Below are 128,626 nucleotides of genomic sequence, written 5' to 3'. Positions count from 1 at the left end.
CAAGGTCATTGAGAAACTAATGAGTATTCAAATAATCAATTTTCTAGATTCTCATCAATTACTTTCAAATAGCCAGTTTGGGTTTAGGAAAAATCTATCAACATGTGATGCTGTTATGACCTACATATGTAACTGTCTTGAAGCAAAAGAAGAAAAATTTATTGTAAGTACAAAGTTTTTTGATGTATCAGAAGTGTTTGACACTGTGTTCCACAACACTCTGCTGCTGAAATTAATAACTGTAGGTTTCTCAGTCTCTGCTGTTAAAATTATTCAGTCATACTTATCTAATAGATCTGAAACTGTTTACTTCAATAACCAATATTCTAGTTTCTTACCTGTTAACCATGGTGTTCCTCAAGGGTCAATCTTGGGCCCTCTCTTGTTCATATTATATATGAATGACCTACCTAGCAATGTAATAGATGATACTACAAACTGTTACTTGTATGCAGATGATACCAATTTAAGTGTTACAGTGCCTACGAACAATAACATAAGTAACTCTACCTCACTCAAGGTAGATATTCTTTCTGACTGGTGCAATGCCAATAGCCTGTGTATGAACATAAATAAAACACAGGAATTAAACATGTCTTATAACAATAGAATCACCTTATAGACAGTTCCTGTGAAGTTGCTTGGCATTGTTTTGCAAAATAATTTAGGCTGGCAGGCACATGTGAATTATTTAACACTAAAAATTTCTAAAGGAACATTTATGCTCAGAAATTTACAAGCAACAGTAGATGAGAAAATTTTGCTTTCTGTCTATTATAGTTATACTCACTCTCATTTGACATATGGGACAATCGTGTGGGGAAATAATTGCTACTCAAAATGCTTATTTACAGCCTAGAAAAAAGCTGTCAGACTGATATAGAAAGTACCACCTAGAACTCACTGTAGAGAATTATTGTTTAAACTTAGTATTATGACCTTGCCATGTATGTGCATATTTCAGTGTCTCTTGTACATTAAAAAGAACTTATCTAGTTTTGATCTGAATTCTGATGTACATAGATATAACACACAACACTGTAATGATGTAAGAAAAGACTACTGCTCATTTACCAAAACTCTAAACAGCTTCAAACACACATCTGTAAAGCTATTTAATAAACTACCAAAGTCCGTTAAGAATCTTGAGCTGAAAAAATTTAAGATATTTGTAAGAACTTTATTAATTCAAAATTGTTTTTATACAATGGAAGATTTCTATGAGCATAATTTCTAAAATAGATTAATTATTTGTGTATTTATTGTCATTGTTGTTTGTACATTTATTGATGTTGCATATACAAGCTTCACATACCTGTAAGTTTTTTGTTTTTGGGCAATAAAAATCAATCAATCAATCAATCAATTGAACATGCCCTTGTTTGGGAAAGAAGCCTCCTAAAATGACCATAGCTTGTAAATTTTGTGATATATTTCATAGACGACTGAGATTTAGTCACCTTTTAATTCTTTTTCCTATGAGTCAATCCTTTCTGTGTTTATTATTTTGAGTGGTAGTTTGTTTTTATCAGATAATCAATGTGTTTTGAATGTTCACCTTCGTTTCTGTGGTTAATGCGTAGATTAGATTAGATTAATACTTGTTCCATAGATCATGAATACGACACTTCGTAATGATGTGGAAAGTGACAGGTAAATAAAAGATGTCTGTACAAGATATTACATTACACAAAATATTGCATGACACTAATGTTTAAGTTGGTTTTTTTCCCCCTCCCTTAATTTATATATAAAAATTCAGCCAATGAGTAGAGGGAGTTGTCATCTAGAAATTCTTTTAATTTATTTTTAAATGTTGGTTGGCTATCTGTCAGGCTTTTGATGCTGTTTGGTAGGTGACCAAAGACTTTTGTGGCAGCATAATTTACCCCTTTCTGTGCCAAAGTCAGATTTAACCCTGCATAGGAAGATCATCCTTTCTCCTGGTGTTATAGCTATGCACACTGCTATTACTTTTGAACTGGGTTGGATTATTAACAACAAATTTCATAAGTGAATATGTATACTGTGAGGTTACTGTGAGGATCTCTAGATCCTTAAATAGATGTCTGCAGGATGACCGTGGGTGGGCACCAGCAATTATTCTGATTACACGTTTTTGAGCAATGAATACTTTTCTACTCAACGATGAATTACCCCAGAATATGATGCCATACAAAAGCAGTGAATGAAAGTAGGCATAGTAAGCTAATTTACTGAGATTCTTATTACTAAAATTTGCAATAACCCTAATAGCATACGTAGCTGAACTCAGACGTTTCAGCAGACCATCAATGTGTTGCTTCCAGTTTAACCTCTCATCAATGGACACACCTTAAAATTTTGAAAATTCTACCTTAACTACAGACTTCTGTTCAAAGTCTTTATTTATTACTGGAGCTGTGCCATTTACTGTACGGAACTGTATATACTGTGTTTTATCAAAATTTAAAGAGAGTCCGTTTGCTGAGAACCATTTAATAATTTTGTGAAAAACATCATTTACAATTACATCACTTAGTTCTTGGTTTTTGGATGTTATTACTATACTTGTATCATCAGCAAAAAGAACTAACTTTGCATCTTCATCAATGTGGAATGGTGAGTCATTAATGTATATCAAGAAGAGTAAAGGACCTAAGACCAAACCCTGTGAGACCCTGTACCTGATAGCCCCCCAGTTTGAGGAAGCAGCTGTTGTTATTACATGAACCACTTATTTCAACTTTCTGCATTCTTCCAGTTAAGTATGAATTAAACCATTTGTGCACTGCCCCCCTCAAACCATAATGATTTAGCTTATCTAAAATAATTCCATGATTTACACAATCAAAGGCCTTTGAGAGATCACAAAAAATACCAATGGGTGATGTCCGGTTATTCAGAGCATTTAATATTTGATCAGTGAAAGCGTATATAGCATTTTCTGTTGAAAAGCCTTTCTGAAAACCAAACTGACATTTTGTTAGTACTTTATTTTTACAAATATGGGAGGCTACTCTTGAATACATTACTTTCTCAAAAAGTTTTGATAGAGCTGTCAGAAGAGAGATTGGGCGGTAGTTGTTGACATCCAACATATCCCCCTTTTTATGCAATAGTTTTACAATGGCATATTTCAGTCTATCAGGGAAAACACCCTGCTCCAAAGAGCTATTACATACGTGGCTGAGAATCCTCCTTATCTGTGGGGAACAAGCTTTAAGTACCTTGCTGGAAATGCCATCAATTCTGTGAGAGCTTTTACTTTTCAGTGAGTTTATTATTTTAATGATTTCAGAGGGAGAGGTTGGTGGAAATACAGTTGTTTCAAACTGCACAGGTGTGGCCTCTTCTATTAGTAGCCTTGCCTCTTCTAGTGAAGATCTAGATCCTATTTTCTCCACAACATTTAAAAAATGATTATTGAAAATATTTTCAATTTCTGATTGTTTGTTAGTACACTTGTCATTCAGTTTTATGGCACTAAAGTCTTCCTGTGCTCTTGGTTGCCCTGTTTCCCTTTCAATAATATTCCAAACTGCTTTAATTTTATTATCAGAGTTACTGATCTCAGACATGATACATATGCTTCTGGACTTTTTAATAACTTTTCTTAGTACCGCACAATAGTTTTTATAATATTGAACAATTTCGGGGTCAGTACTCCCTCTTGCTGTTAGATACAGTTCCCTTTTACGGTTGCAAGATATTCTTATTCCTTTAGTTAGCCAAGGTTTTTTATATGTTTTCTTGGAATTATGTTTAACTATTTTCTTGGGTAAACAATTTTCAAATACCCTTAAAAATGTATCATGAAATAAGTTATATTTCAAGTTTGCATCGGGTTCCTTATACACTTCATCCCAGTCTAGCTGCTGTAGGCTTTCCCTAAAGTTTGCAATATTTATATTGTTAATTGAACCACTGCTTTGAAATTCTGATTTGATATACTGCATGGAGCTATGTCATATACTGTATCTAGCTGTGCACCATGATCTGAAAGACCATTCTCAACAGGATAAGCATTTATGTCCTTAAACTTATCTAGGTCTACAAAAAAGTTATCTATCAATGTCCTGCTGTTCTTTGTTTTCTGAGTAGGAAAATCAATGACGGAGCTCAAATTGAAAGAACTGAGTAATACTACAAGGTCATTCTTCCTATTACACTCTTTCAGGGAATCAACATTGAAATCCCCACAAATGATAATTTGTATATGATTGACAATGGCAGCTCATTCCTGAGAGAGGGCTCTTATGTGCAAGTAGTATCAAGTATCACAGAACATACTTCTGTTTAATTAATAAGAAAAGACCTAGAATCTTTCAGAAACATGAAAGTCAATAATAAAATACTGCTGATGTCCAGACACAAACTAGACTTTTCTGATTCTTAACTCCACATCAATAACCACTACACCACAGTGATTAGGTATAAATTGTGACTTCGTACTGTGTCATAGGTCACCTGAAAGGCTCAATTCAGCTTGGTTCTATTTTCTTACTCATCCCTTAACAATATACACTTATGGATGTAGTCAGTTATTAGCCAGGACTATTTACAATACAGTATCTTATATTTAAGCTGTTTACAGTCTTAAATGAAAATATGATCTTACATCAGTATATGTAATTTTTCATATTCATATATTCCTTAATCTTAAGAAAGCTATACATTATTAAAAATTGCCATAAGTTTACTTTGAATTTATGAACATTTTTCATATTCAGACATTCTTCAATGTCATGAAAGCTATTCATTATTAAAAATAGTTGTAGGTTTAATGATTATAAAGATTGCACCTCGATTGCAAATTGAAACCAGTTTCAATTTGCAATTGAGGCGGAAACTTTATAATCATTAAATTATTCACAATTGCTGATGTGCTGCAATGTTAAAAGTTTTCAAGTTGTAGGTTTACTTTGATTTTATAAAATTCTTTAGGCCTAATTATCTACAGTGTCAGACATTCATATTTTAATGCCCCAACTGAGGATAAAACAGGTGAAGAAAAGCAAGAGCTCCATTACCAATTAGAGCAAACAATTGAGAGCACACCAAGTAGAAATATCAGGATAGTGCTGGGAGATTTTAATGGAAAAGCAGGAAAAGAAGAATTCTACATGTCAACTATAGGAAGGCACAGTTAGCATGATGAGACCAGTGAGAATGGTCAGAGGATGATCAACTTAGCTATCTCAAAGAACCTGAGAGTAAGTTCGACTTACTTTGAACACAAGAGAATATGTAAGGCAACATAGTCCTCACTGGATGGAAGAACCACCAACCAGATAGATCACATCTTGGTGGACCAACGCTACAGCCATAGAGTCATGGACATCTTGTCGAATAGAGGAGCCAACTGTGTGTCAGACCACTTCCTTGTTGTGTGCAGGCTTATAAACTCATGTTCACCTACATGCATAAGACGAAGGGAACACTACAGTCTGCTTTGAATGTTGAGAAACTACGAGAAAGTGCCATAAAGAACAATATGCTATAGAAATGAAAAACCATTTTGAGGTCCTAGAGACCCTGGAAGCAAGAGAGAACGTGGAGGAAAAGTGGAAAGAAATGAAGTCCACAGTACTAGGAAACCAACTGTTGCAAAAAAGTAGAAAGTAGGAGGAGAGTTCTGTTGTTATGTAGTAGCCATGGAAGAGGTGTGGCCCAGATTTTGCAGGAAAAATTAGGTGACAGGTACCAGGTCACAAGTATTTTCAAGCCCAGTGCATGTCTTAGCCAAGTGATAGAGTATGTAGGATCATTGTGCAAAGGTTTCACAAAGCAGGATCCTGTTGTGGTAGTGGGTGGAGCAGGAAACAGTATTGATAGGGATCGGGGCTACAGTATTGAGTGTGACCTGGTAAAAATAGCATCTGCAACGAACCACACATGTGTTAGCTTGGTCCCTGCTTTCATGTGGTATGACTGGCCCCAATTGAACAGCTCTGTCAGGAGGGTCAATATGGAGCTAGATCAGCTGCTTCGGGTGGCTACTTTGTCAAGGATAGGTTTGGTTCCTGTTGATGGTATTGGTAGGTGAGACTTCACAAGACATGACCTGCATCTCAATAGAAAAGGGAACGCTAAACTGGCTGGGATGATAGCAAAATCTTTAAGGGGGGGGGGGGCACTGAAACTCATGGGAGTACTTTTTTAGGCTAAGATCAGTATCCAGTCATCCTGCATTGATTGACATTAAGCTTAATGAAAAGTTCAGACAGGCAGGTACTAGTGATGTGAAAATATCACAAGTTTCTCATAACAATAAAGTGAAAAATGATGTTAGTATGTCACAAGATTCACATAAAAGCACTGTAAAAAATAATGTTAATATATTGCATGAGAATATCAGGGGATTAAAAAACAAAATAGATGAGCTTCTTGTTTGTATAGACAATTTAGAAACTGAGGGTGGAACAGATGTACTATGCCTGTCTGAACATCATATAGTCACAGGTATGGAAATGGTAACTGTAGATGGATATAAGCTTTCAGCCCATGTAAGTAGAGACACTATGGAGAGAGGAGGAGGTGCCATATGTGTTAAAATCAGTCATAGTGTGAAAAATTTGGAAACTAAAAATTTTTGCATAAAGCAACACATAGAAACATGTGCATGTGAGCTTAAACTAAATAAATGCACTTTTATAATTGTAGCCATGTATAGGTCCCCATTGGGAAATTTTCAATTTTTTTTCGAAAAACTTGGATTCTTTGCTGTGCTACCTGTCAGACAAAGGAAAGCAAATTATTGTTTGTGGGGATTTCAACATAGATTTTCTGAAAGAGTCAGATAGAAAGCTTGACCTGGAAATACACTCCTGGAAATGGAAAAAAGAACACATTGACACCGGTGTGTCAGAACCACCATACTTGCTCCGGACACTGCGAGAGGGCTGTACAAGCAATGATCACACGCACGGCGCAGCGAACACACCAGGAACCGCGGTGTTGGCCGTCGAATGGCGCTAGCTGCGCAGCATTTGTGCACCGCCGCCGTCAGTGTCAGCCAGTTTGCCGTGGCATACGGAGCTCCATCGCAGTCTTTAACACTGGTAGCATGCCGCGACAGCGTGGACGTGAACCGTATGTGCAGTTGACGGACTTTGAGCGAGGGCGTATAGTGGGCATGCGGGAGGCCGGGTGGACGTACCGCCGAATTGCTCAACACGTGGGGCATGAGGTCTCCACAGTACATCGATGTTGTCGCCAGTGGTCGGCGGAAGGTGCACGTGCCCGTCGACCTGGGACCGGACCGCAGCGACGCACGGATGCACGCCAAGACCGTAGGATCCTACGCAGTGCCGTAGGGGACCGCACCGCCACTTCCCAGCAAATTAGGGACACTGTTGCTCCTGGGGTATCGGCGAGGACCATTCGCAACCGTCTCCATGAAGCTGGGCTACGGTCCTGCACACCATTAGGCCGTCTTCCGCTCACGCCCCAACATCGTGCAGCCCGCCTCCAGTGGTGTCGCAACAGGCGTGAATGGACGGACGAATGGAGACGTGTCGTCTTCAGCAATGAGAGTCGCTTCTGCCTTGGTGCCAATGATGGTCGTATGCGTGTTAGGCGCCGTGCAGGTGACCGCCACAATCAGGACTGCATACGACCGAGGCACACAGGGCCAACACCCGGCATCATGGTGTGGGGAGCGATCTCCTACACTGGCCGTACACCACTGGTGATCGTCGAGGGGACACTGAATAGTGCACGGTACATCCAAACCGTCATCGAACCTATCGTTCTACCATTCCTAGACCGGCAAGGGAACTTGCTGTTCCAACAGGACAATGCACGTCCGCATGTATCCCGTGCCACCCAACGTGCTCTAGAAGGTGTAAGTCAACTACTCTGGCCAGCAAGATCTCCGGATCTGTCCCCCATTGAGCATGTTTGGGACTGGATGAAGCGTCGTCTCACGCGGTCTGCACGTCCAGCACGAACGCTGGTCCAACTGAGGCACCAGGTGGAAATGGCATGGCAAGCCGTTCCACAGGACTACATCCAGCATCTCTACGATCGTCTCCATGGGAGAATAGCAGCCTGCATTGCTGCGAAAGGTGGATATACACTGTACTAGTGCCGACATTGTGCATGCTCTGTTGCCTGTGTCTATGTGCCTGTGGTTCTGTCAGTGTGATCATGTGATGTATCTGACCCCAGGAATGTGTCAATAAAGTTTCCCCTTCCTGGGACAATGAATTCACGGTGTTCTTATTTCAATTTCCAGGAGTGTATTACTTGGTTCTTTCAATTTGACATCAGTTATTGATTTTCCTACTTGGGTGGTACAGGAAAGCAGCACACTGATAGATAACTTTTTCATAGACCAAGATAAATTCAATCAAATAAAAACTTTTCCTGTTAAGAATGGTATGATCACGATGCACAGCTAGTTACAGAATATGGTATAGCTCCATACAGTAATGCAAAACAGTCCTCCAAAATAGTGCGTTCCATTAACAATTTAACACTTCAAAATTTTAGGGAAAGCTTGCAACAGTTAGACTGGGATGAGGTGTACAGGGAACAGGATGCTAATTTAAAATTTAACCTATTTCATGATACCTTTGCGAGTATATTTGAAAACAGTTTCCCTAAGAAAATAGTGAAATATAATTATAAGAAACCATGTAAAAGGCCATGGCTTACTAAAGGGATAAAAATATCTTGTAAACAGAAAAGGGAAATATATTTTATAGATAGGAGAAGTAATGATACTGAAACAATGGAACATTATAAAAACTACTGCACTGTATTAAGAAATGTTATTAAAAAGTCCAGAAGTATGTGCATTATGTCTGAGATTAGCACATCTGATAATAAAATTAAAACAATTTGGAATATTGTGAAAAGGGAAACAGGGCAACCGAGTGCACAGGAAGACTGTATGTTTATCAGACACAATGAAAAGTTTGTTAACAAGAAGTCAGAAGCAGAAAACATTTTTAATAATAATTTTTAAGTGTTGTAGAGAAAATAGGTTCCAACAATTCATTAGAAAATGCAAGGCAGTATATGGAAGAGGAAGTACTTATGCAATTTGATAAAATTGAAGTTCAACCCACCTCTCTTACTGAAATTAGCAAAAGAATTAATTCACTCAAAAGTAAAAGCTCACATGGAATTGATGGCATTTACAACAGAGTACTAAAAACTTGTTCCCAACAAATAAGTAGAATTCTCAGCCACATATGTAGTAGCTCACTGAAACAGGGAATTTTTCCAGATAGACTGAAATATGCTATTGTTAAACCATTGCATAAAAAAGGGGATAGATCTGATGCTAACAACTACTGCCCAATCTCACTTCTGACAGCTTTATCCAAAATTCTTGAAAAAGTAATGTATTCAAGAGTAGCATCACATATCTGTGAAAATGAAGTACTAACAAAATGTCAATTTGATTTTCAGAAAGGCTTTTCAGCAGAAAACACTGTATATGATTTCACTGATCAAATATTAAATGGAATGAATAACCGAACATCGCCCATTGGGATATTTTGTGAGCTCTCAAAGGCTTTTGATTGTGTGAATCACAAAATTCTTGTAGATAAGCTTAAGTATTGTGGTATGATTGGGACAGTGCACATATGGTTTAATTCATACTTAACTGGAAGAACGCAGAAGGTTGAAATTAACAGTACAGATAGTCTACAAAAACCAGCAGAGTCCTCTAACTGGGGAGGTATCAAGAATGGTGCCCCACAGGTCTCAGTCTTGGGTCCCTTGTTGTTCTTAATATATATTAACGACTTGCCACTCTATATTCATGAAGATGCAAAATTGGTTCTTTTTGCTGATGATACAAGTATAGTAATCACACCCAAGAAGCAAGAATCAGTTGAGGAAATTGCAAATAATGTCTTTCAGAAAATTATTGAGTGGTTCTCTGCAAATGGACTCTCACTAAATTTTGAGAAAACACAGTTTATGCAATTCTGTACAGTAAATGGCATAACACCATTGATAAATATAGACTATGAATGGAAGTCTGTTGCTAAGGCAGAATACTAAAAATTTCTGGGTGTGTGCATTGATGAGAAATTGAATTAGAAGAAACACATTGATGATTTGCTGAAACGGTTCAGCTACTTATGCTGTTAGGGTTAATGCAAACTTTGGTGATAAAGATATCAGTAAATTAGCCTACTATGCCTATTTTCATTCACTGCTTTCATATGGCATCATATTTTGTGGCAATTCATCATTAAGAGAGAAAGTATTCATTGCACAAAAGCGTGTAATCAGAATAATAGCTGGAGCCCACCCAAGATCACCTTGCAGACATTTATTTAAGAAACTCGGGATATTCACAGTACTTTTGCAATACATATATTCACTTATGAAATTTGTCATTAATAACCCATCCCAGTTCAAAAATAACATTGAAGTGCATAGCTACAACAGAAGAAGAATGGATGATATTGACTATTCTGGATTAAATATCACTTTGGCACAGAAAGGGGTGAATTATGCTGCCACAAAATTCTTTGGTCATTTGCCAAATATTATTAAAAGTCTGACAGATAGCCAACCAACATTTAAAAGCAAATTAAAAGAATTTCTGAATGACAACTCCTACTACTTAACAGATGAATTCTTGGATATGAAGTAGTAATTGTAAAACAAAAAATCAATCAATCAATTAATTAATTATTTTGTGTAAAGAAAACTTATTTTAAAGTGACACATTCCACATCATTACGAAATGTCGTATTCATGATCTACGGAACAGGGATTAATGTATGTATGTATGTATGTTCAACGGGACATGCCAGAAGTATACAGAAAAGAGAATGAAGATGGCGGAGAAGTGGATTGATGACCAGGAGAATGAGCAGAAAAGAGAACATTTTATCAATGTCAGAAGGGAGACAATGAGAGTCCTAAGAGCAGAGAAGAGAATATATCTAACCAATTTTCTAGAATAAGTTGAGGCAGAGAGCCAAAACAAGGATTCAAGGCAATTCTTCTAATACATGAAAAATCAGAAATGTGGATTTCAGAGCCCAACTTTTTTCATTAGAGATAAGAACAGCAACTTGATAAATGAGAAGGAAAGAATTGTAGAAAGATGGAAAGAATACTTCTCACAACTGTTGAATCACACAGACCCAGATGAGATGTTACCTGCAGACACTACAGAGGAAAGGAAAAATGAAGAAGAATGGGAAGATAGTGAAGAAGACATGAAGATCGCAATCAAAGGACTCAGAAACAACAAAGCCCCAGGGGAGGACAGAGTAACATCAGAATTAATCAAGGAGGGAGATGAGAGCTTACACTTAGAGATATATAAACTGATCCAGTTGATATGGGAGAAGGAGACACTGCCAGAAGAATGGAAATGCCCAATGCCCAATATACAAGAAGGGAAGCAAAATGGAATGTGGTAACTACAGAGGAATCAGCTTGTTGAATATAACGTATGAGGTACTGTTCATCCTCAGAAAATTGCAACCATTCATAGAGAAAAACATACAGGAGTGCCAAGCTGGCTTTCGACCAAACCGACCGACAATACATCACATTTTCACACTAAGACAATTGTTTGAAAAACATTGGGAATATGATAAAGATATCTACAGCCTGTTAATCAGTTTTCAATGTGCATATAACAGCATCTGCAGGAATAGCCTATACAATGCAAAGCGTGGCTTCAGAATCCCTGAGAAGCTAGTGAGAATGTTGCAAGCTTGTATGGAAGGGACAAAGGCAGCAGTATGTTTCTGAGGAGCCACATCAGAAACATTTGAGATTGAGACAGGCCTCATACAAGAGGATGCTCTCTCATGTGGTCTGTTCAGTGTCATCTTAGAGGAAGTAATAAAAGACTGTAGACAACAGGAGTGGGCTGGAGTACAGATGGATGGTAACTTCAGTTGTCTCGCATATGCAGATGACATAGTACTACTAAGGAATCAAAGCATGATTTGAAAGGAATGTACCAGAAAATGGACAATTATGCACAGAATATAGGGCTCAAATTGAATCAAGACAAAACAGAGTTCATGCAATTAGGAAGAAGACAAGTGCAGGAAGAATTTCTTGAGATAGATGGCAAGAGGTTCAAGAGAGTACACCAGTTCAATTACTTGGGATCTTGGTTTACCATGGACAACAACATAAAAATGGACATCAAGGAAAGAATAGCAGTGGGAATGAAATACATGTATTCCCTCAGAGAGACGCTCTGCTGTAAATCAATCTCAGTGTATGATAAGATGATAATCTACAACACAGTGATATGCCCAGCAGCAATTTACAGTTCAGAAACTTGGAGCATGACTTAGCAAGATAAGGAAAAACTATTAATATTTGAAAGAAGAGTAATGAGGAAGATAAGGGGACCTGTTTTAGATAATGGGGAATGGAGGAGAACGGAAAATGAGGAAATCTACCTTCTGATGTGACAACCAACTATCCTACAGAAGATAAAGAGCCTAAGAATGCAATGTTTGGGCCATGTAGCCCATATACCAGATGGAAGACAAGAAAAGATGGCACTAGAGGGGAAACCAAACACCAAACACCCCATTGGATGACCAAGGCAGTGCTGGATGGATCGCCTAGCGAAGGACCTAGCAGCCCTGGGGATTGAAGACACCTGGAGGAACCAGGCACAAAACAGGAAGGAATGGAGTCAGTTTGTAGGAGCAGCACATGGTCTGTGATCTCTGGATATCTGTCTATCTTTAATTATCTTTATTGTAGTAGGCAATGCACTAAAAGGTATTTTGGGTTGATAATGTACATTTTTTTGATAAAGGACTTTTTTGTGGGTAATACTGTGAAAGCCATCTCTGTTTATTGTTTTGTAGTTATGAACCTGATTGTTTAACATTGAAAATTCCTGGTGAGTTTTCGGAAAGCACACACATTCATAAATGTATAATCCAGGAAGTGTCATTATTTTAAATTCTTTAAATATTTCTCTGCATGGCTCTCTACAGGGAACTCCTTTCATATTCTAACAGCCCTTTTTTGAAATTCGAAAGTTTTTGCCATAACTGTATTTCCCCAGAAGATCACACCATATCTAAGCAAACTGTTCATATAAGCCTAATAGGTTCACATCAGTGATACAATCTACATCAGTTCCAAAGCATTCTTAGCACCTGACAACATTTTCTTGGCCATTTATTCAAAAATTCTAGTTGCGTCTCCCATCTCAAGTGCTCATCCACCCATATGCCTAAAAGTTTTGTGGCTGGAGCTAAATTTTGTGGCTTGAGCTTGCTCAATAGCATAGTTACCTAACTCTGCTTTTATGCTACTTCTACCTTTACTTCTTACTTTATTACTGAAATTCATTCGTGACATTTTTCCTTTATTTATGGGCAAAGTGTTAACTCTAAGCCGTTTTTCTGCCTCATTTACTGTCTTAGAGACATTCTGCTGCAGTGTCATCCTCTGTGCATCCTTCTATAAAAATCATATCATTGGCAAACATCACTGTGTCCAAGGCACAAAGATGGTTTGGCAAATTATATATATATATGGGCCTAATACATCTGCCTACAGCTCTACATAGCTAGTTTTTTTTGTGAATTGAAAGGTATCCCTGGCCTTCATGACATATTTGTACACTCTGTTATCTATGAGAGAGATAAGATTTGAACCATTTGAAGCCATCACCTGACTCCATAACAATTTAATTACTAAAGCAGAAAATTATGGCTGATTAGATCAAATGCTTTGGATAAATCTAAGAACGTCCCACAGCTTAGTTTATTCCTAGCACAGGCATTTAGGATCATTTTCATGAATTTTTATGAATTGAAAGACTTCTGTTTCTGTTGATCTGTACTTCCTAAACCTACTCTGAGCATTAGTCAATGTTGTATTTTTATCCAGGAAGTTATCTAGCCTTTCATACATTACTCTTTCAGATACTTTAGAACAACCCGTCAGTAGTGACACTGGTCTACATTTGTGTCGGCTGTACTATCCTTTTTGTAGACTGGCTTTATTATGGATAATTTTAGTTTTGATGGAAACACCCCTGTACTGAGAGAAGTATAAATAATGCCATTTAGCTGAGAATCTATACTGGTGGAACTATGTTTGATAACCTTGTCTGGAATTCTGTCAATACCACTAGACATCTTATCTTTTAATTTATTAAATGCATTACTCACCTCAGATTCTGGGAACAGAAACATTGTCCTTTCACAATTTGGGACATCTATATTTTTATTGTTTGAATTGCACATAATTTTATTTAGGTTGGTGCTATGTTCACATAATCTCCATTGATTATATTGACAATCTGCTCGGTATCTCCTATCACATTACCCTCACTTTTATTTTGCAGTTATGGGGTTTAGTTTTTTATTTTCCTATAGTACTGTATATAGCCTTCCAAATTGATTTCGATTTACTGTGTCCCCTGTTGATATATATATCATGGTTTAGTATTTTTGCTGCCTGTAAAACTTACCTATAAACTCTTCAGTAATTTCTATAGTTTTGTTTTATTTTTGTATTTATTTTGCCAGGTCTCCATAGGTTTCTACGGATAATAGCTGATTTTTTTTTAAATTCTTTGTCTTACTCATGTGTTTGAGTTACTGAATTATTTTTAATGAGAATTCTATATCTTTGACTTCTCTTTGAATTACTTTTAATGGGAATCTCATATCATAGCAGTATTTATAATCAGTGAATTGTTTCATACTTCCTGACTACATCATCAGTTTGTTCTCCGTCCCAGTGTACCTTTTGAAGCTTGCTATTAAAAACTCTTATGTTTACTTCAATATTATGGTCACAGTCTTTTTTTTTTTGATAAATGTCTGGTCAAGTGTTGTTTGGGACCCATCCCCATATCTGGTAATTTACTGCACAGTTGACTGCATGTTTTATGAGCTAACAGATTTAATAATTGCACCTTTTTCCCATTACCTGTGTTAAAATTCATGTTGAAGTTATCAAGTATTATTACACATTTTGTTCTACTTTTCAATTCATTCAAAAGATCACCTCCACATTTATAACTTTACCTGCAAAAGCCACTTATCAGGTCAAAGTCTGGTGTTTTTGCTGCACAAATCTGTGTGTCATGTAGCCAGTGCTCATTAGTACACCTCACACAAACATCCTTAAGATTAGAATTTAAAATGACTTCCAGCTCACAAAGATTGTTGCATAATCCTTGTTCTTCTGATACAGAAAAATTAAGGGATTGACATCTAGATTTGATGAGTTACTCACTTTGGTGTCCCCTTCAAGCTACTGGCCAGAGAAGAATTCTTCAAGTGTGATGTTTGTATGGCTCTTCTTCTGATTGGCACTTAAGTAATTGCTACTGATGGACTGGATGCTGTTGCTACTGCTGATGACCGATCTGCTGCTGGTGGTGACAGTGCAGCTGGTTGTTCTGCTACTGGTGCTGATGCTGACAGAGCCTTTGTTGCTAATGGGTGTTTTTGTTGATCCGCTGCTGCCAGTGTGGTTCCTCTGCTGATGGTGGTTGTTATTGTTGTTCTGCAGCTGTTACCAATAATGATGGTGACTTCACAACTGTCACTTATAATAGTGGTTCTACTGCTGCAGATGACTCTTGTTTTGGGCGGAATTGGGAATGGAGTCCCTTGCTCTACAGATAACTTATTAATGAGTTTAAGTATTTCTACACTCTTTTTTTCCCTCTTGCTTTCACGTGGAGACCGTGTATTGTAAAGTGTTCCTTGTTCCCACTGTTTATCTGTACAAACATTGCATTCAGGCAACATCTACAGATTTTCTCGAATATCCTATTTGCTGTAAAAATGTCAAAGTTTACACATGAGTTTTCTGTCAAATCGTGCCTCTTTGGAATAATGACTATCTAGAAAAGAGCTTGAGGCATTCTTTTGATTGTTTCCTTCAAGATTCTCATTGCACATAAAGTTTTGTTATGATAAATATCGTCTGCACCTCCGATTATGGTGCAACTGTTACCGGTCATCAGTAAAGCTGCTTTCATAAACACAACAAAAGTGTCGCCAGCTCTAGTGATGTACTGCAGTTGCAATGCATTTGCATATGTGAACTCCCTGTTTTTAGTGGCACAACTTAAGAGATGCAACTATTATCATGCCACAAAAAGTTCAGCTTGGTTGTACTTTGTTGTGCCACTTTTTCCATCACTGTTCTCTGGTGGTAGTATTTCGAAACAGGAGCATTCTGTTGCATTTATCGTGGAATAATTGCTGCTGTACTCCATTCAATTACAGTGTGTTTTCATGATATTACCGAAAAAGTGAAAACAGTGGTAGGCAGGTATGTTTTTGAAGCTTCTGGAACTACAAGAGCAGCCACTTATGTTTGATTTTCTGCAGCAGTGTGTGTGTGTGTGTGTGTGTGTGTGTATGGGGGAGGGAGGAGGAGGGGGGGGGGGAGGAGGAGGAGGCAATATGTACAAACCAGTATTGTATCGCTCTGGTTTAAGACTTTTTTGGATGAATAAATAACCAAAAAAGTGAGTCAGTTTGTGAGTCCAAGCATTGCATAAATTTTGTATTAAACGATGGAAATAGCTCCCGAATGTGATGTGGGAGCTGTTAAAGTTAGTTGCTTGAAATGGCTACATCAACAAATACAACAATATTCTAAAATCTTGGGAGATTGCCATGTCTTCAGATCATATATGTATGCCAGCCATTGGTTAGTTTGCCATTGCACACAGCATTTTCTTCTCCTGAGCGTTATATCTTTTATAAATTTGTGTGTGACCCCTGATTTATTTTTGTGCAAAATCTATTTTCAGATCCAAGATTTGGGTTTCATCTTTCTTGTATTTAACTGTTGTCACAGAAGCAGTGCCATAACCTGCAGTATAACACTCATACTCGTCCATATGATTTCAATTGATGCCATATTGAAAGCTGTGCAACTGCGTAGAGTTTGTGGCATCCACTGCGAACGGTAGCTCATGATGCCAGTACAGTAAGCCACAAGCTGTGATGCCACGTTAGTTGCGTTTGAGAAACCGACATAAGTTGTCACAGCTTTCCAAAACATGGCGTAGTGGCAAACGTGGCTTGATAATCAGGTCACCAATTTTTTTAAAACCTAATGTTGGTATGGAGCAGGTGACAGAGGATTTAGGATCACTTTGCAAAGATTTCACTAAGGAAGACACCATGGTTATAGTGGGTGGGCCAGGTAATAGTACTGACAGAGATCCTGGGTAGAGTATAGAGTCTGAACTGGCAAAGATTGCATCAGCATCAAAGCATACTAGTTTTGAGTTTGTATCTGTTCCATGACTGACCTCATTTGAACTCTTTTGTCAGGAGAATTAATTTGGAGTTGAAACGGCTGCTTATGTCGGATGCAGTGTCACACATTGGTGTGGTTCCTGTTGATTCTCTCAGTAGGTGGGATTATACTAGGCATGGCCTTCACCTCAACAGGAAAGGGAAGGGTAAACTGGCTGGGAAAATAGCAGGAAAGTTCAAGGGGTGGGAGGGGGGGAACAGTCATGAGTGATAAAATACCAGTGGTTATAGGGTCCAGAAAAGAACCTTTTTTAGGTTAGGGAGGACAGAAAGTTTTAAGAGAGGTTAGGATTGAGACAAACATTCAGTTTGAGAAAGAAACCAAAAAACATAATTCTAGCTTATTACATCACCATAAACAGCTTTTGGTTGAGAATTTTCAACAATCAGCAGAAATTTCAACTTTACCCAATTGAGGACTGAGAGCATTTCACTTTTGTAGAGCAGAAATGGAGAAAGGAGGAGTTGCCACATTCATCAGGAACTGTCATAAATTAAGGAACATGGACATTCATAAATTGCCTAAAACAGCATATGGAAGCATGTGCAACAGAAGTAAAATCTAATAAAAAATCCTTCATAATATTAAGTGTATATCGAGCATCTGCAGGTAACTTTAATCTGTTCATAAACCACTTTGAAACTGTATTGACCCATTTAACAACCAGAAACAAAGAAATAGTGGGTGCTGATGACTCCCACGTAGATTTCCTTAAGGACTCTCCCAGTAAGAACTTATTTGAGTTAGTAGCACTATCATTCAACTTAATTCCTACAGTAAAGTTCCCAACCAGGGTAGCCAATTGCTCACAAACAGCCATTGATAATATCTTTATAGAAAAGTCCAATGAACAAAACCGTAGTACAAAACCAATAGTCAATGGCCTCTCAGACCATGACATGCAGTTCCTTCTGTTAAATGTTAATACTGAGCAGGATATAAAATCTGTTAAATCTGAACTCAAGGGGGTAATCAATACGCAAAAAAATTGATTATTTTAGGACACTCCTCAGAGACATTCACTGGAGTGATGTTTACAATGCTCATGGCATGAATGAAAAATAAAACACTTTTGCTAATCAAGTGCTTACCTTATTTGAACACTGTTTTCCCCCAACACTAACCAAGGTTAGAGCAAAGTCTACAAAGAAGCCATGGATTACTCGAGGTATAGAGGTATCTTGTAAAACAAAAAGAAAACTGTATCTGTCTATCCAATACAGTTCTGATGTTGATGCTATAGCACATTACAAGAAATACAGCAAAATATTAAAGACTGTAATATGGACATCAAAACAAATATATTACAAGGAAAAGATAGTTGATGTGGATAGATTTGACAGTGTCTAGCAAGAAAATTAGGATTGTGTCAGTATATTCGCATTGTGAAGGGACTGATCAAGATAAGATGGACAGTTTTTATGAGGCACTCAGTGATGTAGTTGTTAGAGTAAAGGACAAGGACAGTGTTCTGCTCATGGGTGATTTTAACGCCAGGATTGGAAATCGAACAGAAGGGTATGAAAAGGTTATGGTTAATTTGGAGAGGATATGGAGGCCAACAGGAACGGGAAGCAACTCTTGGATTTCTGTGCCAGTATGGGCTTAGTAATCACAAACTCCTTTTTTAAACATAAGAACATTCACCGGTATACGTGGGAAAGCAGGGGAACCAGATCTGTCATTGACTATATAATAACAGATCAGGAACTCAGGAAGGCTGTGAGGGACACACGTGTATTCAGGGGATTCTTTGATGACACTGATCATTATTTAATCTGCAGTGAAATTGGGATTGCGAGGCCGAAAGTGCAGGAGGTCAGGTCCATATGTAGGAGGATAAGAGTGGAGAAACTTCAGGATAAGGAAATCAGGCACAAGTACATAACAGCGATCTCAGAAAGGTACCAGTTAGTTGAATGTAGTCAATTACAGTCATTGGAAAAGGAATGGACAAGGTACAGGGACACAGTACTAGAAGTGGCTAAAGAATGTCTTGGAACAGTAGTGTGTAAAAGTAGGAGGAAGCAAACAGCTTGGTGGAATGACACAGCCAAGGCAGCCTGTAAAAGGAAAAAGAAGGCGTATAAAAAATGGCTACATACTAGAACTCAGGTAGACAGAGAAAGTTATGTTGTAGAAAGAAACAAAGTCAAACAGATAATTGCAGCATCCAAGAAGAAATCTTGGGAAGACTTTGGAAACAGGTTGGAGACATTGGGTCAAGCTGCTGGAAAACCATTCTGGAGTGTAATTAGCAGTCTTCGAAAGGGAGGTAAGAAGGAAATGAACAAGTATTTTGGACAGGTCAGGAAAACTGCTGGTGAATCCTGTGGATGCCTTGGGCAGATGGAGGGAATATTTTGAAGAGTTGCTCAATGTAGGTGAAAATACGATCAGTAACGTTTCAGATTTCGAGGTAGAATGGGATAGGAATGATGATGGAAATAGGATCACGTTTGAGGAAGTGGAGAAAATGGTCAATAGATTGCAGTGCAATAAAGCAGCTGGGGTGGATGAAATTAAGTCGGAACTCATCAAGTACAGTGGAATGTCAGGTCTTAAATGGCTACACAGGATAATTGAAATGGCCTGGGAGTCGGGACAGGTTCCATCAGACTGGACAAAAGCAGTAATCACACCAATCTTTAAACATGGAAACAGAAAAGATTGTAACAACTACAGAGGTATCTCTTTAATCAGCGTTGTGGGTAAAATCTTCTCAGGTATTGTTGAAAGGAAAGTGCGAGTATTAATTGAGGAGCAATTGGATGAAAATCAGTGTGGGTTTAGGCCTCTTAGAGGTTGTCAGGACCAGATCTTTAGCTTACGGCAAATAATGGAGAAGTGTTATGAGTGGAACAGGGAATTGTATCTATAATTTATAGATCTAGAAAAGGCATATGACCGGGTTCCTAGGAGGAAGTTATTGTCTGTTCTACGAGATTATGGAATAGGAGGCAAACTTTTGCAAGCAATTAAAGGTCTTTACATGGATAGTCAGGCAGCAGTTAGAGTTGACGGTAAACTGAGTTCATGGTTCAGAGTAGTTTCAGGGGTAAGACAAGGCTGCAACCTGTCTCCACTGTTGTTCATATTATATATGGATCATATGTTGAAAACAATAGACTGGCTGGGTGAGATTAAGATATGTGAACACAAAATAAGCAGTCTTGCATATGCAGATGACTTAGTTGTGATGGCAGATTCGATTGAAAGTTTGCAGAGTAATATTTCAGAGCTAGATCAGAAATGTAAGGACTATGGTATGAAGATTAGCATCTCCAAAACGAAAGTAATGTCAGTGGGAAAGAAATATAAACGGATTGAGTGCCAAATAGGAGGAACAAAGTTAGACCAGGTGGACGGTTTCAAGTACTTAGGATGCATATTCTCACAGGATGGCAACATAGTGAAAGAACTGGAAGCGAGGTGTAGCAAAGCTAATGCAGTGAGCGCTCAGCTACGATCTACTCTCTTCTGCAAGAAGGAAGTCAGTACCAAGACTAAGTTATCTGTGCACCGTTGAATCTTTCGACCAACTTTGTTGTATGGGAGCGAAAGCTGGGTGGATTCAGGTTACCTTATCAACAAGGTTGAGGTTACGGATATGAAAGTAGCTTAGATGATTGCAGGTACTAGTAGATGGGAACAATGGCAGGAGGGTGTCCACAATGAGGAAATCAAAGAAAAACTGGGAATGAACTCTACAGATGTAGCAGTCAGGGCGAACAGGCTTAGATGGTGGGGTCATGTTACACGCATGGGAGAAGCAAGGTTACCCAAGAGACTCATGGGTTCAGCAGTAGAGGGTAGGAGGAGTCGGGGCAGACCAAGGAGAAGGTACCTGGATTCGGTTAAGAATGATTTCGAAGTAATAGGTTTAACATCAGAAGAGGCACCAATGTTAGCACTGAATAGGGGATCATGGAGGAATTTTATAAGGGGGGGGCTATGCTCCAGACTGAACTCTGAAAGGCACAATCAGTCTTAAATAATGATGATGATGATGATGATGATGGAAAAGATAGTTATATGAGATAACAAAATAAAGACAATATGGGATATAGTGAAGGAGGAGGCCGGTACAACCAGACATGAAGGGGGCAATGATGATGATGGAAAAGATAGTTATATGAGATAACAAAATAAAGACAATATGGGATATAGTGAAGGAGGAGGCCGGTAGAACCAGACATGAAGGGGGGAAATAGCATTAAGAGTAAATGATACATTGGTGACAGACGTGTTTACTGTTGCAGAACTTTTTAACAAACACTTTATAACTGTTACTGAAAAGATGGGGTTGTCATGTTCTGTAGATGTTGCCATGAGATACCTCAGCCAGACATTTCAAGTAACTTCCATAAAAGATCCACTATCACAGCAGTGGAGCTGCTTTTAAAAAACATATGGGAAACCATTGACAAGAAGCAAAAATATTATGCTATATTCATAGACTTCACAAAGGCTTTCGACCTCCTCGATCGATCATTAGTAAAAAGGATGCTCGATGAAACCCTGGGAAGAGGATCATAAACTCCATAAATGAATGGAATGAGATAAGGATCTCGGACAACCTCAACCTGTCTGAACCAATAAGGCAAACAAAAGGAGTACTCCAAGGAGACCCACTAAGCCTGCTCCTGTTCATTCTGGCAGCAAAGCACATTATGGAAATCGCTCAAGATGAAGATATCGAAGCATATGCCTACGTGGACAACATTGTGATAGGCTCAAAAAACTTAAAGAAACTATAGGAGACTATAGAAGACGTGGAAAAATGGTGCACAAAACACAAGTTCGTAATCAACACCGACAAGATGGAAATGATGGTATTCAGACCAGGCGGGCAAATCCCTAAAACGACAAGAATTGCATGACAAGGAAAGCAAATATCTATCACAGAAGATTACAAATATCTAAGGATAACACTCCAGCCGTCCGCAAAGTGCTTCACTAAACACACAATAGAGAAAGCGACACAAACCATCAGAGCGATAAACGAAATAAGTTCCATCAGAACACTAAATCTAGACACAGCTATGGCACTCTTCAAATCAAAAATAATACCGATACTGGCTTATGGGATAGAAATCATATGGATACACCTAAATGAAAAGAACTTAGAAACATTGGAAAGAGTAAAAGCAACCTATATCAAAGAGCATTAGGGGTAGCAAAAACCACAAGATCAAGATTAGTCTACCTTCTCGCCCGAGAATTTTTCCTCATAGAGGATCTAAGGACAAGGTTCTTACTTCCCAACACATCAGCATCGGAGAACCTACTAAGATCACTACTCAAGAAAAGAGATAAAGTACCAACGGAATTCTATGGATCCGGGGCCATGATCGACTGCACTTGGACAGCAGCAAATTTTGAGATGAGACATGTACTTACAAGACTCGCAGTACCTGGATTCCACCATGAAATTTGTGCAAATACAACATACCATGAACCATCAAACCTTTGCAAGTGTACACTATGTGGACAGTCTTGTGAGAGATACCATTTAGAAATATGCAACAAGAGGACCAGATCAATTAGAGACCATGCAATAAATGGTTCAAATTATAATCTGTTATAATACCTGTACTGAATGTAATCTACTACTAAGAATTATGCAGACACTCAATACATCCTTGTAATTCACTCTCAAATGATTGTATTCTGATGTATAACTATAATGGCTATTTTGCTGCAATAAATCGTTTATATAATATGAATTTGACCCTCACTACCCTAGCAGAAGTAATGTCCATCATAAAATCTTTAAAATCAAAAACATCTAGTGGGTATGATGAAATATCAACAAAGTTAATTAAAGAATGTGATTCTGAGTTAAGTAACATATTAAGCTATCTGTGTAACCAGTCATTTATCAGTGGACTATTTCCTGAATGGTTGAAATATGTTGAAGTTAAGCCACTGTTTAAGAAGGGAGATAAAGAAACAGCATCCAATTTCTGTCCAATTTCACTTTTGTCAGCATTCTCAAAAATTTTAGAAAAGGTAATGTACAATTGGCTTCATAACCATCTTATCACAAATAACATACTGCCAAAGTCGCAGTTCAGATTTCTAAAGGGTTCTGATATTGAGAAGGCTAGAGGACAAATGTAAGGATGTAGAGGCTTGTCTCACTAGGAGTAAGATAGATACTGCCTACAGGAAAATTAAAGAGACCGTTGGAGAGAAGAGAACCACTTGTATGAATATCAAGAGCTCAGATGGAAACCCAGTTCTAAGCAAAGAAGGGAAGGCAGAAAGGTGGAAGGAGTATATAGAGGGTTTATACAAGGGTGATGTACTTGAGGACAATATTATGGAAATGGAAGAGGATGTAGGTGAAGATGAAATGGGAGATAAGATACTGCGTGAAGAGTTTGACAGAGCACTGAAAGACCTGAGTCGAAACAAGGCCCCAGGAGTAGACAACATTCCATTAGAACTACTGATGGCCTTGGGAGAGGGAGTCCTGACAAAACTCTACCATCTGGTGAGCAAGATGTATGAGACAGGCGAAATACCCTCAGATTTCAAGAAGAATATAATAATTCCAATCCCAAAGAAAGCAGGTGTTGACAGATGTGAAAATTACCGAACTATCAGTTTAATAAGTCACAGCTGCAAAATACTAACGCGAATTCTTTACAGGCGAATGGAAGATCAGTTTGGATTCCCTAGAAATGTTGGAACACGTGAGGCAATACTAACTTTACGACTTATCTTAGAAGAAAGATTAAGAAAAGGCAAACCTACATTTCTAGCATTTGTAGAAAGCTTTTGACAATGTTAACTGGAATACTCTCTTTCAAATTCTGAAGGTGGCAGGGGTAAAATACAGGGAGCGAAAGGCTATTTACAATTTGTACAGAAACCAGATGGCAGTTATAAGAGTCGAGGGGCATGAAAGGGAAGCAGTGGTTGGGAAAGGAGTGAGACAGGGTTGTAGCCTCTCCCCGATGTTATTCAATCTGTATATTGAGCAAGCAGTAAAGGAAACAAAAGAAAAATTTGGAGTAGGTATTAAAATCCATGGAGAGAAGTAAAAACTTTGAGGTTCACCGATGACATTGTAATTCTGTCAGAGACAGCAAAGGACTTGGAAGATCAGTTGAACGGAATGGACAGTGTCTTGAAAGGAGGATATAAGATGAACATCAACAAAAGCAAAACGAGGATAATGGAATGTAGTCAAATTAAATCGGGTGATGCTGAAGGAATTAGGTTAGGAAATGAGACACTTAAAGTAGTAAAGGAGTTTTGCTATTTAGGGAGTAAAATAACTGATGATGGTCGAAGTAGAGAGGATATAAAATGTAGACTGGCAATGGCAAGGAAATTGTTTCTGAAGAAGAGAAATTTGTTAACATCGAGTACAGATTTAAGTGTCAGGAAGTCGTTTCTGAAAGTATTTGTATGGAGTGTAGCCATGTATGGAAGTGAAACATGGATGATAACTAGTTTGGACAAGAAGAGAATAGAAGCTTTCGAATTGTGGTGCTACAGAAGAATGCTGAAGATAAGGTGGGTAGATCACATAACTAATGGGGAGGTATTGAATAGGATTGGGGAGAAGAGAAGCTTGTGGCACAACTTGACTAGAAGAGGAGATCGGTTGGTAGGACATGTTTTGAGACATCAAGGGATCACAAATTTAGCATTGGAGGGCAGCGTGGAGGGTAAAAATCGTAGAGGGAGACCAAGAGATGAATACACTAAGCAGATTCAGAAGGATGTAGGTTGCAGTAGGTACTGGGAGATGAAGAAGCTTGCACAGGATAGAGTAGCATGGAGAGTTGCATCAAACCAGTCTCAGGACTGAAGACCACAACAACAACAACATCTACACTTGCAGTGAAAACTTACTTAATTCATTAGACAAAAAAGTGCAGGCAGCTGGTCTATTTTGTGATCTGTCAAAAGCATTTGACTGTGTTAATTGCAGTATCCTTATCAGTAAATTAGAATATTATGGTGTAACAGGAAATGCTGCAAAACGCTTCAAATCTTATACCTCTGGCAGGAAACAAAGCATAAGACAAGAAATACATAATCATGACACTCGCTGTAAGAGGAACATCGAAGTGCCAAGCTGTCGCCTATCAAGTACACAAGACAGCTTTCCAACAGTCGCCCTAAAAATGTACAATCAACTGCCTCCAGAAGTGAAATCCCTGCCACCTGAATTATTTCGGAAAAAAATTGCTCAGGACTTGAAACAACATCCACTATATTCCTTGGAAGAGTTTTTCAATAGCAGTTCTAGTGAATGGACAAAATAATAAATATTGTTATGTTTTATATATAATTTTGCCTAAATTTAATCTTCTTTTTATGTTAACTGCACATTTAATTTTGTGTTTTACTTAAAGTACATATTTTGCCAAAATGAAACTTTGTGTGTGTGATCTACATGGACTTGTAAACATTTTGCTTTATGGTATTTTCATTTGCTGCTATGAAGTTTTACTTTCCTGTTTAGATATATTTCATTCCCGCTATGTTCTATGTGTTTTTGTGCACTGCATAAATATTTTCTTTTATTTGTAATATAAATTTTGTATATGGTGTTGTATAAATGTTAGTTGATAAACATTGTATTTGTGATGCAGTCTGTCCAGCCATGGCTGGTAAACGATGAAGATATAGTAATAAAGTAATAAAGGTGTCATTAGGAAAGAGACATGTATTAAGCTATCAGGCATCATCCAACTGGTAATTAATTAGATGTGGGTTCCCACAAAGTTCCATCTTAGGGCCCTTACTTTTTCTTGTGTATATCAATGACCTTTCATCAGTTACATTACCAGATGCCAAGGTTTTTTGCTTGCTGATGATACAAACATTGCAATAAAGAGCAAATCAAGTTTAGTTTTAGAAAGATCAGTTAATAAAATATTTACATTAATCACTGGTTCCTAACCAATTCTTTGCACTAAACTTTGAAAAAACACACTACATGCATTTCAGAACTTGTAAGGGGTGTCCCACGAGTTTATGCCTAACTTATGATGACACGCAGATAGAAGAAGTGAAGAGTGTGTTTGGGATTACAGCTTGATAATAAATTCACCTGGAAGGAGTATGCCACAGAACTGCTGAAGCATCTAATCAAATCTATCTTTGCAATGCAAATTCTGTCAGACATAGGGGATATAAAAATGAAAAAGCTGGCATACTATGCATACTTTCACTCCATAATGTCATATGGGATTATGTTTTGGGGTAATTCATCAACCCAAGCTAAAATTTTCCAGGCACAAAAAAGTGCAATATGAGTTATATGTGGTGTGAACTCAAGAACATCCTGCATAGGCCTGTTTAGGGAACTAGGGATACTAACGACTGCTTGTCAATATATTTATTCCTTAATGAAATTTATCATTAAAAGTATATCACTTTTTCAAACAAACAGCTCAGTTCATGGACTCAATACTGGAAACAAGAATAATCGTCACAAGGATTTAAAGTCACTTACTTTTGTACAAAAAGGTGTGCATTATTCAGAAACACACATTTTCAATAACATGCCAGCAGCCATAAAAAGCTTAACAACCAATGAAATTCAGTTTAAGAGAAGCCTAAAAGATTTTCATTGTAAATAAGTACTGTAGTAGTTCTATTATTTGTTTATTACCTGATAAATAAAAAAACACTTTTTTCAAATTTTAAATTCAGTGCATTAAGGTGATCTTAGTAAATGAGTGTTCATTAAAGAAGAGAGAGGGAGAGAGAGAGAGAGAGAGAGAGAGAGAGAGAGAGATGATCATTCCATTTGGGACCTGTGGAAGGTACATTAGTGCATTTGTTTTAGTTGTAAATATTTGTCATGTATTATTGTTACACACACATCCTACTATAAATAATTATAAGAGTACAAATGGACGGGAGTACTTTTTTTGGCAAAATTTTTTTTTTTTTGTCTCACTGCCCTTAAAATTTGAAAATACTGTGTAATGGAACTAATTAATCACATACCAGCAGGTGGAAATTTAAGCTCATTTCTTCTCTTTTATTCTTACCATCAGGATACAAAATGTGTAATATTGATGATAGACATATAAAAGTAAAAGGGACGCACTACCTAGTTTTCAGAAATAAGAGTTCGTTCATCGGGGAGGAGAAAGGGGTAGATTAATGAAGTTAAAAAGGAATGACTAGTCACTCAGACCCCGGGGTGAGAGGGACCTAACTGTAGAGATAATGGGTACGAAGGGGGAGGTATCAAACAGTTTTCCAATATAGACGTCAATTGCACTCCTGCATGTTTGCTAATGTCAACAATCCATCTGCCATTAAGTTAACAACTTAGTCTTTTCATTATCTGTAATCCAGTAAAGAAGTTTCTTGATCCATCTGGGATTTGTTTGATTATGTGTCCCACCCATTTACATTTAATTCTCATTTAAATAATTGTAATTATGTCTTCCAGTCATTTCCTAATCCTTTTGTTTACTTTCTTGAGTGTCATAAATCCGATACTTCGTGGCTTGCTGAACAACCCTCAGTTTCTGAATAGTTTTTACATTTTATATCTTGTCTCACTGCCCTAAAAATTTGAAAATACTGTGTAATGGAACTAATGAATCACGTACCAGCAGGTGGAAATTTAAGCTCATTTCTTCTCTAATGTGGTTTTGCATTTGTTCTTTTATTCTCTTTTGAGTTGAAACAGAAGGCTTTGTGTCTAATATTTTGTATCACCTCTTTTCGTGTCTTAGTATATTTTTAATTTGTTCTTTCTTTTTGTGTTAAATATTATACCTGAGCTTCTGTGAAATGTTTGTCACTTTAAGTGTTTCTTTAAGAAATTGATAGTAAGTTATCTTCTACCACATTGTCATAAGTATTAATACATCTGACATCCTGTTATGAGGAGAGTAAAAGATATGGACCAAAATTGCTTTAATGGTCTCTGATACTAATAATAACATCCAGCTTTAGTTGAATTGTAATTTATGCAACTACAAGGAAACAGGAAAATATTCACCATCTAGAATTTGCATCATGCTGCAGGACTCAAAGTGACTGCAAGGGTCTTCAGAAGTCTCTCATCATATATGAAGTAACACATTTAGAATTCCTACAGATTCAAAATATTTCTATTTGCTGCATGAAAAGTAGCGATGCAGGGCTCAAATTTTGTGGTGCATAGACTGTTCTATGATAAACCTTGATGCAGTCATGCAGGTAGTAAGTTTGCAATAGGAGTTACACAGCACTGATTTAATGTCAGCTTTGCTGCTAATTTTTGTATGTTCAGTTTGTGCTGGCTCAACATAAATACTTTTGTAGCAGTATTGTGATGATTAATTGTTAATACCATACCACTGGCTGCTTGAAATCTGTTATTGTATACTTTGACTATTTTCACATCCTTAAAGGTTATACTTGTTTGCAGGATATGTGTAACATGATGAATGAAGAAATGAAACTTCAAAAAAATCTAGGGGTCATGTTTTGATATTGAATGTATGTTGGAAATACAATATCAATTACTGCACAATTGCTGATAGTTGTAATGGATGTATAAATAATTCTATAAATGATATATGAAAGTTTTTCAGGCCGATCCATTGAGTAACTGTTGTTAATACAAATACTAGATGCATACTGTCTTCTTTTTATTGTTTGAACTGATGTTTTAAAGAGTTATATTCTTGTACATTTTGTACAAAATCTTGATTTACATACTGTGCAGTTGCAATCATTGAGATAACATCTATCACCTTAAGACTAGGTGAAATCACAGACATGTAGGGAAGTCCACCACTAATGTGCGTGACTCATGAAATCTTCAGGTCCAGGTGTTTTTGTCTTTTTGCGTAATCCACTTAATGTGTTACAAAATTTAATGTAGTCTATCATTGCAACTCCTTTCCTCATGCAAACTGGAGCATCATCAAGAGCCAGATCAGCCTGTGAAAAAATTGACATGCTGTTAGTTATTATCTCCACTGTATCACCAAGTAAACATTTTTAAATTTGTTGAACTTATAACACTGCATTATCAAAAAATGAATATGAATTACAGTGAACTGAAGTTGAATACCAGGGTGTTGAACAACATAAAATATTTATATTATTGAGGGTAAATAGTGAATAGCAATAAAAAGGAACCATATGTATAGCTTTAAATAGAGTGTTGACACCTGTGATAGATGATGGACAAAGATCAATAAGCAATAAAGCTGTGACAATTTAGGTGTGTGAAGATGGCTGACTCAGTCAAATTCAGTAACAGCTATATGTAAGCAATTTGCTATTGTGTTTAAATGAAAGTGATTTTAAGAGTCCTCCAGCTCTGTCTGCACTTCATCTTGTGATTTCTGCAGATTTACTGCTACACACAAGTCACTAGATGGAAGTGTTTTATTATGACCAACAAAGAATTACCTTCTCATTTCAAATTTATTTTCTGCTCATAACATGTAATTTCACATGCATGGGCAGTATCGACAAAGTATAAATTATAGCATTATTTTTTACAATAAGCTACAATAAAATAATTTGAACAGTAGGACACTAATAAACCCATAGCGCATAGTTGGTTTGTTATGAAATTTATCCTATACTTGTTTCTTGGGAGGATTCTTACTTAATTATTATGTATCTTATATCTAAGTTATATTGTCATTTATGGATAAGCTGCTGCTTGAATCATTTTTTACAAGTGTCCCATGTCTCATCTTAAGAAAATTTGGTAGAAAATTATAAAAAAAACAGGCCCTTGGATGTATGGGCTTCTTGATGATAAAGTTAATCTCCAATCAGCCATATGGAAGTCTATTTTATGCTTTGTATCATGACTGTGAATTTGCATGTTCCAATTTGTGATCTTAGTGTCTTCTTTCACTAGCATAATGGTTCTAGCATGCACATAGCCTAACTGTCAGAATACAGAAACTGTTAAACAGGCTTTTACAAGCTGTTCCTTGTTTCACTTACAGTGTGATCTTCAAGTCTCTCATCTGCATAATGAAAATCCTTTTCATATTAGTATGGCAAGTCATTTTACTTAGGTCTGGCAAATGTACACAGTTAAACTTATTACACAATTTGTAGCTCAGAACTGTAGAACTGTACTACTTTATTAACTCAAAACCAATAACCAATGTGGTAGACCGTGCTGTGCTGCATATCTATGCTAATGACATTCGTAATAATTCATTTTGGGAACAAGTTTCAAAAATATCAAGGACTCTCTTGCTTTCATTTTTATTTACCTTGTTGCCACCACCTATAATCACCAAATGATCATCTTTTTTTGTTGACTTGTCCATTAAAACATTCTGCACCACTGCATTTATTGTGGCAACCAGGCTTAACCTTAATAAAAATGGAATGTTTTAAATGTATATTTTTACAAATGCATGTATAGAGATCTTCTCCATGGCAGTCAGCACATAGTAGGAGCCCTTTGGTGCATCTTTACATTAGAAATTCAATTTTAGAATTTTTTGGAGATTTTGCCATTGCTTTTCTGTTTACCTATATTGGTTGTATTACCACAACCAGCTTGTAGTGCCAAAATTTTGACAAAAATGTCACTGGAGGTGTACTTACATATTGAGCTTGCTGCATGTTTTGTTTAGCACTCATCACATTTTCTACATGGAATGATCCTTAATAGTGCCTTTAGTTTGGGCTGTTTGATGTTTCCAGCTGAGTGCTTTATACGAGGGCGGTTCAGAAAGTAACCTCCGATTGGTCACAGTGCGGGTTGTGGGGGGAGTAGCGATGCCATCTGTGCGTTCACGCACTCAACAGGTCAGCCGGCATCAAGCCGTGGTCGAGTGAACGTCGTACCTGCGCTAGTTTAGTTTTTGTGGCAGTTTGAAATGTGTGCTGCAATAGAAAACCCCGCCAAATGTGAAGTGCGTGCTGTCATAAGGTTTTTCACAGCCAAAGGATATTCTGCAGCAGCTATTCATTGTGAGCTTTGTGCCGTGTAAAGACCAAGAGTTATGAGTGAAGGAGTTGTCCGTGAATGGGTACGTTTATTTAAAAGTGGACGAGAAAACGTTCATGATGAAGAGAGGAGTGGTAGACCATCATTGGTGACTGACGAACTCGTTCAGACAGTTGATGCAAAAGTTCGTGAAAATCGACGTTTCTCAATGTCGGAGTTGTCTACTGGTTTTCCACAGATTTCTAAGACTCTCTTGTACGAGATAATGACAGCAAGATTGGGTTACCGTAAGTTCTGTGCACGATGGGTGCCCAAAATTCTTACCGACCACCACAAAACTCAAAGAATGGCCTCTGCATTAGACTTTCTGTCACATTATGAGGACGAAGGAGAACCATTGTTAAACAGAATCGTGACCGGTGACGAAACCTGGATTAAGTATGTGAACCCTGAGACAAAAGAACAATCAAAGATGTGGGCACATTCAAATTCGCCTACCAAACCAAGAAAAGCCTCGCAAGATTTTTCTGCCAGAAAACTGATGGCAACGATGTTTTGGGATGCCAAAGGGGTGTTGTTGGTTGAATTCATGGAACGTGGTACGACCATTAATCAAGACGTGTACTGTGAAACAATAAAAAAGTTACGACGGGCTATACAGAACAAACGCCGTGGTATGCTGACTTCCGGTATCGTTTTTTTGCACGATAACGCCCGTCCTCACTCTGCTCGCAGAACAACGGCCCTTCTTGAGTCCTTCAAGTGGGACGTTATCAACCACCCACCTTGCAGCCCAGACCTGGCGCCAAGTGATTATCACCTCTTCATGCATTTGAAGAAATGGCTCGGGTCACAGCGGTTTGATGACGACGAAGAGCTCAAAGATGCGGTCACAGGCTGGCTCCAGGCACAAGTGGGTGATTTTTATGCAGAAGGAATTTCAAAGCTTGTGAAGAGATACGATAAGTGCCTCAATCACTATGGAGACTATGTAGAAAAATAGTGCAAAGATGTAGTTGTAAGATGTATACATTAAAATATTTTTATTTAACTTGGTGTAATTTTTTAAATCAACCGGAGGTTACTTTCTGAACGGCCCTCGTATTTCATTTCCAGCTCATGACATTACCCCCAAAAAATTGTACAATTCACCTCTCTCTTATCCCTTCTTCTGTTTCTTGTGGTAATTCCCATTATGCACCTCTCCATTGCTTCCTGAGTAAGTCTCTGTTTTTTAATGATTTTCATATTAAAAGTCCATATCTGCTCCCATAAATCAAAACTAGTAATGCACACTGATTATAAATTGTCTGTTTTAGATACATCAGAGGTCTTGTTTTTTAATGGTTTTCACATTAAAAGCTTGTATCTCACTCCCACAAAGCAGAACTGGTAATGCACACTGATTGTAAATTTTATGTTTTAGGTATATCAGAAAATGAAAATAGTTGTTTAGCATAAGGAGAGCTAGGCAAGAAGCACTCAATGAATTCAAATGCAAAATTTCATCAGCTGATCTGAATAAAAACCTTAAGTTTTTGTCAGTAAGTGGATTGAAATCATCTGCTCAGTCACTCAGTAACCACATTATCACTGAAATTTAAGACAACTAGAGCAAAGGATTAAATGCTGAATTTGGTTTTCTGAAACTATTTCCCCACAGAAGACTGTAATACAGTTTCATTTTTCAATCATTGCACGAATGATTGAGATACGTGTTGTCAGAATAAAAAATTAGTATTTGAAAGGCCACATGGGATACCTATGAGATTCTGAAGAGATTATGCTAAAGAATTTACTCCCCTTCTAGAGCAGTTAGCATAGGTCACTGGAGCGACAAAGGGTACTTGGTGAATGGAAAATTACAAGAGTGATTCCCATTTTCCAAAAGAGTAGTAGGAGAAATGAACACAGTTGTAGACCTATATTGAAAACTCCATTAGGATGTTTCTGCTATCAATGCAGTTATCAACAGGAAACAATGCCAGAACACCAGAGTGCAGAGTGAATTGCAGGAAGATCTGCAAGGATCAGTCATTGGTGCGAGTACTTGAAGTTAACCCTTAATGTAACATATTGTTCATAAATTGGTGTAGAAATTCACCACTGTTTGAATAAAACTGTTGGCGGCAAATCACTGAAAATTTTAACTACTGTAACTGAGACTCATTAGAAGAATCTCGAGAAAATGTAATTCACTCATGAAAGAAGTAGATTATAAAACACTTGTTCAACTGTTTCTTGATTGATGTTCATCAGTCTGAGACCCTTACCATGTTAAGATTAGTAGGAGATAGATAGATAGATAGATAGAGAGAGAGAGAGAGAGAGAGAGAGAGAGAGAGAAATATTCCAAAAAAGAGAAGTGCATTTTATCATGTTCAGAGACGGTCAACAAACTCCAGTGGCAGATACTACAACACATTATTTCTTCCCACATACATGTAATTAATGACCATGACAAGGAAATCAAATAAATTAGAGCTCATACAGAGGTTTACAGAAAACCATTGTTCCCACATGCCATTTAGAAGTGGAACCAGGAAAGGTGGTAAAATAGTGGTACTAGAAATTTGCTCTACCTCACTGTGAGATGGTTTGTGGAGTATAGATGTAGATGTAGATGTAGATGCAGAATCAGTTATGAAAGACAGACTAATGAGTTACATGAATAAATACAATCTTTTTATCAGATTACAGTTTGGCTTCCAAGGTGGCATAAGAACAGTATCAGACATAAATGTGCTTGCAAAAGTGTTACCTCAAGCTGTTGACAGTGATGACTGTGTCATAGGCTTATTCCCAGACCTGTCTGGGCTTTTGTAATGTTAGCCACAAAATATTACTAAATATACTAGAAGCACTATATATAAAAGGAATAGCTAATGAGTGGCTCCAGTCATACCTGGAAAATAGACTGCAAAAAGTAGAAATAGCCTACACATCAGATGACGCTACATTTTTAGTGAAACAATTATCAGATGCAAAACATATTAACATAGATGTTCCTTTGGGTAGTGTATTAGGGCCAATTCTGCTCTTAATTCATAAATGACTTAACAGACAGTATAAGGTATGGAGAAAGAATTGTCTTTGCTGATAACGGAAACATTACAGTCACTGATGAAACAACGGAACTCCTAGTTGAGAAGGCAAATGAAACTGTAAAGGATGTTTACAATTGGACAGCATGTAATAAATTAACACTGAACATAAAGAAAACAAACAGCTGTAAAATTCACTTAAAGAAGGAAAACAATTCTGCCACTCTAAATATAAATGATGAATCTATAGACTGTAGCAGAAACAAAGTTTTTAGGAATGAAAATTGATTTTCAGATAACATCAAATGAACATGTCAAGATACCAGCAAAGAAAATGCCATCAACATGTTATACCAGTAGGATTCTATAATTAGTATCTAACAGTCAGTACCTTGGGTGATGTATTATTCACATGTACACTCATTCGTAAATATTAGCTATTGTATTCTTTTCTGGGAATTAAATGCACAAAACATGGACACGATTTACAAACTGCAGAAAATGGCCATAAAGAATAATAAATAACTAAAAGTAGTAGCTGGGCTCACTGTAAGGAAATATTTAAAAGAATTGGGTGTCCTCAGTGTGCCAAGTAGGTTTACCTATGTGTCTGTTGTGCACATTACGAAAAAAGCATTAATAATTATATCAGCAATAATTATGCATAATCACGGAAAAAGTAGTATTTTGAATTTGCAGTTAGCATAGGGGAAAAAAAATTAAAATCTCTGAACAGTGTTTTCTCGTATGAGTTAAAATTGTGTAATAATTTATCCACGGAGATGCAAAAGATAGCTAAAGTACATTTATTTGAAATGCACTCAAAGCAGACCTCTTAAATACAAGGTCTGTTCAAATATTCTGGAGCTTTGTCCACAAAATTTTTCTGAAGTTAACTTTTACTTAGTGTGCATGGTCTCCTTTGAAGCACTCTTCTCCACAATTGATACACTGCTCCCAACACCGTTTCCCCTTCCAGAAGCAGTCTCAGCATGCCTCCTCCTCAATTGCGCGAAGAACCATCTGTGAATTTTCTTTTATCTCATCTATTGTTGCAAATCTTTGTCCTTTAAACAGGGCCTTCAATTTTGGAAATAAAAAGAATTCCACAGGACCAGGTCTGGAGAGTATGGAGGATGAGACAGCACAGTGATTTCGTTTTTTGTGCAGTAGTCACACATCAACAGAGACAAATATGCAGGTGTGTTATTGTGATGCAAGAGCCATAAATTTTCTCGCTACATTTCAGGCCATTTTCTTCACACATTTTCTCACAAGCATCACAAAACATTTCAATAGTACAGTCAATTAACAGTTTATCCCTGTAGCAAGAATTCGTGATGAAATAATCCTTCAAAGGCAGAAAAACTAACAGCATGCCTTTGATGAGCTTTTTCTTATCTTGGAGAACTGTTCCTGCCCCATTGTGAAGATTGAACCTTGGTCTCAACATCATAACCATAGAGCCACAACTCATCACCGGTTATGATTATATTAAGGAACATCTCATTCTCATTTGTACAATCCAAAAGCTCTTCGTAGATTGCAAGGTGAAGGTCTTTCTGGTATTGGCTCAAGAGCCGTGGGGCAGACTTCATGGCAACAAGATGCATTTCAAGGTGCTGTGTCAGGATTTCCTGACATCATCCAACTGAAATGTTACACTCTTCTACAATCTCTTGGATCGTCAGTCTTAAATTGGCATGCACAATTTTGTTGACCTTCCTGACATGAGCGTCGTCGGTAGACGTCAACAGGCGTCCTGAGTGAGGGTCATCTTTAACTTCCGCCTGGCTACTTTTAAACCATGTGAACCATTCATAACACCAAGTGTGGCTTAAGCACTCATCACTGTAGGCTTCCTGTATCATTTGGTGTGTCTCTGTAAAGGTTTTCTGGAGTTTCATGTAAAATTTAATGCAGACTCACTCCTGTAACTCTGCCATTTGCAAAGTGTGCAACACAATGTTGTACTCAACACTGCTCTGAATAATAACTAACAGACATACAACAATGAAACTTCTGGCAGTTACACACTAAATACAGGCATGTGCAAGGATGCCAATCGCATTTTGTTCCAACACACCATTGGCGCAAAATTACAAATGTTCCAGATCTTTTTGATCAGACCTCGTAAAGCGTACTACACAATTAAAAGTTACTTAAAGAACTTAAAGTAGGGTTTAATAAAAAAATTGACAACAACTAAACCACCTCTGTCAAATTATATGTTCACAATATAATGCTTTCAAATGGAAAATCTTACAAGTTAGATTAATAGATTACAATATTAAAGCTTCACCTTTTTTCTAATCTCAACATCTTACTCATCATAATGGGATGCTACATAGTTTTTCAGACAGGCAAAAGGAAAGCGATGGAGATGTAACAGAGGTATTGCAATAGGGTCACAGTACTAAGTCATCTAGAAGGATGTGTGGTGTGTGCCATGATAAGTGTTGAGAGACTAAATGAGCTGTATACAATTATTGTCTCACATTGTCAAGCTAACTTGTTTTCAGTATGTGTATACAAAAGAGCATTATATGCTTGATATAACTGTCTGAGTTAGTGCATCCTGGGTTTTCTGTAGTTAGACTGCTACCTTAAAAATCAAGACAGTTGCTACAGGGTCAGTGTTTTTGTATTCAGGATGTAGTGCTTAGTAAGCCCATAATATAACTCTTCAAAACACTGCCTTCATTTATTTATTTATTTTATTCATCATCCAAAAGATCTCACATGTGATTCATCATTAGAATGTTTACATGTAACACATGACAACAATGCATAACATATTAACCAAACAAAGCAAATTATAAACCCATAGTATATAAATAGAGAACAAACACTTAGTCAAAAGACAAAACACATACTCATGCAAAACATGTATAGGGCATTAACTGTGCCTTATACACAAAATGTTCTGAGAGCATTTAACAGAATTTCTATAAGTATTTCATAATTTGAAAATAAATTTAAATTCATTTAAATTATTGAAAGCATGTAAAGGCTTCAATTTATTATCTGAGACAGATATTCATTGACACTGTAGAAGCATTTATCCATCAGGTATTTTTTTAGACTGTTATTTTCACTCTGCAGCAGAGTGTGCGCTGATATGAAACTTCCTGGCAGATTAAAACTGCGTGGCGGACCTAGATCAAACTCAGGACCTTTGCCTTTCGTGGCAAGTGCTCTACCATCTGAGCTACCCAACACGACTCACATCCCACCCTCACAGCTTCAATTCTGTCAGTACTTCATTTTCACAGAAGCTCTTCTGCGAACCTTGCAGAACTAGCACTCCTGGAAGAAAGGATATTGTGGAGATGTGGCTTAGCCACAGGCTGGGGGATGTTTCCAGGATGATATTTTCACTCTCAGTGGAGTGTGCACTGATATGAAACTTCCTGGCAGATTAAAACTGTGTGGCTGTGACTCGAGATCTTTGCCTTTTGCGGGCAAGGTCTTGAGTTCGAGTCTCAGACCGCCACACACTTTTAATCTGCCAGGAAGTTTCATATCTGTGCACACTCCACTGCAGAGTGAAAGTATCATTCTGGAAACAACCCCCAGGCTGTGGCTAAGCCATGTCTCCGCAATTTCCTTCTTTCTTCCAGGAGAGCTAGTACTGCAAGGTACGCAGAAGAGCTTCTGTGAAGTTTGGAAGGTAGAAGACAAGGTACTGGCAGAATTGAAGCTGTGAGGGCGGGTCGTGAGCTGTGCCTGGATAGCTCAGATGGTAGAGCACTTGCCTGTGAAAGGCAAAGGTCCAGAGTTCGAGTCTCGGTCCGCCACACAGTTTTAATCTGCCAGGACATGTCAGGTATTTTTTTACTTCATGCTTGAATTTACTTTTGTCTTTCAGCTCTTTAACTTAGTATGGAAGCGCAGTTAAAAGCTTTATTCCTAAGTGTTCACATGTTTCTAACTTCTGGATTTTGCTACATAGCTAATGTGGAAGTCTTTACCATGCCTTGTATTGTGATTATGGTAGCTAGAGTTGATTTGAAGATAACAGTGATTTTTGTGATCATTTCCAGGAATTTTAAAATATATGTAGATGGTAATGTTAGCATCTTTAGCTATTTAAATAAGGGTCTACAGTGTGTTTGTGGTGTGCATGAGTCATTATATGGATAGCTCTTGCATAATAAAAATTTCTTTTGATCTTGACTTGGTTTTGTCCCAAAAACTTATGCCATAATTTGCAACTGACTGGAAATAACCAAAGTACATAGCTCCAGAGCATTCTGGGATACATACCTTGGATATTATTCTCGAAGCAAAACATGCTGAACTGAGTTTCTGAGTAACATGCACATGCTAGTTCTAGTTAAAATGTTGATCAATCTACATTCCCAGAAACTTTGTAGTACACATCGTTTCTATTTGTTTGTTTTCTGGCATTATGCACATATTATCCTATTGATACTTACTTCCGTACTGTATAAAGTTAGGTGTTTTTGTGTTTAAAGTCAGCTGATTTGAACAAAACCATGACAGTAATCATGAGAGCACTTTCTCTGCTGTAGTACACAATGATTCTTGCCCTTTGTCAGTGCAAAAATTATACAATATCTGGTTTATAACTAAACTAAAGTATACAGGTTTGTCATAAAAGATACTTTCCATGCCTAATCATGGCTGAACTCACAAAACTGTTTTTCTTTGTATAAATAGTTCCTTTGCTCGAGGGAAATGAGGACTTCATATAAAGTAAACACAATAAATTCCACATAATTAATCTTTTATGTTCTGAAGTATAATTCATCAAAAAGCATTTGCCAAAATTAAGAGTAAAAAATTAGCAAGACAAATTTGTAACTAGACTCATGGGTATCAAACTTATTACATAATTATACCAAATAAGAATTAAGATTAAATAAATAGATGAAAAATAAAGTGAGAAACGCTCACCTCTTCAGGAGTAAATCTGTCACCCCATGTGACTAGATCATGTTTTATCCTATAAGAAAAGATGAAACTGGTCATATGTGATGCCCAACATACATAATCACACAATTATTATTATTTTTTTTGTCTTATGTACATAGGACAGTTCTTTATCTCAAAAGTGACAACAAATAGTACTAATGCTATTGCAAGCTCATACCTAAATATTATTCTGAAAGTTGTTGTTATTGTTATTGTTACTGTTACTGTACCTTTCTTCGGAAATCAGCCCAGAATTGTCATAGTCCCATCTTGAGAGAGCATCAATTAGTACAGTTTCTGGATCCAACTCTACCGTTTTATACCCCAATAGGATAACAAATGATTCAAAATCAAGTGGACCAATTGTCTGAAATGTTAAACACCTTAGATAAATTCTTTGTACTACAATAATCAATTTTGAGTTTCATTTGATGATTTTATTCAGTGCATTTGCCACTCAATGTAGCTTTTATTTTTCACCACTCATGTTTGGAAGAAAAAGAAAAGACACATGCTACAATAAATTTACTTTTTGTATAGCTACTGCAGTCACCTGAGAATGCGTCAGGACATCGACAAATAATATTTTCACTGATTATTTTGGATTTACGTATCATTCGTGGTAGAGGGATGTGTAACACTGTGTCTGCTTGGCTGATGAAAGTGGTCACAAGTTTAAAACTACATAATGATTTAGTAATTAAGAATATGAAACTGTTTGAAGTCTTGTTATCTGTTTATGCACGTAACAAATGTATGGAAGGCCACCACATGTCTTTAAGGTGGGGCAGCAATCACAGTGTCACCAAGAAATGAGGTACCTGTCTGGCTTTTGTGTGTTCATTGCATCACTGTCCCAGGCTGCAGTAAAGTGGCGTGTCACTGAATAACAGTATGCAGTGTTAACAATGTGGCATGGCATCAGTGCAGAACAGGAGAAGAATGTTGAAATTGCTTGGAGAGAGGAAAACAGTTATGATGATTAAATGATATTTAATTTAAGATACAAATGAAATAGAAGAAATGGTAAGCTTTAATTTTTTATGTAACTTATGTCATAAAAATGTATGTAGAAGCACTGTAAGCACTGACTATTGTATTTTGTATTAAAAAAAATCTAGATAACTGATGATTCAAAACAAGAATCAAAATACTACATTCTGTAAATGAAAATATTATTTTATAAGGCAGGAGTAGATGGAGATTTAAAATAAGGTATGAACTGCACTTGTGAAGGTAATTAATTATGTACAGGAATTGATACATAAGGAAAGTATAATAAATGAACTTCTTATAGGTATGTACTTGTGAAAGTAATTAATATGTAATTAAAGTATGATAAATGAATTTGTCACAACGACTTTGCCTGAGTTGTAGAATACATGATTTACACATCACTCTGGTAGAGTGATCTGTAACCCTATGTCTACCTAGCGGATGAATGATGGTGATGAATTTAAACTATATAGTGATTTAGAATATGAAACTATTTGGATGTTTTGTTACCTGTTTTTGCATGTAATGTTTGTACAGAGGGCCACTGCATGTCATCAAGGTGATCACACTATCACCAGGAGATGATGTACCCTTGAGGGCTTTGTGTATTTTCCTTGCATTGTTGTTCCAGTTTTGAGCACAGTGTCAGTGTCGTCGTCACTCCCGTCCGCTTCACGTCTGCTGTGCAGCAAGCTTCGTTAATTTAAGTATTAACTGTATTATTCGCACTTGTCACTTCTTCTTCCTTGTGTTTTTGCTTCTAGGAAGCTTTAATTGTCGAGTGCTTAGTAATAGTGTTCCATAGATTTCGTGTTTGTTTTGAATACAGTCAGAGAGTCCCTTTAGACAACCATAGTGCCAGTAGTACTAGTGTTTGTTTTCAATACAGTCCAGAGACCGGTAGTGCTATTTTCATTGTTTTCTACAAGAAGTGGCTAGCAACCACAGTTTAGTCAGTTTAGTCAGTCGCCTTTAGTGAATTAGCAGTCCAGTTAAAAGTTGAATAACTCTCTACAGTAAATTGATTTCTTAGGATGGATAGGATGTGTGACTGCTGTGTACGGACGCAGGAGGAGCTGGCCACTGTTCGCGAACAGCTGAACGTGTTGATGGCCGCAGTCAGCCGTCTTCAGGCTGCTGCCTCGGAGTGTAGCGGGAGTGGGGAGTCTGGTGCATCGCATGGTACACCCCAGGTGTTACATGCTTCACCCACTGTCCCTGCTGTCGAGACATCTTCGTGGGTACCGGGCGCGGTTGGGTCACCCTCTCCTCAAGGGGAGTGGCGGGTTCAGCGGCGTTCACGGCGCACGAGGCGGAGGGTCAATGTGGAGGCTGGCCGTGTGGTATTGCCCGCTCTGCCTGTGAGTGGACATGTGGCCGCTCCTTCAGCAAGGTCCGAGCAGGCACACCGGGGGAGGGGTTTATTAGTTATTGGGAGCTCCAACATTAGGCGGGTGATGGAGCCCCTTAGGGAAATAGCAGATATGTCGGGGAAGAAGGCCAGTGTTCACTCTGTCTGCTTGCCGGGGGGGTCTCATCCGAGATGTGGAGGAGGCCCTGCCGGCGGCGATAGAGAGCACTGGGTGCACCCGACTGCAAATTGTTGCTCATGTCGGCACCAATGACTCCTGCTGTCTGGGTTCAGAGGTCATCCTCCGTTTGTACAGGCGGTTGGCGGAATTGATGAAGGCGGAAAGCCTCGCTCGCGGGGTGGAATCAGAGCTAACTATTTGTAGTATCGTTCCCAGAACCGATCGCGGTCCTCTGGTTTGGAGCCGAGCGGAAGGCTTAAACCAGAGGCTCAGACGATTCTGCGGAGATCTGGGGTGCAAATTTCTCGACCTCCGCTATTGGGTGGAGAAATGTAGGGTCTCCCTGAATAGGTCAGGGCGGCTACAAGGGTAGCGGAGTACGTGCTGAGTGCACATGTGGGTTTTTTAGGTTAGAGAATTCCCTTCCTAGGCCCGACAAGACGCCTCTTGAGACGCAGCAAGGTAGGAGTAGGCAAAATGCAACAGGGAATAACAATATTAATGTGCTAATAGTAAACTGCAGGAGCATCTATAGAAGGGTCCCAGAACTGCTATCATTAATAAACGGTCACAACACCCATATAGTACTAGGGACAGAAAGTTGGCTGAAACCAGACGTAAACAGTAATGAAATCCTGAACTCAGATTGGAATGTATACCGCAGAGACAGGCTGGACAGTGAAGGGGGAGGCGTGTTTATAGCGATAAGAAGTGCAATAGTATCGAAGGAAATTGACGGAGATCCGAAATGTGAAATAATTTGGGTGAAGGTCACGGTTAAAGCAGGCCCAGACATGGTAATTGGATGTCTCTATAGACCCCCTGGCTCAGCAGCTGTTGTGGCAGAGCACCTGAAGGATAATTTGGATAATATTTCGAGTAGGTTTCCCCACCATGTTATAGTTCTGGGTGGAGATTTTAATTTGCCAGATATAGACTGGGAGACTCAAACGTTCATAATGGGTGGCAGGGACAAAGAATCCTGTGAAATTTTTTTAAGTGCTTTATCTGAAAACTACCTTGAGCAGTTAAACAGAGAACCAACTCATGGCAATAACATATTAGACCTTCTGGTGACAAACAGACCCGAACTATTTGAAACAGTTAATGCAGAACAGGGAATCAGTGATCATTAAGTGGTTACTGCATCAATGATTTCAGCCGTAAATAGAAATATTAAAAAAGGTAGGAAGATTTTTCTGTTTAGCAAAAGTGACAAAAGGCAGATTGCAGAGTACCTGACGGCTCAACACAAAAGTTTTGTCTCAAGTACAGATAGTGTTGAGGATCAGTGGACAAAGTTCAAAACCATCGTACAATATGCGTTAGATGAGTATGTGCCAAGCAAGATCGTAAGAGATGGAAAAGAGCCACCGTGGTACAACAACCGGGTTAGGAAACTGCTGCGGAAGCAAAGGGAACTTAACAGCAAACATAAACATAGCCAAAGCCTTGCAGACAAACAAAAATTACGCGAAGCGAAATGTAGTGTGAGGAGGGCTATGCGACAGACGTTCAATGAATTCGAAAGTAAAGTTCTATGTACTGACTTGGCAGAAAATCCTAAGAAATTTTGGTCTTATGTCAAAGCGGTAGGTGGCTCAAAACAAAATGTCCAGACACTCTGTGACCAAAATGGTACTGAAACAGAGGATGACAGACTAAAGGCCGAAATACTAAATGTCTTTTTCCAAAGCTGTTTCACAGAGGAAGACTGCACTGTAGTTCCTTCTCTAGATTGTCGCACAGATGACAAGATGGTAGATATCGAAATAGGCGACAGAGGAATAGAGAAACAATTAAAATCGCTCAAAAGAGGAAAGGTCACTGGACCTGATGGGATACCAGTTCGATTTTACACAGAGTACGCGAAGGAACTTGCCCCTCTTCTTGCAGCGGTGTACCGTAGGTCTCTAGAAGAGCGTAGCGTTCCAAAGGATTGGAAAAGGGCACAGGTCATCCCCGTTTTCAAGAAGGGATGTCGAACAGATGGGCAGAACTATAGACCTATATCTCTAACGTCGATCAGTTGTAGAATTTTGGAACACGTATTATGTTCGAGTATAATGACTTTTCTGGAGACTAGAAATCTACTCTGTAGGAATCAGCATGGGTTTCGAAAAAGACGGTTGTGTGAAACCCAGCTCGCGCTATTCGTCCACGAGACTCAGAGAGCCATAGACACGGGTTCAAAGGTAGATGCCGTGTTTCTTGACTTCCGCAAGGCGTTTGATGCAGTTCCCCACAGTCGTTTAATTAACAAAGTAAGAGCATATGGACTATCAGACCAATTGTGTGATTGGATTGAAGAATTCCTGTATAACAGAACGCAGCATGTCATTCGCAATGGAGAGAAGTCTTCCGAAGTAAGAGTGATTTCAGGTGTGCCGCAGGGGAGTGTCATAGGACCGTTGCTATTCACAATATACATAAATGACCTTGTGGATGACATCGGAAGTTCACTGAGGCTTTTTGCAGATGATGCTGTGGTGTATCGAGAGGTTGTAACAATGGAAAATTGTACTGAAATGCAGGAGGATCTGCAGCGAATAGACGCATGGTGCAGGGAGTGGCAATTGAGTCTCAATGTAGAGAAGTGTAATGTGCTGCGAATACATAGAAAGATAGTTCCCTTATCATTTAACTACAAAATAGCAGGTCAGCAACTGGAAGCAGTTAATTCCATAAATTATCTGGGAGTACGCATTAGGAGTGATTTAAAATGGAATGATCATATAAAGTTGATCGTCAGTAAGGCGGATGCCAGACTGAGATTCATTGGAAGAATCCTAAGGAAATGCAATCCAAAAACAAAGGAAGTAGGTTACAGTGCGCTTGTTCGCCCACTGCTTGAATACTGCGCAACAGTGTGGGATCCGTACCAGATAGGATTGATAGAAGAGATAGAGAAGATCCAACGGAGAGCAGCGCGCTTCGTTACAGGATCATTTAATAATCGCGAAAGCGTTACGGAGATGATAGATAAACTCCAGTGGAAGACTCTGCAGGAGAGACGCTCAGTAGCTCGGTACGGGCTTTTGTTAAAGTTTCGAGAACATACCTTCACTGGCTGCCACTGAATTAATGTACACAGTTTAACAGTATGGCATGATGTTATTGCAAAACAGAAGAAGAATATTGAATGTTAATTAAGGTAGGTTTTATGTCAGAACTTGAAATGCATTGTCATGTGATGTACTCTAACTTGTGAATAATGAGTGTGAGAAGTTGCATATTACTGGACAATATGCAAAAATTATTACAGAAGAAACTCTTTGCATTTATTTGAGAAAGTTGAACATGTGTTGAAGTATTTTGATTCCAGCATATTTAAGACTGCAATGGTAAAGAAGTCCAATTGATTTGCATCAGCAGGGTCAGAAGATAGTTTTATGTCAGGTACAGTTGTTCAGAACTGTGAGATGTCAACAAACTCTAATCTGAAACCATCATCTGATATCTGATATGTGTAGTATCTGACAAGGGGCCGAGTGAACGCACCTAGTGCAACTGGTGGAAGGCAGGAAAGAAGTAGCATAGCGGCAGACCTTAGATTGCACCCAGCAGGTTCTTGTATTAGTGTTACATTACTTGCAGTACATACAAGAAACTGACATGAGATGGATAGAGACAGCCCCTGATGTACACGGATACTGGGGGAACTGTTCACTGTCTGTAAACAGCTGAAAGCTGTTTTGGCCACAATAGACAGGTGTCAAGCAGCTATCCTGGGCTGTGGTGGCATTGGGGACCTGATATGAATGCTTTTGTACAGCTGGAGCCTATAATGATACCTGGAGTCCCTGATGCCACTGCACCCTCTGATTTGCACTTCCTGGCTGGACAACACTTACCTGACCCTGATAGGTGAACAGTGGTGAGATCATGTATCTAGGGGTGGAAAGCAAGCATGGGTACCAGCTGCACAGTTGCCCCCCACATGTCTTAAAAATATGTTTGAGTATTGCCTACTGCTGGAAGTACATCTGAACAGCATGGGATGCTTTGCACATTGGGACTGTAGCTGATCTTCCTGAGAGGTCCAGATAAGTGCAGAGGGTGGGACTGCATGTCATTAGGAGCTACAATGTTAGGAAGCTCTCAAGGGAAACAGCAGGCTGGTCAGTAAAGAAGGCCAGTGTCTACTCTGTTTCCTACTGGGGGGTCTAATCTGAAATGTGGAGGAGACTCTGTCAGCAGTGATTTAGCACAGTGGGTGTACATAACTGCAAACTGTGCCTCATGTAGGAATGAGTGATGCTTGCAACCTTGGTTCAAAGGCCATTCTCAGTTCCTGCAGGTGTCTGGCTGCTTTAGTGAAGACAGCTAGGCTTACCTGTGGAATGGAACCAGAACTATCATTTTGAGCTGAGTGGAAGGCTTAAAACAGTGTCTCAGATGATTATATGATTATGTTGAATGCAGGTCTTGTAGCCTCCTCTATTGAGGGGAGAATAGATCAGATGTGCACTATGCGTGGGAAGTGGCTAGTAGGGTAGTGGAGTAAGTGTGGCATGCACATGTGGATGTTTAGGATAGAGAAGTCCCCCCCACAGATCCAATAAAATGCATCCTGCTTCCAGGTAGAGTTGAACTCATTATAAGAATTCCAAACAGCAATTGGTATGTATATCACTAAGATAATTTTAATGTTTATGATATAGATGTGTTTATAGCCATTAAAATATGATAATTTCTAGTGAGATTAGTACAGATTACAAATGCAAAATAATTTGGATGAAGACAAATGTTAAAGTTGGGTCAAATGTTGTCATTAGATACTTTTATAGATTCCTCCAACCCCCATCTCAGGAACATTAGTGGTGTGACATTTGAGGGGAAACTTGGAGAATATTTTGCATAAATTTTCTGGTCATTTTGTGGTATTAGGTGGTGATTAGGGTAGGTAGTAGGGACAGGGAATCATGTGAAATTTTTCTAATGCCTTATCAAAGAATTTTGTTGTGAAATTCATCAGAGAACCAACTTTTGCAGGTAATATTGTAGAGCTGCTGGTGGCAAACAGACCTTAAGTTTTCAACTCAGTTAGTGTAAAAGAGTGGAAGCTGTTACAGCATCACTGAAAATGGCTGTAAACAGGAACAAAGAAAGGTAGGTAGATTTTCCTGCTGAGCAAGATTGACAATAAACATATCTCAGATTACTTGAGTTGTCAGTTTGAAAATTTCATATTCAGCACTAACAACATTGAGTATTGATGGACAAAGTTTAATAGCATTATACAACATGCTTTAGTGTGCTGAGCAAAGTTGTGAGGGATGGAAAAGGCAAACTGTGGTTTGACAGCTGTTTTATGAATCTGCTCCCTAAGCAGAAAGAGGATCACTGCAAATTTAAATACAGCCAAAGCCTCACAGGCAAACAAAAACCAAAGAAAGCCAAAAGTTTAAATACAGCCAAAGCCTCACAGACAAACAAAAACCAAAGAAAGCCAAAATTAGTGTTAGGAGAGTCAACATGCAGCTTTCAGTGGATTTGAAAGTAAAATTCTGCATACTGACTTGTGGAAGCACACAGATCATGCAATATTAGTTGGAGATGACTTTAAGCTACCAACTACAGATTGGGATCTCTATTAATTCAATGCAGGGGGCATGGACAGACAGTACTATTGAACATGTGTTTTTGAATATATTTTCCAAAACTTGTCTTGAGCAGCTAGTTCAACAGCCCATACACAACGGAAATATTTTAAACCTTGTAGCTGTAAACAGATCTGACCTTATTGATGGTGTCAGCAGAGAAACAGGGTTAGCAGACATGATGTTGTCATAGTCATGATGGTTACGGAAGTTAATAAACAAATAAAGAAAGATGGTAGAGTATTTTGGGGGAATGGGCAGATAGGCAGTTGTTAACAGCCCACTTAGACAATGAATAGACATCATTTAGTTCCAGTGTGATGGCAATGATTATAAGCAAAGTTTAAATGGATTGTAAATTGTGCTCTAGAGAAGTATGTGCGGAATAAGTTGATTAAGGACAGAAAAGACCCACCATGAGTGAATGGCAAAATTCTGAGAATGATGGGGAAGCAAAGGCTGTTGCACTCCTGATTCAAAAGAGAATACACAAACGATGACAGGAAAAAGTTTGTAGAGATTTGTGCAACTACCACCTTAGCAAAAGATCTTGCTGAGAGCCTGAGAAAATTCTGGTCCTACATAAAGTTGCTAATTGGGTCAAATGCTTCTGCCCACTTCTTGTTGAGCAGTCTGATGTGGTAGAAGAAGATAGCAAAAGGAAATCTGAAGTTTCAAATTTCACATTTAAGAAATTGTTCATACATGAAAATCGTAAGCGTACCATTGTTTGTCCAGCATCCAGATTCTCGCATGGAGGACATAATAACAGGCATCCCTGGCATAGAGAAACAACTGAAAGAGTTTAAAACAAATAAGTCACCAAGTCAAGATGAAATTATGATTGGGTTAAAGAGCACTCAATGGCACCGCCCCCTTTTTAGCTTGCATTTATCGCAAATCTCTTGGTCAGTACAATGTCCCAAGCAACTGGAAAGAAGTGCAGGTCACTGCTGCATAAAGGGTAAAAGAATGAACCTGTGTAATTACAGACCAATATTGTTAACATCGGTTTGCTGCAGAATTCTTGAATGTACTCTCAGTTTGAATATAATAAATTTCCTTGAGACAGATAAGTTCTGTCCACAACTCAGCATGGTTTTAGAAAGCGTCACTCATACAAAAGTCAACTTGTCCTTTTCTCACATGATAACCTGCAAACTATAGATGACGGGAAACAGGCAGGTACAATATTCCTAGATTTCCAAAAAGTGTTTGACATGGTGCTCCACTGCAGATTGTTAATGAAGGTACAAGCATACATAATTAGTTCCCAGATATGTGAGTGTTCAAGGACCTCTTACATAATAGAAACCCAGTAAGTTGTCTTCGACAATGAGTGTTCATTAGAGACAAGAGAATCATCAGGAGTGCCCAGAGAAGTGTGATAAGACTGCAATTATTCTCTTTATACATAAATGATCTGGCAGGCAGGCTGGGCAGCAATCTCTGTTTTTTTGCTGATGATGCTGTGTGCATGTGAACATGTTGAAATTGAGTGGCTGTAGGAGAATACACGATGACTTAGACAAAATTTCTAGTTGGTGTGATGAATCACAGCTAGCTCTAAATGTAGAAAATTGGAAGTTACTGCAGATGAGTAGGGAAAACAATCCCATAACGTTCAAGTACAGCATTAGTGATGTGCTCTTGACACAGCCATGCCAATTAAATAACTAGGTATAATGTTGCAAAGCATCCACATCTGTAGCTGAGTGGTAAAGGCAACTGACTGCTATGCAGGAGGCCCAGGTTCAATTCCTGCTCGGGTTGGAGATTTAATCCACCTGAGGACTGTGTGTCACGTTGTCCTCATAACCATTTCATCATCATTGATGTGCAACTTGCTGAAGCGGTGTCAAATAAAAAGACCTGCACCAGATGGCCAACTATACTAGATGGTGTATCCCAGCTAAAAATGCCATATGATCATTTCATTTCATGACACGTTGCAAAGTGATATGAAATTAAATAAACACATTAGAACTGTAGTAAGGAAGGTAAATGGTCAACTTCAGTTCATTGGGAGAATTTTAGGAAAATGTGGCTCATCTGTAAAAGAAACAGTATAAGACACTAGTGTGACACATTTTTGAGTTCTGTTTGAGTGTTTAGCATCCCCACCAGGTCAAATTTAAGGAAGATATTCAAGCAATTCAGAGAAAAGCTGCTAGATTTGTTACAACACGCATGAATTTCAGAGGTGCTTCAGGAACTCAAATGGAGATCCTTGGAGTGAAGGCAACATTCTTTTCAATGTACACTATTGAGAAAATTTAGAGAAACTGACGTTTGAAAGTGGCAGGAGGCCTGGGATCGATTGATGTTAACATAGCTCTGTCAAAGTGTGGCAATGTTCATGTACCCTGTCAAACTCACTGGATACTGGCTGGCTACTGTACTGCAGGTAGGGTTGTTGCTGGCCATGTGTGTGAGTTCTTTGGACACTGATCTTTTGGTATTCCAGCCCATTTGAAGAAATATTGGGAGTAGTGGTATGAGGGAGCCCATCGGTGGCTTTAGGCCATGGAAAACACCCAGCCATTGCTTTCCCCAAATCTTGCTATTGCTTTCCCCAAATCTTGCTACATGAAATTTGGGCTGGATAAACAATAAAAGGAGCTGAAAACCCAACTAGTTCAAGCAAGTGCCCCTAAATAAAAATTAGTAGATGAACTTTAGGAATTGAAAACGAGTCAGTGAAGCAGGAAGAGGTGTAAAATGACATCACATGGGATATTTACCAGAAGGGCAGTGATGATGAAGATTAAATCAAATAAGAATGATATTTGTTTTACTACAAAGGAGAATATCATAGATATAATTCAGGTGCAGGCTTAATTGTAAATAAAAATGATTTACAGCATTACAGGGATCTTGCGGAAATAATAGGAAGACTTATATTCATCATGAACAAAATATGTTCAGGTTTTTGCACCAAATGTGCTGATTTTGTAATGAGGAGTTAGAGGATCACTACAAACAGTTACAAAACAAAAATGATAGAAAATACCACTACAGTGTGATACAGGGGATATTAATACAAGAATGAGACAAACATTAAAAACTGAGTTGTCAATGGGGAACTTAAGGTGTGATTACAGAAAGAACTGAGGTTGTACATTAACCGTTGACTCACAAAGGGTGGTCTCTCACAAAGCGTGAAAATTTTTGAACTCACTCTCCAAGATCAGTTCTGGTGGAATGCTTCTATAACCCTCCACCACCTTTTTCCCTCAAATAATCAATCCTACAGTACTGTATTGTCAGTTGCATTATTGCCTTCTATGTCTGTTGTTGACATGTTTTTGGGTTTCCTAGACGGAGCCTTGTGAACTACATACCTGTTTTGCTCAGTATAATATGAAATGTGTCTGCAGGAACATTTCAATTTTAACAATCCTAAGTTTGATAAAATTATTCTTCTGTGGATGCAGAAAGATATCAGTGATATAGGACAAGATGAAGATTTTATTAGGTTGGTGCAAAAATTCGAAGCATTTTTGTTTTGCATGTTAGTATTCCGCTTACTGTGGGTTTACTTATCAATTGTCTTTTTTATTTGTAATTCACTGTCATATTTTGTCATTTTGTCATTTGGAGATGGTGACACTCCACGAGCTGTGGATATTAGAAAATGGAGTGCCAAGTGGAGAAATCAGAAGATTTCCAACATATGCTTCTGTTAGAGTTCAACAGAGGGGTGACAGCAGCAGAGGCAGGCAGAAACATTTTTGCCATGTATGAGGATAATGCCATTGGACAGAGCATGGCAAGAAAATGGTTTTCTCATTTTAAGAAGGATTGTTTTGACATTAGTGACTGTTCACATTCAGGAAGTCCTTCGAGATTTGATGAATATTGTTTAAATGCAGTACTCAAATGATCCACATCATTGTACTCAAGTACTGCCAAACTGTGGTCATTCTATCATTGTGTAACATTTGGATGTGATGGGGAAGGTTAAAAAATTTGGTGTATGTGAATCGCATGCTCTAAACCAAAATCACAAAAATCATTAGGTGGCCATGTGTACATCTCTGCTTACTCATTACTAAGAACAATATTGACAATTCCTATCCTGTATCATTAATGGTCATGATAAATGGTGTCTTTATGCTAGCATAAGAAAAAGAAAGGAATGATTCAGCCCAAACAAAGTAGCAACTCCCCGTGCAAAGATCTGCGTGCATCCACAAAAGGTAATGTTATGCATCTGGTGGACCACTGTTGTGGTTTATTACAAATTGCTCTCCTTATGTGTGACCATTACTACTGACATTTATTGTCAACAGCTGGGATGTCTTGCAGACACAATCCAAGACCGACGACCAAGAAGTTGCGTGAAGAGATGCTACTTCACAATATTGCCCATCCGCATTCTGCTACACTGACAGAAAACACTATGCAGGAGTGGGGTAGAGAATTCATTCCACACCCACTTTGTTCACCTGATTTTTGCACCTTCAGGTGTTCAGCTCTTCCAACTCTCTGTAAAACAACCTTGAAGGAATTTTCTTTCTAGATGAAAATGTGCTCCAAACGTGGCTCAATGAGCTATTCACCCCAAAACCACATGATTTCTACCATAATGGAATCAAAAAGTTACACCAGAATTGCAGACTGTAGTAAATAATAAAGGAGAATATATTATTCATGACTAAAGTCTGTTATCTGTATCTGTTGTGTTTATTAAACTTATGGAAAAATGTTAGGAACTTATGCACCAACCTAATACAATAGCCAGTAATCACAGTTCTTCTAGCGGAGGATTATTTAGAGGAAGAACTTCAGGAAAATTGTGATGGAGAACTTTCTGTTTCTCCAATAAAATCAAATTCTCCCAAATGGTGATAAAGAAAAATGTATATGGGGGCAATTTTTGTATGTGTGTTCAAAACCTGAAATTTAGTTTTATTTTAAAATTTACTTGCTACAAAGATACTACATTTTTTTCAGAAAGTAAAATTCACTTCTCTAACAGTTTGTTTATGTAATGTGTAAAAAACTGCACAAACATGTTATTTCGGTATGATAAAAAGTAAAGTACTGCAGGCTTTATTTAGTGCAATAATGTCAACAAGGATTATTTAAACAACACTTAAATAATTTAAAAATAAATATTAAATAACTTAAATAAAAAAATTAAAATGATTTGCACATTAAGTCTCAGTTACAACAGGGGTCTCAGAGACCCCACCTCACAGTATACATTACAGATAAGTCAGTGTTAAGACTTATTAAAATTCAACATAAAGAGGAACAGGTGAGAACTTTAAAAAAAATTGTCCGCAACAAAAGAAATAGAAAATAATCTCAACAGGAGCCAACTAAATGTTAGATTGCCTACATTTTATCAGTTGCTAATGAAATTGTACAGAATGTGATTGTCCTAAATCAGTTTTAAATTTCAAATCATTATAGGCTAGTGAGATGCTGAGTAAAGAAAGATGCAAAGCAAGAGACAATGAAATTCATTAGACAAGAAATCAGAAATGCAGATTATGAGAATTTATCTACAAATGGGAAGCTCTACAAGACTACATTAAGCAGCAAGTTCAGCAACTGAAAGGTGTGATTATTTCACAAAGGTATTAAGGTAACCAACAGACCTGCTCATATAGCATAACGTTCAGTGAGATAGGTTGTGAATCATGGAGGTGAGCCAGACCTGGACTTAATCCATGCAGCGGATTAACAACTATTTGTGGGTACACTGGGCAGCCTGTGTGTGGCTTTTAGGTGGTTTCCCATGCTTGTTTAGGCAAATGCTGATCTGGTCCCAAATTTCACCTCATAGGATACAATAATGTTGTTCTTCTTGTGGTCTTCAGTCCAAAGACTGGTTTAATGCAGCTCTCCATGCTACTCTATCCTGTGTGAGCCTCTTCATCTCTGAACTGCTATTGCAGCCTACATCCTTCTGAATCTGCTTACTGTATTCATCTCTTGGTTTCCCTCTACAATATTTAACCCCCCCCCCCCCCCCTTCCCTCCAATACTAAATTTTAAATTTGTGATCCCTTCATGTCTGAGAATGTGTGTTGTCAACTGAGTCCTTTGTTTTGTCAACTTGTGCCACAAATTCTTTTGTCTCCCCAGTCCTATTCAGTACCACCTCATTATTTACATGCTCTACCCATCTAATAGTCAACATTCATCTGCAGCACCACATTTCAAAATCTTCTGTTCCCTTTTGTCTAAACTGCTTATCATCCACAATTCACTTCTTACAAATACTTTCAGAAAAGAAATATGAACATTTAGATCTATATTTGAGGTTAACAAATTTCTCTTCTTCAGAAATTCCTTTCTTGCCATTGCCAGTCTAATGTTATACCCCCTACTTTGGCCATCATCAGTTATTTTGCTGTCTAAATAGCAAAACTCATATACTACTTTAAGTGCCTTGTTTCCTAATCTCATTCGCTTAACATCACCTGATTTAATTCGACTACATTCCATTATCTTTGTTTTGCTTTTGTCGGTTTTCGTCTCATTTCCTCTTTCAAGGCTATGTACATTCCATTCAACTGCTCTTCCAAATCCTTTTCTGTCTCTGACAGGATTAAAATGTTATCGGAAAACTTTAAAGTTTTCATTTCTTCTCCCTGAACTTTAACTCCTACTCCAAATTTTTCTTTGGTTTCTTTTACTGCTTCGTCAATGTACAGATTGAGTAACATTCGGGGTATGCTACAACCTTGTCTCACTCCTCAATCACTGCTTCTCTTTCATACCCTTTGACTCTTATTACTGCTGCCTGGTTTGTGTACAAATTGTATGTAGCCTTTCACTCCCTGTATTTTACACCTGCTATCTTCCGAATTTCAAAGAGAGTTTTCCAGTAATATTGTCAAAAGTTTTCTCTAAGTATACAAATGCTGTAAATGTCAGTTTGTCTTTCCTTAATCTGTCTTCTAAGATACGATAAGGGTCAGTATTGCCTCACATGTTCCTATATTTCTCCAGAATCCAAACTGATCTTCTCCAAGTTCTGGATCTTCCAGTTTTTCCATTCTCCAGTAAAGAATTCGTGTTAGTATTTTGCAACCATGATCTATTAAACCAATAGTATGGTAATTTTCACATCTGTCAGCGCCTGCTTTCTTTGGAATTGCAATTATTACATTCTTCTTGAAGTCTGAGGTTATGTGTGGGAAATGTAGATGACTACAGTAATAAATAGTTAAAATACGAGGGTCATTTGATTAGTAATGCGCCAAATTTTTTTAATACGCCATTAATATATGTAGACAAACATCCTTGTTGGTGCTTCACATTTGATGTTTGTTCTGTGTGCCAGTGAAGTTTCGAATCATTCTGGCAGATAGCAGAACCATAGCACAGCATCAAAATGGTGTCTACATATGACTCACATTACAAGCAGCATGCTGTTACTGAATTCTTGTGTGCAGAAAAGTAAATTGTGGTGAACATCATAAATTAAATGTTTGCAGTGTATGGTGATGCTGCAGTTGATGTGAGTACAGTTGGGCAATGGGTAAAAAAAGTTACAGCCTCAAGACACGCAGAAACAGAGCTCCATGATCAGCCACACTTGGGATATCCTGTCACAGCCATTGCTCCAGACATGCTGAATCATGTGGATGCCATTATTTGTGCTGACCGGTGCATCACAACACGACAATTGGCTCTACAGTTGTTGGTCAGCATTGGAAGTGTGTCTGCAATTATCGAGACTCTCGGATATTCAAAGAGGTGCTCATGATGCTTGCTCACAGTGGACCACAAATCAAAGAAAGTCCATTTAATCTGAATTGTTGGAGCATTCTGAGACTGAAGGAGAGCCCTTTCTGTCTTTTGAAGATGACAAGAGTGTCAGTCATGCAATGGAAACATGGCTACGCCTACAGGACAAGAGCTTTTACCAGCAGGGAATACGTGCTCTTCCACAACGTTGGTGTATGGCCGTAGAAAGTGATAGAGACTATGTAGAAGAATAGGACATGGGCAAGACATGGTGATGTATATTGGCACTGAATTCTGACTCTTAACAAACAATATGTTCTGAGAAAAAAAATGTGGGGCATTACTTATTGAACGACCCTCATATAATAACAGACAAAGAAAGTTTACATGATTCACAGACAGATGGTACATATGTCTTCCCTCCATTATGTAATCTTGATGGATTTGGCAACAGGAAGGGCATCCATCCACAATGTTAATAATAAAATAAAATTTGTCAAATTCTAAGAAAAAAAGAAAGAAAGAAAAGAACCCTGTACTTGATGGTGTAAATGCTAGGGAAAAGAAAGAAATATTGTGGCAACCAGCAGAAGATGCTGGAGGCATGAAGGAGGCAAATCTAAAGAAATCTCAAATGTAATGTGGTGACTATTAATGAAAAATGAGAGTTTCACCCTTACATAATAGGAACACTCATTATGCAAAATTGTTTGGAAATGTGAGGTGGTATGAAGGAAAATAAAATTCCGTACCATCAAAACTGTTCTCAGCAGTCCTGGGGTATGTTTTTAGATTCTTAAACTGGGGAAATGTAGAAGGAATACCTGCTCTAAACTACCATTGCTTTTCGCCCTCGAGTTTTTTGATAACATTATACAGTTTTCCTTTAGTGCAGATAAATTCATAAATTAATTTGTACCATTGATTAATAGACTTATAATAATTAATAGAGTTTGAAATTAGGACAGAAAATCAATTACAAAAAGACTAAATTAATATATAACTTCACTTCTAAAAGAAAATTGCAGAAATTAACTACAAAATCATAGAACTAGTTGATGAGTTCCTGTAGTTATAGTAGTTGAAGACAACTGTGGGATGGATAGGAAAAGAAATAAGCAGAAATGTAAAACTGGCCTTTAGTGCTTTTAGTAAACTGAACAGTTCTCAAAACTAAGCTTCTGGTGAGTCTAAAACTTAAATTTAATTTTCACTACGTTTTGCCAGTTTTGGTTTATAGTGGTGAGAGATGAAACCCATTCAAAAGTGGAAGGTTAATCAATTAGCAATAAATGATGACTAACTGACAACCTCAGCTGCCGACAGGTGCTGTTGATATACCTCAATGTGGACAGCTGAAAATGTGTGCCCCGACTGGGACTCGAACCCGGGATCTCCTGCTTACATGGCAGACACTCTATCCATCTGAGCCACCAAGGACACAGATGAATAGAGCGACTGCAGGGACTTATCCCTTGCAGCTTCCCGTGAGACTCACATTCCCAACTGTCCACAATTCTACGTATGTATTGTACCTTATAGACATTTGCCCACCCACTCATTACTCGCGCACGCTTTGGCGATTTCCATAAGAGTTTGGGCAACCTGTACGCATTCGCACAGATGAAGGTCAATGGCTGGGTAGCCTTTAACTACATATATATATATATATATATATATATATATATATATATATATATATATATATATATATATATATATATATATATATATGAAGACAGTAACTTGTTCTCGAAAGAACGGTTACTGTTGATGACCGTGCAGCTTTTCCCGGGAATAAATGATGACTAACTGACAACCTCAGCTGCCGACAGGTGTTGTTGATATACCTCGATGTGGACAGCTGAAAATGTGTGCCCCAACCAGGACTCGAACCCAGGATCTCCTGCTTACATGGCAGACGCTCTATCCATCTGAGCCACCGAGGACACAGATGAATAGAGCGACTGCAGGGACTTGTCCCTTGCACGCTTCGCGTGCGCGAGTAATGAGTGGGTGGGCAAATGTCTATAAGGTATAATACATATGTAGAATTGTGGACAGTTGGGAATGTGAGTCTCACGGGAAGCGTGCAAGGGATAAGTCCCTGCAGTCGCTCTATTCATCTGTGTCCTAGGTGGCTCAGATGGATAGAGCGTCTGCCATGTAAACAGGAGATCCCGGGTTCGAGTCCCGGTCGGGGCACACATTTTCAGCTGTCCACATTGAGGTATATCAACAACACCTGTCAGCAGCTGAGGTTGTCAGTTAGTCATCATTTATTCCAGGGAAAAGCTGCACGGTCATCAACAGTAACTGTTCTTTCGAGAACAAGTTACTGTCTTCATATATATATAATTAGCAGTACGTCTGGAGGTGGCCATCATCCAATAGTGGATGTCAAGTGGCTGATGAAAATGACTGTGGCAATGATAAGGATTGTCTGCTGTGAAAGTAATATTGGGGCATAATATGAGTGCTCGCCAACCTGTTAGCAATTTACTAGTGTCATCCAGAGTATTTCAATACCCATTTTCTGTTAATAAGTTAAATCAGTACTTTATTGGTATGGACAAGTATGCTGAAGTTTTACAAGCTGGTGGCCAATGACAGTTTGTGACGAAGCAAGCTGGGATATTTTCACTTCCCCTCTTTTTTTTACCATCTACCTCCTTAAATTCGTTTTTCACTTTTAACTAATTACCATTAACATATGTGAATATAATCTGCATTTTCATAAAAGAGAAAGGTTGACTCTCATTTTTAAAGAATATAAAACTAGATCTAATTTTGTGCTTAGTTTTAGCTATGTAATTGATTTTCTAATTTATTTTGACTATTCCTAGTTAGTATATTTCATCATAGGGTGAAATCTGTGATTGTTTTGTAATTAAATTCTATTGTTGACATATAAACATATATAAATTCTGTACTAATTGTAAGCATTTGGAAGACGAAATGCTAATAATCTTAAAGTATCTATTTGGCTCTCTTCGAAAACAAGTTAGCAAAGCCAGCCCTTAATTAATTGCAAAGTATTTATCAGTTTTGTCAAAACTATTGTTCACATAACTATATCTGTTAATTTCATCATTTAAACAAAGAATTCAGCCTAACTCTTGTATGAGAACAAACTGTTAATAAGAACCAATTTTTCGATGTATTTAGTTAATTTAATGAGTTAAGTTTTAATTGTAGTTTCTGTAAATTTAACTTCGACAATGTATAGTTTCAGTAGCTATTATTGTGAGGATATATAAGGGCACGATTTTTGGTCATGAGACAGTCAGTCCATGGCGGAGTTTCAGATGAGAAACCTGTGTTGGTTAGAATAACAACAATGCTTCAACTTAACTGTGGAATAAGTGTTACACAATTAGGCTGTGTGTAAAAACAATGACAGTGTCTGCTCCATACGCACCTTTCTATTCTTCACGAACTGTGAACTTTGTGGTTTGGTTTTTACTGCTTGTAGATGTTCAACTGTAAACTATTGTAGCACTATGCGGATGTTCACGTGATACCTATTAATGAGACTTATAAAAAGTTGAGCAATAGTGAACTGGCTATGTTAAATGTGTATATGGGGGGTTGTGAAAAGTGAAAGTAAAAGACTGTGAAACGCAACTGTGCATCTGTCAGCTACATCATTTCAAGTGGGCAGTATTGCACCTCCACACCCAATTTTTTCAGCCAGTACATCGACACCGAGGACAACAAACGAAGAAATAAAGCAGGCGACCACCATTACAAGTTATGCCATATGTACCTACTGGAAATAAGTAATAAGGAGTAAGAATCAGCTGTTTAATCAATGAATTGTACAGATTGATACAAGTATGATGAACTGTCAAGTTGGCTAATGAAGAGCAGTACATCATACAATTGTGCACTACTTAGTTACTTGTGTAGTCAGTTTGGATCAACAGAAAAAACAGTTTATCATTTTGTGGTAAGGCACAGACAGTGCTAAGTGATAAGTTGAAGATAGTGTGAATTTTCTTTGTTTAAACAAAACCATTTGACTGTGTGGAATATTCAATATTTATGCACAGACTGAAGCATTATGGAATTAAATACTGCAGCATTTACACAACATTAAACACAAAACATTTTTCATTTTGGATAACACTTCCTTCACCATACTTTTGAAAGACGTACGTTATTTTATAGATTCAGTTTCTTATAGGTTTTCAGTATAACTGAAAAAGGTAGGAGATAAAAAACAGATTTTTCAAATTGAAAGGATTCTGTGTGACACATTCATTGCATCTTCCAAACAAAATCATCACAGTATTTTAGAGCCTTCTCCCACTATATATTATTACTTATATGCAGGCCTCATATTTTAATTTGTTTGTAATCACTGTGCGAGTTATGTAACAGCTAACCCATTTCATAATCAGTTAGCTTTCTTAGGATGGTCTCATGAAACATGAGAAAAATATAAAACAAATTGCAGCTTTACACCTACCAATTGCTTGGCAGTAAACTAACTCTAAATTATGTTTACAATCATTCATTTGCATTGTCTGTGTTGTTCTTCTTTCTTCAATTTTGCGACAAATTATTCCATGTATATACATTTTAGACCCTGCCACACACATAAGAATTTCAGAGTACAATATAAGGAATTATAGAGCTCAAATTTGTGATGGTATTTGTTGTATGGGCATTAGGGTGTGATTGAAGGTATATTTCTCTGCCTAATATTCTGTCTTCCAATGTTGGAGATATCATCAGAGGCTGTGACAGCTGAGAAAGCAGTTACAAACTTAAAAAAGAAAAAGAGCACATAAACAACTTTAACTGAAAAGAAGAAAGGTTTGAAATTACACATTGGTGTGGTGGGCAAAATGTCATACAGAATCTGGATCTCATCGTATGACATGATTTTTAGGAATCCATGGCATTGATAAAGTAGCTGATTAATATATACAATACCAGGATAATACTGAGAGATGAGAAGTAACCCCAAAGTTGTTTTTTGGAGGGGTTAGCAATACCAGGATTGGATACAATGGCCTGAGAAATCTGCTTTGGGCCAGGCTAATGAGGTAATTATGTCGAGTGGATGCTGAGGCGAGGATGGTAGTGTATTACATTACAGAGTCTACATCTGAACAATATGCTGACTTCAAATGGCCAGGCTGTATGGGAGGGATTGTTTGACATAGAAATGATGGTAACTGTCAGAATGTAAGAACTGTTGTTTGCTAGTAGGTTTAATGTGAAGAGAACTGTGTAGCTGAGCCTCAGTGAGGATGAGGTCAACATAAAGAAAAGCGGCATGGGATTTGGAAGAAGACCATATGAAATTTAATTGGAAGAATGTATTCATAAATTCCAAAAATGTTAACAGTCCAGCCTCACAATGAGTCCATTTGGGAAGGATGTCATCAATGTATCTAAACCAAACCAGGGGCTGAAGGCTTATGGATCCCAGGAAGGTACCCTCCAAGTGAGTCACTGGCACTACAAGCATGCACATTTCTTTAACCTTTGTGTGTGTTTTCTCCTGCTGCTGCTTGGCGACTAAATTTTTTTATCCATCCAATTATATTATATAATTATTATCAGACATTTATCTCCACTATAATATACAGGCCTCTTTCAAACTTCTCCACACATTACTATCATCAGAATTTTGGATCTACATTTGTGCTGCTTGTTTCCTTATGTTATCAGTCTTCCATTAGATTGGTCTGTAGGTTTTTTCACATCATGAGATGTGTGACCCAGAATTTCCTTAGTTCCATTCTCACCATTTGCACATTTACTTGTGAATAGAAAATACATTTTCCCAAATGAAATTTAAGCAATTTTTACTCGCCTGCTTACTTCTTGAAGAACCCATCTGCTTGTTAATTTCAGTTGAACTAACTGTACAAATTTGTTGTTTCTATAACTTTGTCAATAATCTTCACTATTATCTTTATAAGATACAGGTTATACATTATCCTCTTCTTGTTTTAGTTAATCTTTGGTCTAATGGTATACCTGCTGTGTTTATTTCCTTCATCTTTTTCTGCAGTTATTATGTGCAAACTGAAGACTGTCCAGATAAGATCCATTTATGTAAATTCCTTCTTGATCTCAGTTACATGATTTGAAAACCTCTTCCAAGGGTGGCACAAACAGTGTTGGGCTAGTGGACTCTCTTCACCAAATACTTTTCTCAATTTTGATCATTATATTTGCTTGATGTAATTGAGTGGAAGTTCTAACCTTGTTGTGCATGTTATTCAACAAACTGATGTCAGTGGTTTGCATTCTTTTGTTCTGCAGTGCTGCCAGCTTAATTTCTTACAGTCTGTAAGCCCCATATAAAGAGGTAACTGATGTGCATTGTTGACAGCTTGAAGATGGCCAATTGTGGTACACCTAGTTTTGAAATCAGCTTATGTTGCCTGTTTAAAGTCTGAAGTTGTTGTATAAATAATTAATAAGGATTTTTTTTTTTTTTTTAATTCTGTACCCCACTGACAAAAGACTTATGGGCCTATAGTTATGAATATCTTCAATTCATGTAAAATATTGGATGGCTGTAATTAAAGTGTAGCTTCTGATGGATGTCCAGAGCAAGCTGTAATTGTTATATGGCAGCAAAATTTGTTAGATATGCTAGTGTGTTAATGTGGAACTGATTTGTGCTGAAAAAATAGTGCAAGTTTTGGCCAACAGGTGTACATCGGGTGCTGTGAATGTAAGAAAGATGCATAGAAATTTTTCCATTGTAATGGATGAAGAACAGGATGTGGGCAGAAAATGTCAAACAAGTGACAAAGGCAGAATGCTGATTTTATTATTAACCATCTTCCATGAAAACAGTGGTTTACACACACACACACACACACACACACACACAGAATCACTTGGTCTCAATAATGTGCAGACATCACAGTACACCTGACAGTCCCTATGGGTGTATTCTCTTCATAGAAGAATGGACCGAATAAAGGTGCTAATGAATCCACACTACACAATCACACACAGTGAGTACAGGGGCTCCTCATGCACAACACACAGTTTAGCAATATCGTAAATTCATCAGTTCTGTGTATTCACTACAGCCTGCAGTGTAAAATGTGTCTTGTCACTGCATAAAATATTGCCTGATCACATGCCATCAACTTTTCAACCCACGCCAGAAACCGAAGAGCAAATTGAGAACACTGCTGTAGATTGTGAGGTTTCAGGTGCTGCACCATCTTTATCTTGTATGGTTACCAGTGTAATAAACCTGCAAAACTTTTTTAGTGTTGACCATGGGATAGAAAATTCTTGTGATACTGCATGAGCACTAGCGCTATCTGGGGCACTTGCTGCAAGATCAGTTACAGCAACAGCAACCTTGTCAATAATTTTCACCAGCATAGGATGCCTTACATTTCCAGGTACCACACCAAGGTCACACAGGTTTTTGAATTTCATTATCATCTTTGTTAAACCATTTAATGACATAGGGCATCTCCTCAGACCTTTCAGCCAGTGGTCCTATCTCAGTGTATCACTGTAAGTTGTGCTATTCACATAAAACAGTTTCACTAAAAGCACATGGTCTCTCTTCTCTGTAACCATATGTTCACTCATATAATGGCTTGTCAAATGACACTGTCAGTGTCATATTGCCATACAAACAGTGCACAGCACCATATTTGCACCTGGTGGCCAAAACTGAAATAATTTTTTTCCAGAGTAAATTGGTCATGCATTAATGTATGCATATCTACCAAGTTTCACTGCTATATGATAATCACAGCCCACACTGGACCTCTGTGAGTAGCTGCACTTTCATTATAAACACTTGATACAACAATTATGGTATTGATCAAATTATATGATGACATCCTTATAAAGAGACACATATGGATGTTTGTGCAAGTTTTGCTTTCAACACCTTTCCCTTTTCTTTTATAAGATCTGCAGTTATTCCATTATTTCCAGGGGTTTTTCTTCTTTTGTTGTTTCCATTTCATGCACAATGTTTCAGCCACTAACCCAGCCACTTACTCCAGGTGCTGTGGGTTTTACAGCATATGAGGAAGATGACTGGGTCAGTTGTTGAAATAGCATGCATCGAATGGAAACAACAACTTGGCAGAGCATCCATGTGTACACCATTAATCAGTTACACTGAGGAAACCTGAGAGATATTATATGAGTATTTGTTTCCTTTGGTGTATTATGTAGAGTTTTGAAAACATCATTGAACCCCATTAATATGATCTCCTGGTTCATCATCAAAGAGTCATCTGATACCTTGACTGATGTGATATGATGTCTACCCAATATAACTATCTGTTTTGTTTTCTTCGTAGTTTGGATACAGTTAACTGTTCTCCTTGTAATCTTCTCTTTATAGTGTCTGACATCTTCTCATGAATGTTTCTGAATATTTCAGTGTAGTTCAGTTAATTCTCTCTGTCTTTTGTTATCATTTACTCTTTATTCTTTTCTCTTCTCCATCAACTATCAGACTGTCTGCTGTAAAATACTCCCATAACTACACAGGGGAAATAAAATGAAACAAAACTTTTATCATTCCAAGAGACCAACATTGTTACTTTTTCTTCATAAAGTGAACTACTTGTATTTTGTATTTGTTAAACAATTGAGAGTTCCTATTTTAGCGAGAGAGAGAGAGAGAGAGAGAGAGAGAGAGAGAGAGAGAGAGAGAGAGACAGACAGACAGATAGAGAGAGAAAGAGAGAGAGATGTGACACAAAAGCCTATTCTAATGATTTGTGCCTATCTGTGAGTTGTGTTGTCACTCAGCTGTTAATATGGCTTCAAGATAATGAACTGTAAATAAATAATTTGAGTACTTCCCATAGAGATTTTGACTTTATTATTGCCTAGGCCATCAATACAAATCAATGATTGGCTTGAACCACACCCTCTGCTTGGTACACCCAGTTAGTTGGTTAGTTTCATGTTCCATAGACTAATCATAGTTATGTTAAATGAATCATTTTACATTCACATTACAAATTAATTTGTAAATATGGTTATATGCAGAACATTTATAATTTTTTCCCATCTATAACATGCATTTTGTTCTAATTACATTGTCACCTATCATATAAATCTATCATGCCATTTTCACACATATTATTATTAAAGTTATTACTAACTGTCCCTGGCCACACATTGCTATGGCTCAGTCTGGTTAAATGGAAAAGAAAGAAAAGGCAAAGCACACATTTCCAATATGCATGCGAACTGCATATACATCCTAATCTCTTGGGGTCCTCCTCCTGGCCCCTCTTCTCACCATCACCTTCTCCCCCTTCTCTCTGTTGATCTTCTCCTTCCTCTCTCAGTCCCTTCCAGCCCACTCCCTCTCCCTGTCTCTGTGTCCATCACCTGCTCTACTTCTCTCTGTCCATCTTCTACTCCCCATCTCCATCTCCATCTCCACATTCTCACTCTCTCTCCCTGTCTCTCCGTCCATTACCTACTTCCCCCTGTTTCTGTCCATCTTCACCTCCCCCATTACTCCATCTCTTCCTACACCCCTCTGTCTCCCTCTCTCTCTATCCAGCTCATTTTTTCCATTTTATTTGTCCCATTTCCTCCAATCGCTCTGTCCATCTCCTATTGTACTTGTATCACCCCCTCCCCCCCCCCCCCCCCTTCATGACCTAGAGGCTTTTTTATAGTTACTGAAAATTCAGATCGCTGTTGCACTTGCCATATGTGACTATTCACAAGCACCTTTATTCATTCTATTCTTCTTTTAAGAGAATAGATCCAGAGAGGCTGTCTGGTGTACCACATCTGCATGTTATCGAGACCATGTGATTCTGACTTTCGAAGAGCATGACTCCATGTGTGTGTGTGTGTGTGTGTGTGTGTGTGTGTGTGTAGTGTGTGTGTGTGTGTGTGTGTGTGTGCCTGCGTAAACCACTGTTTTCATTCAAAATGGTTAATAACAATCATAAGCTGATGAGCCATAAATATGTGTATGTATGCGTGTGTCCAAACATTTATTACACTAACATGTAAAAATTTGAAGCAAATTGGTCAAGTACTTTCTGAGATTTTTGGTAATGTTTCCCCTTTACATATGACAGATTTATTTATTTATTAAGAAAATAGATAAACAACAACATGCAAGTATTTGAATACAAATTTGTGTGTAAAATTCAAAGCAGTTATATTTATATATAAACAAAGATGATGTGACTTACCGAATGAAAGCGCTGGCAAGTCGATAGACACACAAACAAACACAAATATACACACAAAATTCAAGCTTTCACAACAAACTGTTGCCTCATCAGGAAAGAGGGAAGGAGAGGGAAAGACGAAAGGATGTGGGTTTTAAGGGAGAGGGTAAGGAGTCATTCCAATCCCGGGAGTGGAAAGACTTACCTTGGGGGAAAAAAGGACGGGTATACACTCGCGCACACACACACATATCCATCCACACATATACAGACACAAGCAGACATATTTAAAGACCATATATATATATATATATAATAGAGGGAAACATTCCACATGGGAAAAATATATCTAAAAACAAAGATGATGGGACTTACCGAACAAAAGCGCTGGCAGGTCGATAGACACACAAACAAACACAAACATACACACAAAATTCAAGCTTTCCCAACAAACTGTTGCCTCATCAGGAAAGAGGGAAGGAGAGGGAAAGACGAAAGGATGTGGGTTTTAAGGGAGAGGGTAAGGAGTCATTCCAATCCCGGGAGCGGAAAGACTTACCTTAGGGGGAAAAAAGGACGGGTATACACTCGCACACACACACATATCCATCCACACATATACAGACACCTACTGTGTGTGTGTGTGTGTGTGTGTGTGTGTGTGTGTGTGTGTATAATAGGTATACAAAAACATGCATGTATTCAAATGCAAAGGTACGTCAAAATTTTGAAGAAACCAGTGAAGAACTTTACAGATTTTAACATTTTGACAAACGATTATTTACATTTTTATATAGAGTTCCCCCAATAATTATTACATATAGATTTATATATTACATACGTCACTCCAGCTGGTACATAAAAACATGCACTTATTCGAATGCAATGTTGTTTCAAAATTTCAAATTAATCGGGGACGAATTTTCAGGGATTTACGATTTTGAACAAATGAACTTTTACACTTTTATTTATAAATGTTCATTTGTTCAAAAACTTAGTCCCCTGAAATTTTGAGACAATGTTGCATTTATTTATTTATTATTCGAATATCCTTCTCATCGTGTCCTGTAGATCTTCTCTTACTTGGGGTTCTGGGCAGTTTTTCCGAACTTCACTCCTTTTTCTAAACCTCGCCAGTTCTTTTTCTTCACTCTTCTTCCTTCAGCCCTTCTGTCAGAAGAAGAACCACTGCCTCCATAAACTTGCAGACTTTAATACCTTTCTATGAGTGTTCTCCTGCCACTGCTGGGTGAGTAGATTTTTTATCTGTTCAATTACCTTATATTTTCAAAAGTGATTATTTTTAAAGATGTTAGCAAAGATCTTATATACATTTATTCAAAATCTGAAATCTCTGAAAGTTCTTCACCAACCCCTTTGAAATTTTCACACAATATTGCATTCAAATATGTGCATTTTTTATATACCTATGATAGTGTCATGCGATATAGTTTACAGTTTTATTTATTATATATCTAATATATGTTTATTTATACCCAATGGCGCTCCTGTTGTTTTATAATAACATGCAGAATTTCAAAGCAGTCAGTAAAAAAAAAATTCAGAGATACATGATTTTGAACAAATGAACATTTATACTTTTGAAACTTCCTGGCAGATTAAAACTGTGTGCCCGACCGAGACTCGAACTCGGGACCTTTGCCTTTCGCGGGCAAGTGCTCTACCACCTGAGCTACCGAAGCACGACTCACGCCCGGTACTCACAGCTTTACTTCTGCCAGTACCTCGTCTCCTACCTTCCAAACTTTACAGAAGCTCTCCTGCGAACCTTGCAGAACTAGCACTCCTGAAAGAAAGGATATTGTGGAGACATGGCTTAGCCACAGCCTGGGGGATGTTTCCAGAATGAGATTTTCACTCTGCAGCGGAGTGTGCGCTGATATGAAACTTCCTGGCAGATTAAAACTGTGTGCCCAACCGAGACTCGAACTCGGGACCTTTGCCTTTCGCGGGCAAGTGCTCTACCACCTGAGCTACCGAAGCACGACTCACGCCCGGTACTCACAGCTTTACTTCTGCCAGTACCTCGTCTCCTACCTTCCAAACTTTACAGAAGCTCTCCTGCGAACCTTGCAGAACTAGCACTCCTGAAAGAAAGGATATTGCGGAGACATGGCTTAGCCGCAGCCTGGGGGGTTCGCAGGAGAGCTTCTGTAAAGTTTGGAAGGTAGGAGACGAGGTACTGGCAGAAGTAAAGCTGTGAGTACCGGGCGTGAGTCGTGCTTCGGTAGCTCAGGTGGTAGAGCACTTGCCCGCGAAAGGCAAAGGTCCCGACTTCGAGTCTCGGTCGGGCACACAGTTTTAATCTGCCAGGAAGTTTCATATCAGCGCACACTCCGCTGCAGAGTGAAAATCTCATTCTGGAAACATCCCCCAGGCTGTGGCTAAGCCATGTCTCCGCAATATCCTTTCTTTCAGGAGTGCTAGTTCTGCAAGGTTCGCAGGAGAGCTTCTGTAAAGTTTGGAAGGTAGGAGACGAGGTACTGGCAGAAGTAAAGCTGTGAGTACCGGGCGTGAGTCGTGCTTCGGTAGCTCAGGTGGTAGAGCACTTGCCCGCGAAAGGCAAAGGTCCCGAGTTCGAGTCTCGGTCGGGCACACAGTTTTAATCTGCCAGGAAGTTTCATATCAGCGCACACTCCGCTGCAGAGTGAAAATCTCATTCTGGATTTATACTTTTATTTTTAGACATTATTATTAACCAGAGTCATACTTGCTTCTATTCAATAAGATTACAGTACACCCAAATACGTTAATGAAGGATTACAGCTGATGATTCACCTTTTAAACCTAATAACTTGATCTTATAACAATAATGGAAATTCCTGGTTGGAGCAATAGATAAAATAAGGAAAAGGCAATGTGTGTATTATTGACAGAAAAAGACCTAGTGGTGAAAAGTTCGTGTGAATGCTGTTTTCTGTGTTACTGTGCTCTATGCACTGATCTGCTACAGCTGAATAGTTTCCTTTCCTTTATTTTAAACTGATCTTATAAAGCACTTCTTCATTTAATCTCATTTCCTGGCGTATGATTACCTTGCAGCTGATATTATGAGTATCGTCCATATCAAATGTGTTATCAACCAATTGCGTACTACTGCTGTTGCAGTACACTGCAACTCAAATGGGAAATTTTGAATAACCCAAGGAATCTAATAATTGCAAGAGCTATTGTTTCCTTGTGTTTTAGGATCAACTTCTTAGTAACTGTGCTCTGCTGAATACTACCACAAAACTTACCTCTGACAACATTTGCTTAATTTGAGTGTCTGGTATGTCAGGCTGTCCTAAAGTAGCAAATGTTAGCCTTAGGTCTGTAGTACTAATCACACCATCTTTATCCAGGTCAAACAGTTGAAATGCCTGAAAATATAGACACATAATAGAGTGAAACATTGCTTGTATAGTTGTGTCATCATATTTTGAGCTATTGAAAGAGACATGTGCAGGTTTTCATAAACTGTTAGAAAAAAAAAGATGCAATAAGACTTTATACTAGTTAGTAAAACACTTTTTATTGTTGCATAAAACATTTAGTCTGGATAACCTTTATTTAATACTCTCTCCAAGATATAATGTCTTTTCCAATATGACAATTGTTGAATGACAAAGAGAACTGTGAGCTCAAGCATTTGTCAGTTAGGTGGAACGAGTTTGTTACCAATTGTGTAGAAGTGTGGCTAATAATTCCAGTCTATTATACTGTTACTGAATGTGTAATCCGTTATAATATAATAGTTTGTAAAAAATTAGACAGTGCCAGTAAATCTTTATTGAATATTCAGTCAGTCTCTGTTAAAACATTATGAAGCTAGCTTTAGTTTTGTACACTTTACTCAGTTGTAGCTATTTTGGGAAAGTTTGTGTGAATGATCTACCTGAAATATTGATACTGAACACTGATGTCTCCTGACATTATGCAGAATCCAGGATCTGAAAATGACATTGTTAATATTAACCATGAAAATGAGAAGGAAAGACTCCTCATCATCTCGTCCTGTAAGTCTCCCCTGACCCAGGATTCTGGATGACTTTTCTAAACTCTACCCCTTTTCTTAAACCTGTCCAGTCCTTTTCCTTAGCTCCTCTTCCTCCCCTTCAACCCTTCTGCTGGAAGAAGGAACCACTACCTCCGAAAGCTTGTGTAAGTAACAGCAACAAAACATTATTTTAATGTGTGTGTTCCCTTGCCACCACTTGATGAGTAGAACTTATTAAATTATATTGCCAAAAATTGATTTTTTTTTGTTAACCATGAGAATGTTTTATAAACATAAATAAAAATTCTTAAAAAGTGTTTGTGCTACTTTCCTCAGCAAAATTAAGTAAAAGTGCAATTTAGTTAGTTATTACTAAACATGTGCACCTGCAGAAGAGAGTTCTCGCACAGTTGCAGCAGAGAAGTTGAGAATGTGTGGGAAGTAGTCAATAAGTGAAACTGAAAAGCAAGCAGAAAAGGTATACTACAGCAAATATCTGTCAGAAGCGTTGTGAGATACCATTTAATGTTCAAACCATTTTGATTATGACTGGTACAGGCTCTTTACACAAGTAGAAGGTAATATGTATAGATTTTTCTGAAAATTTGCTCCAGAAGCTGTAAGGGGGTGACACTTTTCTGTCATATACAGTTTTTAGCAGTAAGTTAACATTCCACTTACGTACCAAAGTAATTAGACACAACAAGAAAATGGTTCCACCATCCCAGTGATGTTCTCAGGAGCAGAAGAGCAACCTTCAACATCAAATAACTGTCAATACAAATGCGATGATACTGCAAATACTACTCTACCAGATGCACAAACACAGACAAAAATAACAAAAGCAACTGCACAACCCAAAAGGGGGGGGGGGGACTACAACAAAAACAGTTAAGCAACCATTAGCTTCTCCAGCAGAGAAAGAGACTCCCACAGCAACAAAAACTGTCAAGCGACAATCAGTTTTTACACCAGCAATAAAAAAAAGAGACACCAACAGCAACCAAATCAGTCAACCCGCCATCAGTCTCACCAGCAGTGATAAACAAGATGACACCTACAGCAGAGAAAACAGTGGTCAACAGAAGAACTATTGTTCCTCCTCCCATATTCAATGATTTTTTGTGGACAGGACTGAAGAGGAAAAAGCTACCACCCAGTCAGCTGCAGCAATTAGGGTAGAACCAAAAATTTCTCAACAGTGTTCAGTACTTTCTGACTCTTACAATCAGCAAATTTACTTCCACAATGTACAAGGACTCAGAAACAAAGTGAGTGAAATAGAAATTTTAATAAATAGTAACAGTGAATTATCAAATACCCAAATACTATGTATTACTGAGCACTTAATGAGCTGTTCTGAAATTGAAGGTGTTATGATACCACAGTTCAAACTGATAAATCATTTCTCAAGGAAAAAATTCAAGGGTGGAGGGAGCTGCATATTTGTAAAAAACAATACTATTGCTCTACCACTGGACATATGCAACTCCCACAGCATTGAAAAAGACATAGAATTATCGGGTATAGAAGTCACTGAACATCGTATTTACTGAATATCAGTATACAGATCACCCTCAGGCAACCTAAGCTGTTTCTATAAGAACTTGGCCTTAGTATTAGAAAAACTAACTGAACGGAAATCCTACATAACTGTAAACTGTGGCGATTTTAACAGAGATTTCCTAGTAGAAGATAGTGACATGTAAGCTTCAAAAACTTTGAATCTCTACAATCTGGAACTAAAGGTTAAATCCCCAACCAGAATAACCAACCGCAGTGAATCTTGTCTTGACCAATAGCTACAGACACAGAAGGCACAGCATGCTCTGTAAAGCTAGGATTCTCTGACCACAATGCCCTAATTATACGGATACCAGTAAGCAAGCCTCCTCAAAAAAGCTTACAACACAAACTAGAAATTTCTGCAAATCAATATCCACACCTTTCTGTCTCACATGCAAACAGAAAACGGCAGGATATATATCAGTCTCAAAATGTAGATGACAAATTTGAGACTTTTCTAAATACCTTTAGTTATTATTTCAACTACCACTTCCCCTTAAAAACAAAAAATGTTTCCAATAACAGTAAATTTCTCCAAGTGGATGACCCCAGGTATTATCACCTCAGTAAAAAGAAAAAGAGAACTCTTCAACCTCAGCAAGACCGAATTTGGCAATACTGAAAAATTTAAGAATTACTTTACCAAATATAAAAAAATCTTTATAAATGTAGTTAATGCAGCCAAAAAGCTGCAAAATGATAACCTTCTCAAATTATCAGCTAACAAAAGTAAATACATGTGGAAAATCATTAATAGACATATTGGCAGAAATCAACAGCTGACAAGTAATATGAACCAAAAAATAAATGGGAAATAAATCACAAACAAAAAAGAAATAGCAGATGAATTTCACCCATATTTTATTAAAAATGTTGAAAGTCTCACAGACCACCTTAAAAATAATCATCTCCCAAACTTAGTACAAAACAACTGCACCGACACGCTGTTCTTATTACCAACAACAGAGGCAGAAACAGAAAAAATTATTCATACAAAAATTAAGAAAAAATCCTATGCAGGACAAGATCAGATACCCTGCTTTCTTCTCCATAACTGCAGCAACCTCATAAGTCAACCACTGTCCCACATAGGAAACTCTTCATTCCTCAACGGCATATTTCCTAATAAACTCAAGACTGCAAAAATCATACCCATTCATAAAAAAGGAAGTAAAGATGATATCAGCAATTACAGGCCAATAGCAGTACTCTCAGTATTCAGCAAAAATTTGAATATACTATGGCAGACAGACTAAATTAATTTCTGAAAATAAGAAATGCCATATCACCTGCTCAGTTTGGTTTCCAAGGAGGATAAACCACAACTGATGCAATACAGCAACTCCTAGATTACACCTGAACACTAGTAGACAAGAAGCTTGTAGCCATAGGCATTTTTCTTGACCTAGCAAAGGCATTTGATATGGTCAGTCACAAGATACTGTTCCAAAAAATTTGTTCGCATGGAATAAGGGGCACTGGCCATGACTGGTTTAAAAGCTACCTCAAAGACAGAAACCAATATGTCCAAATGAATGTAACCGATTGACCAGAAATTGCTAATACTGTACTACCCAAATCACAGAACATGGAGTTCCCCAAGGCTCAGTGTTGGGACCCTTATTATTCTTACTTTATGTAAATGACCTCCTCTTAAATTTACACAATAACAGAACGTTCCTCTTTGCTGATGATACCACAATTACGATATCTGACTCAAATGAATATCTTCAAGATGCAATAAACAGGAGCACAGCACACCTAAACTCACAGACTACTCCTAAATATAAAAAAGACAGCTGGTATTACTTTCCACACAGTCTAAAATAAAAACCCACCAGTACCAAATATATCACTGAGTGATGATAAAATCAACTATGTAAAGGAAACCAAATTTTTGGGGGTTACCATTACTGACACTTACATGGAAAAGTCATATTGATAAACCTGCACCAAATTGAGTAAAGTATGTTCCATGATTAGACAAATAAGGAATATTGTTAATACCAACACCTTCACATCAATGTACTATGCTCTTTTCTACTCTATATTAAGCTATGGAATTATCTTTTGGGGCCGCAGTACAGAAGCAGTGAGGCTGTTTAAACTACAAAAAAAAGTAGTTAGAATAATATTATTCAGACAGCAGAAAGAATCTTGTAAACCACTGTTCCAGAATCTGAACATATTATCCCTCCCATGTCAGTACATACTGGACCTACTATGTTTCACCACGAAAAATATTAGCAACTTAGATATAAACTCAGACTGGCACCAACATGATACAAGGTCAAAGAACTCTCTACGAGTAATTCCTCATTCAACAAAATTATACAGTAAAGGTGTCAAATATATGAGAATAAAACTCTACAATCATCTGCCAATACCAGTGAAGAACATTACACAAGTGAAGGATTTTAAAGTAAAACTATGGTCACTCCTAATTAAACACTGCCTCTACAGCATACAGGAATTCCTCGAAAACAACCTGCTTTAAGGAACTGCTATAAGGAACTCCTCAACAAAAACATCAGCTAATGAATCCCAAACTACTGACCTTACATAACATAACTGAATGTAATGAATATAATACAGGGAAACATTCCACATGGGAAAAATATATTTAAAAAAACAAAAATTCTGTAACTTACCAAAAGAGAAAGCACTGGTATGTTGATAGACACAAAAAAACACACAAATACACACACAAATATTCAAGCTTTCGCAACCCAAGGTTGCTTCATCAGGAAAGAGGGAAGGAGAGGGAAAGACGAAAGGACGTGGATTTTAAGGGAGAGGTTAAGGAGTCATTCCAGTCCTGGGAGCGGAAAGACTTACCTTACGGGGTAAAAAAGGACAGGTATACACTCGCACACACACACATATCCATCCGCAAACATACAGACACAGGCAGACATATGTAAATGCAAAGAGGTTGGGGAGAGATGTCAATCAAGGTGGGAGCACAGAGGCAAAGATGTTGTTGAATGACAGATGAGGTACAAGGGGCGGCAACTTGAAATTAGCGGAGGTTGAGGCCTGGTGGGTAATGGAAAGAGAGAATATTTTGAAGGGCAAGTTCCCATCTCCGGAGTTCTGATAGGTTGGTGTCAGTGGTGAGTATACAGATAACCATGACGGTGTAACACTGTGCCAAGATGTGCTGGCCATGCACCAAGGCATGTTTAGCCACTGGGTGATCCTCATTACCAACAAACACTGACTGCCTGTGTCTGTTCATGCGAATGGATAGTTTGTTGCTGGTCATTCCCACATAGAAGGCTTCACAGTGTAGGCATGTCAGCTGGTAAATCACGTGGGTGCTTTCACACGTGGCTCTGCCTTTGATCGTGTACACCTTCTGGGTTACAGGACTGGAGTAGGTGGTGGTGGGAGGGTGCATGGCACAGGTTTTACACTAGGGACGGTTACAAGGGTACGAGCCAGAGGGTAGGGAAGGAAGTTTGGGGATATCATAGGGATGAACCAAGAGGTTACAAAAGTTAGGTGGATGGCAGAAAGACACTCTTGGTGGAGTGGGGAGGGTTTCATGAAGGATGGATCTCATTTCAGGGCAGGATTTGAGGAAGTCGTATCTCTGCTGGAAAGCCACATTCAGAGTCTGATCCAGGCCCGGAAAGTATCCTGTCACAAGTGGAGCACTTTTGGAGATCTTCTGTGGGAGGTTCTGGGTTTGAGGGGATGAGGAAGTGGCTCTGGTTATTTGCTTCTGTACCAGGTCGGGAGGGTAGTTGCGGGATGCGAAAGCTGTTTTCAGGTAATTGGTATAATGGGTCAGGGATTCAGGACTGGAGCAGATTCATTTGCCACAAAGAACTAACCGTTTGATATGGAATGGGTGGCAGCTGTCATAATGGAGGTACTGTAGCTTCTTATGGGTTTGATGTGGACGGATTTGTGAAGCTGGCCATTGGACAGATGGAGGACAATGTCAAGGAAAGCAGCATGGATTTGGAGTAGGACCAGGTGAATCTTATGGAACCAAAGGAGTTGAGGTTGGAGAGGAAATTCTGGAGTTCTTCTTCACTGTGAGTCCAGATCATGAAGATGTCATCAATAAATCTGTACCAAACTTTGGGTTGGCAGTCTTGGGTAACCAAGAAGGCTTCCTCTAAGCGACCCATTAGTAGGTTAGCGTATGAGGAGGCCATCCTGGTACCCATGGCTGTTACCTTTAATTGTTGGTATGTCTGGCCTTCAAAAGTGAAGAAGTTGTGGGTTAGGATGAAGCTGGCTAAGGTAATGAGGAAAGAGGTTTTGGGTAGGGTAGCAGGTGATCGGTGTGAAAGGAAGTGCTCCACTGCAGTGAGGCCCTGGACGTGCGGGATGTTTGTGTATAAGGAAGTGGCATCAATGGTTACAAGGACGGTTTCCGGGGGTAACAGATTGGGTAGGGATTCCAGGAGTTCGAGAAAGTGGTTGGTGTCTTTGATGAAGGATGGGAGACTGCATGTAATGGGTTCAAGGTGTTGATCTATGTAAGCAGAGATATGTTCTGTGGGGACTTGGTAACCAGCTATAATGGGGTGGCCGGGATGTTTGGGTTTGTGAATTTTAGGAAGTAGGTAGAAGTTAGGGGTGCGGGGTGTCAGTGGGGTCAGGAGGTTGATGGAGTCAGGTGAAAGATTTTGTAGGGAGCCTAAGGTTTTGAGGATTCCTTGAAGCTCTGCCTGGACATCAGGAATGGGATTACCTTGGCATACTTTGTATGTAGTGTTGTCTGAAAGCTGACGCAGTCCCTCAGCTACATACTCCCGACGATCAAGTACCACGGTCATATTTGTGTGTTTTTTGTGTCTGTCAACATGCCAGCACTTTCTCGTTTGGTAAGTTACAGCATCTTTGTTTTATATATATATATATATATATATATATATATATATATATATATATATATATATATATATATATATATATATATATATATATATATATATATATATAAAAACTGAATGTAAGTTTTATTGGTATTAATGCTAAATTCTGATACAGAATAAATATAAGACCTAAGTACATTACACACGTGATATAAATATGTAATCATATTATAGATTCATAGACATGTACCTCTTCTTATAAATGCCTAATATGTATCAAATGACCTGTCCTATATCATGATGTGCATTTATGTACAATGTATGATTCAGAGGATCAAAACAAATAAATAAATAAAAAAATAAATAGATGAAAATTAGGGATGCAGTTTTGGGAAAAATACATGGCGAACCTAAATTCATAACTACTGAGTGAAAGAAATTCTTTTTCAGATATACAGTGCCATTTGAAGCTCTGGAAAATCCACTTCCTAATGCATATAGGTTAGTTTATCCAAAGACCAGAAAATGATTTGGTTTGACAAACATTATAGAAACTGAAACCTTACGTTACAATTTGTTAACAGTATATCTCCAGTAGGACTAATCATGCACACTTGATATAATTTTATTGATGCTAAAGGAAAATTTATCACATAACTATGTATCCCCATGAGTATTCTCACTCTTTGTGAGCTATACGCTACCTGACCACAAAGCTCAGATTCATGTAGTATAACTTCCTTATTTTGTTCTTCTGCGCTTCATTTTCTCTTTGTTCTTTCTATGTATCTAGAAAGATATGTTCTGTGTATCTACAAGTGTCTACCTATGTATGGCAATTGTTGTCAGACATTCAGTATTCTCCTTTTTATCCTCAATAGAAAATATATTGGTACATGACCTTAAAGTGTGTACTTATTGTATAAATGGTTAGCTATCTATTATTCAGAAGCCACTGTGCAGTTCCTTTGTTGTTCATTTAACATCAGTGCCTTTAATTTAATCTTGGAACATATGTAATTACAGTCCTCTATGATACAATTTTATGCATTCAGTTCTGTCTATTTTATACTTATATCATCCTTCCTGTATCCTGTGCCTACTTATTACACCAATATATTGTCATTACTATACCTTTAATAACATATGACAATTGTTTGTATGTGAGAATCACCAACAACCACCTTTCCACACAAATAAATGACCGCTGCCAAATTAGGGCCAAGAACACATTTGACCATCTAGTGAAAGAACACACTGCTGAGCACAAAATACTCAATTCCAATGACTGGTTCACAACTTGTGCCATATGGGCTCACTGTACCCCCTCCTCTGTCTCCTCTCTCCATTTTCCATGAATTATATAGATGGGAACTATCCTTACCACACTTCCTTTGCTCCTACAATCCTCCCAACCTTGATCTCCAGTAGCACCCATTCCACACACTCTGCCACCTGCATCCCAATGTCCCCCAGTTTTCTAATTTTTACACTTGATTTCCCTTTTCCTTCACTTTGCTCCCCCTCTGCACCTTCTTTCTCCTCTCACCAACTCCACCTAATACAACCCCTTACCCCTCACAGGCTACAGCACTGGTATTAGTTAAACGTGTGTGTGTGTGTGTGTGTGTGTGTGTGTGTGTGTGTGTTCTGTATCAGTTATCTCTGAAGAAGGACATTGTCCAAAAGGTTAGCAACGTATTCAGTCAGATTGTTTCTATGGCTATTGACCATTCAGCACCTCGACTATATGGTGAGGTGCTATTTTTATGTCTACCAGTATTTCCTAATGGTTCATAATTATTGTTTGCTTGTTTCACTGTTCAGTCATCCCCATTCTGTTGATGTGTTGTTTCCTTTTTACACATCCTGGCTCTACTTTTTTGCTTCTTACAGGAAATGCATGGTCCAGTCATATTAATATGACCACTGTCTGTCTTTAATAGCAATGAACAATAACCACTCACAGATGGCAAGTGGCACCACTAGCAGTGGAAGGTATATAAAGTATTTTGGGGGGCATGGAAAACAATGTAGTCATTGTCGTAAGGTGTAAACAGAACAATTTATCTATGTCCAAAATGGCCTGATCATTGGCTTTCAGGCCAAGGGTGGCATCATTTCTGAAAGGGCCAAAGGTGGCATCATTTCTGAAACAGCTAAGTTTGTAAACTGTTCACATGCCACCGTGGTTAAAGTATACTGTACATGGCAAAATGGCATTAGGTATCACTGGTGCCGAGGCCATGAATGACAAGGTGATGATGGCTGCGGAGATGTAAATGGGTGAATAAACATGCCACTATTGAGCAACTGGCCACAGTGAACCAAGGACTACCAACAGTGTTTCCTCAACCACATTCAGTGGATGTTGCTGTGTATGGGTCTCCACAGCAGACACTTGGTTCGGGCACCCATGCTGACTGCTGCTCTTCAGTGACGAAAGCTGGAATTTGCATGCCAATGCCACAATTGGATGTCCACTGAGTAGCAACAGAGGAATCACATTTTATGCTTCATTGGACAGATGGCAGTTGGCATGTACAGCATGAAAAGTCTGAGAGTAAACACCCTGCAACAATGATCAGAAGGGTCCAGGTTGGAGGGCATTCCCTGGGTGATCTTGTAATTCTGATAGGCACAATGAATTAATACAAATATGCTTCTTTTCTTGGGGACCATGTCCAACCTACATGCAGGTTGTTTTTCCTAGGTATGATGGCATCTACCAGCAGAACAATGCAATGTGTCACACAGCTTGTAGTGAACAAGTGCAGTTCAAAGAGCACCAGATGAGTTTATTGTACTCTCTTGGCCACCAAACTCCTCAGATTTAAACCTGAATCTCTGGGACCACCTCAATAGGCTGTTCACACTGTGCAACCTCAATCTAGCTCAGCTGACTACGGCACTAGAGTCAACATGGCTCCACATCACTGTCAACACCTTCCGGAACTTCACTGCCTCTCTTTTTGCTCATCTCACTGCAGACTGCACTGCAAAAGGTGGTTATTCAGCCTTTTGATGGGAGTTCACATTAGTCTGACTGGACAGTGTATTACAGATTTCTCATATAATATTGTTATGTTTTTACCTCTAAGCATACATCCTTTTACTTGTCTTACAAATTTAATTACAGACAAATGTAGTTTTCTTTTGTCAATCTTAGCTGGAGGGCAGGGTGGAGGGTAAAAATTGTAGAGGGAGACCAAGAGATGAATACACTAAGCAGATTCAGAAGGATGTAGGCTGCAGTAGGCACTGGGAGATGAAGAGGCTTGCACAGGATAGAGTAGCATGGAGAGCTGCATCAAACCAGTCTCAGGACTGAAGACTACAACAACAACAACATCATAGCTCCTGTGCAGGTTTCAGTTCCAAGTATCAATTGCTTTATAAAATTACAGCTCTGTATTCTTCCTTATCTTTCCACCAAGTCTTATGTGCATTGTGCTACATATCATTAAAGACTTGTGTAGTTTATTACTGATGATATTTTCATCTTCTATGTGAATTTCATAGCCTAACAATGGAAAGTGCGTCACCTGTTCTATTGGGTGTTCACACATTATTATTTTAGAACATACTGGAACTTTCCACTTGAAGACCATGAGTTCAGTATTGTTCTCTCTTCTTTTTTATTGAAACTTTTAGAAGACAGTTCTCAGATATTTCATTCAGGTGTGGTATTGCAGAATGAAGATCATTTTCTGTCTGTTGAATTATTTTTGGTTGTCAGAAAAGAGTAAAGGTCTTAATTTATGTGTCATGGTGTAACTCTGATACCTTGCTTAACTTCACATATCCATTGTCATTTGTGTCACCACTACAAAAAGTAAGTGAAACATTAAACTGTTTGTTTCAATCCTGTGTTCATAATGGTCCTGTTTTCTCTTTGTCTGTATTTGTTATAATTTCTATGTGATAGTATAAAGCCTCTATAATGTTGTTAAAGACATGGAAAACATTTATTTTTCCATGGTGTTGGAAAAAGTTTGCTTCTGTTTACTTAACTGAAATCCTTTTCACATATATAAACATGGTGTTGTGGTCTTCAGCCTGAAAACTGGTTTGATGCAGTTCTCCATGACAGTCTATCCACTGAAAACCTCTTCATATCAGCATAACTCTTGCAGCCTACACCTGCATGAACCTGCTTGCTGTAACCAAGCCTTGGTTTCCATGCACAGTTGTTCTCCCTCATCATTTCCTACCATTATTTTAATTCTCGGTAACTCATAATTGAAGAAAACTATTTGTTGTACAGAACTTTAAACAGTAGGGTAAAGTGACAACAGCCTCACAGTACAATTATTCTCTTATAAAGTTTATTGACAAGAATCACTAATAGTTCAAAATCAATAGTAACATTCAGAAATATAATATTAAAATGAGAAACTACTTCCATGATCCCTTCCTTAGCCTTGACTTGGTATGTTAGGGGGTGAGGTATTAAAATATAAAAACCTTTTAACATCTAACCAGTGTGTAAATAATTTGATATATAATAAAAACAACTTCAAAAACAAACATGCTTGTTTCAAAGAGGAAAAGCAATATTGAAAATTGCGATTTTTTTTTTCAGTGTGTTCATGTTTTGCAGTGAGAAAATACATTATACTTGTAAAACTGAATTGTTCCACATCATCATTAGAGTTTGCAGTTATGATCAGTGGAACATTCAAATGTCTAAATTAACTAAACTTCTCCCCAAATTTGATTCAGTAACTCTTCATATGTGAATCCCTCTAATCTTCATCATTATTCTGTAACACTACATTTCAAAAAATGGTTCAAATGGCTCTGAGCACTATGGGACTTAACATCTGAGGTCATCAGTCCCCTAGAACTTAGAACTACTTAAACCTAACTAATATTTCAAAAGCTTCTGTTCTGTCTCATCTGAACTGTTTATCTGTACTCTTATAAATACACTGGACTCTTATTTCAGGACAACACATACAAATTCTGACAGAATAGATTAAATAATAATCAAGAAATAGCCCAAGAATTGTGTTAAGTATAACAGCAATATTAAGCCTTAAAATAAAACAAAGGATATGTGATCTGTTGTGTAGTTGGGTTTGAGAGCCTTGTGTTGTCAGACGATCTATATATTTTCGTAATGGGGCAAAGTGCACAATTCAGCACTACTGCAAGGCTACTATTGTTGATATTTCACACTCTGTTTAGTGGACATTGGTTTGTGACCTTTACTCTAGTGACTAATTCCTGATCTGGCAAATCTGCCAGACAGAGCATTCCCTAAAACAAAGCCACCATGATAAGCACTCTGTAAGATGAACTGCACAGTGGTCAGCCATAGATTGGACATATAGTATCCACGGACGGGTGGACTACTTCGCCAGCATGATCTACCATGCCACTTATGTATCCCTATCCCATTTTTAGGACCCACTCTGTGGAGCAACAGGTGTCATTTTGCAAACAGAGGGAGATGTGTGGTTCTGTAGTGTCACAACCGCATACCATTTGCTGAGAATGTTTTTCGTAAAAAGTCAATTTACACCCTTAAAAAAATGAAGTTTATTCACAGCAAGACACACACACCAGATGCTACTAGGGGACAGTGCAAGCTATAGTAAGTCCATATTATGAAGCAAAGTCCAGTCCAAGCAAATATAACACCATGGGCAGCATGATAACACTTGTGGCATGCACTCCACTGCTCACATCAACACACACAGGGGACAGAGTCATCTTGCCCTGTGCTGACTTATATGCTGGAATCCCATCAGAGGCCATGCCTAAGGATCATAACCACCTGAGTGGTGGTGTCGTAGTAATGTTATCTATACTAATTTTGTGCCAGCTTCTCAGTTTCTATGGAAATGTTGTTAATGTGGTAATTAGTGGCCACTAAAGGATAAGAACCTAGGTGATGTATGGTCCAGAGAAGCCACTACTGGGGAAAGTGGCAGATAAATGTCCCTGGGCATTGCTGTGAAACTCCAGGGCAGAATGGTGCTCAGTAGGAGTTGCACGATTCATCCCAGGACCAGAGGGTCTGCCAGGGATGGAGAAACTGACAGCCACTGACCAGGATGGAGGAGGTGAAGTTGACATTGGTTGTGCTGCTCATGGCTGGAGGCCATGGGATAGATCATGGATCCTTGGTGGGCAGAGATCATCCCATGGATCCAGGTTGTGTGGCATACAGAGATTGTCCCATGGATCCAGGTTTGATGGCATTGAAGCTTGCACTGGTGATCCAAGTTTGGTGGAATCTGAGCTCATGGGTCCACACTGGGGCGCCCATCTGGAAAGGAGAAGCCTGAACAACAACATAACAACACGCAACTTTGGCAGATGCGAAATATCCAAGAGGGTGCACTGATGGATGGCCCATTCTGCTGGACTGCAGCCTTTAGTGAGAGCAGCCTTGAAATTTACTAGAAGACCACAACATGTATTAAATGCAGTGGTGGACATCATTTCCTTTCAGGTAGTAGCTGTAACATCATCTTCTTCTTGTTCAAGTCCATTGGCCAAGGGACTGAAAACCATGGCTGTCACTGGTAGTTGCCTGAAAGAATAATTGTGCAAATTGTATTTTAGTCCTTTTGCTGTTTCATGAATCATAAAGGAAGAAAAGAGTTTGTTCCAAAATACTGCCCACTGTGTGCTTAGCTATGACAAGAACATTTACTGGATGTGTTACTTGTTGTAAGTAAAATTGTAAGTTTTTCTTGTTGGAACACCTGATAGCATCCATAGGCCTACAGGTTTCTCTCCCCTGCCTTCATGGGTGGCACCCCTAAACTTAAGTAAGTAGATTGGTTTAGAAAGGATATAAAAGCACCAGTGGCCAGAAGTAATTTCACAGGGTGTTTGACTGTGAACACATCTAAGTACATTTGCTAGGTTTTTTCCTTAGAAGTCTATGCTTCTATAGATCTATCAGTTACTTGGCATATTTTCATAGGTCGGGACATATCTGCATTAGAACTGCTTTGCAGCAGTGTGCCTCTTGCAGTTGTCCTTTTCTTACCCACCTGGAGGATGTTGCATGTTAGTGGGATGTGTGTGTGTGTGGCAAAGGAGACAATATTTACTACAGGGCAGTGGCACTGTTGCTGACACAGCTCGTTGTTACTGGCATGGGTGTTTACAAGATCACCCTACCCACAGAGTAGTTGATGGCCCTGTGGGAGGTGGTGTGATGTCTGAAGTAACTGTTTCAGGGGAGCTGAATACTGTGACAGAGTTGACTTCCTCAATATGTGGTTCCTCACTTCTGCATCTGGAGCAAAGCGATGGGGGGTGGGGGGTAAAACACATTGTAACATGCCTAATTAGGTATATACACATAATTAAGCCCACAAAAGCATTTAAAATTGTAGTTTCTATTTAATCAGTATAGTTTGCTCGTTGCATTTGATTGAATGAAGCTCTTTTCATGATATTGGAATTCTGACTGGCTGCAATAATATGTGTCTACATAAAAAAATGTTCTTGTAATGAGGAAAACATTCCAGGGAACTCAAGTTCTACAGCTCCTGATACTCTGTAGTATTTGGTTGAACACTAATAAATATTCCATGGTGAAAAATCTATACTTTCACCTAATTATGAAAGTGTTCAAAGCCCTTCATTAGACCAGCAAAGGAGACATGGAGACATGACATGACGAAGAATTTTGGTTTGTGTTACCATGACTAATGAGGAAGTATTGAATAGGATTGGGGAGAAGAGAAGTTTGTGGCACAACTTGACCAGAAGAAGGGATCGGTTGGTAGGACATGTTCTAAGGCATCAAGGGATCACCAATTTAGTATTGGAGGGCAGTGTGGAGGGTAAAAATCGTAGAGGGAGACCAAGAGATGAATACACTAAGCAGATTCAGAAGGATGTAGGTTGCAGTAGGTACTGGGACATGAAAAAGCTTGCACAGGATAGAGTAGCATGGAGAGCTGCATCAAACCAGTCTCAGGACTGAAGACCACAACAACAACAACAATACCATGACCATCAATCAGCATCCAGCTTTCAATCGACACCAAGAGAGAGAAGTTGTTGGGATTTCAGTTCTAGTAATGGTTTAGTTTAAAACTGCCCATTCAGTACACTAGCTCTGGAGTAAGCATGTCTGTGGCACATGTCACATGGTCATGATCAAGTCCGTTGCAGCATGATGTGGAACAATATCAGAAATGCTAAACAAGTCCTTGATATCTTTACCATAAAAAAAAGCAAGAGAGTTACCAAAATAATTTCTCTCACTAGCTGAATAGGAAAGACCTTTGGGCAGGTGGTCAACTTCCACCTTGTCTGAACCTTACAGTTGAAATAGATCCATAGTCACTTTCAGTGATGGTTAGGGGGAAATCGTTCACTATTGGTAACATGACTACATGGGAGGCAGCTAAGCAGTAGGCTCTTACTGGTAGAAATCATCTCATATGAGTTTTCTTTGGTACTGTATAGGCTTAAAACACAACTTGGAAGTTCTATGTCTTCAGACTGCTCCATGCATGTGGTCTCAAGGGATGTCATATGATGATTTTATAGATCTCCCATTTCTCACATTAATTTTAATATAGAGTGGTGATGTACTATCAGACCAATTTAGAGAATGATGTTTCTTAAGATAGTTTCAAAAGTGCTACCCTGGTTTTCTATTCATTGCCAATAGCCCTGTTAAGTGCTACTTATTTGTGAATAACTTTTCAGCTTTATGCTCTTCTTCCAGCATTCCAGCAACCATACATCAGTTGCAGCTGACAGTTAAGAGTCTAGAAAAACTGGCTTCAGATACAATTTGAAATTTAAAATTTTCACTGAAAAATTTATGTATTTTGGTTTCAAAATGGTTCAAATGGCTCTGAGTGCTATAGGACTTAACATTTGAGGTCATCAGCCCCTAGAACTACTTAAACCTAACTAACCTAACACATCCTCACCCGAGGCAGGATTCGAACCTGCGACCGTAGCAGTCGCACGCTTCCAGACTGAAGTGCCTAGAACCGCTCAGCCACACCAGCCGGCTATTTTGGTTTCAAACCATTCACATGTTGTTATTGGCTTTCAATACAAAGAGACAGGTGCACCATTTAAACTTACAGAAAGAGGTTTCTTGGACTAATTTTTTTCTGAAAATCTTAAATGGCTTCCACACTTGAAGAACTGGATAGTAGTGTCTCTCAAATTGCTTAACATGTGTGATAGACATGACTTGCGCAGCAAGAAGAAACTACTTTCCCCAGTTATAACAAAAATTTGTCAGTTATGGCTTTGCTATGGCTATGCACCAGATCATCATATTAGAAATATTAGATGCAGTCAGCCATGAATGTATATTAAGCTGTTCACTTCAGTGCTTAGAAGCAACCTCATTCTCAGACCTTTATTGTCCGCCCCCAGTAGCTCAGTGGTCAACGAAACAGAATGTCAGCCCTAAGGCCCCAGGTTCAATCCTGGCTGAGTCGGAGATTTTCTCCACTCAGGGGCTGGGTGTTGTGTTGTCATCATCATTTCATCCCTATCGATGTGCAAGTTGCTGAAGTGGCATCAAATCGAAAGACTTGCACCTGGCGAATGGTCTACCTGACGGGAGGCTCTAGTCACATGTCATTTCATTTCAGCGCCTTTATTGAGGCTGGTGAGCAACCTTTGTACTTCAGGCAGTTACTCTTAATGATGCAACAAGTACATACAAGATATAGTCATGTCCCATTCCACTTGTATACCATACCATTGCTCACACCTCTTTCTAACAGCCTTTTAACAACACAACATTTAATGAGCAACAAGTCCACTTAGGATATGTGCAAAGAACATATATACTTTTTTCCAAATACCAAATATTAATGTTATACCTTGGCTCCTTATTTAAGACTTGACTCTATTAAGAACAGAATGCACTTGAAATGTAATTTCCAACTTGACTAATTACAATATTATAAATCAGGACAATGATTTTATCATAATGTATACTGATGACTCAAAACATCAGACACCATTGACTGTACCATAGACCTTCCTCATTATGTCTTCAGGACATGAACAAATTTCTCATCTGCTTCGAATCCCTTCCTTTAGTACCCTACATGCAATAAAGCTAATGTAACCAGTGGAATAGTGGCCAAAAACACAAAACTCCCTGTTTACCATACAGCAAAGATGCTGAGTTGCATTTTGGCACAACAAAAAGACTCTCACAATTGCAGCTTTTGGCCGTTAAGGCCTTCGTCAATAATAGACAGGGATATGCACACTAACATACACACACTTACGCAAACGCAACTCACACACACGACTTCAGTCTCAGGCAACTGAAACCTGAGACTGCAGTCATGTCCGTGTGTGTGTGTGTGTGTGTGTGTGTGTGTGTGTGTGTGTGTGTGTGTGTGTGTGTGTGTGTGTGAGTGAGTGCATGTACGCATGTGCACGTGCACGCGCCTGCCCGCGTATGTCGATCTGTTGTTGACGAAGGCCTTAACGGCCAAAAGCTATAATTGTGAGAGTCTTTATGTTGTGCCTATCTGCAACTCAGCATCTCCACTATATGGTGAGTAGCAACTTTCCTTCTCATAATATTGTTAAATTCCATAGTGGATTTTCCATTGTTTGAAAACTCCCTTTTTCTCTTACAAGATGAGATATGCATATAATTTGACTGGGAACTGGAATATGTGGGAATTCCAGCAAATGAACATGCAGATATAGCAGCAGTGGAGGCCAGCACAGAAAACAGTGGACACAATATGCCATTCTCATACAGGTTGTCAGCTCACTGTTCAGTTGGAGAACCATGCAGTTGTTAGACAAGGTGTGGTTGATGGTGGGCAACAATAAGTGAAACCAAATATCCAGCCATGGAATACCTCACACAGGTTACTCCAGTGAGATGAAGTACCCTTGAAATGTCTCCTTATAATGCATAATCCAGTAATCCATTCGTTCATGATGCAGTGGGAAGAATGCACAAAGTGAGATCCTGTGGCACCATATACCACATTTTAAGACTGTATTTTGTACCCTGACAAGATGGCAGAAGTGAACTTTAGTGAGGACTTGCTCTCTATTTTATTTGGTGGCGAGGGGAGGTGTCCAAACTTTTAAAATTTTTTATGTTGTCTAGACTCTATTTTAAGCTTTTGGGTTGGATGTTTTAGTATCTTGTAAACAGTGTGCATCATCCCTTTTTACTTTGATGATCACCCAGCTATGTTTCCATGCTATATTATTTTAGATCCTTCTCGGTCCACTTTCTCATATTTAGTACAAGGTTTAGAAGTGACAGATGCTATGTTTGTGTAAATATGTATGTCTCTCTCTCTCTCTCTCTCTCTCTCTCTCTCTCTCTGTGTGTGTGTGTGTGTGTGTGTGTGTGTGTGTGTGTGTGTGTGAGAGAGAGAGAGAGAGAGAGAGAGAGAGAGAGAGAGAGAGTGTACTGTCCCTTTTTGTATCGTGTCTTTTGAATACTGTAAATACATTCAGCAACATAATGTGAAACACAAACTGCACACCTACAATAATGTATATGCATAGTGAGAGAACCAGGTGATCTGTGGATGGTGACAGCATTGTTCCACGAACTTACGATTTCACAAAATGGAAATGGTGAGGAACTCTTGTTGTAAACTTGAGAGAGAATGGTTGTGAGTACTTTTTATGTAATAACTAGTGTTGTTTTAGTTGCCATTAAAGGATTTGAATGTAAAGCTACATCCTTATGTGACCAACATTTCAATTGTGATTGATGTCAAAGGATAGATAATGTATATAAATATTATTGGAGAATATAATTATAATTTCAAGATACATTTGTGATAATTATTTCAGTAATTTTTTACCATGCTCTCACCATGTTACTAATGACAGTTTGTGGACCTTAGGCACAGATGTACGATGGATGGCTAGTACAAACCTGCATAATGGTCATTGCCGTATTTGGGAAGTTATTATTTCACTGATTTTCAATTTCCATACAATATGACAGCCACCACCCACTCTCCAGTTACAGCTCTACACTAGGACACATGCCACCCTCCACCTCAAAAAACTATCCAATCTCCTCGTTTCCCACCTCCGGAAAGGCAACTCACTCACCCTTCACAACCTTTCCAGCAAACCTCAACCTCCTCTCATTGCACACAAACCCAGTCTCTCCCATCTACTCAATCTCCCACTTCCAGCTCCACTCCCTCCAAAACCTCAAAATTCCAATCAACACAATCTGGAACCACAACACCCTAATTCAGTAGTGAACCTTTCCTCCAAACCTCTCTCCCAATCCGAAACCTCTGTCCTATCCAAAGGCCTCACCTTCAGCCCCACTCCCAGATTCAACCAAACAGCCCTCGTCAAAGATTTACTGTCCTACACTTGTACTCTCTGCTGGAAATATCACTTTGCCACGAAGAAAAACGATCCTAATCCTACTCCTAATGATCCAACTCCCCAAGACACTATCCAAATTAAACCCTGCCTGGAACAGTTCCATCCTCTGTCACAGTGGGACCCACCTCCTCTTCCTCAAAATCACCATCTCCAAACCTTCCAGGAATTTCTGATTTCCAGCCTTGCCTCTCAATCCTTCTTAAAAAACCTTAATCCTACTCCCAACATCACCACTGCTGAAGCCCAGGCTATCCGTGATCTGAAGGCTGACCGATCCATCGTCATTCTTCCGGCGGACAAGGGTTCCACGACCGTGGTACTTGATCATCGGGAGTATGTAGCTGAGGGACTGCGTCAGCTTTCAGACAACACCACATACAAAGTTTGCCAAGGTAATCCCATTCCTGATGTCCAGGCGGAGCTTCAAGGAATCCTCAGAACCTTAGGCCCCCTGCAAAACCTTTCACCTGACTCCATCAACCTCCCAACCCCACCGACACCACGCACCCCTACCTTCTACCTTCTTCCTAAAATTCACAAACCCAATCATCCTGGCTGCCCCGTTGTAGCTGGTTACCAAGCCCCCACAGAACGTATCTCTGCCTACGTAGATCAACACCTTCAACCCATTACATGCAGCCTCCCATCCTTTATCAAAGACACCAACCACTTTCTCGAACGCCTGGAATCCTTACCCAATCTGTTACCCCGGAAACCATCCTTGTAACCATTGATGCCACTTCCTTATACACAAATATTCTGCACGTCCAGGGCCTTGCTGCAATGGAGCACTTCCTTTCACGCCAATCACCTGCAACCCTACCTAAAACTTCTTTCCTCATTACCTTAGCCAGCTTCATCCTGACCCACAACTTCTTCACTTTTGAAGGCCAGACATACCAACAATTAAAGGGAACACCCATGGGTACCAGGATGGCCCCCTCGTACGCCAACCTATTCATGGGTCGGTTAGAGGAAGCCTTCTTGGTTACTCAGGCCTGCCAACCCAAAGTTTGGTACAGATTTATTGATGACATCTTCGTGATCTGGACTCACAGTGAAGAAGAACTCCAGAATTTCCTCTCCAACCTCAACTCCTTTGGTTCCATCAGATTCACCTGGTCCTACTCCAAATCCCACGCCACTTTCCTTGATGTTGACCTCCATCTGTCCAAAGGCCAGCTTCACACGTCCGTCCACATCAAACCCACCAACAAGCAATAGTACCTCCATTATGACAGCTCCCACCCATTCCACATCAAACGGTCCCTTCCCTACAGCCTAGGTCTTCGTGGCAAACGAATCTGCTCCAGTCTGGAATCTCTGAACCATTACACCAACGACCTGACAACAGCTTTCGCATCCCGCAACTACCCTCCCGACCTGGTAAAGAAGCAAATAACCAGAGCCACTTCCTCATCCCCTCAAACCCAGAACCTCCCACAGAAGAACCACAAAAGTGCCCCACTTGTGACAGGATACTTTCCGGGACTGGACCAGACTCTGAATGTGGCTCTCCAGCAGGGATACGACTTCCTCAAATCCTGCCCTGAAATGAGATCCATCCTTCATGAAATCCTCCCCACTCCACCAAGAGTGTCTTTCCGCCGTCCACCTAATCTTCATAACCTGTTAGTTCATCCCTATGAAATCCCCAAACCACCTTCCCTACCCTCTGGCTCCTACCCTTGTAACCGCCCCCGGTGTAAAACCTGTCCCATGCACCCTCCCACCACCACCTACTCCAGTCCTGTAACCCGGAAGGCGTACACAATCAAAGGCAGAGCCACGTGTGAAAGCACCCACATGATTTACCAACTGACATGCCTACACTGTGACGAATTGTATGTGGGAATGACCAGCAACAAACTGTCCATTCGCATGAATGGACACAGGCAGACAGTGTTTGTTGGTAATGAGGATCACCCTTTGGCTAAACATGCCTTGGTGCACGGCCAGCACATCTTGGCACAGTGTTGCACCATCCGGGTTATCTGGATACTTCCCACTAACACCAACCTATCCGAACTCCAGAGATGGGAACTTGCTCTTCAATATATCCTCTCTTCCCGTTACCCACCAGGCCTCAATCTCCGCTAATTTCAAGTTGCCGCCACTCATACCTCCCCTGTCATTCAACAACATCTTTGCCTCTGCACTTCCGCCTCGACTGACATCTCTGCCCAAACTCTTTGCCTTTGAATATGTCTGCTTGTGTCTGTATATGTGTGGATGGATATGTGTGTGTGTGTGTGCGAGTGTATACCCATCCTTTTTTCCCCCTAAGGTAAGTCTTTCCGCTCCCGGAATTGGAATGACTCCTTACCCTCTCCCTTAAAACCCACATCCTTTCATCTTTCCCTCTCCTTCACTCTTTCCTGATGAAGCAACCTTTGGTTGCGAAAGCTAGAATTTTGTGTGTATCTTTGTGTTTGTTTGTGTGTCTATCGACCTGCCAGCGCTTTCGTTTGATAAGTCACATCATATATAATTATATATACCGATGGAAAAAAATTGCAACACCAAGAAGGTGTTGTGCAACATAAACAAAAGTTGGTAGGTGTGCTGCTGTATCTGAAAGATGGTGTCTATTCATGCCAGCTGCATAAGAGTGGAGCTAGTAGTGCCACTATGAGGAAGCAAATCAGATTTGCTTTAAATACACACTGTAATGGTCATGAGTGTTAGTTACCTTTCAGATTGGATGTGGCTAATTGATGTTAGCCAAGAATGTCTTTAAGGCAGCAAACACACACCTCAATGAGTTTGAATGAGAGCATGTAGGGTGATATGAGAAGCTGGATGCTCCTCCTGCGATATTGCAGAATTCCAAGTGAACAGTATTTTTGTTGCCTTCCCTGATGTTTCACAGTGAAATACAACACAGAAAGAGCCTGGTCATCATATTAGTAATATCAAAATACAACAGTGAGGCTCATCACTTCCAGAACTTCATGTCTAAATATGATCTAATTAATAAGGACATAATTTAAAAAATAAATAACTAACAGCATGAGATAACATCTTACCTCTCGCAGTTCTTCAAGTTTAGCTTCATCCATATCTTTGAGCAGGTCAACATCTCTCTTTGTTGCTGCTGGTGGTGGAACATAATCAGGTTTAACCAGTGGTCTCTCAGAAATATCTGCAGGCACAAATTCTGGTTCCATTATCTTTTGTGCTGGAGCTTTTTCTGCCTGTGATTTATCTGTTGTAGGTTTTGGTTCATCTGAAATGCCACTGACAGTGAGCTCATTATTTTTTTGAATGTCTTTAGATGGTTGATTTGCTTTTGGTTGATCAGTTAATTTAGTTTCTTCAGTATTTTGTTGTCCCTTGGTTTTCTGTGGAGTTGTCTTTACTTGTTCTGTTTGTTCATCTTGTTTCTCATTTTTATTAGGGTCTGTTCCAGTTACTTTTTCCGTTGTTTTCTTTTCTTTCTCCTTTGTTGATCCAGTTGTCTTCTTTTTCTTTGGCTTTGAGAAGATAGATAGTGTTAAAAAAATGATAAATGAAAAGATAATACTTATCACTGAAAATTGAAGTACGAAATGTGTGTATTTGACATGAAAAAAGTGAGACTGGAACAAGTTCTGAAATACAGTGTTGACCAAAGAAGTATCGTTTCTGTGGCTCTGCAATATTGAAAGACTGGTCAAAGTATGAATGTTAGAGACTAAAACTAGTAGGAGACTACTGCTAATTTTGTACTATATCACCAGTGCTTTGGCCAGCCATTTAAAATTGGCGAGTTCACTTACTAACAATGTTGCTGTGGTCAGCACTGGACTAGCTTCCCATTCTAGTGTAAGCATGATCTGATGACTGTTGCTAGTCAACCAAAATTGGCAATTATCGAGTTGTAATTACATCTTATTGCAACCAATACCATTAAAATTCACAGTAAGGAATGCAGATCACTGTGCCTCCCTCACATTACAATATCAAATATTACAAACATTTAAGAGACAAAATAGATGTAAAAAATTTGTTGGGGAGCAAGAACGGAAAAGTTTTTGAATTCTTATAAAAAAATTAAATATTGAGACAGCTTTTATTGTGGCACATAAAGTGTTTGTGTTTACTTGAATTGTTTGCTTGAAATACCCTGAGTTAAATGAGAAAACAGCTAGAATATTTATTTTTCTGAAGAAAGGAGAAACAAGCAGAAAAGGGAAATTCTATGAACATGAGAAAAGTGATAAAAAGAATAGTGAATCACAAAGAATACTATGACAAGACTGACACAAGAGACAACTCATTTGTAACACAGGTACTGCTGAAGTTGAAAGAAAAATTTCTGTAGAGAATAGTTTTGTTGTGTGGCATGATTGTTGAAGTTACACATAAATAATGCCCCATGAAAACAATGTTTGGTGAGTTTGCTATGAAGATCATTTCAGTTACTTGTTGAAGTTGTCATTTTATGAGTCACTTGAGGTTATGTTCTAATACATTGATGATTATCTGAGTATGGGTTAGTGAGAAAGGTCTTTGGAGAGGGGAGGGTCATACTGACAAGGTGCAGTCATAATTTTAGCGTCTGATAAATGGGAAAATCATATGTACAACACCGACAAAAAATCTGTTTGGCATAATACAATGAACAGACTGTGAAAACAACAATACATAATAAGAAATACTTATGACAAAAAAATTTCTCATTCAGAAACTAAAAGGTTACAAAACAGTTGCACAGCTAGAACTAACAAATACAAGTGAAATTTATTCAATTTTTGCAGCTTAAAACGTGACATTATTCAAAACATTGGAGGTATGAATTAAACTACGCCTTCAGTCACAACTTTTTCGTGTTTTATTAACTACAAGCTGCATTTCAGACTCTGTGGGTCCATCGTCAGGTGAAATTTGTCTTAATACATGTCTTATTTCTTCTCTTGAATGAGGTGAAATGCATATTCCTGTCATGGAGAGGTTTAATGTAAGTTTATGAATTTTGTAAGTCGAACGAGGAAAATATGTGCAAAATAGTGGAAAAGGAACAGTGTAAACTTACCACATAGTACAAGTGACATTATTTTCAAAACAACTAACTTTTCAGAAACAGACAGAATAATCAACATAAAAAGACAGCTATTTGTAACATGCGTAAAAAACACTAAGAAACTGTCACAGGAGACTAGCTTCTAATGTAGTGTTTTACAAGGAAATAGAACCAGCAGTGGTCATGATCAGGAAGATTTACATCTCATTCTTTGGATATTTAATCAGGAAACAAAATCATCCAGAGAATGATAAAAGATATTCCCTCCCCCCTCACACACACACACACACGCACACACACATCCACACACATACACACACACACGCACACGCACACACACACACACACACACACACACACACACACACACACACACACATACATACTCTCTCTCATTCTTCCATTACCAAATTAATGATAAGGCTGTCTCTTATCAGATTCTACCTTTTTTAAACATACTGTATCATAACTATCTTGTCTCCATGACTCAATTCAATACCTCTTCATTGATATGATGGTAAATAATAAAACAGAAGTTAAAAATTGTAAATGACCAGAAATTCAAATATAACTTATAAGCATATTACACTACCTGTTTCTTCTATTAATTACCTAATTTTAGTCTCTGGTAATATTTGAGGGACCATTGCTCATTTAAATACAAGCTACCTGTAACACACACCCTAATAACTGATATAGTCACATAATTTTTGAATGTATACTGATAGCAAACAGTGACTGAATGATAATAACCAGAAAAGTAACAGCTTTTTCATCAGATTTAGGTATGTATGTGTGTATGTGTATACAGGGTGCTCCTGACAAGTAACATGAACTTTTTATCAATAACATTAGTCAGAATCCAGTGTGCTTTAGTAACGTACTATAGTTGAGCTTCTTGAGTAGTGTATAACTGATGCATTGTTGTTCACCATGATACTCCCATAGTATATGATTTTTAAACACTGTGAGCGAATGGATAAGTGCAGGAACGAGACTATGTATGAAATTGATGTGCTGGGCATTTTTACACTGCCCTCTAAGCAGAGCATGAAGCAGCAGATGGTTTGTTATATTTTATTTGGCTCATCTGATAATATGAAGCTGATTGTAATAGATGACATCAGATATCTGAATTATATCTAATGTTTCCAAGGAAAAATATTAATTTTTATATGTATGTGTACAAGAAAATCATATAGTGACTTACTGAACAGAGAGGGCTCTGGGAAAATTTGTTAAACAAATTTATTCCAATATAGAATGTATCCTTCTTTCAAAAAACTTATATTAACTGAGTTTTCATGTAAGTGTACCTTTAATGTTGTGTTGCTGTATATTTCATCATTTTTGTGTAACTATTAACACCCCCATTATACTGGTGTTTTCATAATAAAAATATATGGGAATGGTAGCACTAGTAGCGTTTTAAACAGTGCCTTACACACAGATGAAGTTTCTATATGGACTGTAACATTCTTTTTTAGATTTAAAGAGAGGTCTGCAAGGAGATTGTTATGTACTTTTCACAATATTCACTGTGGTAAGATTGAAGGTTATCATTCACCATATGATGCAGTTGTTGAGCAGTGGACAGGCACACAATCAAGATGATGAATATTGTATCTCACTTTACAAACTAGCATTTTTTCTCAGAACAACATAAAGACAACAAATTTTACACAGGGTGGTCCATTGATAGTGACCGGGCCAAATATCTCATGAAATAAGCATCAAATGAAAAAAATACAAAGAACGAAACTCATCTAGCTTGGAGGGGGAAACCAGATGGCGCTATGATGGCCCGCTAGATGGCCCTGCCATAGGTCAACTGGATTTAACTGCATTTTTTAAATAGGAACCCCCATTTTTATTACATATTCGTGTAGTATGTAAAGAAATATGAATGTTTTAGTTGGACCACTTTTTTCGCTTTGTGATGGATGGCGCTGTTATAGTCACAAATAAGTACGTGGTATCATGTAACATTCCGCCAGTGCGGACGGTATTTGCTTCATGAAACATTACCCATGTTAAAATGGACCATTTACCAATTGCAGAAAAGGTTGGTATCGTGTTGATGTATGGCTATTGTGATGAAAATGCCCAACGGGCATGTGCTATGTATGCTGCTCTGTATCCTGGACGACATCATCCAATTGTCCGGACCGTTCGCTGGATAGTTACATTATTTAAGGAAACAGGAAGTGTTCAGCCACATGTGAAATGTCAGCCATGACCTACAACAAATGATGATGCCCAAGTAGGTGTTTTAGCTGCTGTCGCGGCTAATCCACACATCAGTAGCAGACAAAGTGCATGAGAATCAGGAATCTCGAGAATGTCAGTGTTGAGAATGCTATATCAACATTGATTGCACCCATACCATATTTCTAGGCACCAGAAATTGTTTGGCGACAACTTTGAATGTTGTGTACAGTTCTGCCACTGGGTACAAGAGAAATTACAGGATGATGACAGATTTTTTGCACGCATTCTATTTAGCGAGAAAGCATCATTCACCAACAGTGGTAACGTAAACCGGCGCAATATGCAATATTGGGCAACGGAAAATCCACGATGGCTGCGACAAGTGGAACATCACAGTGACCTTGGTGGGTTAATGTATGGTGCGGCATTATGGGAGGAAGGATAATTGGCCCCCATTTTATCGATGGGAATCTAAATGGTGCAATGTATGCTGATTTCCTACGTAATGTTCTACCGATGTTACTACAAGATGCTTCACTTCATGACAGAATGGCGATGTACTTCCAACATGATGGATGTCCGGCACATAGCTCGCATGTGGTTCAAGTGGTTGAATAGCATATTTCATGACAGGTGGATTGGTCATTGAAGCACCATACCATGGCCCGCACGTTGACCAGATCTGACGTCCCCGGACTTCTTACTGTGGGGAAAGTTGAAGGATATTTGCTATTGTGATCCACCGACAATGCCTGACAACATGCGTCAGCCTATTGTCAATGCATGTGCGAACATTACGGAAGGTGAACTACTCACTGTTGAGAGGAATGTCATTACACATATTGCCAAATGCATTGAGGTTGACAGATATCATTTTGAGCATTTATTGCATTAATGTGGTACTTACAGGTAATCATGCCGTAACAGCATGCATTCTCAGAAATGATAATTTCACAAAGGTACATGTATCAAATTGGAACAACCAAAATAAAATGTACCTACGTTCTGTATTTCAATTTGAAAAACCTACCTGTTACCAGCTGTTCATCTACAATTGTGCGCCATAGGTATGTGACTATTACAGCGCCATCTATCGCAACATGAAAAAAGTGGTACAACTAAAACATTCATATTTCTTTACATACTACATGAATATGGGATAAAAATTTGGGGTTCCTATTTAAAAAATGCAGTTGGTATCCGTTTGATCTATGGCAGCGCCATCTAGTGGGCCAACCATAGCGCAATCTGGTTTTCCCCTTCAAGCTAGACAAGTTTCGTTCTTTGTAGTTTTTTCACTTGACACTTATAGTTACTGCTACTATTTACTAATTACTGCATGAAATATTTTATTCTTTTTGGAAAAAAAAATTGGAATCAGTGCTAGACAAAGTAAATCAAATGAGATATGATCTGATGATCTGTGAAGACTTTAAATTTGGCTTCCTTACTAAAAATAGGAACATAGAGGTTTTCTCAATCATGAAACAACCTACAATTTCAAAGCAGAAGTAAATATTGCTACCTATGCAACAACAACATGTAAAACAGTTTTAGGTCAATTTCTAGTCAAGATGCGTTTATAAAATACATCACTATAGATTTTCACCTATGTTTTCAGTGCTCTTATAGCTCAAATTCCCACAGGAGATACCAACTGTTCATGACAGTCAGCAGATACCAAAGGTGCTCACCATCAAATTCCTAGGCCTCCACATAGACAGTAGGGTTAGCTGGGAACATCATGTCCTCCAGACCATAAAGATTGTCTTCACAAATTTTGCCATTAGAAAAATCTCATAATTTGGATACATCATAGTGACCAAGTCTGCTTACTTTACATACTTCATCTCTGCTGTGTGCTTTGGAATTATCTTCTGGAGCAAATCATCCCCATCAAAGAAAATTTTCCTTCTGTAGAAAGAGGTTGTTTGAATAATGTGCAGAGCACCTCGAGAATCTCGTGGTGTAATTTCTTCAAGAAACTTGGGGTACTTTCTACAACTTCTCATTATATCTATCAAATTATGAGTTTCATGTTTGGCAGTCCTGTGGAGTATGAAAGTGGTGAGATGTACCATTACCACAATGCAAGAAAGAAGGCTGAGCTCCACTGTGATCTCAGAAATCTAACTCGGGTACATAAAGGTGTACAGTATTCCCAGTTAAGATATTTAATTCACTGCCAAACTACATCAAAGGCCTATGTAGTAACAGTGCATTATTTATAAATATAGTGCATCCATGAAGTTTCTCTGCAGCAGTGAGCTCCATGTGTCTCACCTTGTGGGGTGACAGCAGATTCATGTCACTGTATAAGCTAAGGGCTGGGATTCACTCATGGTGGCTGCTGTTACGATGGGAAATGGGATTCAACATTGTTACAGTTAAAACAATTAAATTGATTAATTATATGAATTACATTTTAATACACTGTACTCACCAACATCACAGTAGGTGCTGGAAATGTTTTCCTCTTCCTTTTATCATAGATAAATTAGAGACTTAAATGTCTCAGGGAAAATTTAATTTAAGACCTATACGGTCACATGTAGTACAGCACTTCCCCATTGCGTCCAATACTGGAGTGCTATTCCAATGTCCGAGAGCCCTGGTAATAGTGATAATATAAGGGGAGATGTGAATTGGAGTTTGTGTTGGGGAGGATATTTGACTTCAGTAGTTTGTGCAGCTCTGTTGACCATAATGCTGTGGTGGTGTAATGGTCAACCTATCTGTCTAGTAAGCAAGAAGAATTGGGTTCAGGTCCCAGCCGCAGCACAAATTTTAATTCACTTCTTCAGCTTCCAACATTATCGTACATTTATATTTATTTGCAAACACCTTTGCCAATGTTTCACATGTAATTGAATGCAGATAATCAATTACCACTGCCTTCACAGCTCATCTATTGTCTTTGGGTTATTTTTGTACAAAAATGTTTTAGCCAAACCCCAAAGGAAATTGTCAAGTGGAGATAGATTCTGGTGATTGCAGGGGGCAGAGATCTTTCAAAATTACTCTGTCTCTAAAGATTTCATCTGAAAGTCATAGGGACTGGTGTACCACATGAACAATAGCCTTGTCTTGTTGGAAAAATGAGTGATTGCTTTGATTTTCATTCAGCAGGGCAATAAATGGATAAATTATCTAGGGTCAACAGACATCGAAAGGGATGGTGTTATCAAAAAAGATTGTCCCTGAAATTTGCACTTGTGTTATGGCAACCAATACTCCAATTTTCTCTGCGTGCACTGGCGTTTCTCTTAAGGCATGTGGATTTTCTGATGACCAAATTCGTGAATTTTGGGAATTAATGTAGCCAGATAGGTGAAACCAAGCCTCATCTGTCAAATAGGTTCAATCTGAAACACCAGCTTCATGTCAGTTACCAAATCACTGAAACCATCCACAATATGCGATTTATTTTGTATGATCCATATACCGTAATTGTTGCACAGCAATAATTTTATATGGATGCATCCCCAGATTTTTGGTTACTGCCTTATGGGCTGTCATGCAAGACTAGCCTCTTGCAGTAATCTCCTCAATGATTTTGTTGGACTCTGTAACCTGATGTCTGAAATGTCATCAAGCTTTTGTTCTGTTAAAATAGTGGGCCTACCAGTTCGTTGCACATCATAAACTGGACCTGTTGCATGGCATATGCAAATTAAATCATGTACAATGTCACAATGTGGACACCTTGAAACAGAAAACACAATCTAAATTGGCACGTCACATGTTCTGTAAAGCTCCCTTATGTATGGAAAACCTCTTCCACTAAAAAAGCTCTCTTTGCAATAGAAAGCACTCTCACTACATGCAGCCTGCACAAGGACTAGATAATAACACAACTAATAACTGCAATGCACACACAACATTGCTACCCCCACCATTCCACTGCAGATCTATGGAACACATGCAGGCAAGACTTGAACGTGGTGTCAATCTTACGTGCCCCACATGATAAGACACATGAGGCTCACCACTGCAGGGAGACTTTTGCAGACGCACGGTATACCACGTCTGTTCAAAAATTCTGGAACTTTGCCCACAAAATTTTAAACGCTTACATTTTACTTATTGTGCATGGTATCCTGCAAAATGCCCTCCTCCACAAATGATACACTGCTCCCAATGCCGTTTAAACTTCCAGAAGCAATCTTGGTATGCCTCTTGCTGGATTGCACAAAGTGTCATCTGCGAATCTTCTTTTATCTCATATATTGTTGCAAATCTTCAACCTTTCAATGGGGTTTTCAACTTAGGAAATAAAAATAAGTTTGTGGGCACCAGGTCTGGGCAATACAAAGGATGAGGCAGCACAGTGATTTCATTTTTTGTGCAATAGTCATGCACCAAAAGGGGTCAATGTGTGGGTGCATTATGATGATGCCAGACCCATGAAATGTATGGCCACATTTCAGGCCATTTCCTTCTCACATTGTCTTGCAGGCATCACAACACGTCCAGATAGTAACCACTGATTAACAGTTTATTCTAGTGGCACCAATTCATGATGAAATAATCCTTACAAGTCAAAGAAAACTATCAGCATGGCTTTGACATTTGATCTGACCTGAGAGTTATTTTTGGTGTTAGGAAACCTTCCCCGACCCATTATGAAGACTGAATCTTTGTCTCAACATCTTAACTTGTAACACAAGAACACAGTGCCCACATATAAATTTTTTCCAACTTTATTAACTATTAATATTTAAATAAAGTGCATAAATTTGTTGTGTATATTATTGTGATGTATATATGTTTTAATAATTTCCTGTGTGAAAAATAACCAGTGAAAGAGAATGTAAAGAATTGTAGAAGATGCGCTGGCCAAGTCAGCGAATAGTGTCATGTACACCAAAGAGGTTACTGCTATTTTTGTACTGTCGCTGAATGCAGGAGCACAGCGCAGTCAGGCAGTGTCTGACAGGTGGTAACGAGAGTTGGTTACTAGTGAATGAGCGGTTTGGAAAAAAGTAAGAATTCTGCTGTGAGAATGCAAGACTTGTTTCTTGCAAATTCCCGGGTACGGTATGGCCAGGCTTAATGTGGAGAAATAATTGGGCAGAGTGCAAAGCATTGAGGTGAACCAGTGTTTAAGAAGAGTGCTGGGGGCCGAAGTCAGTTGTGGTGAAGAGCCTGTAGCCATACATTATCGTGGTCTGATGAACCTTGTCACACCAACTGCACTGCTATGAAGTAAGACAAGACCAGTTCATCATTTAGAATTGTAAAAGCCTTGCCAGTGTTACTTGTGAATCATTCAGTAACAAATACTTTAGCAATTTATATGTATTAATGTGTGTAATCCTCAGTAACACTACTTGACGGATCCTCTCCATATCCATAAGTAACTGAGTGTGTCATTAATGAACTGAAAGTAAATGATAAGAAGGGTGAAGTTTATCAAATTGATTAATAGTTTAAATGAAAGCGGACAAAAAAGTTAGTTTTTTTGGACTTGCTAATTTAGTGCTGATTATTGACAAATAATTTAACAAAGCAGTATAGTTAACAATATTTCATGTTCATACAAATTTGTATGAGAAGTAATTTATGTAGCAAAGAGTTAGTTTTTTGGACTTGCTAATTAAGTGCTGATTATTGGCAAGTAATTTGACAATGCAATATATTTAACAATACTTCATGTTCAGACAATTTTATATGAGAAGTCATTTACATAACAATAAGTCGAAGTAGCGAACTCGGTAATTATTTTGAAATCCAGTTATTATTATAGAACAGCTAATTTAAATACTAAAATTATTCTTTTCAAAACATTTACCTTTTACAAAACTGTTTGATAGCAACAGCATTACAGTGAGAAATGCAGTTCAATTGTTACTTAACTGGTTGTGTAAAGATCTAATTTGATGAAATAGTTGTAAGTTTGTTTTTGTCCATGAGTGGAATTTTCCTGGGTTTATCATTGTGTTTTGATAATGAGCCCAAGTCAGTGCCTTTGAAACTATCCACATCTGCCAACGTGCTATAATATTAACTTAATTTAATTTCAAAGTCAAGAGTTTTTATTGATTTTGCTCACGCTAAGTGAGCTGGTGACTGTTTACATTGCTTATCCAAGCAGAGTCAAAATTAATTCATCATTTTGGACCAAAATTTCACTAGATAGTTTCTGTAGTATTTTGTACATTATTTTATTTCTGCCGATCATTACTGCGCAAAGTAAATAGCACAATAATGACCAAGTTACGGTATGACTGCACTGACTTCTTCAGGTAATACTGTCACTTCGGATTTGATGCCTCATCCAAAATTAATATCAAACCATTAGCACACAGTAATTCTTTAATTAGTCTACCACCTGGCGAGGAAGGAAGGTGATATGTACATGGTGCCACGTGATCGGACTACTTCAAACTTGCGATTGTCCAGTGGCCTGGACCTTACAAATTTGATTTTAAAACTGACATTGGTTAGTGGAATCTTTGGTCAAACAATAGAAAACCAAAAATGTTGAACTAGACAATCCCAGTATGGTGGCAGCCACAAAGGCATGGGCCAAGTTCAGAACTTTTTAATAGTGAGCTAAGTAGTGACAGTGGGTTGGGTATCTCAATAAACATGGAAGACATAAACAGTGTGGCTATAAAGCAAGAGGCTGATGATCCCTAGCAGGAGTATTTGGGAGAAATGTTCACAGAGGGTGAAATTTATGTACGGAAGATTGAGACAGAAACAAAAGTGGAACCAGTACTAACTAAATCAGACATGCGGTTTGAATTTGGACAATTCAAGTAAGTTATTTCAAATGACAGGTTCGATGAAAACTGATGAAGGCTCAATGAACTACAGGATGAGTTCAATGAAGACTGAGTTAAAAACTGATATGGGTTCGATTAACAATAGGATGAGTTTGATGGAGAATGGATCTAGAACTGATATCGGTTTGTTAAAAGGTGAAACATCATCTTCAATATGCAAAGATTTGGACAATAAATTAACAGAGAAAGTATGTGAGTTAAGCGACAAGCTTGATGATGAAACAGAGGCTTTAAAGAAATCTATAAGCAGTGAAATAAAAAAGCAAAAAAAGGATTTGTATAATGTAATGAGTAGCAAATTAACTGAAGATATTGATTTGATCTGTAGGGATTTAGAGACTGAAGTAAACCAGGAAATTAAAACACTGAGCGATGAGCAGATGAAAATCCACACTGAACTGGATCGATCTATTAATACTTCGAAGGGACAGGTCAGGAAGTTTCAAAGCGAAACAGAAAAGAAATTAAAAGAAACAGCAGAGGTGATTACTACTGACATTCAAGACAAAACTCATTTGTTAGAAGCTGATGTAAATCACAAACTTGTGGAGTTCAAAAACAAGGAAGTAGAAAGTTTGATTTCTGAAACTGATAAAATTAAAGAGCAGGTAAAAAATCTAGAAAGTGTAAAGAATTTGGCTACTACATTCACATTAGGAGGGGGTTATCCCAGTCATGCTAGCTCCTAAATTGAAAAGTTTGAACCGAACGGAGGGATTCACCCAGTTATTTTCATGGACACATGCAGAAAGATAATCCCTTCAGCATTGTCTGAAGATGACCGAATCAGAATAGCAAGGACAAAGTTAGTAGGGGACCCAAGTAGCTGGATAGTGCATGGCACTGATGATGGCCAAACTTTGAAGGAATTTTTGAGGAAATTTGAAGAAAAATACTGGTCTATTGATAAATAGGATGAAGTTTTGCAGGAATTTATGCAAGCTTCTCGATACCGACCAAGTAAAGCGACAAATATAAAAATGGTATTGCAAGGAGCTATTTAAAAAAGTGGAATATATCAAGGGTCAGATGTCAGAAAGAAGTATGTTAACTGTACTTTGCAGAAAATTACCATGGAGAGTCTGATGCTATCTTATGGACAGAAACAACAAAAAATCTTTTCTGAAGAAAGTTGGTGATACTGACATGTGGTATCATGACAGTGACAGAGGGTACCACAGCAGAAACAATAATAACCAGAACAGAAACAATTTCAATAACAATCAAAACAATAACCATCACAATGATTACGATGTGAGATGTGCTCACATAAATAGAGGTAGGAGAGGTGGAACAGGTGGTGGTCATGAAAGAAGTAGTCTTAGCAGCCGAGTTTGTGAAAATTTGTGCTCAGAAAATGTGAGTCTGCAACAGTAAAGAGGCAAACTGGTGGGGTTGGTGGTATGCACCCTCATCAAAGGAAACAATATAACTGTGGTGGTGGCAACAAAGCAAGTGAACACGGGCGGGCTCACGTAAGAAATCAGGTGTTTAGGAAACAATGCAAGGGCAATGAACTTTGTGTACAGGACAAATCGGAAGCAATAGCACCTGAAATTGTTTGTGATGCTGAAGTGACAGAGGGTACGGCACAGACAAGTGGTACAGTGGTGTCGATAAAAGAGCAGTGTCCAGTCGTGGAGATGCATATTATTGTAGTTAATGAAGTCAGAACAGTAGGCAATGATAGGGATTGGCTGAGGCAATTAGGCAAAATGTATGATGGGATAGAGCATTGGTAAAAAAATAGGAAGGGTAGTTTTGGTGGGAACAGGAGTCAGAGTTGGAGGATGATAATAATTGTAAAGTGTGTGTAATGGTGTGGGTGAGTGATCTGAGGGAGATGCTGCATGAAGCAAATGAAGTTAATAAGAATATAATGAGTACTTGTGACTGTAGGCTTTCCCAGCGTAATCTATTGATGAAGGTTTCTTGGGTCTCCAGCCGGGTGGTAGCATTGATATCTCACGACGTTTCGGGAAGTGTCATACTACCCATCTTATGGCCAGAAGATGGGTATTATGACACTTCCCGAAATGTCGCGAGATATCAGCGTTACCACCCAGCTGGAGACCCGAGAAACCTTCATCAATAATGAGTTCTGTTGATGAGATTAATGAGTACAGTGGAGACGAAGGGGCACATGAGGTACAGATGAGTAGATCTTTGGTAGATGCCATTTCAGATTCAGCCAAATTTGGCATATTTGATTGAGCAACTGGAGACTGTGGTGTGCAGCCTGATTATGTAGTTTACGACAGCCAAATAAAATTAACGACCAAACAGATGGTTGTAATTTATACAAAGTCAAAGCAGATGTGATTCGTGAGGGCAATGATAACAATGAAAGTGAACCTGCCGATCACTTGAGTAATTATGAGTTAAGGTATGTTTCGTGTCAGAAGGAAGAAGGGAACAGGGGAAGGTGGAAGAAACCCCCAGATCAGTTATGTAGATGGAACGACACCTTGTCGATCGATTTGGAAGTCGAACAAGACCTGTTATGGGAAGGGAAGTGCAATAAATTGAAGTGATGTGATCAAATTATGATACCCATTAGAATATATGGAATGGAAACTCAGACATTAATTGATAGTGGAAGTCAGATTAATGTTATGTCACAGTCATTTTATGAGCAAATTAAAACCTTCACAGATATAGTCAAAATGCCTGTTATGGGAGTGAAAGTAGTAGGTGCTGCTGGTGCTTGTAGTAAACCGATTAAGATTCAAATTTTGATGCATTTTTATATTAGGGGTGTTACATTTGAACATGGTTTTCTAGTGGCGTCTCAGTTGAGCACAGAAATAATTATGGGCATAGAATGGACGATAAAGAATAAAGCAATCATTGATAGTGACAGAAGAATGATGGTATGTATTGTAGGAGAAAACAAATTAGAGGTGGGTTTTGATGATGTCGATCAGGAAGTCAGTGATCATGACACCAGACTGAATATAATTACATTACCTATGAACGAAGGGTTGAGTGAAGGGTCCGAGTGTTACCATGTCAGGACGGTAAATATATTACCCTCCAATTATGAGTGTGCAGCAATATTGGAGAATGTGTCAGGCATAGCTTCCGACCAAAGGTGGAGCTGTATGATTTTGATTAATAACAAGAGCATATTTTCAGATAAACTTGGTCATGCATGTGATATTGAGTATAAATCTGAGATGACACCCCATGAACCATTTTTTGGACCAGTTTATCAAGTACCAATACTGAGGGGGGAAGTGGTACAAATAGAAATAAACCACATGGAGGAGTGGGGAATCATAGAATGTTCTAAAAGCCAATATAACAACTCACTTGTTTTGATGAATAAAAAATATAACAGTGTTAGGATTGTGATAGATGCACACAATCTTAACAAGGTTGTGAAGTGCGAGACAGATTGTCTTGAGTGTTTAGACGATGTTTTTCAAAAGTTTCACAATGTGCGGTATAAGACAAGTCTCGATCTGACTGCTGGCTATTGGCAATAGCCCTCAATGAAAAAATGTGAAAACTGACAGCATTCCTGTTTTCTGGGAAATGCTATCAGTATAAAATTACCCCTTTTGGTTTGAACATGTCAGTGTCAGTGCTCATTCACATGGTTGATAGTGTACTGGAGAAAGTACTTGGTGCCAGAATTACAATCTATGTTGACGATTTGTTAATAGCAACATCATGCGAAGAGCATTATTAACTACTAAGAGAAGTTTTCGAAGCACTGAGATGCAGGAGAATGACACCAAGTTAAAGAAATGTGAATTTGTGAAAAACGAAGCAGAATTTCTAGGCCATATCACAACAACTCCAGGAAGACCTGGGAAAAGTGGAGGCAACAAGAAACTCTCCACCACAAAGAACCATAAAACAATTGCAGGCTTTTCTTGAGCTTTGTAATTTTTGTCATAAATATGCAGAAGATCAAGTTTTTAATGACCTAGATTTGTGTGGTTTGTTAAAGAAAAATAGTGCATTTTTTGGGTAGATAAATGTCAAATAACATTCAATAAACTGAAGGATGAACTTATAAAAGAAAAGTATTACATCACCCAGATTTGACAATACCTTTTCATATGGGAACCAACTCATCCAATATGGTAATGGGGTGGACATATTTCAAGAAACAGAGAACTCCAACAAAACTTGAGAGAAATTATACAGTCTCGGAAAAAGAAGCTATAGCTATAGAATGGCGATTTAAAAATTTTAAAGATTTCTTATGGGGGCACAAAGTCATAGTAAATAATGAGCAAAAGACCTTGAAGGTTTCGGAAAATTGTCAGTTATTGCATGATAGGTTGAAATGGTGGGTATTGTAGACACAAAAATTTGATTTCGGAATACGCCATGTGAGGGGTGTAAACAACTTTGTAGCTGATGTGTTGTCTAGACTGCCTTATGATCCTGGTGGAATAATTAACAAGGAGGGTGTAGAGCGTATGTTTAAAATAATCTACATCAAGGATGTTGATGGAGAAAGAAAAATAGGAAACATGTGTTGAAGCATGCATCATTGCCAGAACGAGGACAAGTGCTTGAGATCGGTTAAAACTAAATTTGATGTAAAGAAAGAGAGGGATGAAAAATTGCGGCAGTATTTTAAAATCTATGGAGGTATCCTACACTGATGAAAGAATACAGATAAAGAAGAGTGGCTCGTTAAGTGGCCAGAAAAATATTTCCCAGAGTTGATCGATTATTTTCATTTAGCTATTGATCACTGTGGAGTGAAAAAATTTGTGGATTAGATAGCTGAATCTGTGAGTTATGACAACAGAAATAGGAAGGTGGCTGAAAGAATTCAAACATGTGATAAGTGTCAAGAAATTAAGGTGACATACATGACTAGTCCTGGTCCTATGTAAAGTAAACAACCTAAGGATAATTTAGAAATTCTGGTCTGTTACCTAAAACAACTGGTAATTTCGCATACATTCTGGTTGTATTGGATATCTTTTTGAAATTTTTAAAGCTGTATACTTTGTGTAAGGCCACAGCTAAAGTGGTGTTTAGCAAAATTGCAGATGATTATTTAGTGAAAGTAGGAAAACCAAAGGCAGTATTATCCGACAATGGACCGCAGTTTATATCCAAGGTATGGAATGAAGGTATGAAAGATAGAGGAGTAGAGGTCATTCATATCTTGGCTTACCATCTATCAAGCAACCCTTCAGAGCATACATGTCTGAATTTGGTAAATATTTCAGAATGTATTACCGTAACAACCATTGGGCATGAGACAAGTATGTAGCTGATATTGAAAAGATCATGAAGTTGTGGTCTCACAAGAGTACAGGCTTCACACTGGAGTTGGGTGTTAAGTTGAAAAGTATAATAGAGGAGATAATTGATTTCCCACTGCAGCAAGATTTAGACATCAGTCAAAAGAAAGAGATGCTGAGGGAAAAGATGAGAAAACATCCTGAAGCACAAATTAAAAAGCACGATGCCAATTTAATACCAATAAACTTCATGGTAGGGGACAGTGTCCCCATCAAAACACATGAGTAGAGGCACCTGTTTTTCGTAAAGTGCGAAATCGCGAAATTTTCACGAAATTTTACACATTTTGCTGAAAACGCAAAACTATTTACTTTTAAGCCAAATCGCGAAATAAGTGACGAAATGTTGCAAAATCTCCTCATTTGAACTTAACTGCGGAAATTCGATTGGAGTTATGGTAATACAATCTGGGTATTGATTGTACACCATTTCGATATATATAATATATTGAGTATTCCAAAGACATTCTACAATGTTCTGGTGGTGAATTCAGTATTGCATGTTGGAAATCATTGTGGATCGCCGGTGCATTGAGTGTGGTATTTTGTGTTGTTTTTTTTTTCCGTGCTACAGATGATTAATATGGTAGTGACAGTTTTCGACCGAGAATTGGAATTTTCGTCAGAAGGATTTTATGTTTTCAACAAAAATAGGAAGATACTTATGTGCAAATACTGCAATGTGCGTATTGAGTGGCAGAGGAAGGGCACGTGCCTGAAACACATTAATAACAGTTCTTCCCATAAGAAGAACAAGGAGAAGGCGCGAACAACTACTGGTATAAAAAGACAAGCTACGCTCACGGAAGTCACTGCAGCAGCGAAACGAGCAAAAAAAGCTAAAGAAGAATTCATTTTATCGACTATTCGAGCTTTCACTGCCGAGCGGTCTAGGGCGCTGTAGTCATGGACTGTGCGGCTGGTCCCGGCGGAGGTTCGAATCCTCCCTCGGGCATGGGTGTGTGTGTTTGTCCTTAGGATAATTTAGGTTATGTAGTGTGTAAGCTTAGGGACTGATGACCTTAGCAGTTAAGTCCCATAAGATTTCACACACATTTGAACATTTTTTGAGCTTTCATTGAGGCTAACATCCCGATGGAAAAAGTTGATCATCCGAAGCTGAGAGACTGTATGAACAAATACATACCATGTTTGTGTAATAATTAATTTACCGTCTGCTAATCGCATCAAAGATTAGGTAATTTCGATAGCCAATAATTTTTGTTGGTCAGAATAGGCCTATATTAAAAATAATTTTTCCTCGAGAACCCTCTTAAAAAAGTCTTATAATTGGGTAATGTGGTAATTTAATTCGTTACATAGTACTCTAATAGCAGTTCTATTGACATTTTTAAGGTGCTGGAGACTTACCCTCAGCTGGAAGACTATGGGAAGGTTACATACCTCGAATCATCAAAGAAGAAGAGGAAAGATTAAAAGGAGCCGTGAAAGACGAAAGCGTTTCAGTTCTTTGTGATGAAACGACAGAAAAGGGCAGTGTGTTCTCATGGTTCTGATAAAAGTACTTAGTTGTGGTGATGGTGCAGTTCAGAAATTATTTGTCGGAGGAGTGAAAGTTATTGCAAATGCAAATGCTACAGAACGTGCGCAAGCTATTATGAGTGTAATACAGAAACTTGAAATTCAGTACAGAAATGTAGTTTCTATAACTTCAGATTCAGCCCGTTATACAGGCAAGTGTATAAATGCAGTTAGGGTTTTAGTTTCAGAAGAGTTAGTGTACACACAATGCTGGGCTCATAAATTAAATTTGGTTGGCAATGTGTGGGCTGTGGAACTTTGTTCTTTGAACCATTGTGTTTTGCAGACAAAACACATCTTCCTTAATACCCAAAAGAGAAAGCATGCATACATTCAGTTCTTAGCTCAAAAATATGTAGCTGTACCCACAAAAGCTAAGCTTTTCTTTATTCCTGTCATCACCAGGTGGAACTCGTGGTTTGAAACTGTCGAGTACCTTGGAGAATATCTCTGTGATATAGTAGAATTTGTTGAAACTGTTGAAGATGAGAGTGTAGCTGTCAATTATTTTAAAGCTTTGACTTCTGCTGAAGCAAAAAAATTCAATGCCTAGCTATTTTTCTTGTTGAGCACTGCTCAAAATGTTGCAATTTGCTGCTGACATTAGAGGGCTCCAAGATACTGTTAATTCATCTTCTGCAGTCTAAGCTTGGTGACCTTGCAAAAAGGTTTAAGTTACTAGAGGATGCATTTTTTTTTATCGAGACAACCTCAGAAAAACTTCTTAAACTGCTAGAGCATATGCAAGTACAGTTAACACCACTCTTCCAGTCTGTAGGTAGAGCAAGTCTTACAAAACTGAACCGCTTGATGGAGTGTGGTACAGGAAAAATTGTCATTTCTTCTATAGGTAAATTGTTTGATCCGATAAACATAATAAAAGGCAATTTAAACAGTGCTGAAATCTCTCAGCTGATAAAGAAAATTCCCATTCTACAAGAATTTCTTGTACCATACATATTGTTTAGGGATTTAGTAGCTAGTTCTTGTAGAGCTGGTAAAGATGTTGATGTGATTGGTATTCTTCTTTCCCTGAAAGCAGAGTATGGACTTTTTGTGGCAGCTGCAGTGAAGGCTTTGTGGCGCCCAGCCAGTAATGTTGATAGTGAGAGATCATTTTCTAGATATTGCAGTATAATGTCTGACAGGAGAACAGCTCTGACTCCCAGTAATATGGAACATGATATCCTTGTCTTTCTCAGACTGACTTGTGTGTTGTGTACATAGACTAGGACAGGATAAATGTTTTCCAAACTTTCATGATTTGGTATTTGTGTTTTAATAAGATTCATAATTTTTATGCTTTTTCAATTTATGTAAAATAAAAGATTTTTCACTGCAAATGTCCCATAAATGTATTTCCTTTACCTTTTACTGCTGAAAAGTGGAAATAAAATTTAGCGAAATTATTGACGAAATGGAAAAAAAAACTAGCGAAAAATATACCGAAATAACTTTTTAAAAATGGCGAAATCAGGCAAAAATTTTCACCACAAACAGGTGCCTCTACACATGAGAAATCCAGTGATGAATATAATGAAATTTCCAAGTTCAAGTTTATTTGTAATGGACCATTCAGAATTGAAAGCGTTCCTCACTCTAATGCTTACTGTCTGAAATGCCATCAACCAGGTCAAGTCATGGGTGTACGGAATTAGTAGAAATAAAGCTCTATCAGAGCAAAGACAAATAATGTTATTCTGCATGTAAGCAGTTATTATTAATTGAGTACTAGAAAACTACTTTTTTAATTAATGATCACACAATGTGGCTGTCATGTCAAAATAATGACGATAACGGTTTTGTGTGAATAAATCAGTGTTTAGTTTGGCATGTAACTTGTAATAAGCTTATTAATTGTATTGTAATTAATTTTAGGAGATGTATAGTGTAGGCCTATGTAACTGGTGACTTCAGATGAACTCAGACTTGTCATTTAAGTTGCAGGTACAAATGCTGTAAAATGGACGCTAATTAACCCACAGGACACTAAATTATTACCTGACAAAAAGTTAAAAATGTTATGAAAGAGGTGTTTATGGACATGGAATACATGCAGGCACCCACACAATAATGAAAGCTGATGAGGACATGCATGAGGCAGTGCACCAGTAATCTGTTTCAGCTATACAAGAAATGCTTATGAGTAGATAGTGCGTATGTGAATACTATGCTGCAAAAAATGTAAATAGTAATTCAAATGTTTCTTGTGTGGATACAGATAACGTAAACGCTATGGAAAAATAATTTTTGGATCACTTTTGAGTAATGAATACTCATGATATTTAGTTTACAAGAGTTATAAATTTTATGTGGACACAGATGTTATAACTGTTGTGTGAAAATTTCTTAATCGGTTTTAATTAATAAGTGTTCATTCATGTTGGTTAATTGGTGTCAATTGTTAATGGGTCAATGAACAAATGTTTTCATTTTTTATTGCGTATTTTACAGCACGCTGCTGGACTCAAAAATTTCCTATCAGATTGAATGTTTTTGTGTATGTAATTGTTTTTGTAAAAAAGTACTTTCTGATGAGCTATATAGTACAGACTTCAGATTAGTAATAAATAGCATATTTTGGACAGTTTAAATAATTAATTAAATTTTAATTCCATGGTACTAGAAGCTGGTTGGTTTAGGGACTGGTTGTTACTTCCTGAATGTTTCCTTGAGTGATTATTTGCCAATATACACCAATGGAAGGTGGGGCACGTGTAATGTTACAACACAATGCCCATGTATAATTTTTTCCTACTTTGTTAACTATGGACAATTAAATGAAGTGTATAAATTTGTTGTGTATATTATTGTGACATATATACATTTCAATAATTTCCTGTATGCAAAGTAACAAATGAAAGAGAATGTAAAGAATTGTATTAGATGCACTGGCCAAGTCAGGGAATATCGTTATGTAAACCAAAGAGGCTATTGTTTTTGTCATACTGTCAATGGGTACAGTAGCACAGCACAGTCGCGCAGTGTCTGTCAGGTGGTAACAAGAGTCAGTTAGTAGCGAGTGAGAGGGTTGGACACAAAGGAGGAATTCTGCTGCAAGAGGAAGCAAGACTTGTTTTACTGCAAAATCACAAGTACAGTATGGCCAGGTACAATGTGGAGAAGTAATTGAGCACAGCATAAAGCATCATGGTTAACCAGTGTTTAAGAAGAGTGCTGGGAGCCCAAAATCAATTGTGGTGAAGAGCCAGTGGCCATACATTATAGTGGTATGATGGACCTTGTCGCACCGACTGCACTGCTATGAAGTAAGACCTGACCAGTTCATCATTTAGAATTGTAAAAGCCTTGCCAGTGTCACCTGCAAATCATTCAGTAACAAATACTTCAGCAACTTATGTGTGTTAATGTGTGTAATCATCAGTAACACTATCTGATGGATCCTCTCCACATCCATAATTAATCGAGTGTGTCATTAATGAACTGCAAATAAATGATAAGAAGAGTGAAGTTTATCAAATTGATTAATAGTTTAAGTGAAAGTGAACAGAAAAGTTAGTTTTTTTTGGACTTGCTAATATAATACTGATTACTGACAAACAATTTAACAAAGCAATACCAGTTAACAATATTTCATGTTCAAACAATTTTGTGTGAGAAATAATTTATGTAGCAAAAATTTAGTTTTTTGGACTTGCTAATTAAATGCTGATTACTGATAAGTAACTTGACAAAGTAATTTATTTATGAATACTTCATGTTCAGACAATTTTATATGAGAAGTAATTCACATGACAATAAGTCAAAGAAGCAGACTTTGCAATCATTTTAAAATCCAGTTATTACTGTAGACAATTTAATTTAAATATTATAATTATTCTTTTTGAAAAGTTTCTTTTTGCAAAACAGTTTAATAGCAATTAGCATTACAGTTATTACACAACTGGCAGTGTAAAGATCTATCAATTAATTTCATGAAGTTGTTGCAGGTTTGTTTTTGTCCATGAGTGAAATTTTTCTGGGTTATCATTGTGTTTTGATAATGAAGGTGAGTTAGTGCCTTTGCGACTGCCCACGCCTGCCAAAATTCTACAATAGTAACGTAATTTAATTTCAAAGTCAAGAGTTTTAATTGATTTTGCTCACACTAAGTGAGCTGGCAACTGTTTGTTTACATTAATTTTCCAAACAGAGTCAAAATCAATTCATCATTTTGGATCAAAATTTCACTAGCTAGTTGCTGTATTATTTTGTATATTTTTTATTTCACCGATTGTTATTCATGAAGTAAATAGTACAATATTGATCAAGTTATGACAGCACTGACTTCTTCCAGATAATACTGTCACTTTGTATTCGATGCTCCATCAAAAATTAATATCAAACCATTAGCAACAAAGTAATTCTACCACCTGGAGAGGAATGCGGGTGTCATAAACTGTAGTCCCATGTCTCATCACCAGTTATGATTATCTTAAGGAACACCTCATTCTCATTTAGGCAATCAAACAGCTCTCACAGACTGCAAGGTGAAGGTCTTTCTGGTCTTAGCTCATGAGCCGTGGGACGAACTTGGTGGCAACATGCCGCATTCCAAGATGCTGTGTCATGATTTCATTACCTGATCCAACTGAAATGTACATTCTTCTGCAATCTCTCAGACAGTCAGTCTTCAATTTTCATGCACAATTTCACTGATGTTGCTGACCTGAGCATCGTTGTTAGATGTTGAAGGGCATCCTGAACAAAGGTCATCATTAACTTCCGTCCAGCCATTTTTAAATCTTGTGAACCATTCGTAACACTGAATATGACCTAAGTACTCTTCATCATTGGTTTCCTGCATCATTGTGTCTCTGTAAGGGTTTTCTTACGTTTCACACAAAATTTAATGCAGTGACATTGCTCTTCAACTCAGCCGTCTCAAAATTCACAAACTGTGAGACACAACATTCTACTCAGTACATCACTGAACAATAACTAGAAGACATAACCAATGAAGCTTCCAGCAGGGATGCCAACCGCATTTTGCTCCTAACAAACCTTTGGCATGAAATTGTAAATGTTCCACAAGTTTTTAAACAGACCTCATATTAAAGTTGTGTTTACCTGGAAAAACTTTTCTTTTCATGAGATGAATTTTTCAACTGAGAAGTATAGACTTCGTACGCACATATTTTTATTGTATGTTTGTTAGGTTTTGTACAATGTGTTAATCCTTGCATGATCTCATTCATCTCTTTCCTTCTGTTTTGTTGTAATTTTATTTTTTGTAATTTCCTTGCAACCCTTTTTATAGAATAACTATGTTCTAAGTAATCTACATTTGTATATTCTTTATCTTGTTCATCCTAGTGTCTCATACATATGAAAGGAACTACAGAATATGTATAATGTATATATAATGTTAAGTGTAAAATTTTGAGAGCTTACTACAAAAACAAAAGTATTAAAAAACCATTTTCAAACTTTACATCTGCATCTACATCTGCTGTGCAGTGCTTGAAGGAGGGTACCCTGTACCACTGCTAGTCATTTCCTTTCCTGTTCCACTCGCAAATAGAGTGATGGAAAAATGACTGTCTGTACATCTCCATATGAGCCCAAATTTCTCATACCTTGTCTTTGCAGTTCTTATGTGCAATAAATGTTGGAGGCAGTAGAATCATTCTGCAGTCAGCTTCAAATGCTGGTTCTTTAAATTTTCTCAATAATGTTCCCTGAGAAGAATGTCACCTTGCCTGTAGGGATTTGCATTTGAGTTCCTGAAGCATGTCCATAACACTTGCATATCGTTCGAACCTTCCAGTAACAAATCTAGTAGTCCACCTCTACATTGCTTTGACGTCTTCCTTTAATGCGACTCGATACGGATTCCAAACATCAAAGCAGTACTCAAGAATAAGTTGTACTAGCATCCTATATGCAGTCTCCTTTATAGATGAACCACATCTCCTAGAACTCTCCCAATAAAATGAAGTCACCATTTGCCTTCCCTACCTCAACATTTGCATGTTCATTCCTTTTATATCATTTTTCAGTATTATGCCCAGATACTTAAATGATGTGACTTCATCAAGCATGACACTACCAATGCTGTATCTGAACACTATGGATTCATTCTTCCTACTCATCTGCACTAACTTACATTTTTCTACATTTGGAGCTAGCTGCCATCCATCACACCAATTAGAAATCTTGTCTAAGTCACCCAGTTTATTCCTACAATCACTCGACTTAGACACCTTTCCACACACCACAGTGTCATCAGCAAAGAACCACAGATTGCTGCCCACCTTGTCCACCAAATCATTTATGTATATAGAGAGGTATAGCAGTCCTATCACAATTCCCTGGGGCACTCCTGATGATACTCTTTGCTCTAATGAACACTCACCATTGAGGACAACATACTGAGTACTTAAGAAGTCTTGAAGCCACCCACATATCTGTGAACCTATTCCATATGCTTGTAACTTCTTTAACAGCCTGCAATGGGGCACTGTGTCAAACACTTTCTTGAAAATATGGAGTCTGCCTGTTGCCCTTCATCCATAGTTCACAGTATACCCTGTGAGGAAAGGGCAAGCTGAGTTTCGTATGAGCAATGCTTTCTAAATGTCTCATTCATAGACAAAAGATTCTTGGCCTCAAGAAAATTTATTATATTAGAACTGAGAATGCGTTGCACTTCTTATATACAAGAGTCACCTGCATTTTTTTCAGTTGTTTGGGATTTTGTGCTGGGTGAGAGTTTCATGATAAATGCAATTTAGGTAAGGGACCAATGCTGTAGAATACTTTTTGAAAAACCAATTGGAATTCCATCTGGACTGGATGTCTTATTTGCTTTGATTCTCTTTCAGTTGTTTCCTATGCCAGGGATGCTTATTACTCTGTTGCCCATATGGTAGTCTGTTCGGCAGTCAAGCAATGTGTGTTTGTATGATTTTCCTGTGTGAATGATTTCTTAAACGTGAAATTTAAACTTTGGCCTTCATTTTGCTACCTTCAACTGCCACACCAGACTGGTCAACAAGTGACTGGATGGAAGCCTTAGACCTACTTAGCAGTTTTTCATAGCACCAAAATTTTCTCAGGTTCTCTGCCAGATGTTTTACTAAATTATGAAGGTAGTAGTAGTTGTATAATCTGCACGTAGATCTCTTCACAGGTACATGAATCTCTACTAACACTTGGTTTCATCATTTGTGCATTCTCCTTTGAACCAAGAGTTCAACAGCCTCTGCTTTCTCAGCTATTTCTGAACCTCATTATTAAACTATAATGGGTCTTTTCCATCCATAATCCACTTAATAGGCACATAATTCCCCAGACCATGATTTACAATCTGCTTAAGCTTTGCCCATAATTCCTCTGTGTCCATTTCACTGGAACTAAATGATGTCAATTGGCTGCCTATGTGAAATGCAAACAAAGGCTTATCTGCCCCTTCTATAAGAGACACTCTCCTAGCCTTCTTGACTGATTCATTAAATTTCATATCCATTTTAGCTATAATGACATCATAATTCCTAGTCCCCATTTCTATACTGACATTGTTGATAAGGTCCGCCCTGTTTGTAGTTACAAAGTCTAAGGTATTTCCATTGCATGTGGGCTGTTGGAATAGCTGCTCAAGATAGTTTTCAGCAAACATGTTCAGAAGTAAAGCTGCGAGGACGGGTTGTGAGTCATGCTTGGGTAGCTTAGTCAGTAGAGCACTTGCCCGCGAAAGGCAAAGGTCCCGAGTTCGAGTCTCCGTCCGGCACACAGTTTTAATCTGCCAGGAAGTTTCATATCAGCGCACACTCCGCTGCAGAGTGAAAAATCTCATTATGTTCAGAAGTATTTTGCATGACTGTCTGTCTGTACCCCCTTCAATGAATCCATAGACATCCCTATCTGTACTGGGTACATTAAAGTCGCCTCTGACAAGTATTGCATGATCTAGGTATTTACACATAAATGGCCGCAAACTTTCTTTGAATGCCTTCAGAACTGTCACAGCGGAACTGAGTGGCCAATGAAAACATCAAACAATTAACTTGGTTTCACCAAGGCCTTTTATAAGTGACCAGATAACTTCACTGTCACACTAAATTTCAACCTCACTTGCAACAATATTTTTGTCAACTGCAATGAACACTCCCCCTCCTATGGCCTCTAATCTGTCTTTCTGATACATGTTCCATGACTTGCTGAATGTCTCTGAGCTTTCCACTTTGGGTTTAATTCAGCTTTCAGTTCTGGGAATAATTTGAGTCTGAGAACTTTCCTGGAGGCCAATAAATTCGGGAACTTGGTTATGAATATCTGAACAACTTACTGATAAAATTTCACAAAGTGGCTTTACTATGAATACAGTCTGTCTTTCCTTGCTGTGTATTGACTGGTAAGTGTTTATCATAGTACCTCAAACTACTGCCTACTCTAAAAACCCCTCATGTGCATTCCACAAGTATTCTGCTACCCAACTAGCTGAGTCTTTTGTGTAGTGCAACCCTGGGGAATCTCACAAACTCCAGCTTTAAGACTTTAAGAAAAAAATTCAACTAATTTTCTGATATCATAACCTACCACTTAAAACATAGTGTTTTCATTGAAAACTGTTACCATAAGGAGTATTCTAGAAGCATGTCTTCATCGCAAGTGGAACATGAATTTTTCTGCCAGAATAAGAGAGACTAATACACAAATATGTAAGCTGAATAATTTTACAATGATATACTTCAAATAATATTCCAAAATATCAATCCAAGTAACAAGAAAAATGAGAAAAATGCAAGATGATGAAAACATGTTACAGCTCAAGAAATAAAGCAAAAACCAAGTGGAACATTACAAAGAAATTGGTAGAAGCAGAACATAATGTAAAAATATTATACTATCACATCACAAGAAAATGAAAAAAGTATCAAAAATGTTAGAGGTAGCAAATCAAGTAATAATTTGTATAGTCACAGAAAATATGGTGAAAGAAAACAAACAGTTGTACTCAACCTAACAAATATGAAATAAGGAAATGTTGTAGTGTAGTGTACATCAGCTCTGTCACACTAGACAAAGTAACAAAAGCAATAATTTGGCTCAAATATTAAAGAAAACTCTGTAGGTATTTAAGGTGTTGTATAAACAATCTTAAAGAATAATACTTTTAACTTAATTGAACCACTGACTCAGTTAGGTGACTGTTCACTCCAAGTAGGTATTTTTTTCTGAGATTTTGAAAATCTGAGGTATAATGTAAATAACTATAGGCCCTTTACAAATTTATCTTGTTATAAGATATCAAAAATAAAATCCTTGGTAAAGTACAACACAGATTGAAACTTCCTGGCAGATTAAAATTTGTGCCAGACCGAGACTCGAACTCGGGACCTTTGCCTTTCGCAGGCAAGTGCTCTACCAACTGAGCTACCCAAGCATGACTCATGCCCCATCCTCACAGCTTTACTTCTGCCATCACCTCGTCTCCTACCTTCCAAACTTTACAGAAGCTATCCTGCGAACTTTACAGAACTAGCACTCCTGAAAGAAAGGATATTGCGGAGACACGGCTTAGCCACAGCCTGGGAAATGTTTTCAGAATGAGATTTTCACTCTGCAGCAGAGTGTGTGCTGATATGAAACTTCCTGGCAGATTAAAACTTGTGCCGGACTGAGACTCGAACTCGGGACCTTTGCTTTTCGCGGGCAAGTGCTCTACCAACTGAGCTACCCAAGCATGACTCATGCCCCGTCCTCACAGCTGTACTTCTGCAAGTACCTTATCTGCTACCTTCAAAACTTTACAGAAGCTCTCCTGCAAACCTTGCAGAACTAGCACTCCTGAAAGAAAGGATATTGCGGAGAGCTTCTGTGACGTTTGGAAGGTAGAGTACGTGTGGCGTGCACACGGGGGTTTTTTAGGTTAGAGGGACCCCCCCTTGGGCGAAACGATAAAATACCTGACGGCTTACCAGAGAGGACATTATCATTGTTGATAAAGAACGTCCGTCCTCAGAGACCAAAAACAGGAAAAGTTAACGTAATATTGGTAAACTGCAGGAGTATCCAGGGCAAGGTTCCTGAATTAGTATCTCTTATTGAAGGAAATAGTGCGCATATAGTATTAGGAACGGAAAGTTGGTTAAAACCGGAAGTGAACAGTAACGAAATCCTAGACACAGAATGGAATATATACCGCAAGGATAGGATAAACGCCAATGGTGGAGGAGTATTTATAGCAGTAAAGAATTCAATAATATCCAGTGAAGTTATTAGCGAATGCGAATGTGAAATAATCTGGGTTAAGTTAAGTATCAAAGGTGGGTCAGATATGATAGTCGGATGCTTCTATAGACCACCTGCATCAGCAACCGTAGTAGTTGAGCGCCTCAGAGAGAACCTGCAGAACGTCGTGAAGAAGTTTCGTGATCATACTATTGTAATAGGGGGAGACTTCAATCTACCAGGTATAGAATGGGATAGTCACACAATCAGAACTGGAGCCAGGGACAGAGACTCTTGTGACATTATCCTGACTGCCTTGTCCGAGAATTACTTCGAGCAGATAGTTAGAGAACCAACTCGTGAAGCTAACGTTTTAGACCTCATAGCAACAAATAGACCGGAACTTTTCGACTCTGTGAATGTAGAAGAGGGTATCAGTGATCATAAGTCAGTGGTTGCATCAATGACTACAAGTGTAATAAGAAATGCCAAGAAAGAAAGGAAAATATATTTGCTTAACAAGAGTGATAGGGCACAAATCGCAGAATATCTGAGTGACCACCATCAAACGTTCATTTCTGAGGAAGAGGATGTGGAACAAAAATGGAAAAAATTCAGAAACATCGTCCAGTACGCCTTAGATAAGTTCGTACCGACTAAGGTCCAAAGCGAGGGGAAAGATCCACCGTGGTATAACAATCATGTACGAAAGGTACTACGGAAACAAAGAAAGCTTCATCATAGGTTTAAGAGTAGTCGAATCATAGCTGATAAGGAAAAGCTGAACGAAGCGAAAAAGAGCGTAAAGAGAGCAATGAGAGAAGCATTCAACGAATTCGAACATAAAACATTGGCAAACAATCTAAACAAGAACCCTAAAAAGTTTTGGTCATATGTAAAATCGGTAAGCGGATCTAAATCCCCTATTCAGTCACTCGTTGACCACGATGGCACCGAAACAGAGGACGACCGAAGAAAGGCAGAAATACTGAATTCAGTGTTCCGAAACTGTTTCACTGCGGAAAATCGTAACACGGTCCCTGACTTCAGCCGTCGCACGGACGCCAAAATGGAAAATATTGAAATAAACGATATCGGAATTGAAAAACAACTGCTATCACTTAGTAGCGGAAAAGCATCCGGACCAGACGAGATACCCTTAAGATTCTACAGTGATTATGCTAAAGAACTTGCCCCCTTTCTATCAGCAATTTATCGTAGATCGCTGGAAGAACGTAAAGTACCTAGCGACTGGAAGAAAGCGCAGGTCGTTCCCATTTTCAAGAAGGGTCATAAATCAGATGCGAATAATTATAGGCCTGTTTTGTGTTCTCGTATTATGACGTTCTTAGATAATACAAATCTCCTTCATCATAACCAACATGGATTCCGCAAACAGAGATCATGTGAAACTCAGCTCGCCCTATTTGCCCAAGAAATTCACAGTGCCGTAGACACTGGCGAGCAGATTGATGCCGTATTCCTGGACTTCAGGAAGGCATTTGATACGGTTCCGCACTTACGTTTAGTGAAAAAAATACGAGCTTACGGAATATCGGACCAGGTTTGTGATTGGATTCAGGATTTCCTAGAAGAAAGAACACAACATGTCATTCTTAACGGTTCAAAATCTGCAGATGTAGAGGTAATTTCGGGAGTACCGCAGGGAAGCGTGATAGGACCTTTATTGTTTACAATATACATAAATGACTTAGTTGACAACATCGGTAGCTCCGTGAGGCTATTTGCAGGTGACACGGTTGTCTACAAGAAAGTAGCAACATCAGAAGACTCGTACGTACTCCAGGAGGACCTGCAGAGGATTAATGCATGGTGCGACAGCTGGCAGCTTTCCCTAAACGTAGATAAATGTAATATAATGCGCATACATAGGGGCAGAAATCCATTCCAGTACGATTATGCCATAGGTGGTAAATCATTGGAAGCGGTAACGACCGTAAAATACTTAGGAGTTACTATCCGGAGCGATCTGAAGTGGAATGATCACATAAAACAAATAGTGGGAAAAGCAGGCGCCAGGTTGAGATTCATAGGAAGAATTCTAAGAAAATGTGACTCATCGACGAAAGAAGTAGCTTACAAAACGCTTGTTCGTCCGATTCTTGAGTATTGCTCATCACTATGGGACCCTTACCAGGTTGGATTAATAGAAGAGATAGACATGATCCAGCGAAAAGCAGCGCGATTCATCATGGGGACATTTAGTCAGCGCGAGAGCGTTACGGAGATGCTGAACAAGCTCCAGTGGCGGACACTTCAAGAAAGGCGTTACGCAATACGGAGAGGTTTATTATCGAAATTACAAGAGAGCACATTCCGGGAAGAGATGGGCAACATATTACTACTGCCCACATATATCTCGCGTAATGATCACAACGAAAAGATCCGAGAAATTAGAGCAAATACGGAGACTTACAAGCAGTCGTTCTTCCCACGCACAATTCGTGAATGGAACAGGGAAGGGGGGATCAGATAGTGGTACAATAAGTACCCTCCGCCACACACCGTAAGGTGGCTCGCGGAGTATAGATGTAGATGTAGATGTAGATGTAGATGTAGGAGACAAGGTACTGGCAGAAGTAAAGCTGTGAGAACGGGGCGTGAGTCGTGCTTGGGTAGCTCAGTTGGTAGAGCACTTGCCCGCAAAAGGCAAAGGTTCCGAGTTCAAGTCTCAGTCCGGCGCAAGTTTTAATCTGCCAGGAAGTTTCATATCAGTGCATACTCCGCTGCAGAGTGAAAATGTCATTCTGGAAACAACACAGATTCAGGAATAAGAGATCAAGAATAAGTACTATTTATTAAGTGTATACTGAGCCTGACAGACAGTAAATGGAAATACACACTGAGCTAACAAAAACCTTGGAAGCAGCGGGTCATAAATTTTTGCTATCATAGCTTGAACAGCATGTAGATCAAGGCTTGTGCAGTAGTTGGATCAATTCCTGAGTCATCATAAACATGCAGAAAACATCAGGCACACTGATAAAAGCCTTAAAACTGTCACAGAACGCTTATCAGGTGATCATTTAATTAAATATAGTGTGCCTCAAGGATCAGTATGGAGATCCCTCCTGTTCCTCCTATAAATTAATGATCTAAGTTTAAATGGGCATTGCAATTGATTCAAAATGGTTCAAATGGCTCTGAGCACTATGGGACTTAACATCTGAGGTCATCAGTCCCCTAGAACTTAGAACTACTTAAACCCAACCAAGCTAAGGACATCACACACATCCATGCCCGAGGCAGGATTCGAACCTGCGACCCTAGCGGTCGCGCGGTTCCAGACTGTAGCGCCTAGAACCGCTTGGCCACCAGCGGCTGGCAAAGTAATTACAGCAATCAATAAACACTCTCACAAAACAACTTCGCAACTAGACATTCGAGGTGTGACAATAAAGTAATGAGACAGATGTGAAAAAACATGTTGCTTACCGTTTTAGTCAAGTTTAGTGTTGTCTCCTTCAAAGTAGTTCCCTTCTGATTGCACACACTTTTTCCAGTGCTTCTGCCATGGATTATAACATTTCTGGAACTCAGCTTCTGTAATATCCTCCAAGACCCTCATCACAGCTTTTTGGACATCTGGTGTCCCTTGACCACCGTTTTGACTCTTGGAAATAGAAAAAAGTTGCACGGAGCGATATCTGGTGAATAAGGTGGCTATGGTAGTACTGAAATTTGTTTTCAGGTTTAAAATTGCTGTACTGACAGAGCAGTATGGGATGGCGCATTATCGTGATGCAGAATCCAATTATCAGCAATGTTGGCATGGACACGAAGAACTCTTATATGAATTCTTTCAAAAATTTCTTTGTAGTAATATTGGTTAACTGTTTGTCCAGAGGCACCCACTCTTTATGACAAATTCCCTTGGAATCAAAGATGCACACAAGCACAAATTTCACTTTTGACTTTGACATGCGAGCTTTTTCGGTCTGGGTGATCCCTTTGAGCACCATTGTGAACTTTGGCATCTATGGATCATACTGAAAAAAACAACTTTCATCACCAGTGATAACACGGTTCAACAATTCTGGACTGATTTCCGTTTGCTCTAAAAGATTGGCTGTCACATTTTCCCCTGTTTCTCGCTGTTCTGGTGTGAGATTTTTGAGGACAATTTTTGCACAAATCTTTCTCATACCAAGATCTCCAGTTATTATTACATGAACCATTTCTCGACTGATGTTCAGTTCTTCTGCAATCATTTTCACGGATAATCTTTGATCAGATCATACGAGATCACACACCCTGGCCAAGTTGACATCCATCCGCGAGGTTGATGGGCATCCACAGCATTATTCATCTTCAATATTCGTTCTGCCTTCACTAAACATTTTATGCCTACGAAAAACTTGAGCTCTTGACATAACCTCCTCCCCAAAAGCCTTCTGAAGCTTACCATAAGTTGTTGTCTTGTTTTCACCCAATAAGAAATGGCATACCATTGCGCAATATTATGTGGTTCCATTTCCATGACGAGAGACACAAACACATGTTAACTTATTACAGGACAATTCACGACTGTGCAGTTGCATCAATGTGCCGCTTGGACTAGAAGCAGCTTATAGGCCAAGGTCAAAGATATTGTGCCTACGTAAGCCTAGGGTTGCCACATTTTGCAAAGAAAATCAGTCTCATTACTTTATTGTTGCACCTCATAGACTAATTAATTAGGGGTGCACAGTAAAAACCTGTCTCACAAAAATTCCACATTGCTCAAAATGATAATCCACATTTCCCATACTTTCTGTCTATGAGGAACCAGTTGGTAACTGTTAAGATACTAATTTCATATGGGCTTATACTTCCAAAGAGTTTTAAAATTGAATAATGTCATCTAATGTGAATACATAGATATAAAGACCTTTACTATATGTTTGGACAACATTGTTGTGGAGAAACAGTGACTGCTATAAATTAACTCAGTATTAAGAAAACAGTCTTAATCGCAACTTTTTATTTATTTAGTACCGACCGGTTTCAGCCCCTCGCAGGGGCCATCTTCTCGTGGCGTCACGTTTACTGAGGTGTGGCAGGAGACAGTCTCCTGCCACACCTCAGTAGATGTGACACCACCAGCAGTCGACCATATGTTTGCCCTGAAGATGGCCCCTGCAATGGGCTGAAACCGGTCAGCATTAAATAAATAAAAAATCGCGATTAAGACTGTTTTCCTAATATGGGGTCTGTATTATATGATTACATGATTGCAGAACAATTGCTGAAAGCAGTCACTTCCATAAAATATCTAGGAGGATGCTTATGGAGTGATTTAAAGTGGAATGGTGATATAAAATTAACTGTGCCCAAGGCAGTTGCCAAATGGAGATTCATTGGGAGAATCCCCAAGAAATGTAGTCTATCAACAGAGGAAACAGTTTACAAAACACTTGTTTGACCAATACTTAAATACTGCTTGTCAGTCTTGGATCCACACCAGATAGGATTGATTCCAAAGATGAGTAGCATATTTCATTACAGGTTCATTTCATAAGTGCAAAAACCTCACAGAGATAATAAGTCAACTCCAGTGGCTGCTAAGTCAACTCCAGTGGCAGATGCTGCAAGAGCGGCATTTTGCATCACAGCATGGTTTACTGTTAAAATGCTGAGCGTCAACCAGTATAATGCTTCTTTCTTCATATATTTTGCAAAAAGACCATGAAGATAAAAGTAATGGGGTTTGAACTGACACCAAGGCTTACCAGCACTCATTCTTCAAACGAAGTGTACATGTCTCAGCCAGAAAAGGGGGAAGTGACGGCAGTGCACAAAGTGCCCTCCACTGCAAACCATAAGGCAGACTGTGGAAAATAGATGTAAGTGTAGAAGTAAAAGCTGCCACATTGAAAGTATGATGTAGTGGGAAAGTTAAAAAGTGCTTATCATACCAATTTTCATTGTCATATCAAATATGATATGATATTTAGGGCAACCTCAAATGCGGGACTTTCAAATTGCAATGGAAAAGAGCTTTAGAATCCTGAGAGGATACAAACAATGAATCTCATGTAAACCACTCTTTAAAATCTCAGGTGTTTCCCCTCTACTGTTCATCCATATTATGGAAACTCTTACATTCTTTAAAAGGAATGTAATAAACAAGAGCAACAGACCTCAAGAAAGTATAATATCCATGATCACATTGCTATACATGCCTAAATCTAGCATAGTAATACTGCCTGGCAACAGAAAGAAACTATTGAATGCGGGAGTAAGACTGTGTGCAAAAGAACTAAGTAATTAATTCCAAAGTAATAGAGGATCTTTGCACTCTGAAAACAGTTTAGCTAACAACTGCAGTGGAACTATGTCACTAGGAAGTGATTTAGTATTATCTGCATACCACACACATTGATTCAATACCAAAAACATCAGGTGTCCTCATGCAATGAAAACTACTGAACAATGAACCAAAATTATATAAAGAAATATTCACAAAATGAGCGAGGTATTATACTATTGATACACTATGAACAAGAAAATGTATTTTCTGAGTACCGGTGTGAAACGAAAGAAATGCTGATACAAGACAAAAGGCAGTGGCACAGAGTGAAAAATGAATTTAGGCATACATTTTTCATTGTGGCATTAGCAATTGGCATTAATAGTATAAACCAAAGAAACACTAAGAAAGTTAGTGATTCTGATATCTATAAGAATTCATTCAGTGTTAGGTGTGGCTACGACACATACTGAATGAAAAATTCACTCTTATAAGTGACTGTGACACTTACAGAAATAACAGAATGAAATATGTTTCAAAAGATACCAATCTCACACTATGTTTCACTAAAACAGTGAGGTTAAAGAAATATAACAGCAGAATGAAGCTAGTAGATGTTGGATAGAATAATATACTACTTCAGGTTTTTCAGGCAAGACATATGAATCAAAAAGAACAATTGGTAGAAAACTTTCAGTAGCTAAGACCACATAGATTCATCTTTATTTTTGACAACAGACTTCAACAAATATAACTGTCTGGAGATGACAGTTATATCTGTCAAAAGATCTTGGGTATCAAAAACTTTTTATTATGTAAAGCAGATCGTTCCTTTAAATTCTCAACAGCAGAAAATTCAGACAAAGAGAACAACTTAAGATGTGATAATCAAACAAGGAAGAGAGAGACCTAAGACAAATGTCACACTCAGAATTAGTTGGTAACATACAGATTAAGAATCTCATCTGAATAAGTATTTGTGTGAATCAAAACTGCAATGAAAGTTTTTTCATGGTGGTCCAAAAAGAAGAAAGAATTTGAGAGCTATAACTGGAGACAATTTGGTAAGGACAAATACTTCTCAGGAATATGAAGAAATGAATAAGCATTGCACAAAAGTCAGAAAACAGCAAAACTGTAAAATCTGCAGGAAGGGCAATGGGGAATATGATAAAAATCAGCTCATACAAAATAGGCATATCATAACCAATTGAAAGAACAGAAGCCATGATTTTTACCAGGTATCTGAGAAAGTGATGGAGCTAGCATTTAGTGCATTGAATGAACAGTTTTTAAATTGTTATCAATCAACAACCAGCATAAAACTTCAGTAGGTACAATTTTAGATTGTTTCTATAGTTTTGCATGACTTGCAAGTTTTTAGTCAGTCAGTAAAATGCAAAAAGTTGAATTAAATATAAGAAGAAATTACCATTCTTGGTGCAGCTGTCATTATTCAGTTTAAATGAAGGTCTCAGAGTCTTTTATTCCTACTAGTTCTCTGAGTTTCATTTTCTCATTATATCATTCTCTTTTATATCTTACATAAAATGTATGGCTAAAAACAATGAGTCTCTTAATAGTGAAAACTGAATTTTTATTCTGAAATAGCCAAATGGCATGAGAGAACAAAACAATTTGTAGAATTCATGACATTTATTTGCAATACTAAAAATTCATAAGTGGAACAGGAAGAAATGATGCAACGATGTCAAAATAACGCACCTTATGATGATAATGGCTCACAATATTATGTCCATCCATCTCAGTTCAAAATTTAAAGTACTTAAACTTGAAAAGATATGGTATAATACTAACAATGGTAACTCACTGTAGCCTTCATATCTACTGTGAGGATTTATTATCAGATATCTTAATAATATTTTACAGAAAATAGTCAGTAAGAAACACAATTTTTGAAAAAATCATTACAAATTTCCTGTGAACTGTGATGATACCAAGTGTAGCTTAATGTAGGAGAAATCTGGAATCTCACATTTATGCTGAACCAGAAATTATTACTCACTTTTTCCTTTGGTTTCTCTGGTGCATCAGCCATGGCTCAAATGCAGATGAATGAATAAAGCAGAAACTAATCTGTTTCTTCTTCTACTATGAATCTGTATTTGGTGGTTTCTGCACTTTTCACTGCACTAAAAAACTCAAGGGCTGGAACACCCTGGGTGTCACTTTCCACAGCTTGCAGTCAAATCAGAGGTTTTTGGAGGAAACAGCACTTTTGATGTTACCCCCTCCAACTCAGTTTGTGAATCACTCTCCACGTAACTTCCCCTCTTTTCTGCTCTTGCCTTCCAGCTCCTCCCCCATCCAGACTCCAATCCCCTCCTGTGACGGTTTGCTAATTTCATGCGCCTGTTCCCAGACTTGTAGAATATTTTAACCTGATACATCTTATTTGCTGAAAATTTATGAAGTAATTTCTTTAATGATGTAAAACTGGCAAATATAATTATTACTAATGCAAGTGATGATAATTATTATCCCAGAAATCCATTTTTAATATAGGTAATGTCATGTTTACTTGTGTATGTTCTAAAACTATTCCAAAACTGAAGTTCAAAACAAAAATACAAAATTACAAAATAACAATTACAGCTTCTTCCCAATCATTTCCAATTTTCTTTGTTGTAGTTATTCATTTTCTGTATCAATAATACATTTATCACTGGTAGAAGAATCTACTGTATCTCCTTTCCCAAATGAAATAGGTCATGTGAAGAGAGTTGTGGATTGCTTTTGTAATTTACAAGTCCAGTCAATGAGCTGTGAATAATTTTCCTCTAGCAAAAACATAATACAAAGTGTCTTGCTGATTTCATATATGGTAATTTTATATCACAGGCAACAAAATTTATAATGCTTCCAGAAATTGGGAAGCTGATTTTAATGTTACCTGTCAACTTGAAACACTGTATCATCTTACAACATTTGTGTGAGGATAACTGAATAAAGGAATTCACTTGGATAGCCGAGCAAGTTAAAGTGCCCACTTCCAGGACATGGGAAGGTGTGCTGGGCCTGGATTGAGTCTGCATCTTGGATTAAGAATGGAACCAGTATGCTGGTCAGCCGGATGTATTTTTAGGTGGTTTACCACATCCACCTACTTGATAAAGGGCTGTGTCCCAAAACCTGACTCAGATACACAATAAACAAACAATTTTAAAAATGTCACATTTGATGCAAAACACTAGATGCAAACAGGAGGGATGTACAAAGTCCTTCCTGAGGGCAGGTGGCGATAACTTTAAACTGCCTTTGTAAGTGGCAACCACATAATAATAATAGCCTACAGGTACAGACATATATGGTGGGTTCTCTGCATAACTGGAGAACCACCATACTAGTCCCAGCCCAGAACTGGCTGGATAAAGGCACAGGAAAA

At 38.3% G+C, this 128,626-nt stretch overlaps 1 protein-coding gene across 1 annotated transcript; it reads right to left on the bottom strand.

Moving 5' to 3' along the window:
* Positions 1-28,874: 28,874 nt before the first annotated feature.
* On the bottom strand, positions 28,875-127,445 carry LOC124607096 (myosin regulatory light polypeptide 9-like). Its single transcript, XM_047139289.1, has 6 exons — positions 127,247-127,445; positions 90,987-91,433; positions 68,448-68,570; positions 39,399-39,535; positions 39,151-39,199; positions 28,875-29,190 (listed from the first exon to the last, which is right to left on the bottom strand). The coding sequence occupies exons 1-6, from the start codon at positions 127,277-127,279 to the stop codon at positions 29,044-29,046; spliced, it is 936 nt and encodes a 311-aa protein (XP_046995245.1). The 5' UTR covers positions 127,280-127,445; the 3' UTR covers positions 28,875-29,043.
* Positions 127,446-128,626: the final 1,181 nt, after the last annotated feature.

Source organism: Schistocerca americana, chromosome 3 (genome assembly GCF_021461395.2).
Source record: "Schistocerca americana isolate TAMUIC-IGC-003095 chromosome 3, iqSchAmer2.1, whole genome shotgun sequence".
NCBI lineage: Eukaryota > Metazoa > Arthropoda > Insecta > Orthoptera > Acrididae > Schistocerca > Schistocerca americana.
Note: the sequence above shows the minus strand (reverse complement) of the source record. Positions and strands in the feature narration are given on the sequence as shown.

What these genes read in the sequence shown, in the direction of transcription:
- LOC124607096 (XM_047139289.1), bottom strand. Translation starts at nt 127,279, where the DNA reads ATGGCTGATGCACCAGAGAAACCAAAGGAAAAA. An exon ending in CAGAGAAACCAAAGGAAAAA is followed by an intron (nt 91,434 to 127,246) that starts GTGAGTAATAAT and finishes ATCTTCTCAAAG; the next exon opens with CCAAAGAAAAAGAAGACAAC. An exon ending in AACTTGAAGAACTGCGAGAG is followed by an intron (nt 68,571 to 90,986) that starts GTAAGATGTTAT and finishes CTATATTTTCAG; the next exon opens with GCATTTCAACTGTTTGACCT.